Consider the following 144,179-nt stretch of genomic DNA (forward strand, 5'->3'; position numbering starts at 1 on the left):
CCATTCTTTTCTCTCAATTTCAACTCTTCTGTCTTCTCTATCACTTATTTTTTCTTCTATTTTTCTGAGTCTGCTGTTGTATGCCTCTAATGCATTTTTAAAAATCATTTTCCCCATTGAATATTTTTTTAAGATTTATTTTTATTTATTTCTCCCCACCCTCCTGTTGTTTATGCTCAATGTCTGCTCTCTGTGTTCGTTCATTGTGGTCATAGTCTTTTTTTTTTTTTTCAGAAGGCACCAGGAACTGAACCCAGGACCTCCCATGTGGGAGGGAGGAACCCAGTGGCTTGAGCCACCTCTGCTCCCACTTGTTGTGTCTCTCATTGTGTTTCCTCATTGTGTCTCTTCATTGCATCATCACATTGCATCGTCTTGCTGTATCAGCTTGCTGTGCCAGCCCATCTCATCAGCTTGCTGTCTTCCTCATCTTCTTTAGGAAGCACCAGGAACTGAACCCAGGACCTCCCATGCAGTAGGCAGGTGCCCAACTGCTTGAGCCACATCCACTTCCCTAATGTGGTTTTTTTTTTACACATTTTTTATTAAAGCTAATAGATCACACAGAACATTACTTTAAAAATCTAACAGGTTCCAATATAACCCACTCCCCACCCCTCACCTCCATCATTTTTGTAAATTGTATTTTTTTGAAGATATATACATCACCAAAAATGTTACATTAAAAAACATAAGAGGGAAGTGGACTTGGCCCAATGAATGGGGCATCCACCTACCACATGGGAGGCCCGTGGTTCAAACCCCAGGTCTCCTTGACCCATGTGGAGCTGGCCCATGTGCAGTGCTGATGCACGCAAGGAGTGCCATGCCATGCAGGGGTGTCCTCTGCATAGGGCAGCCCCACACATGGGGGGTGCGCCCCATAAGGAGAGCTACCCAGCACGAAAGAAGGTGCAGCCTGCCCAGGAGTGGTGCTGCACACATGGAGAGCTGACAAAACAATATGATGCAACGAAAAGAAACACAGATACCCGGTGCCACTGATAAGGATAGAAGCAGTCACAGAAGACCGTTCAGGCAGGTGGACACAGAGAGCAGACAACTAGGGGGGAGGGAAGGGGAGAGAAATAAATAAAAAATAAATCTTTATTAAAAAAACACATAAGAGGTTCCCATATACCCCACACTCCCACCCCACTCCTCCCACATCAACAACTTCCCTCATCATTGTGGCACACCCATCGCACTCAGCGAACACATTTTGGAGCACTGCTGCACCACATGGATCATTGTTCACACTCTCCCTCAGTACATTCATTGGGTTATGGCAGGATATATAAAGTCTAGTATCTGACCTTGCAATATCATTTAGGACAACTCCAAGTCCCAAAAATGCCCACATCTCTTCTTCCCTCTCCCTGCCCTCAGCAACTACCATGACCACTTTCTCAACATCAATGCTACAATTTCTTTTAGTACTAGTCACAGTAGTTTTATAGAATATCAGTAAGTCCTCTCTAATCCATATTTTATTCCTCCTTTCTGTGGACCCTGGGATGGTGATGTCCACTCCACCTCTAGATCAAGAGGGGGCTTAGATTCCACATGGATGATGGATGCAATTCCTCTGGTTGAAATTGTAGGCACTCTTAATTCCCTGGTGTGGTGGTTGACCATCTTCACCTCCCTGTTAGCTGACCCGGGTAAGTCCAATGAACCAGAGAGTAGGAGTTGCAACTCTGCTGAGGCTCAGGGACCAGCTGGAACATAGGCAGTCCAGAGATTCAAGTCCCCTGAGTATACATTATCCCTCATGCCAACCACAGGTTCAGTAAAAGTGACAGAGGAGGCATGTATAGGAAAGTCACATCTGAGTCCAGCTCCATCACACTCAGGAGCAGAAATTCCTAAGAAGGGCCCACTGACATGGCACAGAACTCCAAATCCATCTGCCATGACCATATATGCTGTGGGTCTCTGTAGCCTTCAGTAGAACCAGTACCTAGGGTTGTATCTACTTTGGCTGATTTTGGGGTCCTGCTGAGGCATGCATAAGTGCGACCCATCTGATGACCTCCTGACTCTTTTTGGAAGACTCTTAGCCCTATAAACTCATTTGTCTTTGCCATTTCCCCATTTTACTCAAGGTCAAAAAGCAGTTTTTAACACATCATCCTACATGTAGGCTGAGATATTCTGCTTGTCTGACCTTTTATTCAAGGTCTCTTTCTAGTTGCATCACCAGTTAGTGATGGGTAGCAATCCCTTGGCACCAGGGAGGCTCATTCCTGGGAGTCATGTCCCATGCTGGGGGAAAGGTAATGCATTTACATCCTGAGTTTGGCTTTGAGAGTGGCCACATTTCAGCAACATGGAGGCTCTCAGGAGGTAACTCTCAGGCACCCTGTGGCTCTAGGCCTAGTTGAAATTTCCAGCACACTGGCTCCTAAGCAGAGTCATCAGTATCAAGGGTCCATCATTGGACCATCCTTCTTCATTGGTCTTTGCCCTTGCACTTAGGGGATTGTTGCTACTCCATTGGGGAGTGAAACAGAGTTCTTTGGAGTGGGAACTCAGCACTCCCTCAGTTGTTGTGTGAAACTCTACCCATTATGTCAGTACCCAACAAACATCTGAACATATCTATATACCCTATATGCATGCCCCAGCAATGATCTTTTTACATGTTCATGTTGTATTTGCTGCAGCTGATGTACAGATTTTTAAACATAGCTATCAAACATGGTTCCATTTTGGTTTACATTATGGATTATATTTTAGACTGTACACATTTTAAATTTTTTAGTTTCCTTATGTTTTACATCATGGTTTACATTTTAGCTTATAGACTTTTATACTCTTTTGGTGTAAGTTAACATGACCTATATCCATCATTACATCATCGTGTGGAGCACTTCCACTGCCCGCAAGTTGCCCTGCTTCCATCTATTCAATACCTCTCTCCCTCTCCCCTCAGGGCCCTCGGTGACAATCAATTTTCAGTACTTGAGGTACCAGATTTACAGATACTTGCAACAATGCTGAGGGCTTGACATACTAGACAGCCCTAACCCATTGGAAGCCCCCAATTCTCTCGAGACACAATTCCCTCTGTTTGAGAACATTGGGGCTCCCCAGTATGTGGGTACACCTTCACACTCACTGTATAGGTCTCCACCCAATGATATAACACACTATGACAAAGTGAGCACTCACACACATACTAGATGCCTGCCCCTGTGCCAGATGCCCTCCCTTAAGCATCTTAAGCATGCAATCCTCTCTTATTATATTTTCTAAAGAGTTTTCTCAACATTAGAGTTTCAACCACATACCCGACAGCCTCCCATATTCAACTGTTCTCCCAAGCCCTCCCCCCAATTCCTTGGGACATATGACCCATCCTCCCAACCCTAGCCCCCCCTCAAGCCTGCAAAGCCCCAAAGGTATCCCTATACTATCTTATCCCTTCCCTGTACAAATATTTACCTCCAGCTTATCATAGACTTCACTCATGTAGGCATCAGCTCACAACCTCCCTCTCCCCCCGCCCCCCCCCACCCAAGTTCCTTTAAGCCTATCTTCCAGTCTCTAGCTCTCTGAGACAGCTTGGTTTGCTTATTTCATATCAGACAGATCATGTAGTATTTGTGCCTCAGTGCCTGGCTTGCTTCACTCAACATAAGGTCCTCAAGATTCATCCATGTTATCATATGTGTTTGTACTGTATTCCTTCTTATAGCTGAGTAGTATTCCATTGTACATATATACCACATTTTATTTATCCATTCATCTGCTGATGGGTATTTGGGTTGATTCCAACTTTTGGCAACAGTGAATAATGCTGCTATGAATATTGGTGTGCATATATTGGTTTGTGTCCTTATTTTTAGATCTCCTGGGAATATATCCTGTAGTGGAATTGCTGTGTCATATGCAAATCTATAGCTAACTTTTTGAGAAACCTCCAAACTGTCCTCCAGAATGGCTGGATCCTTCTGCATTCCCACCAGCAGTGGATGAGTGTTCCTATTCCTCCACATCCTCTCCATCACTTGTAGTTTTCTCTTTTTTTGATAGCTGCCAGTCTTATGGGAGTAAGATGGTATCTCATTGTAGTTTTGATTTGCATTTCCCTAATAGCTAGTGATTTTGAGCATTTTTTCATGTGCTTTTTAGCCATTTGTATTTCTCTTTTGGAGAAGTATCTGTTCAAATCTTTGGCCCATTTTTTAAGTGCGTTGTTTATCTTTTTATTTTGAGATATAGGAGTTCTTTATATACGCAAGATAAAAGTCTCCTATCAGATATATGGTTATCAAATATTTTCTCCCATTGGGTAGGCTCTCTTTTCACTTTCTTGACAAATTCCTTTGAGGTGCAAAAGGCTTTAATTTTGAGGAAGTCCCATTTATCTATTTGTTCTTTTGCTGCTTGTGCTTTGGGTGTGAGGTTCATGAAGCCATTTCCTATTACAAGGTCCCGTAGATGCTTCCCTACATTGTTTTCCAAGGTCTTGATGGTCTTGGCTCTTACATTTAGGTCTTTGATCCATCTTGAGTTGATTTTTGTATAAGGTGTGAATTGGTAATCCTCTTTCTTTCTTTTGCATATGGATATCCAGTTCTCTAGGCACCATTTGTTGAAGACGCCATTCTCTCCCAGTTGAGGGAGCTTGGTGGCCTTGTCGAATATCAGATGAGTGTATCTGTGAGGATCTATATCAGAACTCTCAATTTGGTTCCATTGGTCAGTGTGTCTATCCTTGTACCAATACCATGCTGTTTTCACTATTGTAGCTTTGTAGTATGTTTTGAAGTCAGGTAGTGTGATTCCTCCAATTTCATTTTTCTTTTTCAATATGTCTTTGGCTATTCAGGACCTCTTTCCTTTCCAAATAAATTTCATAGTTTTTCTAGTTCATTAATAAATGCTTTGTGGATTTTTACTGGGATTGTGTTGAATTTGTAGATCAGTTTTGGTTGGATAGACATCTTAATAATATTTAGTCTTCCTATCCATGAACAGGGAATATTCTTCCATTTATTTGGGTCTTTTTTTATTTCCTTGAACAGTGCTGTGTAGTTTTCTGTGTATAAGTCTTTCATATCTTTAGTTAAATTTATTCCTAGGTATTTGATTTTTTTAATTTACTATTGTAAATGGTATTTGTTTCTTGATTTCCTCCTCAGATTGCTCATCATCAGTGTACAGCAGTGCTACTGATTTTTGTGCATTGATCTTATAACCTGCAACTTTACTGAACTCATTTATAAGTTCTAGAAGCTTTGTTGTAGACTTCTCAGGGCTTTCTATGTACAGGAGCATGTCATCTGCAAATAGTGAAATTTTTACTTCTTCCTTTCTTATTTGGATCCTTTTTTTATCTGGTTCTGGCCTAATGCCCAAGCAAGCACCCTAACACAATATTAAATAGAAGGGGTGATAGTGGGCATCCTTGTCTTGTTCCTGATCTTAGAGGGAAAGATTTTAGAATTTTACCATTGTAAATGATGTTAGCTGTGAGTTTTTCATATATACCCTTGATCGTGTTTAGAAAGTTTCCTTTTATTCCTATCTTTTGCAGTGTTTTTATCAAGAAATGGTGTTGTACTTTGTCCAATGCTTTTTCTGCATCTATAGATAACATCATGTGATTTTTTCCTTCAATCTGTTTATGTGGTGTATTACATTAATTGATTGTCTTATATTGAACTATCTTTGCATACCAGGAATGAAACCCACTTGTTGTGGTGTGTAATTCATTTAATATGTTGTTGAATATGATTAGCAAGTATTTTGTTGAGGATTTTCACATTTAGGTTCATTAGAGAGATTTATCTGTAATTTTCCTTTCTTGAGATGTCTTTTTTTTTTTTTTTTTTTGGCTTTGGTATTAGGGTAATGTTGGCATCATAAAATGAGTTAGGCAATGTTCCTTCTATTTTGATTTTTTGGAAAACTTTAAGCAAGACTGGTGTTAGTTCTTTCCAGAATGTTTGGTAGAATTCACCTGTGAAACCATCTGGCCCAGGGCTCTTCTTAAATGGGAGGTTTTTAATGACTGATTCTATCTCTTTACTTGTGATTGGTTTGTTGAGATCGTCATTTTTTTTCTTTCATCAATGTAGGGTGCTTATGTGTTTCTAGGAATTTGTCCATTTCCTCTAAATTGACTTTCTTGTTGGAATATGGTTTTTCAAAGTATCCTCTTATAATAGTCTTTATTTCACTGGGGTCAGTGGTGCTATTCCCTTTCTCATTTCTTATTTTGTGTATTTGCATTTTCTTTATTTTTTTCTTTGTTAGTCTAGCTAAGGTTTGTCAATTTTGTTGACCTTCCCAAAGAACCAGCTCTTTGTTTTGTTTATTTTTTCAAGTGCTTTCTTATTTTCTATTTCACTTAGTTCTGCTCTGATCTTTGTTATTTCTTTCTTTTTTCTCTCTTAGGGATGAGTTGTTTTTTTTTTTTTTACTAATTCCTCCAATTGTGCAGTTAGTTCTTCAATTTTAGCTCTTTCTTCTTTTTTTGATGTATGAATTTCCCTCTCAATACAGCTTTTGCTGCATCCCATAAGATTTGATACGTTGTGTTACCATTTTCATTAGTTTCAAGGTAGTTATTAATTTCTGTTGAGATTTCTTCCTTGACCCACTGCTTTTCTAAGAGTGTGTTGTTTAACTTCCATATCTTGGTGCCAAATCTGGGTCCCTTGCAGATTTCCAGCTTCATTCCACTTTGGTCAGAGAAATTATTTTGTATGATTTCTATCTTTCTGAATTCATTGAGACTTTCTCTGTGGCCTAGCATGTGGTCTATCTTGGAGAATGATCCATGAGCATTTGAGAAAAATGTATAGACTGCAGTATTTGGGTGTAATGTTCTGTATATGTCTATTAGGTCCAGATCCACTATTATATTGTTCAAAGTATTTGTTTCCTTATTGATTCCCTTTCGAGATGTTCTGTCCAATCGTGATAGTGGGGTGTTAAAGTTCCCCACTATAATTGTAGTGGCACCTATTCCTTCCCTTAGTTTTTCCAGTGTTTGCCTCATGTATTTGGAGGCACCCTTGTTAGGGGCATAAATGTTTATGATTGTTCTTTCTTCTTGAAAGATTATCCCTTTCACTAATGTGTAGTGTCCATCTTTGTCTGTCACAATAGTTTTGCATTTAAAGTCTATTTTGTCCAATATTAATAGAGCTACTCCTGTCCTTTTTTGATTATTGTTTGCCTGTAAGATTGTTTTCCAGCCTTTCACTTTTAAACTCCTTGAATCCCTGGGTCTAAGATGTGTTTCTTGTAGACAGCATATAGATGGGTCATATTTCCTTATCCAGTCTTCCAGTCTGAGTCTCTTAACAGGTGAGTTTAATCCATTGACATTCAGTGTTATTACTTTGAAGGAATTACTTATATTAGCCATATTTTCTTTGGATTTGTGTCTGTCATAGGTTGTTTGATTTTTTTCCCCCTCTTTTTGTCATTTTAGCTGTTCTTGCATTCTCCTCCAACTCTCTCTCTCCTGTTTTTTTTTCTTTCCTCCTGCAGAACTCCCTTTAGTATTTCTTAAGGGCAGGTTTCTTGTTGGCATACTCTCTTAGCTTCTGTTTATCTGTGAATATTTAGAGCTCTCCATCACTTTTGAATGATAGTTTTGCTGGATAGAGTATTCTTGGTTGGAAATTCTTTTCTTTTAGTATCTTGACTACGTCATACTACTGCCTTCTTGCCCCCATGGTTTGAGATGAGAAATCAGCACTTAATCTTATGAAGCCTCCCTTGTATGTGATGGTTCTCTTTTCTCTTGCTGCTTTTAGTATTTTCTCTTTGTCTTGTGCATTGGATAACTTGATTAGTATATGTCTTGGGGTCGGCCTGTTGGGATTTATGCTGTTTGTGGTGCCTTGTGCTTCCTGGACATGTACATGCACCCCCCTGAATAAGTTCGGGAAGTTTTCAGCCATTATTTCCTCTTTCCCTTCTCTTCTCCCTCTGGGATGTGTATAATGCATATGTTTGTGTGTTTTGCATTGTCATTCAGGTCCCTAAGTTGCTGCTGGATTTTTTCTATCTTTGTATCAATCAATTCTACTATCTGTTCAATTTCAGATGTACTGTCTTCACATCACTAGTTTTTTCCTCTGCCTCTTCAAACCTGTTGTTATTTGCTGAGAGTGTATTTTTGATTTCTTGGATTGTGCTGTTGATTCCCATCATATCCATTATCTTTTTGTGTATGATTACAATTTCTTCTGTATGCTCTCCAAGTGTTTTTTTAATATCCTTAATCGCTTCCTTCACTTCATTAAATTGGTCCATGATATAAGTTTTGAGAGCTTTATTAGTTGTTCGATGTTCCACTCTTCATGGTTTTTAGTTTGTTCATTGGATTGGCCATGTTTTCCTGATTATTGGTATTGTTTGTAGTTTTTTGTTGCTATCTTGTCATCATTTTATCTTGTTGGGTTTATTCAGTTGATTAGCTTCTTCAGGGTTTAATTAGTTGTTTTTGTGCATGTGTTAAGTATTCTCTTTGTCATTTTGTTCTTCTTATTCTACTTCCCTGTTGTTGGCTAAGTTCCCTTGAAGGAAATTATTAGGGCCAGAGAAGGCAAAAGAAGTAAGAAAAGAAAAACACTATAGTAGTATTGATAGTGAATGCTAGTAGAAGAACCATGTGAGATCTAGGAGAATGGATATTGAACTCATGTAAGCTGTGTGGTTATAACAGTAACAATGTGGATCACCTATAATGAGACAGGAAACTGAATATGGGAGGAATATAGTGTGAATTAAAAGGCCAGTGTGGTCAGGAGAGAGGGAAAGAGAAAAGAAAGGACAATAATATAAAGAGGGAATAAAAGATAGAAAACAGAATGGAGGTATTAGAGATTAAAAGTCAGAAATATTGGGGGCTAAACAAAGAGAGGTGGAATGTAAGAGAAACAATAAATGATAGAGGATAGAAAGATGTAAAGGAAAGGGGATCGTGCTGGTAGCCACAATCAGTACACACAGGAAAGAGGAAATTGAGGATGAGGAAGCACAACAAATAAGAAATGCTGCCTGCAGCACCTAATATAAAAAAATAAAAAAGAAGAAAAAAAAGGGAAAAAGAAAGAAAAAAAAACAAGCAAGAAAAAGAGAAAGGAAAAAAAGGACCTTGGGGGGATAAAGAGGAAGGAAAAACAAGGAAAAAAAAAAGACCAGCCAAGGCCTCAAGCAATGAATCCTCTTTGCAGTTGAATAAACTGCTTAGGAGTCTGACCTTCCCCCTTTCTCCCTTCCTCCCTTCCCTTCTCCCAGGGCAGTAGGAAGGCTGTGTGAGGGCTCCCGCAGGAGATTCAAATGGGTCCCTGGTGAACCAACTCACCTTAGAAAATAATGCCTCTTAATTTCTCGAGAGAGCACCCACCCCTTGCCAGGAACCCTAAATATGCTATTGGAAGCCTGCAAAGCACGTCCTGCTGTCCCTCTCCCTTAGGTGTGCTACAAGGGGGCTGGTTAATTTTCTGACTCCACCTTCTCCCAGACCAAGTTTCCTATTCCAGGGCATTTAGGTAAATCGGGCTCTCTCAGCAGATTTGCCTATCCTTTATTCCTAGGCTCTCCCCAAGTCAGCTGGTATGCTTCTCCAAATTCAATAAAAGGGGGGGCCAGAGAATTGAACCTGCTCTCCTTGGACCCCTCTGCACCTCCGACTAAACCCTCCCACTCCCAGCGTTTGTCCGAGACGGGAGGGCTAGGGCAATGCTGGATTTCCGGGAGTGCTGGGCTCGGGAAGGAGAGACGGGGAGAATGTGGACTCGGGGTACGTAGGTCTGTGAAGTGTGAGTTGCAGGAGTTCAGGGAACACGGGCTTGGGGTTCACGCATTTGGGGAATATGAGGCTTGGGAACACTGCCGCACAACCAGCAGTTCTCAGGGAAAGCTGCAGCCCTTAGCCCTAAATGGAAGGGATTCACCTCCCCACGGCTTCTGAGTTCAGGTTAGAAACCTGCAGTTCTACCTTGAGCAAGCACTAATTTTGTTGCAGTCTCTCCAGATCGACGTCCAGACACCTCCTGCTTGGTAGGTTCCTGGAACAGCCCGCTCTGGCAGGATTCCGTCCCCACTCAGCCGGTCCTGGGGGCTGCTCACACCCGGGAGTGATTTCCCGGGAAGCTGCGACGTTGGCCTCTCCGTGGGCACGTCCCCTAATGTGTTTTTGATCTCACCTATCATGTCTTTCATTCCCATGGGTTCCGTTACTTTTCTATTCAGGTTTTCAGATTCTTCTTAGTGCTTGCTCAGTGCCATCTTTATGTCCTTTATCTCTTTCATCATATTGTCTTTCAACTCATTAATTTGATTTTGGAAATTTGTATGAATCTCACTGATTTGTTGTCTCAAATCCTGAGTCTCTTCTGAGGATATGTCATATTCCTTTGCTTGGGCCATTTCTTCCATTTCTTTTAGTATGGCTTTTTTATTTTTATTAATGTCTAGGCATCTGATTATGATGGTGAGTTTACTCTGATGCTCAATTTCTCTTTTGTAGGGATTTAGTAGCAGAGGCTGTGTTACTGGTGTTCTTTGATTCTTGGTTCTACCTGTTCTGGGTCTTTAGAATTATTCCTATGAGTTGTCAAATCTGGACCCTGGACCCAGTAATGAGTTGCAGACCCGCTTCCAAGGGCCTTGGAGAGTGAGGCTATAAGGGCTGGAAAAAGCCTCCTGTTTACTTTTGATTTCCTCACACGTCTTTCCTTGTTTGGCCAGCAGATGGCAATTTTGGCATTCCTCTCCATTCAAGGCCTGGTCTGACTGTTTGCTGCAACACAGACCCATCAATGTGATAGAGGATCCTGCCTGGAGAATAATGTTCTCATAATTCCACTTTCTCAGATGTTGTTCTCCAACGTCTGCTGGCAGTCCCTTCTCTTTTTCCCTGGGTGGGAAATAGTTGCACTCCCCTCTGCATCCTCAGCAACCTGTCATGATCAGGGTCAGCAGAGAGGAAGACTGAGACAGCCGGCTAGATCTCTAGTCCCTCGCTGGCTCCCAAAGTAAACAGTGGTGCAGCCCATCCAGCCTAAAGAGCTCCTGGGACACAGCAGATCAAATCCGTGTGCCAAACGCTGAGTCAGCCTTAGGCTGCTTCCCCCTCTCTCTCATGTCCTAGGGAGGTGGATCCTTGTGGACCTCTTTGTCTGTATCTGCCAGCCCCAAGATCTAAGAATTCTAAATTCTCTATAAGGTGGGGAGGGTGCCGGCAGCTGCATTTGTAGCTTTTAACTCAGTTTTGCCATCAAGATTCTTTTCCTTTGCCTGCCTCTCTTCTGGGTAGTGTCCAGCCTTCCCCTAGTGTCCTACACCCTAGAACATTTTTTCCAGTCCATTTCTGCCTGTCCTCTATTTTTTTGGTAGACAATAGAGTCCTGTGTCTGTCTAGTCCTCCATCTTCCGGAAGTCCCATTTCCCTGCTTTCTGTGTGTTTTTTCAAGTATATTACATCTCTTTGAGTTACAAACCCAACTTTACATTGTTATAATTAACTTACCATCTCCCATCATTTCCTCCACCCATTACAGTTTTCATCTTGCTCACCTCCTTTGTGCTGTAATTGGCAAATACATGCACGTAAATTTCATTTCTATATTTGATATATTCGCTGTGATGCAACAATCTGATAAATGATATGGACATCATTTTATACAATTGCTTTTTCACTCAATTAAGAGAAGAAAGAAGAATAATGTGCATTGATATTGTTTATTTATTTATTTATTTATTTCCACTCCCCCCCCCCCCCCATTGCTTTTTGGGCTCTCTGTGTTTTTCTGTGTCTGCTTGTCTTCTCTTTAGGCAGCACCAGGAACTGATCCTGGGACCTTTTGGAGTGGGAGAGAGGTGCTCAATCTCTTGTGCCCCCTCAGCTCCCTGGTCTGTTGCATCTCTTATTGTCAAATTCACTAATTATTCTTCTGCTAGTTCAAATTTACTGTTGAGTCACTCTAGTGAATTTTGTTATTGTATGTTTCAACTCCAGAAATCTCCATTTGGTTCATTTTCATAATTTCTATCTCTTTACTGATATTCTGATGTGACTTTGTTATCATGCCTTCTTCAATCATGGTTTCCTTTAGTTCTATGAACATGTATTAAATGTCTAGTTTATTTTTTTCTGATAAATTCAATATCTGATCTCTATCACAGACAGTTTTGGAGCCTGCTCTTCTCGCAATGGGTCAGACTGCAGTTTTCTCACATGCCTTGTAATAGTTAGAAACAGGACATGTTGGATAGTTTATTGCAGTAAGTCTCAGTACTGTCCCCCCACATAACCTGGCATGCATTGTTATTTGCTTGTTTGTTAGTGGCCGATCGGGCTATTTCAGTGGTCAACTCCAGCCCGCAGTGTCCAGCCTCAGAGTGTGCCATAACCACCCTGGGGTGACCCAGGTCCTGGAGGGCCGTTTCCCACACTCGCTTGCTGCACTGTTAAGCTCCACTAATTGTCAGCAGGATGCGCTACTCTTTTCACCCATGCCCTGGGGATTGCTCTACGTAGGCAAATCCTTTCAAGAGATAACTTGTATCTCCAGTCTCCTCCCAACGGTCTCACCGTCGTTCTTGAGAACAGCTTTGGGTTGTTCTTCACTCTCTATAACAAATGAAGTCAGTTCCCGTGAGAAAACTAGCAGCTGTTTCAGAGCTGAGCTCTAGAGTGGCTGACACACCGCTCTAGAAGTTTGGGACTTGGGAGTGAGGGGGTGGGAGGTAGAGGGTGGACAGCAGTCGAGGTCCCTCTCGTGCCACGTAACTCCCACTTCACTAACAGGGACAAGCCTGATCTGGACCGTGTTCTGAGGGTGCTGCATCCTGGAAAAAGCCTCTGCTTCCTCAGTGGGAGCTGGGAGAAGGGAGCCCACCTACCAGCCACACTCACCCAGGACTTAGTGACGGGTGGCTGGGAGCAGAAAGAGAAATACTGACATCCTGCTCCTCCCAGGAAGAGAACCCTCCACCTGGGCTTGGGGGGAGCAGCCCTGAGCTCTTGGCTTCGGCGGTCGTGGGGGGCAGTGTTTGAGGTGCAGGGAGCAGGGAGGGAAGGCGCAGTCTGGATTCAAACACCACAGCCTTTCTTACCAACATTTTTTCAATATTCTTGAATAGATACTTTCTCAAATGATCCTTCAGAGCATTCCCCAGAGCTTTAAACGTTTGTTTGTTTTTTTAAAAGATTAGTTTTCACGGTCTTCCTGGAGAAGTGGTCAGTGGAGAGCCTCACAGTGTCAGCATGGAAGTCCATCTTTTGAAGTTTTAATTTTTTCTCTATGTGTTTTATAATTGCAAAAAAAGAAAAAGAAAAAAGTTGGATTATGCGTCCTTAGAGATAGAATACACTACAGCTAGTAAAAACAATTCTGTAGCTCTGTTTGTGGGCATGGAAAGAAGTTAGTGATGAATTAAGGGGGACAGGATTGCTGAAGAATAAGAACGAGTGATCAGTTTCTTATCATCAAATCCTGTCTATCAGAGGATACATGAAAATATACATCCAAATAAAATTACGGAGCGATTCGTGAATTTGCATGTCTGCCTTGAGCAGGGACCATGCTAATCTTCCCTATTATCCTTCCAATTTTAGTATATGTGCCACCGAAACAAGCACTCCAAAGTTTTAATTTTAACTAATTTACAAATCCGTGTGTGGCTAGTGACTGCCACATTGGAAAGAGCATCCCCAGACTTGGTTTCTGCTTGTAGGGGGTCTCGTGGCCCAGCTCTGTAATTTACCATGATAGTTTTGAAAGGGGGAAAGGTTTGCTAGGCTACCTAAAAATAGACCAGATCAAAGGCTGGAAATGAAGCTGGCCCAAATATATCCAACTTCTGCCAGTTGTTGTCTGAACTCACCAGAGGAGAGGAACTTTTTTTGTTGTTCTTTTGTGTTGTTGTTTTTTTTAAACCAATGGACTTTATTTTTTGGAGCAGTTTTAGATCTATAGAAAAATTGTGCAGAAAGTAGTGTTCTCCTATATCTTACCTCCTTCCACATACACAGTATCCCTTATTATAAACATTTTGCAATAGTATGGTGTGTTTGTTACAATTAATGAAATAATATTGATGTATTATTATAAACTACGGTTAGTACTTTACATTAGGATTCACTCTGTGTTGTACATATTATGAAACTGCTTTTGAAATATGTTTAGTGTGGTAATACGCAAGATAAAATCTCCCATTTTAACCACTTTATAGTATACAATAAACGGCATTAATTACATGTAGGGCTACCGTGGTCATCATCCATTGCCAAAAAGCAGGAACTTGAATAAATATGTCTACCCACGTTGGGCTATTCACAATTGCCAAAAGGTGGGAGCAACCCAAGTGTCCAGCAAGAGATTAGTGAATAACCCAAATGAATAAACACACAAACGCACAATGAAATATTTCAGCTACAAAAAGAAAAAAAGTTCTGATATATATATACACAACATAGATGGAACTTGATGACATCTTGTTGAGTGAATTAAGCCAGACATCGTAAGACAAACACTGTATGATTTTGTTTAGGGCGGCAGGAGACAGAAGGAATGGGGAGTTAATATTCAATGAGTACAGAGTTTCTGTTTTGGCTGATGGAAAAGCTTTGGTAATGGGACTGCCAAGTCATATGGTAATTCTACACTTAAGTTTTTGAGGAACCATCAAGCTGATTTCTATTCTTGCCTATTTAACATTCCCACCAATAGTGTACGAGTGTTCCTATTTCTTCCCAACAATTTTTTCACCATTTATTTTCATTTTTTTACTTTTTAAAATAGCCATCCTAGTGAGTGTGAAGTGGCTATTACATTTCCTTGATGGTTACTGATGTGGAACATTTATTCATGTGTTGATTGGTTGTTTGTATATCTTTGGAGAAATGTGTATTTGAGTATTTTGCCCATTTTTTAGTTAGGTTTGTCTTTTTGTTATCGAGTTGTAGGTATTCTTATATATTCTGGATATAAATCCTTATCATATATGTGAGTTCCAAATATTTACTCCCATTTTGTAAGTTTTTTCACATGTTCATTTTTTGCATATGGATATCCAGTTTCTCCAGCACCATTTGTGGTAGAGATTATACTTTTCATTGAGCTGAATTGGCACCCCTGTCAAAAAATCAGACGAGGTCCTGGGTTCATTTCCTGGTGCCTCCTTAAAAAAGAAATCAATTGATGTAGCAGTTTGATATTATTGATGAATTCCAAAAAGAAATATTGGATTATGTTTGTAAACTGATCTTTTCCTCTGGGCATATTAGATTATATTGGATTCATAGGTTTACTTGATTAAGTAATTATGTAAACCTCTTATGTCAGTAGGACATTGAGTCCCTACCCCTTTGTGGGTGGGGACTCACAGATAAAAGGCATGGCAAAGGACAGAGTTAAGGGTTTTTGATGTTGGAGTTTGATGCTGAAGCCTTAAGCTGGAGCCCTGGGAAAGGAGGAACCCAGGAAGCCTGAACTCTCACAGACATGGGCAGCCATTTTGCTCCAACATGAGAAAATAGACTTTGCTGAGGGAAGTAACTTATGTTTTATGGTCTGGTATCTGTAAGCTCCTACCCCAAATAAATATCCTTTATAAAAACCAACCAATTTCTGGTATTTTGCATCAACACCCCTTTGGCTAATACAATTGGTCACAGATGTGTGGATTTATACCCACTCTCACTTCTATTCCATTGGTTAGTATGTCTGTCCTTGTGCCAGTATCACAATGTTGTGATTATTGTGGCTTTTGTAAGAAGGTTTATTTATTTTTAAGATTTATACATTTAGCTCTCCTCCTCCCCCCACCCTGGCTGTCTGCTTTCTGTGTCCACTCGCTGTGCATTCTTCTGCGTGTCTACTTGTCTTCTCTTTTGGCAGCACCAGGAATTGATCCCAGGACCTTCCAGAATGGGAAAGAGGTGCTCAATCTCTTGAGCCACCTCAGCTCCCTGTTCTGCGGGGTCTCTTGTTGTCTCTCCTCTGTCTCTTTTTGTTGCATCGTCTTGCTGCACTGTCTGTCTGTGCAGGCCAGCGCTCTACATGGGCCAGCTCTCCACTCGGCTCAGCTTGCCTTCACCAGGAGGCCCTGGGAATCAAGCCCTTGTTCTCCTGTGTGGTAGGTGGGAGCCCACTCACTTGACCCACATTCACTTCCCTGTAATAAGGTTTAAAATCAGGAAATGTGAGTCCTTCAACTTTTTTCTTTTTCAAGATGGTTTTGGCTATTGTGGCCCCTTGCCTTTCCATGTGAATTTAATGATTGGCATTTTTATTTCTGCAAAGAAGATTGAGATTTTTTAAAATTGAGATTGTGTTGAATTTGTAAATTGCTTTGGATAGTATTGGCATCTTAACTATTTTTAGTCTTACTATCCATTAACATGGGATGTCTTTACATATATTTACATTAAGCAATGTTTTGCAGATTTCTGTGTACAAGCCTTTTAAATCCTTGTTTAAATTTATTCAAAGATGTTTTGTTCTTTTAGATGCTATTCTAAGTGGAACTGATTTTTTATTGCCTTTTCAGATTCTTTTTGTTTTTTCAGGCCAAAATTGTGCAGAGTTTTTAATGTTTTACACAATTGCTACATTTAATCATACAAGAACAGAGATCACATTAATCAAGTATAAGAAAGCTAAAAATATTAGGAAAGCTGCTATAAAACGATAACACTATATACAAGGAAATTATTTAAACAGAGATTCTTAGTTTTTAAGCCAATTATTATGAGACTTAAGTATCTTTTTTGAGGAGTTCTATACTGATTATTTCTGTAATTTGTAAGTTATCCCAAATAGCAGTTTGACTTGTCCACAAAATCCACCTTTTATTTTATGTTTGACAGTTATTTTCAATTTAAGACTGCAAAGAATGGGAATCTGTCTTTAAAACCACTTATATTTTGGAACATTTCTTTTTTTTCATAACAACTTGAGAATGCAAAAGGTTGGCTAATATCTCTTTCCCCATGACTGATTGCCGTAGCCCACAGTAAGTTTCTGGTACCATGCTTATTTTAAGAGAATGTGTTCAGTTTCTCTTTGCCCCCATAAATCACATTCTAACTCTTCCCTGGTATTCAGCACTAGGGAAGATTAGTTTTACAGGTTACTTCTGTGAAATCTGTTTTATCAGCCTATAACATGGGCTTTATAAAGTGGTAAATACTAATTTTTAGATAGGAAAATTTGGCCAAAAGGAATAGCTCAATTCAGGCATATGTTTAATACAGTTGGCTTTCAAAACATAATAGGAAGTTACAAATTTTCATACTGCCTATACTGCCTCTGAAACATAATAGTGATGACAAAAAAGAGGTTTATAGGGTAGTTTGTTTCAAATGTCTAGTTTTCAGCAAAACAAATTTAATTTTGAGTTTTGTTTTACCTGCCAAAAATATTCAGTTTTCCAGGTTGGCAACGTTTATTGTGCAATGTAAATTCAGAAGGAATTTCAGAGTGTATTAAGATTCATGGCCATTTCCACTGCTCCTGAAGATTTTCATCGGCTCAGTTTCAGATTTCCTTTGCATGAAGATTCCAGGTCACAAAAAAACACCTGCCTAAAAACTTTTAGTTTGCTCATCCTGTTGGGTCTACTAGCTCCAAAGGGCTGAAGATACAGCAATATAAAGAAAGAATGAGTATGGAAATCCTTCTGCAGCTTATAATTCAGTGACTATCATTTATATCTTATACATGAGGAAGGTAGAAATTTGATTCTCACCATACTGTTTGTCATTTCTAATCTGCAAGGTAAAATTTGGGTTGAAAATTCAAAGTCCGAAGAAGCCTTCCCAACCAAACCCATTCCCTCCAAAGAGGGCAAGTCATAATCAGGTCTGATATCAAAGAAGAGTTTTGGGCCTGTTGAATTTAGAAGAAAGCGCTTTCACTTGCCCCCTTGAGCCATAACAGCATCTCTCTTTAGCAAACAGGGTACCAGTTGCTGCCATCACTTGGCATCCGTCCACCAGTAATAAGCAAAATAAGGTCAACAAATTCCAAGTCCTCCAAGTGTCAACAGCTTCCCTACTGCTGTGCCAGTGTGTCCCAGACAGAACGATCTACTCCAAAACATCCCAGGAAGAAAGAGTAAAGTGGTTATGAAGTAGCGTCCCGTATACCTAATACAGGTTTATTTTCTCGTAGGAGGATCCTAGGGCTGGCACACTCTATTCCTCCAGGGCCCGGCACTGGACTGAAGTGTGCTGCACATCACCATAGACCTGGCCACCAAAACTGAGACCACCGTCACCGAGATCCTGGGATGCAGTCGCATTTCCCACATGATCCACTGGGTCTTCACAATCTATAAATTCATCAGGCAAGTAAGCAAAGGATGAGAGGAGAGTGGAGGGTCGCCATATTCCCAGCTCAGCACTCTGGCCAAACCCTCCAGGTGGGCAGCGCCAGAGGGTGTGAGCTCGGGCTCGGCAGTAGCATTGTGCGAGTGGCTCCGAGAGACGCAATGCAGCAGAAGCAGATTCCCCAGCAGTAAGGCCGCCTGGCTGCACAGAAGTAAGTCACTCACCGGGCAGCCCCCCAGCACCATCTTCCCTGGCCCAGGGGCAGACACCTGGCCCTTCTTTTCAGATTCTTCATTGCTGGTGTATAGAAACACCATTGAATTTTGTATGTTGATCAAGTACCCCACCATATTGCTGTGTTTATTAGCTCTTGTCATTTTCTTGTAGGTCCTTCAGGGTTTTCTGTATATAGAATATTGTCGTCTGCAAATAGAGATAGTTTCACTTCTTCCTTTCTGATTTAGATGCCTTTTATTTCTTTTTCTTGCCTAATTTCTCTGACTAGAATTTCTAGCACAATGTTGAACAACAATGGTGACAGTGGGCAGCTTTGTCTGCTCCTGATCTTAGGGAGAAAGCTTTTAAGTCTTTCACCGTTGAATATGATATTACCTGTGGGTTTTTCACAAGCCTTTGTATTGTTAAGGATGCTTTCTTCTATTTCTAGTTTTCCTAGTGTTTTTATGAAGAAAGGTGCTGAATTTTGTCAAAGGACTTTTCTATATCAATTAACATGATCATGTGTGGGAGGAGGGGCACCCGGCTTGCCTCAGTGGCAAACAGTGCGGCAAGAGGTGACACCGCCTCTGCCCACTGGTCCTAGACAAGGTGACCGCGCCTGACTGGGCCTTTGCTGCTAACGGCTAGCGGGCACCGCCCTCCCCCTTCCTATCTCCCGCCTAGCCCAGCTCTCACTTCCCCTCCCCCCTCCCTTAAACCTAATCTCTTAGTACGCTGTTTGCCCAGCAACAGCTTACAACCACCTATCAGCTTAGTAACAGTGTCAGCCTATCAAGAGTTAGCACATACTCTACTGGCCAATCACTAGCCCAATGCCAGAACATTGCCTTATATGGAAACAGCATTTGCCCTAGCCAATCAGAATCCGCCACACCACTCCCCAATCCTATAAATCTGCATCCCCTTCCGCAATAGACCAGACTTGTGCCAGCCTGTCTCCGCGACTCCTTCCTGGGTCGTGCGCCCTCCACGCCTTCGGAGCCCCCGAGGGAAGCCTCAGCAGCCGTACGAGGCTTTCTTCCCCACGCCAGGGACCCCTCTCATCCCACAACGGGACCCCACTCGTCCCTTAACAGGGACCCCGCTTGTCCCGCAACAGGGACCCCGCTCGTCCCATAACAGGGACCCCGTTTCGTCCCTCAATCATGTGTTGTTTTCTCCAGTATATTACAAGAACTGATTTTCTTACGTTGAATTTTCCTTTTATGCCTGGGATTAAACCCTCTTTACCATGCTGGCCTATAATCTTTTTGATGTGCTCTTGGATTCAGTTTGCTAGCCTTTTGTTCATTTTGCCTCTATATTCTTAAGGGATATTGGTATGTAGTTTTCTTGTGCTATCTTTATCTGATTTTAATAATAGGGTGATTCTGGTCTTTGAGTTCAGAAGTGTTCCCACCCTCCCTTTTTTTGTAAGAGTTTGAGAAGGATTGATGTTAATTTTTCTTTGAGCATTTGATAAAATTCACCAGCGAAGCCTATGGTCCTGCGTTTTTGTTTATTTTGGAGGTTTTGATTACTGGTTCAAATTCTTATTAGTCTGGTGAGATCTTCTATTTATTCTTGACTCAGTTTAAGGCATTTGTATGTTTCCCGGAATTTGCCTGTTTCATCTAATTTTTTGGTGCACACTTTTTTCACGGTGTTCTTTTACAAACCTTTTTATTTCTGTGAAATCCACAGTAATGACCATTTTCCCTTTCTGATTATTTTAGTTGTGTGGCTTCTCTCTTGTTTTGGTTTGTCAACTTTACTGATCTTAAGGAAACAACTTTTGGATTTATTGGTTCTCTGTATTTCTATTTTCTAATTTATATATCTCTGTTCTAATCTTTATTTCCTTCCTTCTGCTCACTGAGTTTAGGTTTGCTGTTATTTTTCTAGGTTCTCTAGGTGTGGTTAGGTTATTAAGTTTTCTTGCTCTTTTTAAATACATGCCTTTAGAGCTATAAGTTTCCCCTCAGCACTTGCTTTCCTGTATCCCTTAAGATCTGGCATGTTATTTTGTACACACACACACATAAACTTTTAGGAGGCACTGGGGATTGAGCTCATAACCTCCGACATGTGAAGCAGGCAATCACTGAGCTATACGCACTTCCCGTGTTTTTGTTTTCATTCATCTCATTTCCCTTGTGATTTCTTGTGCCAGAATTTGTTCATCTATTCACCTACTGAAGGACACCTTGGTTGCTTCCAATTTTTGGAAATTATGAGTAAAGATGTATTCAGGTTTTTGAGTAGACAAATATTTTTAACTTAGTTCATCACCTAGCAATGTTATTACTGGACTGAATGGTAACACTCTTTAGCTTCATAAGAAACCACCAAACTCTTCCAAAGTGCCTGTACCATGATGCCTTTCCACTAGCAATGAATGAGAATTCCTATTTCTCTACATCCTTGCCAGCATTTAGTGCTGTTGGTCTTTTGAACTTTAGCCATTTTAGTTGGTGTGTTGTGGTAACTTATTGTTGTTTCTACTTGCAATTCCTTAAGGTCATATTATGTTGAGTATCTTTTCATATGTTCAATTGCCATCTGTATATTCTTTGGTGAGGTGTCAAAACATTTTGCACGTTTTTAAAATATTGGGTTTTAAATTTTCTTCTTGTGTTTTAAGGGTTCTTTGTATATTTTGAATACTGGTCCTTTATCAGATATGTCTTTCAAATATTTTCTCCCAATCTGGGGCTTTTCTTTTCATCCTCTTAACTCTGTCTTTTACAGAACAGAAGTTTTAAATTTTAATGAAGTCCAGCTTAGCAATTTTTTCTTTCATGGTTTGGGCTTTTGATCTGTCATCACCAAACGCAAGGTCACCTAGATTTTCTCCTATTTTATCTTCTAGAATTTGTATAGTTTTGCATTTTACATTCAGACCTATGATACATTTTGAGTCAATTTTTGTGAAAGGTGTAGTGTGTATATCCAGATTATTTTTTTTCCAGGTGTATGTCCAATTGTTCCAACACCATTTGTCGAAAGGACTATTCTTTCTTGACTGAATTTTTTTTGCTCCTTTGTCAAAGATCAGTTGACTGTATTTGTGTGGCTCTATTTCTGGGCTTTCTCTTCTGTTCGATTTATCTATTTGTTCACCAATGCCTTACTATCTTGATTACTATGGCTTTATAGTAAATCTTCAATTTACTTAGTGTCAGTACTCTAACTTTGTTGTTCTTCATTATTCTGTTGACTATTCTGGATCTTTTGCCTTTCTGTATAAACTTTGGCATCAACTTGTCAATTTCCACAAAATAACATGTTGGGATTTTGATTGGGACTGCATTAAATCTTTATATCAAAATGGGAAGAATTCTCAATAAAATTGTCTTCCTATTTGTGTACACACATTATCTCTTCATTTATTTAGACCTCAATTTATTAGAATTCTGTAGTTTTCTTTATACACCTAATGTACAGATTATTCCTAAATTTTTGTTTTTAGTACTAATATAAATGGTAATGTATTTAATTTCAAATTCCAATTGTTCATTGCTGATATGTAGGAAAGTAATTGACTTGTATGTTAACCATATATCCTGCAACTTTGCTATAATCACTTATTTGTTCCAGGTTTTTTGTTGTCAATTCTTTGCATTTTCTACGTAGGCAATCATTTCATCTGTTGTAAAGTTTTTTCTTTCCCAATATGTATGCCTTTTAATTCCCTTTCTTGTCTTATTGCATTATCTAGGATTTACAGTATAATGGGGAGAAGAGATAGCATGGTCTTGGTCTTTATCTCAGGGCCAAAGTGTCTGGTTTCTCACCATTAGCAATAGCTTCTGTAGTTACCAGTTTGAGGACGTTACCCTCTACTCCTAGTTTGATGAGTTTTAATCATGAATGGGTATGGGAGTTTGTCAAATGCTTTTTCTGCATTTGGTCACAGGCTTTTTAAAGCCTGTTGTGATGGATTTCATTAATATAGTCTCCAGTGTTGAATAGTCCCTCTCCCCCACCCCCATTTTGCAATTATCTAGGACTTTCAGGATAGTGGTGTCATGGTGTATAGTTCTTATACATTTAGATTTGTCAGTATTTTGTTGAGGATTTCTGCATCTACGGTCATGAGACACTGTTCTGTGGTTTTTCTTCCTTGTAGTCTTTACCTGGTTTTGGTATTAGGGTATTGGTGGCAACGTGATATAGAAAGTGTACCCTCTTGGTTCTCTTTCTTGGAAGGTATTTTGGAGTACTGGCATCATTTCTTCCTTAAATGTTTGGTAGAATTCACCAGTGAAAGCATTTGGTCCTGGTGGTGGTGTTTAAATTTTTTTTTTATGGTTACTAATGATTGATTCAGTTTCTTTAATAGATATAGGCCTGTTCAGATGATCTATTTCTTCTTGTGTTTGATAGATTGTCTTTCAAGGATTTGGTCAATTTCCTATTACCAAATATGTGGGCATAGTTGTTTACAATATTCCCTTATATATTTTATAAACATCAATTTTATTGATACATATTAACAAAGCATACAATTCCTCCAGAGTGTATAATCAGTATTAGATATTATGTCCATGGGAGCAGTAGCGATGGCCCTCTCTGAGTCACTTTTTAATATTACAGATGTCAGCAGCCTTCTGGGACTCCAAGAAGCTACACCCCTAACATAGGTTCCCAGATACCACTAAGATCTTTTATTGGTTAGATTCTACCCATCTCTCCATTCTATATTCCTGACTTCCCATTTTTCTGGCCCCCTGAATTACCCTCTGTCTGTAAGGCATGTTAATTTAAAAAAGAAAAAAAAAGGTCAGGGCCTGTTTCTGAAAAGATATGACACACTATATGCAAATCCTTTCCTAAATTCCCAAGAATCTCTCTTTAGATACATTAGAAAATCCATGATGAAAAGGGAAGTCTAGCTATTACCAGGTTTAGTATAAATTTTCACATTGCTTCAGGTACATGTTTAGAGTGAAGGGAATAATTTCAAGACTGTTCTGTACAATATGAAAGTTATCATTGCAGGAAAATTAGAACACTTTGCTAGACTTCAGAAGAGATCTGAGGTAATTTAGTATATATATTAAGATCAAAAAGAACTTTTTGATTTACAGATTTAGCATTTAGGTGTGTAAGAAAGCCAGATTTTGTGTGAAATTTTTTAACAACTAATAAAGAAGAAAAACTAGACTGAGGCCAATTCAACACTCATTTCATGTATAACCCCCCGTTTCAAAATGTGATCATTAAAACAGTTTTGTAATTATCCTTTTTAATACTTTAGATCTCTGGTACAGAAAATTGGATTAATCATAATTCTTGCTTCATATCTCAGCATTGGCTCACATATGATGTTTTTAGTTCCATCTAATATTTAAGCATCCCAAACCTTCTGTCCACTAAAGCCAAGGTCTTGACCATACAGTATCACTTTACTAGCCTATTTCTTGCCTCCTCTCATCCTATTATCTGAATCTTTTCATCACTACCCTTTCTTTTCACGTAGTTTTAATATGATCCACTTACCAAAAAATGTGTATTTTAACTTTTCATAGGGGAGCATGTTGTTTAAGTTTTTTTTCCTTAAATGAAGCTCATCTATTTTAAGTCACTATGGATCAGTTTTGATTGCTTGTATAATATTCTGTATAAAAACATTTTATTCATGGGATAAAGTTGTCAATGGGAACTTGCTTTTGTTAAAGTGCTGAGAATTTTTGTATGCCTCCTTTGTCTATGTGCTTTTTTTCTTGCCTATATACTTTGTGAAATTTCTGGATAAGATGTATAAAAGTTGAACTTTAAAGGTAACATCAGGAGAAGAAGATGTGGCTCAAACGACTGAGTTTCCGCCTACCACATGAGAGAGGTCCTAGGTTCAGTTACCCGTGCCTCCTTAATAAGATGAGCAAGACAGCAAGCTGACATGATGGGCTGGCAACAAGATGATACAAGAGACATGAAGAGGAAAACATGAGACACAACAAAGCAGGGAGCAGAGGTGGCTCAAGCGATTAGGTGCCTCCCTCCCATATGGGAGGTCCTGGGTTCAGTTCCCGAGCAGTTTTTCTAATCAAATCAGGGGAAAAACTATTAGATGCTAATTCAGTGACAGTTTTTTTTATTTTAAAGATTTATTTTATTTCTCTCCTCTCCCTGCCCTCCCCCACCCCAGTTGTCTGTTCTCTGTGTCCATTTGCTGCGTGTTCTTTTTTTTTTTTGGTCCACTTCTGTTGTTGTCAGCGGCACGGGAATCTGTGTTTCTTTTTGTTGCGTCATCTTGTGTCAGCTCTCCGTGTGTGCGGCGCCATTCTTGGGCAGGCTGCACTTTCGTGTTGGGTGGCTCTCCTTATGGGATGCACTCCTTGCGCGTGGGGCTCCCCTACATAGGGGACACCCCTGCATGGCAGGGCACACCTTGCGTGCATTAGCGCTGCATGTGGACCAGCTCCACACGGGTCAAAGAGGCCCGGGGTTTGAACAGCAGACCTTCCAATGTGGTAGACGGACACCCTATCCACTGGGCCAAGTCCGCTTCCCAGTGACAGAGTTTAGAATGGAATCAGAAAAGGGTAAGAAAATAAGACACGAAAGTGATGGCTGTTTTTGGCTTTGAAGGAATTCAGGTACCTTCAACTCACAGAAATATAAGATTATAATTTATAAGATTAGTCATAAATAGATGTTAGACAGATAGTAGTAATACTCTTATGAAAATGAGAGCAGAAAATACTGAAAGACCAATGATCAAAATGAACTACCAAAGAATAACTGAGAAAAAGTAATACAAATGAGGAGTGCTCTGGTTTTCCTTTTTATTTAATCAAAGACTGGTGGATAAACATAAATACAGCACAATTACTTCAGATCATTCTTCATATTGTATACACACAGACCAATGAACGTAAACTGAAAGAAACCTGCAATCAGCAATGAAATGCATACAGCTTTTCCTTCCCTCGCTCAAAAAAAAATTTAAACCACACAAACTTAGAATCTCATCAACACACACACTCCTGTGACAAATGATTCAGACATAAATAGTGGGTGCAAAGAAACTATATGCTAACATATGTATAACCTTTGTTAATGGGAAAACAAAAAAACAAAAAACAGAAGCAGCCATAATGATTAAGATACATTCAGTTACTGATATCTAGTTGTGCCTAAGGGGCATTATCAAAAGAGAAATCGTGCTGCAGAGAAAAGCTATATATACATACACAATGAGAAAATAAACAGCAAGATTAACGCATGCATGTTTAATACTGGAAAAATCACAGCCCTCCAAAATTTCTCCACCTCTGTTATAAAAAGCCCTCTGCACTCAACTAAAATTAAAATGATCTTAAAAGGATAATACTTGTAAAGTTTACTTAAGTCTTTTCAGCCACAGAAACTGCAATGGAAATAAATGTTCAGAGTCATTTTCAAAACAAAAACAAAAATCTATTCTTCTGATGACATGCATGATTAAAAGGTCTATGCAAGATACATTGCTCTACATTCCCAATGACTAGGAAAAAAAAGCTCAAGTCAATTTTTAGTTTGCAGATGGTCAAAGGATTTTGTATTCCAGCAGGAGTTCAAATCTTCTGGATTTTTTCGCCAACAACTACTGGGTTTTCTTTTCTGATTTTCTCAGCAGCATCGGCTTTGTAATTGTAAGAGCAATTGTGTACATCTGAGTAACGGTGCACACCACAGTAAACATTTCCACACCGGCATTCAAACCCTGGAAACAGATGAATACATATACATGAGTTGGATGGAAAGTCTAAGAATTATTTAGCATAATTAATGTTAAACAGCATCTTGTATTCAAAGGAGAAATCTAAACTAAAGAATGATTCCAAATAAGTTAAATAGCCTCTTGACATACTATTCTCAAAATTTACTAGCTGATAGCTTCATTTCTTACGCACACCTACAAATACAAGTTTATACTAAAGCAAGTCATAGCCACTTCTCTGAGCCGAAGTTTCTTCACCTGTGATTTACTTCCGGTCAAAACAGCGTTGCCAAATTAAAAATGTGAAAAAATTTTTGAATCCAAATACTCCAATGTGAAAAAAAAAATGTCAAAAGTAATCTCTAAGTTTAATTAAGAAAGACCAAACAAAATCTTAACTGTTAACAAAAAATACAGTATCCATATTAGCTTCTCTTTGCTAGCCTCTGATGGAGATTATCAATTGTACATTGGCTGAGTGATAGGATTTAGAGTTAGGCTGCTCGCATTCAAATTTGCTTACAAATGTAGGCAAATTACTCAGCCTCTCCGAGTCTCAGATTCTGCATCTGTAATTCTGGAATAATAAGTTACTGTAAGAATTAAATGTGGAATGTATTAAGTGCTTAAAATATAATAAATGCTCTTTATTTTAGGGAAATGTTCAAAGAGTCAAAGCAAAGGACAGACACAAAGGGTGTAGGTAGTTTTTATGGTCCTGCTCCTCTCCCAAACTAGCTTTTCATGGAATGATGGAAGTGTTGGGAAATGGCGCATAGAACCTATATTTTATTTTTCGGAACCTATATTTTGAAACATTGACATTATCATCCTTTACCACATTTTTTATTTATAGAATATATTCTGTAACTTCATAGCAATGAATAAAAACGGAAGCTAACAATATTACATCAGACTGAGAAGGTTAGACAAGATGAAAATGACTAAGTCTCAGCTTTCCAATTATGAAGTCTGAAAATATATGAGATTTAGAAAGACTGTATTTTATATTAAGAATATTTTTAAATGTCTTATCTGTTCATGTTTGCATTCCTTACACACACATTTGCCAAGGGTATAAACCATTCTTCAACATCTTTCAAACTAGACTCATCCTTTTTCCTCCTTATCTCCAACTATTCCAGAGCCAGAGTAATCTTCTAAAGCATAGCTCAAAATCTTATCTACTCTTCCTGCCCATAAATCAAATTTTTATGTAATGGTATTCAGTACAACACCTAGCACATAGTAAACACTAAATAAATGGTTATTTACAGGTGCAACTGCTTTTCACAATTAACCCCTGTACACCTTATTATTCTTGTCTTATTCCTGACTGCAGCAAAGAACATCCTTCTATACATATTCTGTGCTATAGCCAAATTTTCCACCACTGTTTCTGAACATGCTCTAGCCTGTTTTTTCCTTTCTCTGGGCTTTCATTCATACATACTATTCTTTCTCTTGAAATACCCCTATTTCCATGAATTTTAAGTCCTACTCATCATTCAAGACCCCAGATGATGTACATTCTTCCTTTGTCATACTTTACTCGATGGGCCTCCATTCCCCTTCCTTTAATAAATTTCATTTATTCCCTTTCCCCAAGTCCCAAAGCAATCTATTTGACTGCACTTAGGTACTTTTCTAAATACTTTCCAACACTTCCCCCCTTTTTCTTAATAATAATACTATCTGACAGATAATAGCTAACATGTATACTTACTATGTGACAACACTGGATTAGTCACCTTACACGTATAAGCTGAAGCCTCACAACAACCAAATGATCAGCCCAATTTTAACAGACAGTAAGTACTTTAGCACCTGCCAAGTACTTAAGTATCTCTTATATCCAATTTCTGGTCATATATTTGCACCCTCATAATACTTGGCACAGTGACCTTACTTATGTAACTAATATTCAAACTCAACTGAAATGGATTTTTAAAAGAAAAGCTATTCATTTCACTTGTAGGCATACAATTGAAGCTATTTTTATTTCTTTTAAGAAAATCTGGAAGCTGAAACATTCTCAATATTAATCTTCACGGGAACAGAACAATTTTAATTGTTAAGTCATAGTAAGGCATGGACTACTTTTAAAATATAATTGTAGGGAAACGGACTAGGCCCAGTGGTTAGGGCGTCCGTCTACCGCATGGGAGGTCCACGGTTCAAACCCCAGGCCTCCTTGACCCGTGTGGAGCTGGCCCATGCGCAGTGCTGATGCACGCAAGGAGTGCCGAGTCACGCAGGGGTGTCCCCCGCGTAGGGGAGCCCCACGCGCAAGGAGTGTGCCCCGTAAGGAGAGCCGCCCAGCGTGAAAGAAAGCGCAGCCTGCCCAGGAACGGCATCGCCCACACTTCCCGTGCCACTGACGACAACAGAAGCGGACAAAGAAACAAGATGCAGCAAATAGACACAGAGAACAGACAACGGGGGGAGGGGGGGAATTAAATAAATAAATAAATCTTTTTTTTTTAAAAAAAAATATATATATAATTGTAATTTTAAACCATGTGATTCGAGTCCTTACCAGTAAGTCCCACTTTCTTCCTGCACATGAAACAGCGATTCTTTTTTTGTTTTGGTTTTTCAAGAGACTTGCTTTGCTCTTCAGATAGCTGATGTGCCGTATCTGATACTGAAGCTGACAAAAATAGGAAGGCAGTAAAATTTAATTATTCAGTAAGATTTTCAAATCTGAGTGGCTGTTTTACCCCATCCTACCTAACCCCCACCAATCTGATACTCAGAGGATTACTGAGGAGTTCATTAACATGGAAAGATGTTTACAATAAATTCTGGTATGACCTACTTTTTGTTGTATGCATGTATATACACATGCAGAAAATAATCTGGAATATATACTGTTATGTTATGTTAACAATGCCTTAGAAAGTAGCTAATAGGTTAATATCTCCTTTCGGTTTAACTGTACTTTCTAATTTTTCTAATAATTTCTGGCCAAATTAAAAATACAGACATACATACATACACACACAACACTGCTTGGGTATTCTTAGGGAGTATGCAAGAAACTGGCCATATGCAAACTTCTAAATATTGTTCAGGTTCAGAACTATGTACATTTCTCAGAAAACAAGGAAAAAAAATGTTAAACCAAAATTTCACAGAATACTAAATATGTATAAAGTTCTCAGAATATTTCACATAAAAGCTTCAAAATATTAGGGATAAGTTGATGCATTTAAGTATTCAAAGGAAAGTCAGCTGTATCAAGATTAAAGTCAAATTATTGTCCCTAAACCCTAACTAGTGTTCCCCTCCCGTGATAAACCACCCTGGCCTTCTTGAATGCTGTCACCAGAATCACAGTCCACAGCAGGACCTTAGAGATCACATCATACTCTAGAAGTCCATGGTCTGCCAAGTGCATCGCCTCTGCAATGTTACCACCAATTAGTACTTCCTCAGGAATCTACTGCTGGACCATGTATATTGGGAATAGGCCAAGTACCTTTCCCAACCTGGTCAAAAGGATGTTCTTTCTTCGCTCATGCAGTCTAGGTCCTCCTCTTCTTAAGGTCCAGCTCAAATACCCGTCCTCCAGGAAGCCTTCCCTGTCTCAGTCCTCTGCAGATTTTCACTCTGATTATCTTTAATGGTCTCTACCACATACTAGAATTTCACATGTACCCCCCCCCTTTCAAGCCACTCTCCACACATTGAGTGAGTATCTAAAGATGTACCATCCATTCTTTTAATATTCTTGGATGACTCCCCACTACCTCCAGGATAAAGCCCAAGGGACAACCAAGGTTTTCCTCACGCTTGTCCCTCACCATTCTTCGACACTGCATGCTTCAGCCATACTGAAGTACTTCTAATTTCCCTGAACACACCAAACTCTCCCTCTCCTCTGGGCTTTCATAGAAGCTGTCCTTTCTATATGGAATACTCCTTCCGTACCCATCTCATCCTTCTCTTTACCTGGCTAGCTTCAATTTTTCTTATTTAAGCCTCTCACACTGACTTTCACTCCACTCCTCCCCACAGCTGGGACTGGGAAACTCTAACCATGAAACTCCAACGACACTCTTCACACTGTATTTGACTGTCTGTCTGTCTGACTGTGGGCTCTCTGAGGGCAGGAACCTATCCTCTGCACTTGGTACCACTGACTACACCTAGTGTCTGCTACCACACAGCAGAGGCACTCAATACATGTCTGCTGAATTACTGAATTACTGACCAATTTTATTTATGTGCCCCGTTTCCCCAACTACACTGAAAGCTCATTAAGGAGAGGGACGGTATCTTATTCCCTGTTTTAATCTCCAGTACCTAGGAGATGCTCAAATGTTTGCCGTAATGTTTCCTAACCTGTTTATGTTAATACATTCTCACATTAAAAAAAAAAAAATGCCAAAGGGCAAAACACCACAAACAAGTAGACATGCATTACTGAACAACTCTATAGCACGATTACTCCACCTAGACCTGTTCAAGTGAGAAGGAAGACAGTACTACTCCCAGGAACATTTGATTTTTTTGAAACAGAATATGGACACACAAAATTAATTTTCAATAAAATAAGTATCCCAAAATGTAAGCTCTGTGAGGGTAGGAGCAGAATGTCTTATTTATTACTGTTTTATCTCCAGCCTCTAGAATATCACATAAAATTCGGCTATGTGTAGACAGCTCAAAAGTAGTTTAACTTGCAATCAGAAAAGAACCGATTATACTTATTATCTTTGATATCTAACCAATTCTTCAAAGAAAGTGTGATATTCAAATAAACGAATAAGGTAATGCTTTAGTGGCAGAAAAAACACTACCATAAGATTACAGTTTTTAACAAAATTGGCTTAACTGAGATTCAAACTCTGAATGTATCTGGAAATGGAGAAAAGGAGAAATAAATTTATCTGCTATGCAAACAAATGTTACTGCATACTTCAACAAAGACACTTTATAATACTACCCCTAAAAATCTGGATAAAGCAAAATGGTTTCTTTTTAAAATGAGGCAAATGCACAACATTTAAAGTTAAGAGTCAGTAGGTCTTAAAAAGAACTTAAATAAATGGCAATTATATCCCCATGAGACTCAGGAAACCTCAGTTAACTAGTGGTTGATAACCTGAATTTAAGCATTTACCAAATGAATTCATGGGCTAGACGGCATAATACATTGTATAAATACATGTATGATTCCCCAAAATCAAGTTTCCTTAGTTTGTGAAATTTCAAAGCATGCCTCATCAAATTCTAAATATAGAAAAGGAAGTACTTCAGGCTTTAAAATGGGCCATACAGTGGACTAAAAGCCAAAGGACCATATCTTACTGTACCTAAATCCAAAATAAGAACAGTCTGCTCAGAACTAGGCACAAACAAGTAGACATGCCCTTCAGCATGTTTTTCATATTCTGCAATGAGAAGTGGAAATAGAGATCACCTGCTTGTTGATGACTTAAGAATAGGTGACTGCCTATGCTGTATCTACTGTCCTAAAGGTTTATTTGGGAGGCCTATGGGATGGCAAAAAAGACTGTGATATAAGCTGTACAGCGTTTGCTAACTTAATTTTTATTGGAATACAAACAAAGCCTACTAGCCACTAATGCTAAGACACTTCAAAAAGCACCAGGCAGGTAAAATTAACTACCCACATGGAGGATCACATTCAAGAGGAACAAGGCCCTCTGCTCTGGGTCCTGTATAAAAAAAGAAAAGAAAAGAAGAGAAAAAAGTGCACAAATAAAACAATAAGTACATAAAACCATTTAGTACTACCTCTGGAGACATATTCATACAGGAAAAATAAAACTGAACATAAGATGACATTAACAGGGAAAACCCAAACATTATGTTAATATGTATCTGTTTGGTTGTGGCAGTAGGCACAATATCCATGTAATGTAAAATATACCTCTTCCCTTTTAGAGTTATAACAAGCGAGGGACTATGCTCATTTCTGTACAGCCAGTGATGACACAGTGCAGGTGCTCAAAAGATACTTTCTGAATGAATTGTCTACATTTACAAGGACTCACTGGAATAAATTTAATTTCCCCTCTCTGTAGTTGTTTTTTTTTTAATTTTAAGGGAATATTGGGATTGAACCCCGGACCTCATACATGGAAAGCAAACACTGAGCTACACCTGCTTCCCCTCACTTTCTTATATGCAAGAGGAGTTGAACCAAATGATCTTTAAGTCCCCCCTAGCTCAAAAATTCTTTACAAAATGAGAAATATTTAAATATTCAAGAGAAAAAAACAGATGTCTATTATATATGTAATCTCTAGCAGCCACACTTAAAAATTAAACAGGTGAGACTTTAGTAGTATATTTTTAGTAATATATTTTTAACCCAATATATCAAAATATTACCATTTCAAAATGTAATCAATATAAAAATTATGAAATATTATACTTTTTGGAGGTACTTAGTTCAAAATCCCATGTGTATATTAACAGCAAGCAAATCTTGGACTTGCCGCATTTCAGGTACTCAAAAGTCACACGAGGCTAGGTGCACCTCACTGGACAGAGTACAAGGCAGATCTACAGAAGTGATCAGTTTCTATTAATAGCTATCTAGAGGGAAAAACCTGCTATACTGAAATTTTCCTAAAACACAAATCTGTTTCACCTTCAGAATGGCTCTCTTCCCTCCCCATTAATTAGATCCAAATACCTTAATGACTTTCCATTATATGGTTCCAAACAACCTTTCCAGCTTGATTCCTAGCCTGAAATTTCCCATCTTTCATGTTTCCCTACTGTTTTGCTTTCGCTCTCACATTTTTCCTGCAGTGAAAGCCTTCTTCACTGTCTATTTTTTGAACTATAATTCACGTACCATAAAATTCACGCTTCAAAGAGTACAATTTAGTGCTTTTTAGCGTATGCAACCATCACCACCTTCTAATTCCAGAACATTTTAGTCAGCCTAAAACAAAACCTTGATTGGTCTAGTCTGTACATTTCATATAAACCATCTTGTGGTCTTCTGTATCTGGCTTCTTTTAAATTAGCGTATTTTCAAGGTTCATCCATATTGAGGCATATATCAATCTTTCATATCTTTTTATGACAATAAAATTCCACTTATGAATATATCATATTTTGTTTATTCATTCAATTGATAGACATATGCGCTGATTCTATTTTTTTGATATTTATTATGAATAATGTTACTAGGAACATTAACGTACATTTTTATATGGACATATGTTTTCAATTCTTTTGGTACAGTTAGAAGTAGAATTGCTGGGTTATATGGTTAACTCCCTAAGTATAACTTTTTAAGGAACTACTAAACTATTTTCCAAAGCAGCTACGGTACCATTTTACATCAATATAATATAAACAACCCATCAGCAACAACATGAGGGTTCCAATTTCTCCTCATCCTTAGCAATATTTGTTATTGCTGATTATACCTCTGAATATATGAAGTCTATCTCCTGTTTTTAATTTGCATTTCCCTAATAACTAATGATGTCGACCGTCTATTCATGTGATCACTGGCCACTTGTATATATTTCTCTACTTCTTTGGAGAAACGCCCACACAAATCCTTTGCCTGTTTTTAAACTGGGTTGTCTTTTTATTGTCGAATTTTAAGAATACTTTATAATATATTCTGGATAAAAGTCTCTTATCAACTATATGATTTACAAATATTTTCTCCCATCTTGTGGGTTGTCTTTTTACTTTCTCTTGATAGTCTCCTTTGAAGCAAGATAAGATTTTTAAAATTTTGATGTAGTCCAATTTATCTATTTGTGCTTTAGGTATCATATCTAAAAAAATCAATGCATAATTCACAGTCATGAAGATTTACACTTGTTTTCTTTTAAGAGGTCTATAGTTTAAGCTTTTACTTAGTTCTCTGACCTATTTTGAGTTATTTTTCATATATAGTTACACAAAAATTATAAAGGTTGTATATATAGAGAGAGGTTAAGGCCCAACTTAATTCTTCCACACGTGGATTTGAGGCTGTCTTGACATCATTTATTGAAAAGATTATTTCCCCATTGAATCGTCTTGGCAGCCTTGTTAAAAATCAATTTCCCATAAATATAAGAGTGTATTCCAGATTTTCAATTCTATTTCATTAACCTAGATGCCTATCTTTATGTCAGTCCCACACAGTCTTGAGTACTGTATGTAGCCTGTACTGAATTCTGATATCAGGAAATGAGCTTTCCTATTTTGTTTTTTTTCAAGACTTTAGATTCTCACCCATTCTTCTGCATCAGAAGAAAGCTCAGATTTTTCATCTATACAGCTTCCCTAAAGTAGTCCAAAGGGATCACTCTCCTGATTGTTCTGAACTACCAATTTGACAATTCAACTTTCAGCAAAGTCCGGAAACCTCAGAGTTGGAAAAGGTCTGAGAATTCTGTTTACCCTGCCATTCAGTGCAAACCCTTCTACATTATCTCTGATAATCACTAAGCTTTTCTAGACTGTTTCTGTGAAAGAGAGTTAAATGCTTCAGTATACAGATTTCATTCTAATGTTGGAATGCATGAAAACTCTTATTCAAAGGCCTCCTAAGTATAAAAATATCCTATGCAATTTCCAAAGCTCATTTCACCTCCATTAGTGCAATGACTTTTAATACCCTGTAAGGTGAACAGTGTTATTAGTCTCCCTTAAAAGTAATGAAGATAAGTCTTTTAAGTTAAGTGGTGGTAGTAGGGTATCAAGACATGAAAGCTGAACTTCTGAATACAAATTCTATACTCTTTTTCACCATGACCCCAAATCAGAGAGACTGGGACTTAACCAAAGTTAAGCATATTGTTCTTAACTGTGATAGTTTAGCATACACCAAACACTTAAAAAGTATTTTTTAAGCTAGTTTTTATGAAATGGTAATTTGACTTTTATACTTCAGGGACAATGTGTAAGTACTACTATTTTTAAAATTAATTAAAAAGCATAATTAAATAAGAAACATGCTACAATCATTAATTTCTCAGTTAAAGATGAGAAAAAAATCCTTCAAAGGTATGAGGCCAAAATGAAACAATCCCACCCATCTGGAAGCACATCCTAATTATAATCAGAATACCTGCAGAGAGAAAATCAGGGACACTATCCTAAAAATGCCAATTTAAAAAAATGTTAGGAAATTCTGGCTTAGGCACATGCTGCTACTCATATAGCCTCCTCCATGTGGGATGGTCTTATCTTAATAAATCTCCTCTGAGGGATGCATTTGGGGTGATAAAAAAGAACAGATACCTGGCTAGCCTGCCAAACCAGGTGAACCTAGCCCAGGAACTGAAGAGGATGGGGTTGGATGAGGCAAAGGAACACACATATCCACCTCCCAATGCAGTAAGCACCGAAATTGTCTATAAGAAAGAATACTGGCATAGAATCTGCAGGTGACTAAATTTTAGTTCCATCTCAAATGACCATGACTTGAATTAAGGGACTATCCATCTATTAAACAGGTGAAAAAAAGAAATCCTAATTTGTTTATACACAACAGGGAAATCATAAGTACGTGTATTTGTATAAGTGTATATTTTTGTGAAGGTCCATATATGTGAAGGCATTCTTAATTCAACATTTAAAAAATTTAAAAATATTTTAAATATTTTTTAAAACCAAGTCTGTTAAGAGATCTGTAGGTTAAAATAATTCTCTCAAACTCAGATGAAATGGATACCTATTTTTTCAAAGATTCTGCTACACTGAAATTATGAATGCTAAGTTTTCTACAGTACTTAAAAGATAATACTAGTTTAATCTAAAAGTTGTTCAAATCATGCTTGGAAAAAGAGTTTACAACTTTAAAAAAACGTTCTACATTTTCTCCTAATATACACTGTAATGAACTTTAGCATTAATGTACTCAGGGCTAGATGGAGAGGACTCAATAGACCATAAGTGGTATTAAATTACTTTGTATTATGATAGTTTACCTTTCTTCATTGCCAACCATCTATTTTCATTCTTCCTAATTTATCCTTCAACACTAATAAGCAATCCCTTGCTTCTTGTAATTCTCTCTTTGCATCTGTGTCCTGAAAATAACTGGGATCTAGATGGCTTTTCCCTCTGTTCCTTTGCTGGCTCATTCTCTTGTTTACTCTTCTTGTTCTTTTTTTTTTTTTTTAAAGATTTATTTATTTTATTTAATCCCCCCCCCCGCCCCCCGGTTGTCTGTTCTCTGTGTCTTTTTGCTGCGTCTTGTTTCTTTGTCCGCTTCTGAAAAATATGGAATGCTTCACGAATTTGCGTGTCATCCTTGCGCAGGGGCCATGTTAATCTTCTCTGTATCGTTCCAATTTTAGTATATGTGCTGCCGAAGCGAGCACTCTTCTTGTTCTTAACCTCTCATTTTTTAACCTAGGTCAAGGGTATCTAAATCTCAGGCATAATCCTGATCATACATTTAAAATGTTTACTATCTATCTAGTAACTTGTAGTTATGCCCTTTCACTTTGAAGGGTGATCACTTCCAACTCACTGTACTTAAAATTTTGTCAAACCACGTATCACTTTCTTCAGCTTCCCTGTCTAATACAACCATACTACTGCCACTGTCATAATGATGAGACCTCTGGCCCCATTCATATCGCATTTCCCATGTCCAATGGATAACTTGGGAATTTTCTTCTATTCTTCTGTAAATATATCCCTCATCTCTGCTTTTCTTAACCTTTTCTACTTTAAAACTTTTTTAAAAATTCACTTATTTATAATTTTATAATAATATGCTAAGTGGAATAGAATATTTACTTTAGCCAGATAGTACATTCTCTTACAGTAGCAAATGCCACACAAATAGGCAAATCATGTCAAGCATTTGTTGGACACGAAATCAGAGCACGAGGAGTTAACTAACTTAATCTAAATTTACAATTACACAAACTAAGACTGTCAGATGTACCTGCTGCCACTATGTGAATACCATATACAATAGAAGGTTTCACTGGTCAGAGCATTTCTCTCTTTAAATCATGCCCTCATCAGAATGACAAACTGTTCATCCTTGGGCTCATCTTTCCAGAACCTCTCTCTTCTGTTTTAACACAATGTTTTCACACACTGGTAGAAGAGAACTGATTAATCATAGATTTAATGGCCACCTAAATGGCCTCCGCTCACTGTCTGCCCACTAAGAAAGCCTTCACCCAAGTTTTCAAGACTTCCTAGATCACAGTGGTCTGCACCACGGGGCCATAAAGAGGCTGCGCAGGAATGTGAGGAGCCATGCTGTAACTCTAAGTGGCTGGACGGGACTGGTGCCTGTAAGTCAGAGTCAAGGGCAGAGGGGTCCTGCCAGCGAAGTCACAGCCTTTCAGACCATGTGAGTTTAAAAAAAAAACAACAGGAAAAACGGATCCCCCTGGAACCAGCAGCACCAGTTTGCTTGGAGAAAGACTGTCTTTCAATTAAACAAGTCAAAATAATAAAAGAAAACAGTATAACAATACTACCTGTTCATTTAATTGTATTTCTCAAACGAAATAAACTTTGAATTTTCTGTGTTTGATGCTAATGATATAATTACATATGAGTAGGAAATGGCTCTCAACATTTTAGTCAAATACTTGAGGATATAAAATATTCGGTTCATAAAGAAAATAAATATAAAAATATGTATTTTAGGCAGACTTTTTTTTTATATGTGTGCCTAGTATATAGTGCCTGGCCTGTAATACTGAAATGTTGAATAAATGACAAAATACACGGTAGTTCATATACACACCTTGCAGATCTTCTGTTTCAGGTACTGCTTTGTCCACAGATGTACTGTCCACTTGGGAAGATGCTACAGATTCTGATAAAAGTGACTGATTTGATACAGGGCTAGACAAGCAAAAATACGTAGATTTTAAAAGATGATCTCCACATATGAATATTAAAGTGATAATGTATAATAAGAATTCAACATAAGTAATCATTAAGGTAAGAATTACATAGAGATACTTTTTTTTTATAACATAACTGAAGAGTTCTGAAACTCAAGACCAATTTGGGTTAGAAGCTTACTACTTCAGAAGCAAAGCAAGAGTGTGTATCTTTTGTGTACTTTAAGAACTTCACTGAATAAAAACTAGCATGATAAAGACATGATTAAGAAAACCCTAATACAAAAGTTGTAAATGATATACGGTAGAGCAGAACTGAGCATTTCCTATCATGAATTGGAAAAATGAAGCCTATAGTCGAAACTTAACATTTTGTTCCTCAGAGTAGAATAAAAATGAAACAAATAATAGTTCAGTATTTTCAGGCTTCTAAATAATTACTTCACAATTAAAAAGAAATAATACACAAACAAATATCGGTATGAAACTAAAGTATTAGTGAGAACCCATGACAAGACTGTATTTTTATTTTTAATTTCCCTCCCCGCCTTGCAACTTGCTTGTTTGTCTGCTTTCTGTGTCCATTCACTGTGCACTCTTCTGTGTTTTTTACTTGTCTCCCTTTTTGTTGCACCACCTTGCTGAGTCAGCGCTCCATGGCACTTGTGGGCTGGGTGGCTCTCCACAGGGTGAGGGTGAGCCTGCCTTCACAAGGAGTCCCTGGGACGTGAACTCAGGGCCTCCCATATGGTAGACGGGAGCCCAACTGATTGAGCCACAGCCTCTTCCCAAGACTGTAATTTTTAATACAAAGTACTAACATTTCCAGAATAAGACTAGAAGTTGGAGAACTAACTTAATTGCTTCAAAAGGTCTTTGGGGGTGGGGCATGATATACGATGCAGAATAAAGGAAAAAGAATATATGTTCTTCTGCTGGTTGAACTCTGGATCTCAGAGGAGTTGCTGCCAATACCTACTCTTTAGTTCCTCAAACACCCCGGACAACTAACAAATAGATGATGATGGGGGAAGTGAATGTGGCTCAAGCAGTTGGGCACCTGCCTAGCACACGGGAGATCCCAGGTTCGGTTCCCAGTGCCTCCTAAAGATGATGAGCAAGACAGCAAGCTGACGCAACAGGCTAGTGCAGTGAGCTGACGCAATAAGATAACACAACTAGAGACATAACAAGCAGGGAGCGGATGTGGCACAAGCAATTGGGCACCTCCCTCCCACATGGGAGGTCCTGGGTCTAGTTCCCAGTTCCTCCTAAAAAAGAAGACAAGCAGACACAGAGCTCACACAACAGACAGACACAGAGAGCAGACAGAGAGCGCAAACAATAATGGGGGACAGGGGGAGAAAGAAATCAAAATCTAAAAAAAAAAAAAAAAAAAAAGGGATGATGATGGATAATGGACACCTCCTACCCCACAAAAAACAAAAAGTATCTATCTACAACTGCAAGGAAAACAGTTCCTTCCATTTGCCCCATAAAATCTAAGCCCCTCTGAATCTGAAGCAGAGCAGGCACTATCATCCCCAAAAGCCTCAAAACTGAGGAATGAATATAAGGGGGAAAAGCAACCAAAGACCAAAGTAGACTTATTTGTTTTGTAGTAATGAAAGAACCTGCAACACTGACATAAAGACAGTGGTTACCAGAGGTTCTGAGGGGAGGCTGAGGGAAGAACAGGTAGAACACAGGGCATTTTTAGGGCACTGGAATTGTTCTACATGGTATTGCAACAGTTGATACAAGTCACACATTTTGTCAAAAATCTAGAGAACTGTACAGTGCAAAATATAAACCAAAATGTAAACTATAGACCTTGTCTAGTAGCAGTGCTTCAGTACAGGTTCAATTTTAACAACTGTATTATAGTAATGTGTTATTAATAGGGGAAAATGTCGAAGGGGAGGATCAGTTATATGGGAATACCTTATATTTCCGATGTAACATCTCTGACCTAAAACTTCTCTTAAAGTGTATTTTTAAAAAAATTTTAAAACCCTTAAAAATATGTATGTTGTTTATCATCACTTCATCACTTAAAAAAAAAAAGAATAAAGGAAAAGATGTGAGAAAAGGAAATCTGAGGCTTAAAAGACTATCTTGGGGGAAATGGATGTGGCTCAACCAATTGGGCTGCCATCTACCATATAGGAGGTCCAGGGTTCGATGCCGAAGGCCTCCTGGTGAGGGCAAGCTGGCCCACGTGGTGAGTTGGCCCACACGGGAATGCGGCCCCATGCAGAAGAGCCATCCTGTGTGGGAATGCCGCTCCGCGCAGGAGTGCCGGCCCACGCAGAGAGCTGGCACAGCAAGATGACACAACAAGAGAAACAGAGGAGAGAAAATAAGAAGACACAGCATAAGAGGGGAGCTGAGGTGGTGCAAGAGAGTAACTGCCTCTCTGCCACTCCCAAAGTTCCCAGAGCTGCCTAATGAGAATACAAGCAGACACAGATGAACACACAGCAGATGGACACAGGGAGCAGACAACGGGGGGAAAAATAAAAAATTAAATCTTAAAAAAAACTATCCAGGAAGTGGGTGTGGCTCAAGCAGTTGAGTGCCTGCCTCCCACATGGTAGGTCCCAGATTCGGTTCCCAGTGCCTCCTGAAAAAACCAAAACAAACAACAAGCAAAATAAATGGGGAAGGAGGAAAAAAAAAAAACCCAACTCAGGGGAGCTGATGTGGCTCAGTGGATGAGCACCAGCTTCCCACACATGAGAGATCCCAGGTTCGATCCCCAGTTTCCAGTACATACATATGTACATACATATACATGTACTATTAAAAATAAAAAAGTATCTGTTCCCCAATGGAAAAAAAATAAAAATGCATTTTCTAACTAGTAAATACTAATCAAGAGATAATTTTAGGCCAGTTAATCCTAAATTTTCGTTAAGAGAATAGACCAAATATGGAACATAATCTCTGTTTTTCAATAGCTTTCCAATTACAATTCAGAGACTACAGCTTACCTTGGCTGCATAGATGAAGATGTAGAGTCTAATGCTGACTGAACTTCTGGGACACTGCCATCTGTGCACTGAACTGGTAAAGACTCAGACAGACTACTGACAGAAGTTGCTGGAAGAGTATCACATTTCGTATTAATGATTCTCTACTGTGGAAGTCTAAGACCTTATCTAAAAAAAAATCAAGATCAATCCTCCACAAAATATAGTATACAGATTCTATTTTACTATATATGGTTGGTTCATTATTTTAAACTTTTTCCAATATGTTGCCAATGAAAAATAATAATTGTTTTAACCAAGAAGGAAACCACATACAAATTGTATAGTTTATAAACTAAACTCTACTTCTCTATAAGTATCACCTAAACCCAAATCCTTTAATTCACAAACACCTTCTGAATATGATTGCATAAGTGAGATACTGAAAATAATAAAAGAGAAGTTGAGTAAGGCAGACATAGATTCAAAATTTTAAATCTGTGCTCAGCATATAAGCTGTACTTTCCTGTACTGCAAAGGTAGAAATTCAGACAACGATTTACCTAAAAAACTATTTATATTCATTTGATCTTAGCTTTAAGAAAACTGGATAAGTTTCAATTAAATGGTTCTAGTTTTTTATTTGAACATGAATCAATTTTAAGAAATACCCCATACACATTTTTTAATGAACAGACTGCAGTTCCTTTAACCACAAAAATCTACACACTTATAGGTATTACCCTACAGGAGAACAATCCTTGATGAATACTTTTGACACTTTCCTTTTGCAAAGTTTTTACTCAGAATCTTCATAATCCTCCTTACACAAGTACTGAAACAAAAAGGACACCTCAATTCCAGAAGTATACCTTGGCTCAAAAAAACACATAAAGAACCATGTGATCTGAGGTTAAACATGCCTGACATATCAGTCAGTCCATCAGATATCTCCTTCCAAATGAAGTAAGGCTTTCTCTAAAGTCAGCTATGGCTACCTATAACCCACTCTATCCTTTTTCAACTACCCTGGTTGCTGAAGTCATCCCAAATAAAAGAATCAAGGTCCTCTTACAGCCCTAAATCCCTTACCTTTCTTACTTTTCAAGACAGCTGTATATACTCGAGATTTGCTTCTATTTTAATAAGGTGATAGAGTTCTGCAGCATATCAACTAAGAAAAGGCAATGGGAAGGATTTATAGCAATTCTTTTTAAATGAGTAAGAGTACTCTCTTATTCCTGTGTCCCTACCACTGATAATCATAATGTGTAATGAGATGATAAAAATGTTGTGTGGAAGTATAATGTGGGAGCAGAAAAAGGTATTCAGATGCAATGGGTTTTAAAAGAATAAAAATAAGTAACAAAACAAACACAAAAAAGAAGCAATGGGTCACCCAAGTGTATTTCAATTAATGAAAATCACTGTGTTTTAACAGAATTACTTACCAGGTGGGCTTATTCTACCATTACTACTATTCTGTCTTTGAAGATGTTCTTTATAGCATACTGAACACATGCCATTTGTACGAGGGTTTCCATAAAATCCGCAGCCAGTGGAACAAAGCATAGGCACTTGGCTGTGATTAGTTTCTTGAGCCATGTTCCTCTGTTACACACCTGAAATGTACAAAGAATTAGCAAAGAAACTGGACACAAAACTGTAATCGTGCATTATCCAAATCTGCTTTATATAGTAAAGGAAAAGTTCCACATAGACTCCTCCCCAAACCACTCAATATAGCTGTCCCAAGACCTCAGACTAAGGTTAAGAAAGAAAAAAAAATAAACATCAAATGGATACAAGATCAACTTTCACCTCCAACCCACTCTGCACTTTACTGGCTCAGAAAGTATAAAGCACTCCCAGAGAAAGCTATCTGTTTTGAAGACTCCTCATAACCACAATGTTTTGGAGAACTCTTAGAATCTAGGTCAGTTTGAACTCCCGTAGTATTGAGAAATATGCATAAGTTTTTCTATACATTATACTATTTAATTTCTAAACATGTAAACTTTTGCTCCAAGTTCAAATTTTAACTTACGTAACTTATTCTTTTTTAAAAAGCATTTAACAATTTCAGTATTATTAAATGGTGGAGATATGTGGAATTGGATACAATGCTGGTGAAATGAAAAATGGGTTCAACTTTTTTGGGAAGCAACTTAGCAATTCACCTCAAAAGCCTTCTGAAAGATTTTCCTCTAAAACAAGCATTCTCTTTTAAAGGAATAATCAGAAAAAGAACAAAGGAATAACATAAAAGGATGTGCTTCACAGCATATTTATAATATTGATAAGTTTAAAATAATCTGTATGTCCAACATTAGGAGAATGGATTTTTTAAAATGGATTGTAAATATTTACAAAAATTATGTAGTCATTAAAAATATTTTAGAATTTTTTTTTGATGGAGGAAATGCTAAGAAAAGGTTTACATTTTTATAGAAAATGTAAACACAAAATGCTATCATAATTAGACAACAATAAAAAAAGACAAGAACATAATCAATGTTGACAAAGCTAATGGTGATTTTTTTTCCCTAATTTTTACCTTTTCTGTACTTTTAATTAAATTCTCTAAAAAGATACTGCTTGCCTAGTATGATAACCTTTTTTCTGCTTATAGTTTATCCTTTTAAAATTTTTTTGGCAATATATAAATATATATATATATAATTCAAGATAAATGGGTATATTTAAAGATAAAACTTTAAGAGTCCAGAGGTGTCAAGTCAACCAGTCAAGTGATGCCGAGAATGAGGACCTGTCTGGGAACCACATGAAGGCACTCATCAATTACAGCAGATGGGAGAACCCTATGTGCCATTTCTCCCATAAAGCAAATGGTTCTTTGGCATGAACAACATGACAGAAGGTAATAAAAGGCTCTCTTTCCTATGAAAATAAAAACCTCCTCCTAAATGAAGGTTATTCCAAAATGGGTGTACATGACAAGATAATGAGAAGCTGCTTCTCTTTCCTATTAAAAAAAAACACCAAACTTCCTAAATAAAGTTATTCCAAAATGGGTGTCTTGTGTACTTACAGATGAATCTGTGCTCAAAGACCATAAAGAACAAGACTAACCAAAAGAGAAAAATGTTTTAATGGTTAGCCACTTAAATTTCATTGGCTTGATAAATACATTCACAGTATACCTTTACTGTTTATGGGGGTAGAAAGAAATTAAGCAAATTTCAGAAATAAGAGCAATAATGTACTTGACTAGATTATAAAACAAAGCAGCAGGCTTAGTATTTGCCTTTAAAAAGATATTTCCCAAAACTGTTGAGGATCTTTAGACAGTTAGCCTAGGAATACAATTTGGGATTTTACCATGATGGCAAGTTGTTTCAGAATCCAATCTTTGACGCCCTGCTTTATATCCTACTCCAGATGCCTCCCTTTCCTGCAGTCCTGTAAATATACATATCAAATAAAAAAATAACCATATGGGACAGAAGCTAATGTCAAATACGTTGTTGATTTGGTCATTTATATGTTTGTGAGTGATAAAGGTCTTTAGTTTTCTTTCTTTATATTGTCTTTGATTTTGGTATCAGTGTAACTGCCCAAGGTCACATAGCTAAGTAAGTGATGGAACTGGAATTCATCCAGGTAGTCTGGCTCCAAAATACACTCTAAATCAGCGGTTCTCAAAGTATAGTCCATGGATTCTCAGGCAGGTCTCCAATCAATTTTCATAATAATACAACTAATTATTTGCTTTTTCACCATGCTGTCATTTGTACTGGTGGTGCAAAAAGAAAGTGTGGGTTAAACTGCTTGAGCCTGATCAAGGAGCTAAATCAAGACAGCAGCACCAAATTGTGCTACCAGCGCTGTATTCTATAATCATCAGCTCCCATAGTAAAAGTTAATAATTTTATTACATCTGGATCTTGATACGCATTTTGTTACTATTTCTGTGTGTCAAACTGGGGAGCATGCATAAAGCACTCCTGCTGCATCCAGATGTATGACGAATGCCTGAAGAAAAAACACTTGTGCAACTGTTTGAGTTGAGATAAACTAGTTACTTTCTTTCATGGAACATCTTTTTTTACTTTAAAGATTAACTGACAAACTTTGGTTCTTCAGACGTGGGTATATAGCAGATATTTTCTCAAAAATGAACCAAGGGAGCCTGTTAAGGAAAACAGCTCATAGTATTCATTGCCAAGGATAAAAAATTCAAGCATTCAAGTGAAAAAAAGCTTGGCAAGCTTCTTCTCCACACAGAGTTTCTGATGAGATCAGGGGTAGTATCAATGAATGTGATTAAGTGAGAATATAGCAACATTTGGAAAATCTTCATAAGACACTGAACCAATAATTTCCCAAATATTATGGCAAAAAAGTACTCATAAGCAAAGATCCATTCAATGTGAAAGACAGACCTGTGGATTTTAAGGTAACAGAGGACAAAAGTTTTTTTATATTGTTTCAGATTCCAGCATGCAACTTAAATTACTAATTGTCAAGTTTTGGTGTAGTCTCAAAAAAGAACATCCTCTATTATCTGAAAAGGTATTAAAATAATCCTCCTCCTTTCCCCAAATACACATCTGTATGATGCTAGATTTTCTTTATAACCTTGTAACAGATTGACTGCAGATGGAGATATGGAATCTTGCTGTTTTCTACTAAGCCAGACCTTAAAGCAGGGATTCCTCTTAACAAGGGGTCTGTGAGCTTGAATTGAATTAAAAAAAAAAAAAAAAACATTATTCTTGAGGGGACATGTTGGTGTGGGTGTGATATATTCATTAAATAATAAACAGTACAGTGTGGACTTAGTAAGAGGTCCATGGTTTCACCTGACTGGCAAAGGGGTCTGGGGAACAAAAAAGGTGAAGAACCCATGCCTTAAAGAGATTTGCAAAAATGTGCAACACCACAACATTTCTCATTGAATTATTTTTGTTATTTATAGGTGAATGGCTATTTTTCATGAATTATTTTTAAATGAATTAATAAATATCCAATTTTCTCTCAGCTCTAAATCTAATATTGCTAGATATAACTCACACAAACAAAATCCTTTCAGGTACTTAATTTTTAAGAGCATAAAAGTCTTGAGTCCAAAAAGTTTGAAAATCCACTCCTTTGTAAGCCATGCATTCTTTTTTTTTTTTTAAGGAGGTACTGGGGGATTGAATCCAAGATCCTTGCCCATGGGAAGCAGGCACTCAACCACCGAGCTACAGCCACTCCCCTCCTTGAATTCTTAATGTAGGTGCTACCACCCTCAAGGGGGCAAACACTCATTCTTGGGGGGAGGGAGGGTACGGATGGAATGGGACATTTACTTCTTATACATAAAACACATACACACAAACAGTAAATAGATATATAGTCTATATCTTTAGAATTAAAATTTTATAGAGATGGGACTAATTAGGAAAAATGTCTGATGATGCTCCTTAAGGGGGCAATAATGAAAAAAAGACTGAAAAACACTGGTCTAAAACAGCAACACCAACTACACTATGCTGCCTATCAATGACATTAAAAAGATATGTAGTAAGAATTAAAGCAACAAACATCCAGAAAAGATAAATATCCTATTTCTGTAAACACTTAAGAAAATGTATGCAGGTATATCATAATAATACCTGCTTTACAGCAAGGTTAAAATTTAAAACCATGTAACACTAGCAATTTCCCAAAGCTAAACATTCATTTGCTAAGCAGTTGCAAATGGACAGTAAGTCATGTGTTTTCTTTTAAAAAAAAAAAAAAAAAATCTATCATCTCTGGTAGGCAGATAAAAAGCAGAGGATCACAGATTACTTAAAAAACAAAACAGGGAAACGGACTTTGGCCCAGTGGTTAGGGCGTCCGTCTACCATATGGGAGGTCCGTGGTTCAAACCCCGGCCTCCTTGACCCGTGTGGAGCTGGCCATGTGCAGTGCTGATGAGCGCAAGGAGTGCCGTGCCACGCAAGGGTGTCCCCCGCGTGGGGGAGCCCCACGCGCAAGGAGTGCGCCCGTGAGGAGAGCCGCCCAGCGAGAAAAGAAAGAGCAGCCTGCCCAGGAATGGCGCCGCCCCCGCGTGGGGGAGCCCCACGCGCAAGGAGTGCACCCGTGAGGAGAGCCGCCCAGCGCGAAAAGAAAGAGCAGCCTGCCCAGGAATGGCGCCGCCCACACTTCCCGTGCCGCTGACGACAACAGAAACGGACAAAGAAACAAGACGCAGCAAACAGACACCAAGAACAGACAAACGGGGGGGGGGGGGGGGGGATTAAATAAATAAATAAATCTTTAAAAAAACAAAAAAAAATAATACAACTAAAACTTTATTATTAATCTTTAAGGTTGCAAAACGTACCTTACATGAAGATTCAGAAAGACCAAAAAGCATAAAAGGATATATTAGTTTATTTGAACATGTCTTGGGCATGGATGGGGTAGCTATGTAGAAACAGGATTAAGGATACATCAGTCTGGCATTCAAAACTCAGGGAGGAAATGAGGTAAGGGAAGAGAATGAGAAGGCAGAACAACTCCTTAATTGCCGTACTGTGTGATTAAAAATTCAATATACAATCCAAAGAGTCAAAGAGTGAGGCTACTCAATTAGACATAGAACAATTGATTAGCTCCATACACTATCAAACATGAGTTCTGACTCTAAAAAACACAACCATTAAACCCCTTCTTAGCACCCCCAAAACACTCAAGTTACTGAGAGCTTACATGATACAGGAACTGTTTTTATTATGTTTTCACTGTTTTATTCAATTTCTCTCATTTAATCCTCTCAATAACCATTATGTTGGTGATATCCCTATTATTATAATAAGGAAACTGATGCTCAAAGAAACTTAATAACTTGCCCAAGGTCACATATCTAGTAAGTGGCAAAGTATCAGTACCTTTTTCTTCATCTAAAAAATGAAGAGAATGACTGTCAAAAGTCTACTCTATCCCTATAAACCTGCAATTTTTGGCCAGTCATTAATACTTATTCTTTTCTTTAAAAGATAACCTAAATTTCATTCAGCTTTAAGAAATTATGCAGCTTTAATTAGCTGTAACCAAGCTCTTAAGAAAATCTGTTTTTCTAAGTCTTTTTACTCAAGAAATGCTTGTAAGAATAAGAAAATATTCAAGATCAAATACTTTAAAACTGCAAAGAAAATTACCAATTATTTTTCATTTTGAAATGTCTCATGCTCTTTTCCATTCTAATTCAGGCTCTCATTATTTCACACCTGGGTTATTTTAACATAGTTTTTTTGTTGTTGTTGTTTTTACTGACCCTTCTCCCAATTTTTATTTAAATTCCCCTAGAACACCCAGTTCACCATATTACTTCTATTTTAGTTATTGTATAATAACTTCCCCAGAGAGGAATACCCAACCTAGCATTCATCTCTATATAATTTATCCCACAACCAACTGAATTTCCCTGGGGAATGCTGTGTGAAAAGAGAGTAGGCTTTGGATGAGACCGACATCAGTCTGAATTAGAGCCTTGCCATTTTATTACTTGTTACTAACCTTCTCTAAGCCTCTTCTCCCTAAGAGAGGTAATATCTTTCATCTAACCTGATTAAAAAAGATAACGCATATAGAAGCATTAGCCCCAGCTGTTTGAAACAAATCATACTAAGTCCTGGAAACAAGTTTCTTGCTCATATTGCGCCTTCTTTAGAGTACATAGCTGTCCACCTCTGTTCTCTGCCTATAACAATCACATCTATTTCAGGAATTAGTTTAAATTCTACTTTTTCGGAACGCCATTCTGCCTACTCTATATAAGAGCTCTGTACAAAGCTGGTTATATCACCTTTTGGGGGCACTTAATCTTATCATTACTTAAGTACTTCATGATACATAACATTTCCCCAGTTTCTTCTTCCAATAGCCAGTGTGGCTATATTTTATTGAAAAAGTTCTTTTCATTATTTTTAGAAGGATCCATGTCAGCTAAAAATGGCTGTTTACAGTTGAAAAGGGTTCAGGAAAACAGAATGATTAAAAGTGTTTCATACTACATTTGAGATCAGAAAAAAATACACACAACATGTTGAGTTAAATAAGAGTGCACACTAAACTTTGAATTAGTACTGCAGGCACAATGTGATAACACACGTCGTGATTTATTTTTTAATCACTGAAAATATAACCTTCCAGAATTGGCTAATTCCCTGACCTCTCTTTGAAACTGTACAAAATGGAGATAACCAGAAGTGAGCAAAGTAGAATTTCTAGTATATCCTACTACATATATATATATTTTTAAAATTACAATTATCAGAAGACTACTACCCAACCTGGCATAGGTGTTTGTGATTAGCATTTGCTCACAGTATACAGTAATTTCCCAGAGTTCTGAGCATCTGGATCTACCAAGATGTCATATGGACAATAAAAATACATCTGGGGGGGAGGGGAAGGGGGCAAGAACCTTAGCAAAGATAGCCAAAAATTCCAGTTAAGATTATAAAGCAGATCAGAAAACATGACTTGATATAGAACACTTGGGAGGATGTTACTCACTCTGATCAAATTATAGGGACTCTGGATTAGGGCTCCTATTGTACTAGGATGCTTTGTAGTTCTTTCTCTGTATACCAGTCCCCAGTTCCCTATGTCAGGCTGTCTTTCCTGCTGTTGCTTTGGCTGAAAGACAAAAAGGTGTGAATCTGGCTAACATGAAGATATCTTTGGGAACACCACATATTTTTTCCCAGCCAATAATTAAATCATCACTTCCAATACATTAAACTATATATAAAAAAATGAGATGCTGAAGTTAATTTTAGTAAATATAAACTTCACTTTCCCAAGTTACTGCTATAAAAGGAAAGTTTGCATTGACTGGTATGATAAATCTCACAAAAAGAAGCCACTGTGTTGTTTACAGCTGAAGAAGACAAGAAGAAAAACTCTGGCATTCCTATCTTAATCGCTCTTATTTACTGCATTCTGACCAGCAACATTTAAATCAGGGGCTGGCGAAATTTTTTGTAAATGGTCACACAGTAAATATTTCAGGCTTCACAGACCACATAGCCTCTGTTGCAACTATTCGACTTTGCAGTTGTGGTGCAAAAGCATCCATAAACAATATGTGTAAGAATGAGCATGGCTGTGTTCCAATAAAACTATTATTTATGGTCACTAAAATCTGAATTTCACGTTACAGAAAGTTATTCTTTTGATTTTTTCCCCCCAACCACTTAAAAATGTAGTGGGACTCAAGTATAGGTACTATTAACTCTGGGGTTCCCTAAAATCAAATGTAAAATTTTAAGTATTATTTCCTCATGCTAGGCCTTCTGTATCTTAGTTAAGTAATACTTATTAACCAATAAGGGGAAAGGTTTAGAAAAGGCAACATGTCATCCAAATCTACATTCCCCAGATGTGGTTTACACAGAGAGTTGGAGTGATGATGTAAGCCATGGCAGTAATGCTCTTGGTACAAGCCCACTCTACTTACCACACTGTTTCCTACTCACCAAGGCTAGATATATTTGTGCTGTCTTAATAATTATGAAATCATTCAATAATTGTACTGAAGGATACCTGTATTCCTGAAACCGGTGGTTTCTGTCTGCCTAGCATGTTTTCCTTCCTAGATCTTTCAGGCAACAGAATCTGTCTTTCATAAGCCAAAGCCATTTATTTCATTTGGTTTATGCAGGTCTGACCTCTGCTCCCCAGCACCAGTCCTTTCTGCCTCTGGGATGGACATATGATATAAGCCTGGCATGTGACTCAAGCTGAGTAGATCAGGCCCCAACCCTGAATTCCTATGGCTCTACTGGGACCACCAGTTGTAAAGACAATACAATGTAAGCATAGTGCTGCTGGTGGCCATCTCTGCCACAATGCAGAAAGAAAAGTCTGCCTGATAATTGAAACAAGGCAAGCAAAGCCAAAATGGGGAGGGATGAACACCTGCACCCACTTGGCTGACGTCAACTCCACCCCCTACATTTCACTTAAAGGAGACAAATTCTGTTTTTGCTTTAATTTGATTTCAGTTTCTGTTACTTGCAAGTCAAAATCCATGAGAATACGTGAATCAAGTACTAAATATTGCTCTTCTAAAATTCTCAAACCCAAGAGAATAATCAAGCATATAAAAATGGAATATACTTTTTTAGGTCAAGAGATATCCTGGAGAAACCAACTTTCACTCATTTTCTTTTTAATATGTAAAACGTATCTAAGTCTTAAGTGTAAAGTTTGATGAATTTTCACAAATTGAACACAACTGTGTAACTAAAACTCAGATCAAGAAACACCATCAGAATCCCAAAAGCCCCTCAAGCCCTTTTCCAGTTACTATCCCCTCTCCACAAGTATTATGGTGACTTCTCATACCCTAGATTAGTTTTGTCTTTCTTGAACTTTTATAAATGGAATTATACAGTGAGTACACATTTTGCACCTGCTTCCTCTCAACATGTGTGAGGTTCATCCATGCTGTTGTGTCTAACTGTATAGTTCATTCATCCACTCTGCTAAATATGTATTTTAACTGACACATATAAGTTTCTGGTGGGTATAGACCTAAGAGTGGAAATGCTGGGTCATAAGGTATGTGTATTTTCATCTTTAGTAAATAATGCCGAGCAATTCTCCAGCGTGATTAGACAAATTTACACACCCCAGCAATGAATGAGTGTTTTAGTTACTCCACATCTCACCAATACTTAGTATTCTCTATTGTAGTCCAAATCCTTGAAACCTGTAAATATTATCTTTTATGGCAAAGAGTGGATATTACCTTATAAGGCGAAAGAGGTGATTAAGTTAAGGATCTTAAGAGGGGCTTCTAGAACAGGCAGAAACAGCCTGGAAAAAAAAAAATCTCCTAGGTTTTAGGACACCGGGGGAAGGCTGGACACTGGCCAGAAGACAGAGGGACAAAGGAAAAGAATTGCAAGGACAAAACGAGTTAGAAGCAGCAGCTGCATCCTCCCCCAGTCGATAGACACTTATGAATTCTGGGACCTTGGCGGCTACAAAGGGGGCCTCAGGAAAGGGGAAAGAGAGGGATACAGCCTAAGGATGACTCAGCTTTTGAACCACAAATTTGGTCTGCTGAGTCTCACAAGCCCTTCCAGGCTGGGGTGAGGCTGCGTCATCGTTTGCCTTGGAAGCTTGCACAGGACTAAAGAGATCCAACCCTCTCAACTCCCTCTTTACTGACCAGGACTGGTTATTGAGGAGGCAGGGAGCAAGGGAAGGGGCTGTCAGCAAAGGTTAGAGAACTGCCTCTGAGAAAGTTTGAATTATGAGGTGCTTAACCTCCAGGCAGGATCCTCTATCGCACTGATCTGGACTGCTTGGTGTTGCAATGAACACACTCCATCCAGGCTTTGAACAAAGGAAGCTGCCAATGAGTGTCATCTGCTAGCAGACCATGGAAGTGCACGTGAGGAAAAAGTAAACAAGAGTCTTAGGCTTTTTTCAGCCTTTACAGCCTCCCACGCCATAGCCCTTGGAAGTGGGACTGTAACCCATTACTGGGTCCAGGGCCCAGATGTGAGAAACTAACAAGGATAATACTGAAGACCCAGAACAGGCTGGACCAAAAAACAAAAAAACCCAGCAATAACACAGCCTTCTGCCACTGAATTCCTATAAAAGAGAGAGAAATTGAGCATGTGAGTAAACTCGCCATCCTAACCAGACATCAGTAAAAAATCAGTAAAATTAGTAAAAAGTTAAAAGACATACTAAAAAAAAATGAAAGAAATGGCCCAAGAAAAGGAATATATGAAAGCCCCATAAGAGACATAGGATTTGAGATAATTAATTGAGGCACACACAAATTTCCAAAATCAAATTAATGAGGGGAAAGACAATATGGCTAAAGAGATAAAGGACATCATGCAGACAAGCAAGCACAAAGAAGAATTTGGTGAAAACCTGAACAGAAAAGTAACAGAGTTCATGAGAATGAAAGACATGACAGATGAGATCAAAAACATATTAGAGGCATACACCAGGAGATTCGAAATGATAGAAGAAAGAATAAGTGATACTGAAGACAGAACAGCTGAAAACTGAAGAAGAAAAAAAAAGAAAAAATTGAGCAGGTACTCAGGGAGTTGAATGATAAAATGAAATGCATAAAATACATGTCTTGGAAGTTCTAGATGGAGAAGAGAAGGGAAAAGGGACAGTAAGTGTACCTGACGAAATAATGACTGAAAATTTCCCAACTCTCATTAAAAAATGAACTAACAGGAATTGGTGTAGCCCAGTGGTTGAGTGCTGGCTTCCCATGTATGTGGTCCCGAGTTCAATCCCCAGCCCCAGTATCACCAAAAAAAATATTAAAAAAAAGAACTTACATGTCCAAAAAGCACGGCATACCCCAATCAGAATAAAGCCAAAGAGACCTACACTCCAAGACACATACTACTCAGAATGTCGAATGTCAAAGATAAAGAGAAAATTCTGAGAGCAGCAAGGGAGAAGCAAACCATCACATAAAAGGGACACCCAGTAAGACTTAACGTGGATTTCTCATCAGAAGCTATGGAGGCAAAAAGACAGTGGTATGACACAATTAGGATACTAAAGAGAAAAACTGCCAGCTGAAAATTCTTTATCCAGCAAAACTCTCCTTCAAATATGAAGGTGATTTAAAACATTCAATAACAGAGTTCATTAAAAAACAAAAACAAAAAAACCCCTACCATTGCAGTAAATATTAAAGGTTTACTTACAACCTCAAAGAAAAAGACAGGAGAAAGAGGCTTGGAGGAGAGTATAGAAGGCAAGAATAACATGAAGGAGAACCAAAAGAGTAAAAAGACAAATGAAAATATGACATATGAAAACCAAAAAATAAAATGGTGGAAGTAAATAATGCATTTACAGTAATAACATTAAACTCCCCAATGAAAATATACAGGCTGACAGAATGGATAAAAACAAAACAAAACATGAATTATCCATATGCTGCCTATAAGAAATTCACCTTAGACCCGGATAAAAACAGGCTAGCAGTTAAAGGTTGGAAAAAGATACTTCGCACAAACAGTAACCAAAAAGAGCAAGAGTAGCTATACTAATATTGACAAAACAGACTTTAAAAGCAAAAATGTTATAAGAGACACAGAAGGCCATTATATATTAATAAAAGAGACAATCGGAAGAAATAACAGTCATGAATATCTATGCATCTAATGAGGATGCCCCAAAACATGAGGCCAACTCTAGCAAAACTGAAGGGGAAAATAGACATCTCTATAATAACATTTGGGAGACTTCAACCCACCACTCACATCATTAGAGAGAACAACTAGACAAAAGAGCAACAAAGAAAGAGTGCTTGAACAATATGATAAAGGAGCTAGACCAAACAGACATATAGAGAACTTGCAGCCAACTCAGAGGGCTATACATTCTTCTCAAGTGCCCATGGATCTTTCTCCAGAATAGACAACATGTTAGGGAACAGTGCAGCTCTCAATAAATATAAAAAGACTGCAATTATACAAAGCAACTTCTCAAATCATAATGGAATGAAACTGGAAATCAATAATAGACAAGAAAGAGATGAATTCACATGTGTGAAGAATGAACAACACACTCCTAAATAATCTGTGGGCCAAAGAAGAAATTGTAAAAAAATGAGTAGGTATCTTGAGACAAAATAAAATAAGAGCACAACTTATCAAAACTTATGGGATACAATGAAGGTAGTTCTGAGAGGGAAATTTATAGCCCTGAATGCCTATATTATAAAAGACGACAAAACTAAAATCAAAATTCTAACCGAAGTGGCGAAACTAGGAAAACAAAAAACAAAAAAACAGCAAACCATTCCCAAAGCAAGCAGAAGGAAAGAAGTAATAGATTGGAGAAGAAATGAATGAAATTGAGGGGAAAAAAGAAAATCAATAAAACCAAAAGCTAGTTCTTTGAGAAGATCAATAAAATTGACAAACCCTTGGACTAACAAAGATAAAAAAGAGACAAGATGCAAATAAATAAAATCAGAAATGAAAGGGGCAAAGTACAACTGACCCCACAGAAATAAACAGGATGATAAGAGGATATTATGAGAAACTGTATGTCAACAAACTAGACAACCTAATGAAATAGACAAATTCCTAGAAATATACGAACCACCTACACTGATGCTACAAGAAATATAAGAACTTGAACCAATCACAATTGAAGAAGTTGAAGCAATCATCAAAAATCTCCCAACAAAAAAAAAAAATCCAGGGCCAGATGACTTCAAAGGTGAATTCTACCAAGCATTTTAAGAATTAGCACCAATCCTGTTTAAACTCTTCCAAAAAACTGAAGAGGAGGGAAAATTACCCAACACATTTACCAAAGCCAGATGAAGATACAAGAAAAGAAAATTACAGACCAATCTCTAATGAACACAGATGCAAAAAAAAACTTCTCAACAAAATACTTGCAAACAGAACTGAACAGTATAACAAAAGAATTATAGACCACAACCGAGTGGAATTTTTTCCTCGTATGCAAAGGTGGTTCAACATAAGGAAATCAAGTAACGTAATACACCACATTAACAAATTGAAGGAATAAAAACCCACATGATCACCTTGATCGATGCAGAAAAGGCATTAGACAAAATCCAGCAGCCTTTCTTGACAAAAACACTTTGACAGATAATAATAGAAGGAAAATTCCTCAATATGATAAATGGCATATATGGAAAACCCACAGCCAACATCAAAGATTTCCCTCTAAAAGCAGGAACAAGACAAGGATTCCCACTGTCACCACTGTTATTCAACATGGTGCTAGAAATTCTAGCCAAAGCAATCAGACAAGAAAAAAAAAAAGGAATCCAAACAGGAAAAGAGGAAATAGAACTCTATTTGTGGATGACATGATCCTATATTTAGAAAATTCTGAAATATCTATGACAAAAGCTACTTGACCTAATAAATGAGTTCAGCAAAGTGGCAGGATACATGAACAATTCACAAAAATCACTAATATCTCTATATACTAGTAATGAACAATCTGAGGAGTAAATTAGGAAAAAAAATACATTTACAATAGAAACAAAAAGACTCAAATACCTAGGAATCAATTTAACTGAATATATACAGGACCTATATTCAGAAAGCTACAAAATAATGCTAAAAGAAATTAAAGAAGACCAAAACAAATGGTAAGACATTCCATGTTCATGGATTGGAAGACCAAATATTGTGACGATGTCAATCCTACCCAAACTGATGTAGATGGAATGCAATCCCAATCAATTTTCCAACAGCCTACTTTACAAAAATAGAAAAGTCAATTACCAAATTCATTTGGAAGGGAAAGTGCATCTGAACAGCCAACTGCACTCTAAAAAAGAAGAGCAATATGGGAGGACTTTCACTGCCTGACCTTGAAACATGTTATAAAGCTACAGTGGTCAAAACAGCACAGTACTGGCATAAAGAAAGAAATATCAATCAGTGGAATAGAACTGAGAGTCCAAAAATAAAACCTTTATCTCGTGGACAACTGTTTTTTGACAATCCTACCAAGTCCATGTTAACAGGACAAAACAGTTTCTTCAACAAATGGTGCTGGGAGAACTGGATATCCAAACCCAAAAGAATTAAAGTGGACCCCCTGCCTTACTCCCTATATAAGAATCAACTCAAAATGGATCACGTATCTGTGATTTTCAAATATTTTTTCCCATTGAGTTGGCTGCCTTTTCATCTTTTTGACAAAGTTCTTTGAGGTGCAAAAAAAATTTTTTTTGAGGAGGACCCATATATCTGTTTTTCCTTTTTTCTTCTTTTTTAAGATTTATTTATTCCCCCCCACACCCACACCCATTTTTCCTTTTGTTGCTTGTGCTGCTTTGGCTGTAAGATCCAAGAAACCACCTACCACAAGATCTTTATAAGATATTTCCCTATATTTTATTTTAGTAGTTTCATGGTCCTGGCTTTTATATTTAGGTTTTTGATCCATTTTGAGTTGATTCTTATATAGGGAGTAAGGCTCACTGTGATTATACTAAAAAAGCCATTGATTATACACTTTGGGTAGAGTGTATGATGTGAATATAACTCAATGAAACTGGTTAAAAAATAAATGTGCAAGGATAGTTAGAAATGGCAGGTATGTATGGGATGGGAAGCTTAGAGAAGTTGAGAGGTGAAGAATTTTGTTTTTTTAAAATTATTGGAATGAAAATGCCATAATAATGATTCAAGTGATGCATGCACAGCCATGTGATTATACCAAATACCACTGATTGTACCCTTTGGATGAATTTTATACATATCAATAAATTTGATTTATTTTTAAAAAAAGAGAGGAAAAGGGAATTTGAAACAGACACACAGAGAAGATGATGTGACAAAGACAAAACTCTGAGCAAGGTGATCCCAAGCCAAGGAATGCCTGCAGCCACCAGAGGCTGGAAGAGGCAAGGACAGGTTCACCCCATGGGCTCTGTACCCCTGCCAACACCTCCATATCGGACTTCTGGCCTCCAGAACTGTATCTTGGATTGTTTGTCTTATACTTATTACGTATTCCACTCTGTGGCTTATCTTTTTCATTTAGTGGTGTTTTGAGACCAAAATTGATCTTAATCTAAATTTTGTTCAATTTATAAATTTTCCTTTATAGTTAGTGCTTTTTTATGCTATTTAATATTTGCCTACTCCAAGGTCATGAAAATATTCTATATTTTTCTTCTCTATTTTATTATTTTATCTTTCATATTTAGACCTGTAATACATCTGGTGGTGATGTTTCTGTATGGAATGAAGGAAAGGTTATGGTTCATATTTTTTCTCCATATATTTAATTAACCTAAACCCATTTAATGAAAAAAACAAAACAAAACGCATCCTTTTCTCACCACACTGCAGTCTCACCTTAGTTCATAAATCAAGTGACTATCTATCTATCTACCTATCTATGGTGCTTTTTTCTTTTTTTACTAGACTCTCAATTATGTTCTAGTGGGTCATTTGTCTATACTGTTTTAAATTATCATAGTTTACTAACAGGTTTGGATATCTGGTATCAGTATTCTTTCAAGAATGCCTTGGGTATTTGGTATTCTCAGCTCTCTGCATTTCCATACAAATTTTAGATTCGGTTGGTCAGTTTCTATTTTAAAAACCTTATAGGAGGGAGTGGATGTTATCTCAAGTGGTTGAGCACATAGCTTCCCATGTATGCAGTCCTGAGTTCAATCCCCAGTACACCCTAAAAACAAACACACAAACAAAAAAAAACACTCGCTGGGGAGCAGATGTAGCTGAGTGGTTGAGCACCTGCTTCCCATGTATGAGGTTTTGGGTTCAATCTCCAGACTTCCTAAAAAACAAACAAACAAATTTAGAGGATTTTGATTTGAACTGTGATGAATCTATGGATGTACAAACACAATCTATCCCTCAATGTATTTAAAGTTTTTTAAAAGTCCCTAAAATGTTTTGTAGGATTCAGAGGAGAGGACTTGCAAATTTTTTTTAGATCTATTCCTGGTAATTTGAGTTGTTTAAAATCTACTGTAAATGTTATCTCTTTTGTTGCTGAATCACAGCCAACCTCCAACGTGACCCTAGAGTTTCCCACTTCCTGGTGCCCTAGTGTAATCCTCTCCCATATTGTATCCATGTTGATTTAAGTGATCAACAGAACACCCCAGAAGAGATGGTACTTCCAAGTCCAGGTCATGAAAGACATTGTGGCTTCTGCCGTGCTCTCTATTGGATTACTCTCTCTGGGGAAAGCTGGCTACCATGTCATAAGGAGAGTCCATGTGGTGAGGAACTGAGGCCTCTGGCCAACAGCTATATAAATGAACCTGGAAGCAGATCTTCCAGCCCTGGTCAAGGCTTTGCATGACTGCAGCCTTAGTTGAACATATGGACTACAACAACCTCATGAAAGACTGTGAGCCAAAATCACCCAGGCCCAGCTAAGCCTCTTCTATGTTCCTGACCCACAGAAATTGAGTGACTAATAAATGTTTTAAGCCACCAAGTTTTGGGGTAATATGTTAGGCATCAATTGATAATACTGTTGCTGTTATTAAGAAAAATAATTTTAAAAATAATTTTATCTAGGAGACCTGATAAATTCACCTATTGGTTAAAATAGTTTGTCTGCATACTTGGACTGCATACTTGTCTGTAAATAATTATACTTAGTTCTTCTTTTCTAATACTCATGTCTTTTTTCTCTTTTACTTGCCTTACTGTACTGGCAGGGACCTCCAGAAAAGTGATGACAGAAGTGATGATAGTGGGCTTCCTTTTCTCATTCCTGATCTCAGAGGGAGTGTTCCACATTTCACCATGTAGTTTTCTATCAGAGATATTTCTTATCAGATTAAAGAAATTCCTTTCTACTCCTAGTTTACTAAGTTTTCATCATAAAGGGATGTTAAATTTTCTCCTTTTTTCTCTTCATGTGGTGCGTTACAATGACTTTTTTTTTTTTTTCACACTGATTTAATTTTGAATGTTAAATTATCCTTCTATTTCTGCAACAAACCCAATCTGGTCATGCTATATTATATTTTTCATGTATCAAGGGGTTATCATGAGGTTTCACTGTCTTTTTGTCCTGAACCCACTCCACCAAGCTTTTACTCTCACTGTTCCACTGAAACTGGCCTCCTGAAGTTCACCAATGACCTCCAGATTATTAAATACAAGGTCATTTCTCAGTCATTTAACTTGACTTCGTATTAGCATTCGCTGAAGCTCTTTATGCTCTCCTTTAAAATGCTTTAATCACTTGTTTCCATAAACTACTTTCTCCTGGTCTTATTCCCACCTTTCTGAATGCTGTTTTTTCTTCTGGTTCTTTCCCATATTCAGAACTTCATTGGAATGCCACTGGTCTCAGTCCAAGAATCTCTTCTCCCTTCTATCCATACTCACTCCTAGATGATCACATCCAGTCTTACGACTTGCAGTACGATCTCTGTCAATGACTATGAGATTCATCTCCAGTCTGGACTTTTCCCCTTAATTCCAGATTAATATATCCAATCATTGACTCAAAATGTTCCAGTTAAATGTCTATCAAACATCTCAAATTCCTGACAAAACCTTCTCCACCAGCAGTCTTTCCCAGTTAATGATAACGCCATCCTCTCTGCTGTGCAGGCCAACATAATGGAGTTGTTCATAGCTCCTCTCAAAACTATCAGCAATTTCTATCAGTTCTACATTCAAAACATTAAGAATCTGACTAGTTCTCACCACCCTACTGCTACATCTTGGTCCAAGAACATCATTTCTCTCTGATAAACTGCTTTCTAACTTGTCTCCTTGCTTCTCTTCTTTCCCTCCTACAGTCTATTCTCAATATAGCAGTCAGTGGTCCTGTTAAAATCTAAGCCAATTACAGTGCTCACTTTCTCAAAATCCTCGAATGGCTTCCCAATTCACAAAGAATTAAAAGTCAAACTTCTTATCATGACCTTCCTAAAGATTCATCATAATCTTTCCTTCCATCCCTTCACCTGTTACTTGACACTCTCTCCTACTTCTCTCCACATCACACCCACTAAACTCCCTCACCTTTTTCAGGTCTTTGCTGAAATGTTTTCTTACTACCCTATTTAAAAATGCTCCCATCATCCTTTATTACCCTTTCCAATTTCTTCCAATGTTTTTATACCAATCTTAATTTACTATTTAATTGTTCTTATTTTGTCTCCTTGCTTCTAAAATGTTACTTCCACAAAGGCAGCGAGTTTGCCTAGTCTGTTCACTAATGCTTAAAATAATGCTTGGCAAATGACAGGCATTCAATATTTGTTGAACAAACAAAATGAAAGAAATTGCCCTGCTACCTTGCCAGCATGCCACCATGAGAAGCAAAGCACTTACCCCAGAGCAAGAAACTGAACAGGTACTTTTTAAAAAAACTGAATTTACTGTTTGAGGAGAGATCTAGGTCTATCAGCAGGGTCCACTATATACAGTTTAGTGCACTAAACAAAGATTCCCCTGACCTCATGTTCCAAACTTTTGGGCCTCTTTTCCCAATTTAGTCCACTCAGAGAGAGGTTCATTTAGCAATTCATCTCAGTTAGCCTACCAAACAAGGCAAATTTATGAGTAAATTAAGATGTAGGTAATTTTATGTTCTTAAACTGACATACCTCCTGATCATATACCTTAAAAGAATTAAACATAGTTTCCCTCTGCACAAAATCATCCAATATTCTCTTTTGAAAAGGAGGAAAAATACTCAAATTTTTCCATTGGTTTCCACATTATTGGCATTTGCTAACTTTTCTTCTCAATTTAAACTAAGATAGATATATGTAAGATCCATATACATATGCCTTCTTTGTATTCCCTCCTCTTTGACCTTAAAAAGCTTATATTTCAACCATGTAGACTTTATGGTTCACCTATCGACCCACCATCCCCAAAGGAATCTCTTTCCCCACTTAGGATAAATCTCCAATTTTAGTTTTCAGTATTTGTAAATGAATGAGTCTTCCTATTTTTTTCAGTTTAATATTGTCATTCTCTAAATTTAACTCTTCTGTTTCCTTGTAACTTTGTACAACACTTTCCATACAAGTAACTGGCTTTAATATTTAACTTTACTTAATATTTATGTAGTGCTTTATGTCAAAGCACTGTTCTAAGCACTTTATAAATATCAACTCCTTTGAGTCTCATAATAAACCTATGAAGTAGGTACTATATCACCATCCTCATTTCACGTATGAGGAAACTGAAGTATGGAGAGGATAAATAAATCAGCTAGTAAGAGATGGAGCTGGGATTCAACCAGGACAGTCTGGCTCCAGAATCCATACTCTAAATCAGAGATTCCCAAACCATGATCTGTGGATCCCAGCAGCTCCTGAGATTCCCTTCAGGAGGTCATAACTATTTTCATAATAAGAACTTATTTACCTTTATCAATGTGCTGACATTTGCACTAACAAAGTAAAAGCAATGAGGGTATAACAGCTGAAGCCTTAGCACGAATCAAGACAGTGGCACCAAAGTGTATTAGTAGTCATTATATTCGTCCTTGCCAAGTTCTCAACACAGTAAAACAAACAAGCAAACTCCGCGCCCCCCACCCCCCAAAAAATCAAGCCAGCTGTTTCAATTTAGGAAATTCTTGAAAATCATTAATTTTACTAAATACTGACCCTGAATACACTTCACTGTATTATTACTCTTTGTCCTACTGTATGATACTGGCACTCCAGAGTAAAGCCCTCCTCATTCTAGTTTCCCATCCCTGTACCCCAAATTGTAGTCTACCTTGGACAAAATCTGGCCACACAGCTCCTAATCAGCTCCCCATTTCAAGGGAAAGGCCTACTGAGAAAACAGATACCTACACAAACTCAGAGGAAAACAACTGCCAGCTACTTATAATAAATATCATCCTTCAAGCTGAAATATAAACAATGAACAAACAATTAGGACAGAAACCTGTAACATAAAAGAGAAAGACCAAATTAAACACTGAAACATTTATTTAGTTTTTTCAGGGCTATATTTCCAGGACTCTAGATTAAGAGTTGCCAAAGGTTTTCTTTAAAGGACCAGGTAGTAAATATTTTAGGCCTTGTGGGTCGTAAGATTTCTGTAGCAACTACTCAACTCTGTCTTGGTAGGGCAAAAGCAGCCATAAACAACATGTAAATGAAGGAGCTTCAACCACATTCCAAAAAAACATCTTTTGTTTCTAAAAAGAAGCAGCCAAGAATAATTGGCCAATGAGCCACAGTTTGCTAGGCATATAGAAGGACTCAAATATAAGATAGATGAATAAATTATTTAAAAACTTTTAGTTAGATATTATCAAAACTCCATAAATCAGTTGTTAACTTGTCATAGCTTTCGTTCAAAGATGCCTTGATACACTTACTGTGGTGCCTATCACTCTGCTAGGTACTGTAAGAAAAAGAAGTTTATGATGCACAATTATGCTCTTAAGGACTGATGCAGGCACAAGGACAGGAATATTAATAACTGATTTTCATGTATCTGCACAGACAGTACATTTAACTCCATAATTACAATAATCTTTGTCACACACACCCCAAAAAAGCCAAGAAGCACCAAAAACACAAAGTTATGGAATGTCTATTCTACTGCCACAGACATAGGAAAAAATATGATGCTCAAGATGTTCCAGAAATTGATTTCTCTCTTATTTAAAATGTAATACCTTGGGGAGAGGCTTGGCGAATGCATCATAAAAAGAGGCACTATATATAAATGACTGTAAAACAACCATTACAAACACAGGCCGACTTGACCTGTAGGATGGCATAGTGAAAAGAACAATGGACTGGCTTAGTCTTTAAACTGATTCTGCTTCTGCCACTTCCAACTGAGGAATGGTCAGCCTCAGGTTCTTATATGAAAAGGCAGGAATGAGACCACCTGTCCTATTTAATTTACATGATTTGGGGGAGGATCAAATGGGACAGTGATTATGAAATCCCTTTGCAACCCATAAACAGCAATATAAAAGTTCAGTTCAGAATTAGGTAGCTTATTTAAGTAAAGCATCTGTGACTAATCATGGAATGGAGAGTTACAAAATGTCAAGTATTTAATAGGAGTTACAGTCATAGGTTTTGTATCTATGCTAAGGAGTCTGAATTTAATCCTGTAGGCAGTGGGAATCCCATCACCCTAGAATGGGAAGAAGCTTTAAGAAATGCTCTTCACTGAACACTTCACTGCTATACATACACACACATACACACACACACACACACAAACCCTCCTGTTTCATTTTGAAAAGGATTAAGCAACTTTAGAAATACATGCATGACAACATTAAAAGTAAGCAACAGGATGAATCCAAGGGACAATGGTAGAAAAAGTAAGGAACATTGTCAACAAACAAAACACATACCTATAAGGGTTGACATATTTGCTATATAGAAGCCATCCATTTGACTCTACTCTTCCTAGTATCTATTGCAAAGAAGGAAATATGACTAGTTAAGAGGCACAATATTCAGGAAAAAAAAACAACCAATAGCTCAGGATAAGTACAGTTCATCTCAACCCTGATAAGAGTAATTCACCTATAGTTCATAAGTAGAATACAATGTGATGGGGTCAACAATAAACCTACAGTAAAATACAAATATCTAGGGCTTTTTTTGGGTACCAACTATCGAAATAAACCAATAGTATCATGGTATACTTAATTAACAACCAGTCTACAAGAAGCCAAAAAATAAAAACTAAAATCTTAAACCATGTGAATGGACTTATTCAGACCAACCCTTCATAAAGTTTATTTCTCATAGCTTTTGTTCTATCAAAATGGCTGTATCAGAGGGAAGGAGTGGAAAGAAGACTGCAAAGGCAGTCTGGGCCACAAATCTCTGCTTCAAGCAGAAGTTCCTTTTTAGTATTTTTACCTATCAGATTTCTGCAAAAGATTTCATTGAACAAAAGGATTCAAATGGCTAAACAAATCTGGGAAGCCCATTATAAGTTCCTGCTTAAGAGCATACTTACAATGCTAACAGTAAGTCCATTTAGGGTAGGAAAGATTTACTATAATAAATACTTTAGAGTGTAACTAGTCCACCAGCCCAGGTAGTCATCCCAGAAGTGAATTGAGAGGCTCTGAGCAGGTACCCACAGGTCACCAATTCATCCTAAGTTCTCCAACTTTTTGCTAATTTAAAGTATCAGACCATAAAACTACACATCTAGATATTATCAATAAGCACTCAATGAAGTGTCAGTTCTTGTTATTATTACCACTATTATATATTATAAAGTCCTTTCTACTACTTGATATGGAATATCTCATTTAGTCCTTGCCGCATCCCTATGAAGGAGGAGACATTATCTCTGTGCCCATCCCCCTTTTTAATCAGTTAAAAAATGAGTTAGACATGCCAGCCAGTCATTGCCTCCCTGCTTACATTCCTTTCTAACACAATCTGTACTACCTAAAGTTCTTAGCTTCTGCTAACATAACCCCTCCAGACAAGCTAATTAGACCTGGGTGAATACCTGATGAAATAAATCAATCTACAGTCAGGGAGGGAAGAGAAGGGGGAATACCAGACACATAAGCAGATACCAAGTCCATAAACTTCTTGTGATTCAACTCCGTAAGATTTTCCCCAAATCCTTTTAATAATCTCCCTCTTTTCTTTTTTCAGTTAGAATTGATTTAGTAGGATCATTCCAAACACACTCTCTTAACTTTTTTTGTGGGTTTTTTTTTTTTCCCTTTCAGGAGATACCTGGGATTGAACCTGGGGCCTCGCACATGGGAAGCAAGCACTCAACTACTGAGCTATTCCGGCTCCCAGAGATACTCTTACTTTTAAAATAAAACCACTCGACCATGCTTAGTCTTCCTGAAAGACTAAATTAATAAACCAGCTAGAACACTGCCAGTCTTAAAAGTGCTTCTAAATTAGAATGCATTCTACCAGCACTCAAATGTAAAAGTTAGTCTTTGTTTCCATAAAGCACACTTAATCCAGGAAGCAATTACTATTGACAGAACATACTTAGAAAATGCCTTTATTTAAAACTACACTGGGAGCGAATGTAGCTCAGGGTTGTTGAGCTTCATATGAGGTTCCCAGTTCAACCCCGGTGCCTCCTTAAAAAACAAAACAAAAAAAAACTACATTGAAATACATTTTGTAAGTTGCCTAAAAATCTTTTTACCTAAAACACAGAGAAAACTCACCGAGAGTCTTGAAGAAATGTTTTTTCTTCCCTTTCCCTTCCTTTGTGGAGTTAAATCTGATACTAGAGCCAATCTTTCATGGTACAGATAAAACAGAAGTATGTGATCAATAAATGTCAAGTTTAATATAGATTCAAATTCAACTATCTAGACCAGCACTGTCCAATGAAAGAGCCACTAGTCACGTGTGGCTACTGAGTATGTGAAATGGGGCTAATGTAGGTGACAGATGAGAACAGAGGGGCAGGGGTTGGAGAATAAAGATTTCTGTTCTGCACTGGAGATGTCTCATGTTATGTAACTGAAAACACCTTGAGATCTCCAAATTCTTAATCCCAAAAAGTCTTAAAATCTTTTAATTACTTTGAAGATTTATAATATGCTCCACCCACTTAAATGCAGGTTTAATAATAATGATGGTAGTTTGCAGGTAACGATGATTCAATTCCTCACAAGAAACCCTATACAGTAGTAAATTATCACCGTATCTATTTTACATATTAGAAAACTGAGGCACGGAATGGTTTAAGTAATATCACATAGCTATTAAGAGAGGTAGCTAGTATCTGAACACAGACAGCTTGACTCTAGAGTCTGTGTACTTAACCACCATGTTACATGACCTTACAATAGCCCAAGAATTCTATCTTAATTCAATTACATAACACAGCAGTAAAAGAAATTAAAATACATTTCTAAATCAATGTAAAACCTAAAAATGAGTGCAGTATCAATGTGAAGCCTTTACTATAGTGGTGAGGTAAATAGGATGACAGGACAAAAGGAACAGAAGTTAAGAGTTTATGTTTGGTGCTCACATACTCCTAACACATACTTTCTATCCCAGTAAAGTTAACTAGCTTCTTGATAGAAATATAAAACACAGAGAATCATCTCACAGAGATAAAAGGAGAAAAGCAAACTGGGGATGAATTTATTACCATACAACTCCCTCTCCCCACCACCTCCCAGCTAAATCTTCTACAGTTATAAAGGCTTTTCCCTTTTCCATTGTGTGTCCTTTCTGCCTAGTCTCATATTTTGAATGTTTGATTAATATGTTCCAAAGGCTTTCAGCACCTTGAATTTCCTTTATTTTTGACACAAATAAAAAAAGAAAAAAGAGGAGAGGACAGTGTTGGAGTACTGTAACCAATATAGCACCAAATTAAATCTGGTTTTATGAGTAAAATGACGAACTGGAGATTAAGTCTCAGATTACAGACCTTAAAACTTCGCTACGGTAAAGTTTATTGTCAATAAACAAGAAGATTACAAAATTTCTTCACTAGAGCTATTCCATTAGGAACTATTAGATAACCCCTCAAGACTCACACAATGCTGTTTATCTACTGACCAATACAGTAAAGAACTGGGCAAACCGAAACCAATCTTTTCCATTGAGTTTGTCACTACTTTCAAATACAGCTACATATAGCTCCTTCACTTCTGCCACATACCCTTCAAATACTTTCATAAAAATATCCATGTATTTGTAATGTGAAGGAGAAAGTAAATTCATCTTAGTACAAAAACACCATGCAAACAACATTCTCTCTACTCCATGCTTCAAACAGTTAACAAGCCTTTATACATCTTTACAAGCTCCTCATTTTGCTCAATGCCATGTTTTATATTTTAACCACCTACACAAACCATGTGTTCCTCTAAGGGGGGGGAATACAATTCAATTAAGAGCAAAAAAAAGAAGGGGGGAGGAATTAAAGAATTCCCAAAAATGATTCTTAAGGTAATAACTTTTCTATGAAAAAGAGGAAAGAAAAACTTTTTCTTCAGTACAGATTTATATCACCAAAGCACTTAAAAAAAAAAAAGTCATCAAGTTAAGATTTCCAACTGTATTTAGGGACCAAGAATTTGCTCTGTTTTCAAATATATGCTGTCTTTAGTTAAGGAAACAGTGCTGATTCTAAAATATTAACTTTTAAAATTACTAATCACTTAAATTATTAAGTTATTTCCAGGAGCAAGTTCCTATATTTATATCAAACACCGTATTCTTGAAATACATTCTTATGGGTCTTTGGCAAAAACATCAATTTTAAAAAGGCTGAAAACAGCTACAAAATAAACAGCAATCTATAAAAAAGTATATACTTGCTTCATAAATACTAAGATTAGTAATGCAGATACCAATGGCTAGCATAATTTCTCAAAAAAGGATACATGGTCACTAATGATAGTTATGAGTGTTTACTGCTAAAAAATATTTTATAAAAAAAATTCTACCACCCATTCCACCCTCAGTAACCTACCCCCCCATCCAGACCCCTGGGGGGAAAAAAATAGAACCTAAAAATGTCTCATCACTGACTTAAGTGTGTCTTCAAGCACTTTAGATTTTTTAAAATTAAGTTACTATGCCCAATTACAAAAATACAGGCTTAAGTCTCTACTCACACAGTTGAGGTTGATGAGCAAACAGCTGTCCTGTATCTTGAGACAGACATTAGCTTCCTGCCTTCCCTATCCTCATTAAGCAGCTACTTAAAGTTTGAGCTTTATGCAAGAAAACATTTTAAAGCCTTCAGTGTTTTACTGCAGCAGACTTCAGATTCATTCCTGTAACACATTTAACACGAAACAGAGTTGAGACAGTTAAAATTTATTACACACATTTTAATCATCTAAAATTTTAAGTAGTGCTTTCACTATTACAGATATTTTTTAAAGGGTGTTGAAATAAAATTAATAAAAATATCCCACTTGGAATGATACCAATGTATAATGTAACAACTGTTACTTTAACATACAGATCTTTCTTCATCTGGCCACAGGAGAGGTAAGCAAGGATTTAGAATAATTTGTATCCAAGTAAACAAAACTAAATATTTTCTTAAAGTTTAATTGTTTAGGGAAAAAACCCATCAACTAAAGAATAATCCCTACAAATAGACAGCAGAGCAACTTCAGTGCCCAAGAATATCCCTGTCACAGCTCCTAACTGGGGAGAATGCAATTCTTGGGCCTGTAATGACAAGAGGAGAAGCATGTTTCTGAAATTCTCTATGAAGGTTTATAACACATTTCCCAATAGATTCAAATGTCTATAGTACCATTATTTCTATAGTAACCTATAGTACAGGTTAATCAAGTGTTAGAAGGCCTGCCTGGAAAATAAAACTCCCTTCCCATAGGAATGCATAAGTTTGCATTACAGAAATAAATAGTAAACAAAAGATTTTAATTGACTCTAGTACCCAGAAATGTAATACTTGAAAAAAAAAATCCTAGATAAAAGTGCCATTTAAAAAAATCAAGACACATATTACTCCTAATCTTGGCTGTACTGCCCACAACCTTATCAAATCTAGATCTAAAATAATCTAACACTACTATTAAGTACAAAATTTAATGCACACTGGCATCAGAAAGCCACATATGGGGGTAGAATTTGGGCTGAAATATTTCAATGGATTTCCTTCTCACCTGTGTTTTCCTTACGTTTTAAGTAAACTTCAGTCAAAATATGCACAAATCCATCAAAATATTCCAGAACACCAGGATAACTATTTTTTCCAATATTGGCCTCAATTTTTAAAGTAAATTTTAGGATAAGCTTTAGGATTTCACTAACATAGTAAGTCAGTACATGTAATAGTATCACATGGTTTTAAAAACATCAGGAAAAACAGTATCCAATCACTCCAATTTCACTGCCTAATTTTAAAAGCATTATTTAATGCTGAAATAATGCATAAAATATGCTATGACAGATAACTAAATGTTCTAGGGTTCATTCAAAATAACCCAAAGGTTTTTTCAAAATCAACTTACACTGTACATACATAAATAATTTAAGAAATAGCTCAAAAAACCATAAAAATTATAATCTGATAGGACTATCTTTCACACAAATTAAAATATTTGTCCAAAAGCCTAACTGTGCTTCAGAAGAACTTATTAAAACTTTATGACTTTCACACAGGTTTAAATAAGCCTGTAGTATAACACTACGGCTAAAAAATAAATTGTACCAATCTTGGGCTATAAAACAGAAGCTCTCTGGATAATAAATAGCATTTAATAAATGATTGCAATGTAAGACACCATGCTGAAAGTTTTACACTTAATCCTCTTTTCATCCTAAAGGGTATGTTCAATATGGAACTAAGAAGTCTGGAGATGTTAGAAACTTACCCAAGATCACACAGCCAGTAAGTGGCAGAGCTAGGACTTGAATCCAGATCTATTTAACTCCAGAGCCCTGTGCTCTTCAAAAACAAGCTACATCATGGATCTAGAATATTGATCCACTGTACTGAGCAAACTATATCTAGAAGAGTATCTGGTTTTGGGTACCATATGGTAAGTCTGATATTAACAAGTGGGTATTATGGGGAAAACAGGATGGTTACAAATTCAGTAAAGAGATCTTACAAGAAATGACAGAAATGGAAGTAACCTAGAGAAAAGACAAAAAGGAACACATATGAAGGGCTGTTAAAGAGAAAGAGAGAACAGACATCTCATAAGCATAAGAGTAGAGAACTTGAAACAATCTGTGGAAGTCACAGGAAACAAATTCCAGTTCAACACAAAACACTTTCAAATGCTAAGGAATCCAATTCTAACAGGCTGCCTCATATATTAAACTTGGACAACTAACTATCTGAACCTCAACTATCATAGTAATAACTGATTCAGGCAAGGATTACTCAAGAATGTTAAAACAAATGGATGAAAATTTGATGAGGAACAGTATATACTTCCTGTATATATCCTGTATACTGTACAGGATACAGTATCCTGTACAAAGGATACTTTGTACAGTCTCAAAGTATCCTTACACATATTATTTATTATAAAGATAAAGAGTAACTTTTAAGTGGAGGAATCTGGCAGATATCACATTAACCAAAAGATTAAAATTCCTATCACTGATAATGGACATGTGCCTCCTAACATGATGCATTGAGTAGCACGCATCACATATGTAGCATTTCTGCCCAAACTACATTTCCTAAATTTCATCAGGAAACATCAAACTCAAATTGAAGAAAGTTCTAAAAATAAATGGCCTGTTATTCTTCAAAAATGTCAGTGTCATAAAAGACAAAAGAAAGGCTGATAAACTGTTCTGGTTAAAAAAGAATATAGAGACGTGACAATTAAATGCAATGAATGAACCTGGGCTGGAATTCTGGACTAGGAAAAAAGTGATTAAAAGAGCATTTTTGGAACTACAGAAATATGAACATGGGCTGTATATTAATCATATTATTTCAGTTTAAAATTTCCTTAATTTATATCTATAATGTAGTTATACAAGAGAATGTTCTTGTTCTTAGAAAATACACTCTGAAGTATTATGTGGAAAAGCGACACAAAGCATGCAACTTATACACAAGTGGGTCAGAAAAAAATAATAGAAAAGATAACACTTCACTCGGCAAAATGTTAACAATGGATGAATGTGGCTTAAGAGTCATATAGGAATTATTTGAACAATATTTCTATGGCAACTCTTCTGTAAATCTGAAATTATTTCAAAATAAAACCTGATAGGGAAAAATATTTGAACCTGATGTTCTAAGGATTCATAATACCTAATAACAACAAATGAATCAGATTTCCTATTTTCTCTCCACACTCTAATCCAATCCAACAGCAATCCAAAAATAACTTTGTGATTATCTATTCAATGAGTTATAAAAAATAGTTCTCTGGTTTAAAACATCAAATATGAGTGCCATATGTTGTGCGTCATTCCACTGATGATAAAGTGACTCAGCGGATCTCAGTCAGGTGAATGTTTACCTCCTCCCTCCCTTGTTATTATTCCATTGGTAACTTCCCAAAACTACATTCCAGTTACAACAAAAAGACAAATTTCTCCAAAAGAACGCTGCTATTCTTCAATTAAGAATGCAGTAGCAGGTATCTGCTTGCTAAAAACTCCATAAATTAGGTTAATTTCTGGTTATGCCAGGTAGCAAAGCAAAACCAAAGCAAGAATAACAAGTTATCAATAACATAGAGAAAAATGTTAAAACAAGCCTCCCACTCCAAACAAAATTCTGTAATGCCAATAAAAAGCTGATGCTCACTGATTACAAAGCACCTGGAAAAGACAAGGAAATAGAAGTTAACCACTGAGAAGCTAATAGACAAATCAACAATACACAAGCATTTCAGTGGTATAAAACCATAAAATGAACTAAAGGGAGAAAGAAAGCGAGGGAGAGAAGGAGAAGGAAAAAAAGAAAAAAAAAGAATATAAATGAATGTGAAAGAAAACATGCAAGAAAGGAGAAAATCCTGATGGCCAAATATCACTATGAATTCCCCTTCCTTGTCACTGTCCCCCAACCCATCTAACTTCTATTCATCTTCCATTGTCTTCTACCTTACCTATTGTAAAAGGAAAACACAGCTTTGACTACAGCATACCTGTTGGCATCCGATGCCAATACTCTGTATTTCTTTCCTTGCCAAGAGGCCCAGAACAGTAGTCTCTCTACCAGGAAAATCTTCACATTGGAAAGGAATGAGGGGAGAGAAAATATCACCGAGCTCACTAAGAGAAAAGGAGGCAAGAACTGAGGGGTAGATACCCAGAACTGACGAGTCACGGCTAGGCAAATTTGACCTAGGGAGAACATGATGAATTTTAAGCTCTTACACTAATCTGTATACAGCCTATATCAAGTATCAAGCAATCTATGGCATAGTACTTACTAGTCTCTTAGCTAAATTCCAGTCATGAGCTCTGTTACTTAGTTGTGGCATTCTTTTAGGCAGGCTCTCCATCAGTTTAATCTTTGTAAGCACACAACGCTGAACACCAATTTGTATAAAAAGAAGGCATTTTGATAGGTATTTGTAAAATGCCCAACTATAACATGGACAAAATTATTTTTGGTTGCTTTTCCTGTTTTTGCAGGTAGTATGTTGTCAAATCCTCTACCCCACCAGCTCTACCTACTAGCTCTCAATTTTTTTTCCCCTCCAATCTCAATGCAAACTCCAGTTCCTTGAGTGCTGCAGCTAGATGATGATGTAATAAAAGAATCAGAATAACTCACAAAGAATGAAATCTGATCAATTCAAACCTAAAATATAAACCAATTTTAAATCTAAAATCTCTAACTTAGAAAATTTGGAGAGTGTATATGTAAACATATGTATATATACATATATACCTGGGGAAGGCAGGGAGCATGTCTTCAGGTATTCCTTGTCTTCTAAAGTAATTTTTTTTTTTGAGGTACCAGGGCCAGGGATTGAACCCAGGACCTCATATATGAGAAATCAGCACTCAACCAGTGAGCCACCTCGGCTCCCCTGGGTTGGTTTATCTGTTTGCTTGTTTTTTTGTTTTTATAGGAGGTATCAGGACTCGATCCCGGGACTCCCGTGTGGGAAGTAGGAGCTCAACCACTTGAGCCACATCCAGCCCCTAAATTAACTCTAAACACCACCAAGGAGATTATATATATGAGTCAGCAAATATAAGTCACTTCACAGGCTTCATTAAGAGAGATCAGGGAGCAGAAGTAGCTCAAGTGGTTTGTGCCTGCTTCTCATATACAAGGTCCCAGGTTTGATTCCTGGTACCTCCTAAAAAAACCAACCCTCATTGGGGAGCAGATGTAGCTCAGTGGGTGACTGCCTGTTTCCCATGTATGAGGTCCTGGGTTCAATCCCCAGTACCTCCTGAAAAAAAAAAAAAAGGGTTACTGTGGCCTGCAATCAAATTTCTCAGCAAACACCTAATATATGACATTACAAATCATAAACGATGATCTGTACTTTCTTCTATATTGCCCTCACCTGAAATGAGGGCACTGTATAGGTCCCAATTCTGAAAAGAAAGGAGGTGGTATAGAAAGAAATGAAAAAGGACTCCAAAACAATGAAACTGATTATAAGGTAGAATAATAGGGAGTGGGAGAGCGGGAAGAGTTGCAACTTAATCAAAGTTCAACCATCCCATTTAAAATCTAGCATATTCTTGTAAATGAATTTTAAGGAAGAGGTATCATTTTAAGATAGGTTTAGTCCAGAAGGTAGTAGCTTTTTTTTTTTTTTAAGAAAAAGAATAAAACAGAAATAAAAAGGAGAATAATAGCTGGTAACTCAGGAACTTTTTCCCTGAGATAAAATTTTAACCTTTTGGCTTAATATAGACTTTTCTATCTTCTCTACCAAACCTAGGAAATGAAGCCTTCCATAAATATAGCAAGGGTTCCACTCCTAGGTATGTACAAATACATCCATACAAAAACTTGTATTAAATGTTCATTTAATATTCATCAGCCAAAAGGGGTGTTGATGCAAAGTACTAGAAATCTATTGGTTTTTATAGAGGGTATTTATTTGGGGTAAAAGCTTACAGTTACAAGGCCCTGAAAAGTATCATTCAAGGTTGATTTCCTCACCCAAATTCAGCTGCCACATGCTGAAGCAAGATAGCTGCTATCTGCAAGGGTTCAGCCTTCCTCTTTCCTCTTAAGGCTCTGTGGGCCCAGCTTCTTCTGATCTCAGCGTAGGCTGGGAAGGGGCTCATCTCTCTCCAGGGCCTGAGCATCAAGTTCACTTTTCTTCTGTGTCTATGCAGCCCTCTCTCTTTTCTTGCATATCTGCTTCTGTATGTCTCCTTGATTGTGTGTCTGTTTATATAGCCCACAAAGGGGATGGGGACTCAAACTAAGTCACCCTAAAGATGTGGTCAAATCAAAGCCCTAATCTTAACATAATTTAATCAAAGGCATCTCAGCTGAATCTAATACAGTCAAAGGGTATCACAACTCAGAGGAACAGACCAGTTTATAAATATAATCTATATTTTTTTGGAACTCATAAATAATACCAAAATGCCACAAAGCATTACTCATGATAACTAAATATTGGAAACAACCCAAATACCCATCAACTGGTGAGTGGATAAACAAATTGTGATACATCCCCACAATGGACTACCACTCAGAATAAAAGACATGAACTACTGATGAACACAACATAGGTAAATCTCTAAGTTATTATGCTCAAGGTTGAGGGCATGCCTGCATTACATGTCCAAGATCACAGGACTCCTAAAAAAGTCCTTCTGCAAAGTTTGTAACTTGTGTTTAAATATAAACCTAGAGATTACCTTACAGAGTAAACTGGGTATCTGAGGTTAAGATACTTCTTCAGAGAACAGAAAAGAATTAAAAAGTATTTTTAAGAAAAATTATAATACATTTTATGTATTTTTTAATCTATAGTTTAATAAAGTTAAAAGTGCTCAAAATAATAATTATTTTAAAGGTCTGGCTTTTTAATTTAAAATTTTATCCTCAATTCTATTAGCATTATGGTCTTACCAATGTTGCCAAGATAAACTACTCCAGATAAACATTTTCAATGAATCCTTTCATTCACCACTAAGTGCAAAGCTGTGACAGTTACAAGGATGTAGGATACAGTCTGAAAGAGTGCATTGGTGGGGCCCTCCTTTCTCCTAACTCTTACCATTTTGAAGTTGAAGTAAATTAATATTACTACCTCTATTAAAAAATGGTTAATATTTAATATTTGATACACTTCAAATACCGTTTACCGGTTATTATATTCTTTTCTTCAAGAATACAGTTGCTTTAAAAAAAAGAAAAAGATAAAAGTTTTCAATCACCATCAGGCTAATTTTTTTCTTTAAATCCTCTTTACACAGTCACTTTCTGGCCAAAGCAAAGCCGTGTAATATAGGTGACAGGTGATTACATTTTGATACTACTAAATTTTAGGAGCCATCTGTCTTGCTCACCCTAGGCCTGGTAACTTTTAGTATCTGGGACACCTGCATAGGCCAGGTGTTCTAGGTACTTAAATGTTTATATAATGGATTAACACCCGACTTGCATTTATCTACACTACAAAAACAGAAACAAACCCTGAATCCTCAAATTTCAACTATAAGAAATCCACTCATCCATGTAAAATACAAATTACCAAAGTCTTTTCCATCTTTAAATTTTACTGGGTCAATCAGGGAATGCTTTATCAGTGTAGAATGTACTTATCCAGTCTAAATTAGCTCAGTTCTAAACCACTGAGTAGTCAACAGCACATTAATATGCTATTCCAAAAATAAAACTATCTTCTCTTCAAGAATTTAATGGCATCTATAGATCATTTAAGAAGACCGTATCAACAAAAACTATACAACAGAAATAGTTGCATTTTCACACCATTACATCATCTCATATGTGTATTTTTACAACTGCTAACGCAAAAAAGCAGCAGCAATTTGAAGAATTTTCAGGTCCCCCTTAATTAGGAAGAAAAGTAGAAGCATATTAGCTCTAAAATGACTTAAAAGTTAATCATATCTGAACCTGCATTCCCCTGGTTTCTACACTGCATAGAGATTACCTTGATAACTTTAAGTTCCTATGTTAGTGATACCTGATGTATAAATTGTTTGACAGGCCTAAATCAGAATTTAGTCATTTCAAGATCAGATTTTTCTCTTCTATGTGTAGTTATAAAAGCCACAAAACAAACTGCTAGTACCACACTCTTTGAACCCATTTAGCATCGAGCTGAAAATTGTTTCCACTTCATCAATAATATGCTCTATAATAGGTCCCTATTTCATGGTCCTCTATCTGCTGGATGAAGTCCAGCTGGCTCCAACTCAACCAAAAAAGTATCAACATAGTGCTTAGGAAGTTAAAGTCCCAAAAACCTGGCTTTAAGTCAGCCAAAACCAATAACCAAGGAGAGTGTGATTCAAAATTTCAAAAGTTGAGCAAGTTTTAAAAGCTGGAATTTTCCTGAGTTGATCACTAGATATAGATTTCTCTATACAGCCTTTAGATCAGTGTTTCTCAAATGCCAAGGATTAAAGGCATCAGAAAATTACAATTCCCGGGCTCCACCCCCATACCAAATTGAATCAATCTCTGGAGGCTGGGTCCAAGGATTAGCACTCTGGAACAAGCTCCCAAGGGATTCCTAAGTATGCTACATTCAAGTTTGAGAACTAAATTTAACCAATCTATTAAAGTAGGTAATGGGAAATATTTATTTTAGCACAAAACACACTAAACACATATTTATTGCTGAAAAGAAAATAGTTAAAAATCACTGTAAAAATGATGTGCTTTAGAATAATTCAGGTCAACTTAAGTTATTAGGCCAAAGGATGCACCCACCACCAAACAACTGTTAAAAAAATTATTTCCTACCTTCAAGAACTAGTATTAGAAATTTTAGTAAATGCTTTTTGTAGCTAGATATAAGAAAACATGGCCAATACAAACTATAGCAGCTGGAAGAGTCCATGTAGATTTACATTCTCACCATTTATTAATAGAAAGCACTATACTTAACAGGTATTAATACAGAGATTTTCTACGCAGATTTTGGGGTACAAAATTTACGGGTAAAATTTTGGGGAGATGGAGGTTAAGGTACTTAGAGAAAACTTATCAAGATGGTATGTCTTGTACTAATACATACCCTACTTTTGGGGTGATAGTCCATTTTATAAGCTCATTTTCAATTGCTGGAGATTGTGATGTCACAGACAGCACACACATCTTCCAATTTCAAGAATGTAGAGTAAAAATGTTTCTCTCACCTCTCAAAACTCATGGAGGAACAAGGAAAACAAGAAATAGCAACACAAACTATACCTTCAATGAAAACACGGAACAACTGCAACTCTGAACCACAACATATTGATGATAATGGCCAGTGAAGGAAAGGATGGTAAATGACTTAGTAAAGAAAAGAAAAGCCAAATCTAAGTATCTAGATGTTGGGAAAGGTACCAATATAATATGAGTCATCTGTCCTATGTTAGATAGAACCTGGGAAAGTGTCAGGAAAACAGAGTCTGGATAAAGAAAATTTAGACTTCTGCTCTACTCACTAATCCCCTCCTACATGAAAGAGCTCAAAGAGCAAAGTTTCTCAGAGAAAAACTTTCTAATGCATAGAAATAAAACTTCTAAGAAATTATAAATACCTAATCAGAGGTTATATCCTGGAAAGAATAAGATCAAGACAACAACCACTTGGTAGAAACCAAGTGGGTATTAATTCCCCTTTACAGATGGGAGAAACATATAGGAAGTTCAGAACCACTATTTTTGAAAACCTCCTTTGTGACAGGCACTACCAGATATTTTACTTATCTTCTTAAAGTTATCATAAGTTTAAGGAGTTACAATTTACAGCATATCACATTTAAAGCATGCATGCAAAAGACTTTCTCAAAATTGTGGAGCTACACATTGAGCTCATTCAATTTATGGAAAATGTCTGTTGTATAATCTAAATGGCAAAGTCACTCTTCCCTGGTCTCACTCCAGCCTATGTATCACAGCTGTAGATGAAGTAGTTACACAGGGACAAATGTAGTTGTACAACCTTTAAGGGTCTTTCAGATCTATGAGGTAAAGTAGAAAAGCCAAAAAGATTTTAAAAATAAAAAAAATAAGCAACTACTATTCTGGAGACAGAGAAAGAAAATGTCTGCCTCAATTTCCATAGGATGAGGAAATAATCCACATTGAGAACACTCTCAACGCTACCCTCACATACCAACAGAAGAGACGAAACATACTTTTCCCTCACCAAGAGAAGTGTTTTATAAGCTTTTCACTTGTTCCTTCCTTGTTCATAAAATAGGTAACACACGCAATTTGTAAACAAAATGTTTGACTTCATAAAATAAAAGTTACAGGACATCTATGCCAATATGAATTCAAGATGTTCATTCTGCAGAAAATGGAACTTCTATAGTTAAATATGGATTGCCTTTCCTGCCTTTACTGTTCCCAAACATCTGAAATCAACACACTACAATAAATGTCTCAATCGAAAAAGAAAAAAATGGAATGTCCATTCAGGATACATATTCTGATGAGGCAAATGTAAATTATAAAATAATTAGACATCTGGGGAATATGATTTTTAAAACGTTCAGCTGTAGCTAACACCCTCTAGAACCTCTGGGGTATAATTACCATGCTACCCTACATTCTATGTACTTTGAACATTACTTAATACCTCTTCATCTCTTTTATTCTGGCTATTTAAGGAGCTAAGTCTAACAAATGATAAGCAATACACAAAATATTTTACCTGCAGTAAAAAAAATAGTTCTACCTCTTCCTATTAACATTGTTTCCTTTCTCTCTATATATAATGTACTGTTAAAAAACTGAGTCATTTAGATTCATTTAACATGCAAGAATTTGTTTTTAAAAGTTTTCCTAAAGTTGTTTACATATATGTAGTTTGTTTCAAGATGAATCATAAACTTACGTACTTTTGAAGCAGTCTCAGTATAAGAGTGAAGATAATGAAAATATAAAATGGCTGCTAGTCCAATCTGCCAACTGAATAATCAGTGCAAATGATTTGTTCTTAATTTGAAAAATAAGCTTTCTGATTACCAGAGAACAAAAGTTTAAGATCAAGAATGTTACTGTTAACGTAAATTAAATACATGTATTGAAAATTGAGATATTTCTTACAGACACAATGACATAGAAACCAAGGATATTGATGACAGATCAGTAATTTTCATTGTTATTTTTCTCAAAAATATTTCACTCCTGATTTTTTTAAAAGAAATAAGTAGAGTAACAGTTTCATCTGAATGGATTTCCATCTCTGAAGAAGTTCTGGTAACTCATTTCTTTCAATGGGACATTTGATTATTCTGAGAAAATGATCCAAATTATCAGAAAAGTAAACTATGGCACAGAGTTTAATAATATACAAACAGCCAATAAGTATCTAAATTCATCAGACATTCTTGTAAGTGCCACTTTCCATTCTTTCTCACACTTTAGTCATATATACCCCTGTGGCAATTTAAGCTTATTTTTATGAATCCTCCCAAAAACTACTCCTCTAGGTGTGATACCCTTTGAATGCATTAGATCAGGGGTTCCTAACAAGCGGCCCGTGAGCTTGAACTGCAATTCAAAGAAGCATTACTCTTGTGAGGATGTGTTGGTGCGGGTGTGATATATTTATTAAATAATACACAGTACAGTGTGGACTTAGTAAGGGGTCCGGGGAACAAAAAAGGTTAAGAACCCCTGCATTAGATTCAGTTGACATATCTTGATTAAATTACCTGTTAAGATTAGGGTTTCAATTCAAGCAAGTCAGTAGGGCACGACTCAGAGTTGAATCCCTGCCTCCTTGGTGGGCTGATATAAACAGACACTCACTCAAGAAGACACAGGGGAAGAGAGATTAGCCATTTGTCTGATAGTTTACAGCTGAAGAGAACAGAGCAGCTGAGAAGCCCTGAGAGACTAGCCTTATGCCAGCCTATAGCTGAGATCGGAAGAAGGTGGGCCAACGGAGCCTTAAGAGGAAGAAAGAAGGACCAACTCTCACAGACATCACCCGCCGTCTTGTTTCAACACATGGCAAATGACTTTGGGTGAGAAAGTACCTCTTACGGTACCCTTGAGTTGGGCTCTTTAGGGCCTTGTGACTAAGTTTCTACCCCAAATAAATACCCTTTTTATAAAAGCCAACATATTTCTGGTACTTTGCATCAGCATCCCTTTTGGCTGACTAATACAAATAGTAAAAAATTAGTCCCAAAATAACAAGAGGTTACTCAAACTATGGTTACTTCACACAACAGAATGCTATGCAGCAATCAACAATGATGTTGTCACTTACTAAATTCATGTGAGCATCTTTAGTGCAGGGACTGTTTCCTTTACTCATATCTTTAGCAACTGATATGTACCTGACAGAAAGCAGCATTCAAATGTTTTAAGTGGATAAAGAATATTTCATAAGAGATTTCACAATATACCCCAATATACACCCCCCCCCCAGGTTTTTAATACAGTATGTATCGTGATCCTCCATTTAAAAACTAAAAATATATGTTCATGTGCATAGGAAAAAGGCTAGAAAGATATATAAGCAAAATAGTCATTTTTAGCTCTAGATGACTAGACTGATTTTTTTTTGCCTAGCCATTTTCTACATTTTTAATAATTAACATTCATTATAAATCTATTATCAAAAAAGGATTAGCGTTTCTGAGGAGAAACTGTTCAAGTAATGATAAGGTCATTGAAGCTGAAAAAATACTTTACTCTGAAGCTTGAATGTATTCATTTAGCAATTATTAATTAAGCACTTCCTATGTGCCTGCCATTGTTTTAGGCTCTGACGATACAGCAGTAGACAGAACAGACCAAATTCCCTCCATTCACAGAAGTGGAAAAAATCATCTGGATGACCAAAGGAAGTGGAGAAGAACTTTAAGCCAGGAGCCAAAATCTTCAAAGTGGGACAATGGTTTACAGTAGATAATGTAATAATGGACAGAAGTATCCTTGATAGTAGGATCACTGGCTTTTGGCCTTAAAAGTAATGATCTGCAAATAACAAAGGGAGCTAGAAAACACAGACCTCACTCCCCGTTCGCCCCATGGCGTTGAGTGTGGAAAAATCAGTAAAAGCCACTTGTGCAGATAACAGGGAAAGTGGTGTCCTTGGGGAAGCACAAAGTTCTAGGTAGTAGAGGAGACAAAGGAATATTCTGTGAAGAAAAGTTAAATATCTTCTCCACAACAGAAAGGAGCTACAGAACAAAAGGGGGAGGAGGAGTAAGCTGCATTTGGTATGGAAACCTAGGGGCATGGCAGGCCTTAGGGACCTTCAAAGTTCTTAACCAGATTCAGAATGCAGCTCTAGGAGGTATTTTGACATCTGATGATGCAGAAGATGAGAGTGATCTGGTCCTCGGGTGCTCAGACAGCATGACTTATTTATATCTGCATCCTTACAGTCTAATAGAGAATCAGATCTGCAGGCTAATACAAGCAAAAACCCTCAATGATTTGAAGGAAAAAATCTTAAACCTCAAAATTCAACATGGCTAACTTGTTCCAAAAACAGCTCTGCCTGACAATTTTTTCCAAGGGTACTATCATTCTCTTTGTCAACTTGGCTTAACACCTTAGTCATTTCTAACTTCTTTAATAAGTTAGTAATCAGGTCTTTCCTTAATGTTTGTCATCTGACCCTTCTATGCCACTATACTGGGTTTAGGCCCTCATCCTTCCCACTGCTTGGCTAATTGTGACTGTTACTAGGTATATCTCATAAGCGTTCCTGTTAATCTCTTGACTCCCTGAATTTATTTCTGTAACTGTGTGTGTACTGAACTCACTTCCCCTGCCTATGTTCCTGACCAATGACCCTGAACACTTTTGGTATCTTAAAATGGTCTAGACTTAGGCTTAAAGAGAAGAATGCTGTAATATAGTCAAAGTCTGGACTCAAATTCCAGCTTTGTTTTGTAATAAGTATGCAATCTTGAACTCCTAACCCAACCACACAACTGCCAAAGTGATCCCCAGAGCAAATACAGTTAATCCTCATTATTCGTGGATTCTGTACCTGTGAATCTGCTTACGCACTAAAATTGGCTTGTAACCCCAAAATCAATACTCTCAGCGCTTTTGCAGTCATTACCAGACATGCAAGAGCAACGAAAAATTTGAGTCACCCAGCACACAAATTCCCAATTGAACAAGGCAATATTCTGCCGTTTCAGTTTTCATGTTGTAAATAAGTGTCCTTTCACAGTATATTTAGAGCCATAGGCACACTTATGTACTTTTTGTTGGGAGATTTTGCTGTTTAAAATGGCCCCCAAGTGTAGTGCTGAAGTACTGTCTAGTGTTCCTAAGTACAAGAATGTGATGTGCCTTATAGGGAGTGTGTTAGATAAGTTTTGTTCAGGCATGAGTTATAGTGCTGTCAGCCATGAGATCAAATGTTAACGAATCAACAATGTATATTAAATAAGGTGTCGTTAAAAGAGAAACACATAAAACAAGGTTATATATTGACCAGGTGGCAAAAATGTTGTGACCAGAGTCTTGTGGAATCTAAATCTGTACTTCCTCTATGAGCAATGGTTCAGTATTCAATATTCCAGTATTTACAACATTATAGAACATTAACTACCACAAATACTAGACTTCACTGTACACAATCAGGCCACTCCCCAGATCAACAATCCAATGGTTCTCTATCATGGAGAGAATATGGTCTGCTCTGCCTGCCTACTTAACCTTATTCTTCTGCCATTCTTCTTTATGGGCCCTGAAGATCTAAGCATACATCTTCATCTTCATGCACATACTTTTCTCTCAAGCTGTAGGCCATTTAAACACCCCTTTACTCTTTTATTCATTTTCTAATTCTTAGTACAACCACTTTTTCCTCTATAATATCTTCTCTGGTCTCTCTCTGTTATCAAAACCTGGTCTCTTTCTTCCCTTTATCACTTAGCATTTTAATTCTCTCTTGTATTATCTCCCCAGAGACAAAAGCTCCTGGCCTAGGCAAAGAACATTATAGTTGCCTAAGAAATTTGTGGAAATATTTGTTATTTGTGGAATGTTTACTTTTGTGGATACCACCACCAAAAGCTCAAAGGGCTGATGGGAGGTTTAAATAATATATGTAAAGGAGAAAGCACGATACACACTAGGTAAAGAGAATGGAAACAAAACATTTGAAATGAAAATCATTCCAAAGCAATTATTCCTCAGATTACCTCAATTTTCTTTTTATATACTGTTGGCAGTATATTTAACTTTTTGATTCATAACATTTGATGCAAAAAAACATACGTAGTCTATCTACCCTACCTGTAAGTTACTCAGTATGTTATTTAAATTGGGCTCACAGGTAGGTGTTTTATACACCTGGAAGTAAAAATGAACACAAGGACCAGGCTGCAAGCTATTTATGGAGGTCATTAGCATGTCAAATAGCTCTGATAAAGTGCTTTCACACTTTGCACCTAATCTTTGTCTTACTTAGCTTAGTCCCCAAGCTTTTATTCAATGTGAGAAATTCAACAGCTCTGAAACTAAAAACTAACCAACTAAAATGGGAAAATAACTTCATTTTTCCTATTCCTTATTCTTGTATCTTATATCCTCAGGATGCCAAAGTGCCTTATATCTTTGGCAGAATGTTCCAAAAAACTGTCAGTAATGCTTTTTGAAAATTTTTGTTTTCCTAAAAGCAATTTTGTCCATTAGATTTAAGAAGCAAGTTTTGAATATGACTTACAAGGAGGAACTGGAAATATTTGGTTAAGTGTAAAGTGGAGTGGTGTGGGGAAAAACAAAAGGATTGAGAAGCACGCAGGGGGCAGCTTAGGAAGGCACACAGATCAGAGAAAGGGGCTTTGGACTGGCAAACCTCAGTTCAACATGTGCCAGCCACTTACCAGTTAAGGCAACCTGGACAAATTAGTTAGCCTTTCTAAATTGTCTCACTTGTTAAACGAAGGCAACAATACTTACCTTTCACACGGTTGTTTGGGGACTATCTGAGAGAAAGTTTAGCACAAAATTAGGTGATATTATTCACTTCAGGTGATTAAGTTAAAGTTCAATGGGCAGTAAGAAACACTAAAAGAATTTTTTAAAATAAATTATTTATTTATTTATTTCTCCCCCTTCTTCCCCCTCCTTGGCCCAGTGGATAGGGCGTCCGCCTACCACATGGGAGGTCCGCGGTTCAAACCCCGGGCCTCCTTGACCCATGTGGAGCTGGCCCATGCGCAGTGCTGATGCGCACAAGGAGTGCCCAGCCAAGTGGGGGTGTCCCTGCGTAGGGGAGCCCCACACGCAAGAAACACTAAAGAATTTTATGCAGAGACAGACATGACTGTATAGAATAAATTAGAGGCAAAACTAAAGGTGAAGATCAATTAAGAGGTAGTTAGTAATCCAAGTGAGAAACTGTAGTGGCCTGTACTAAAGCAGTGAAGCACAACGAAAACAAAAACAGATGGACTCCAGATATACTATGCATTTAAAATTGATAGGCTTTTGTGATTCTTAATCAGGGGCGAACAAGAAGAAAAATCAGAATGACACCCAACTGGCTTGGACGGTGGTACCACCTATTTACTGGTGCAGGAGGGTAAAAAAAGGGGGGAGGAGGGTTGCTGAGAGATGCTTCTGAGAGACCAACTTATCAGTTAAGTTTTAGCCTTGTTGAGTTTAATATAGGTATGACATGAACATTTAGTGAGCTGGATGAATATGGATTTGGAGTGCAAGAAAAATATCTGGGAACCATTAACATAAACAGAATGTTAACTGAAGATAAGACAATTACCTAAGGAGAAGTACAGAGTGATAAGAGAGTTATGGTCAGGGTCTCTGAAATTTCTTAATGGTTGAAAGGAGAAAAAAAGTGCAAAAGACAGATCACAAACAGGAGGAAGCCCAGGCTCAAGAGAAGAGTTGCAAGGAGGAAAGTAGTAAAGAGCACCAACTGCAGCAGAGGGATCAAATACTCATAAACACTCCAGGAAGAGGGAGACGGGATAAGTAACCAGAGGGCTTATACTGGAGAGGAAAAACGGTATAAAGAGGGATGGATGTATCTGCTCTCTTCTACCAAAAACTGCTAGCCACAAAACTATTTCGAGTTTATTTTTTTAATGAAATCCAAAATAGAAAACCAAATCTAATCAAACAGGTTGGTAGACACATCAGTCAATCAATGAATAAGCCTTTCTAAATTACCAAAACATTTACCTACTCCTAAAATATTTACCTACTTATATTGTATAAAGAAGCTGTACAGGAAAAGCATCACAAAACTGTTAAATTCCCCTAGTATACTTAACAAAGAGACCTTGTAATATTAAGCCACTGATTCTATGTTAATGTTTTTATCAACTTATGGTCCGCTGAAATTTTTCTTTATGTTATTGGGCATAAGAAAATGAAAACCACCGACTTCCCCTTCAAAAGCAACGAACAATAGGGACGTTAAATACATTTAATAGCCCCTCTGGATTATTTTTTCCCTGTATTCTAAAAGAACGAAAAACTGCTATCACTTTTTTATTCATATCCTGCCCCAATATCTTGATATTAAGGCCAATTTAAGAGTTTTCTTCTCCCTACATAAAACAATTAAACCTTTACTAAAAAGATACTTCCTAGTTCTGTCAACCGGAAACCAATATTGTAGAGATACAGTAGAGAAACAACTTAGAGATAATCATTTCTCAAAGTTTTAGTACTCTCCAGTGTATAAGAGTAGGTAAACCTTTATCTTCGGTACCCAGAACAATTTAATCTACAGTCAGACTTGAAATGATTTTCACTAAAATGATTATTAACAATTATCTTTATCTCTACCTGGTAGAAATGAAATGAAATTTTGCTAAGAAGAAAATCAAATGCAGTTTCTCAAATGCAGAACAAGGGAAATATTCATGATGTAAATATTTAAGCACCAACAAAATTTTTAAATAGTCAAATGAAATTCAAACAATTATTCTATTTGTGAATAAAGAAGTTACCTGTATAAATTCTGACAATTCAAATAGCAAACTTAAATACACAGAAGATGTATTTCCTAAGAATTATTTCACTAATTAAAAGTCATCAAACAGCGGTATATCAGTAATGGAACATTTTAAGTTTTTCTCTTCTACTCCAAATGTTAAGAAAACCAAAATGTCTGAAAAAAATCAAACTATTCAGTAGTGACAAAATAGACATTTAAAAATAAAAACTTTCCCTGAAACAAACAAAATGACCAACACATTAACATCGGCTCTGAAAGTTAAAGATACTAAGTTATCAGTAACTGAAATGAAATTTTACAAAAAAAAAATTTGAATTGCAAAATGAGCTAGGATATTTAATTCAAGATTATATATGCTCTACTACTAGTTGCATTAATGCTTAGCCCAAGCTTATTAGTATCCCCTGTTTATACATTAAATTAGTATTTTTAATTAACTTGAATTTTGCTTTAAAAAAAATTTAGTTTACTCTGGAACACTAGACAGTAAACTGTTTTGCCATATTCCATCTAACAGATTAGCTGGTAAGGGTGTGTTTGTTTAAAATCAGCTCTTATAAACAAAGAGAAACCTAGTTCTACTATGCATATGTACATGTCATCTTACCTTTAATTGAAAACATACAAAAAATACTAAAAAGGTGCTGACATAATTTTTTTTTGAGGTATCAGGGTCTGGGATTGAACCCCAGACCCCTAATGTGGGAAGGCGGTGCTCAACCACTGAGCTACACAGGCTCCCCACGAGTTTTTTTTTTTTTGATAGGTTTTTGTTTTTAGGTGATACTAGGGGTCAAACTTGGGACCTTGTATGTGGGAAGCAGGCACTCAACCACGAGCTACACCCACTCCTCCTGACATAACATTTTAAAACCCAGAACTATATAGTGCTAATTCTCCATTTTTATACGGTATTAAAAAAACAAAACAAAAAAACCAGAAATGCACAAATAACTATAAAGGTAATTCAAACCTGTTCGGAGACAGGTAAAGTTAAATGGCACTGCCGTAAACCCTTCTTTTAGGATGTTTCCAACCTTAACATCTTTTTTTAGAATAAAATATTTCTTGTATGGGCTTACCAAGAAGCACATACTAAGGGAAGTTGGCCTGAACAACAAAGTTAAATAAAAGATGAAGCCCCCTATAAACTGATAACAAGCATATAACAAATACAATATTCATCAAAGATATAATTGCTCGCATAAGTGGGTAAAATTTTCCAGTTTCCTTCAGCTGATTTTAATGTCCAGAAAATTCATCTACATCTTGGAAAACGGAGTTTAAAATAGGCTATTAGGGGGAAGTGGACTTGGCCCAGTGGTTAGGGCGTCCGCCTACCACATGGGAGGTCCACGGTTCAAACCCCAGGCCTCCTTGACCCGTGTGGAGCTGGCCCATGTGCAGTACTGATGCGCAGTGCAAGGAGTGCCCTGCCAAGCGGGGGTGTCCCCGCATAGGGGAACCCCGCGCACAAGGAGTGCACCCCGTAAGGAGAGCTGCCCAGTGGGAAAGAAAAGTGCAGCCTGCCTAAGAATGACGCCGCCCACACAGAGAGCTGACACAACAAAAAGAAACACAGATTCCCGTGCCGCTGACAAAGAAGCGGACAAAGAAGAACATGCAGCAGATAGACACAGAGAACAGACAACTGGGGGGGGAGGGGGAGATATAATATAAATAAATAAAAAATAAAATTAAAAAAAAGACAAAAAAAATAGACTATTACATTAGGCAAAAACCAACCAACAAGTCAGAGTTTCAGAGACACACTTTTAACAGAAAACTCAAGGGGTTACCCATTAGAGAAACTGTGAAACACATCCTAATGGCACAATAAATTGTTACAAACATTTTAAAAAGCAACTTGGCCATAGAAGTGTTCATACTCTTTGATCTAGTAGGCCCATGGGATTTTTCAAAAAGAAATAAATCTGTAAAAGAAAAAAAAAATTTTTTTTTAAAGTTACATACAGAAGCGGATGAGGCTCAAGCAGTTGAGTGCCCACCTCCCACATGGAGGTCCCAGGTTCAGATCCTGATGCCTCCTGAAAAAACCAAGAACAACCAACATGCTGAACAAACAAGAAAACCAACTCAGGGAAGACAATGTGGCTCAGTCGTTGAGTGCTGGCTTCCCACATACAAGGTATGAGGTCCTGGTTTCAATCCCCAGCCCTTTGATACCTCAAAAAAAAAAGCTACAAACAGAAGTCAATTCAAAACAATACCATTTAAAATGGTGGCAAATGAAAAGCAACCTAAATGCTAAATGTAGAACAGACAAAAAGATCAGATAAACTAAGATCCATCAATTTAAGAGAATTATATAGCTACTAAAGTACCAACTTTGTAGCAACAAATCACACAGTTAAATGAAGGAAAAAAACCTGATTCACAATTACAGAAAAAATGCAATATGATAGAAAAGGTGGGAAGAGGGGGAAAATGACACTATCATGCAATGATCTTGAGGAACTCCCGGTGATATTTCTTGGTTTTATTATATCGTTTAAATAATACATATGGCAGGAAAGCACTAAGTTTAAAACTTCTGTATGCTCTGGAACAAGTAGCAACAAAACAAATATAAAAACACTAGCTAAAATGCTTAGCTGGCAGCGGGCCAATTATTCAAATGAACAACTTTATACCTTAATTTCTATCAGAACAAAAGGGCAACAATATAAAGAAAAGTCTCTAAAGAAAAATTCTAGTACTGAAACACACTATAATTATGAATAAGAAATGTCAACAGATTCACAGATACTTAGTTTTTAAAGTTTTGGTAGCCTACCACCTACAGCTTTTAAAACTTATAAATCCATTCATTTCCTGTTTCAAAAGTGTGTTAGTTACTTATATCCACCTTTGAAAGAAATCAATAGTTTGAATGAAAGAAAAAAAAAGCAGTTTTACTTTGTTCTACACAAAAGAATCAATGACCTTTAAAAAAACACAGCTGAAATTATAAGCATATTAAAAATGTCAACAAGTACTAAATTTAAAATATATTAAATTGAAATTAAAGCGGGGGCAGGGGCAAAAAAAAAATTAAATAGCTGGTATTTCAAATCTTTAAAAAGAACAAATTTAAACCTACTGCACTTATCTCTCATTTCGCTACTTAAAAGCATAAGTTTAAGAAAAATGACATACCAAATAGACCTCCTCAAAATGTCATTTATAAAAACTGACAAATGACTGTTCAAACATTCAATCCAAGAGAAAAACCTGTTATTGGAGATTATTTTGATCCAAAAATTTTTAATGTCACTCAAATTCTGAACTAAAAATGATGATAAAAGAAAGTCAAGTTTGATTTTCTTAACACCTATTTCCTGTCCAAACAGCCCTTTTGTTCTGCTTCCCTGCTTAATTTTAATGTTCAGTTTGCATCAGAAAATAGAAACAATGACAAAACGTGGCATACACAGAAGCATAAAGGAGCAAAAGTGTAAAATAAAGGATCATTAAAAGATTAGAACAAAAATCCTACCAACAAAACCTCCACAATTTTCTGCTTGCTTCACCTCAGATTAACTTCACTTGAAGCTGTACTCCGAAGCAACCAAACCTGAGTAACAAGCTCCACCTTCTCCAATTCTAGTGGCTGAAGAGTGAAATCTCCTCCCTTTTGGTGAAACCAATAATTGTGATTGGACACAGCTAATATCCATTATTTTAAAGAACTTTTCCTTGCTAGCAGGTTAGGTTAAACATACTAAAACCTCCTGGATAAGCTGGTTTCTTAAAGAAACAGTAGGTAAGGTTTCAGTTTTCCCATCATATACTATTTGCTTATTCTTTTGTCTAGGTGAAAATTAAAAAAAAAACTAAGTAACATCAATGAAAATTTAGAAAAGCAGCTCACTAACGATTTAAAATATAATGCCTTAAGTATGAATCCTTTGATATTTTTTCACAAAGCCATGAAGACAGTTATGCTTTAAAGACTCCTTTTTCAATAGAGTTCACATTTTGCCTGAAAACTTATAAATGACAACATAAAACCCACTGCAAATCCTGCTGAGTAAACAACTTTTTTTTCTAAGATTAAAGAGAATAAGACCATAACTTAAGTGAAAATATAGAGCACTAAAATACTGAAAGCAAACGATTCATTTCCAAGCTATCATTAAAATTCACTAACACTTAGGTTTTCAATATCATTAGAATGGAGTAAAATTTTCAGACACCAAAGATTAAAATCTCTAGTTAAAACTGAAGAAAAAAAACAAGGCAGAAGTATTTATTACCACATTTTAACAGGTGTGACCTGGGAATGTTTTGCCAAGGCTAATGCTTACATTGCCAACTAAGATTTAGAAAGAAAAGCCAACTTGTTCTAATGACATGTTCAGGTACACAGTTTAGGAAGAATGGAGAATTTTTTTTTTTTGTAGTTTTTAAAAAGAAGGGTAGAAACTATTTTGCACCTACTTAGGCAAATACCTCAAGGTAGAACGGGCACTGTAAGGTGCAAATGAAGGGTACAGTTCCTTTTAAAGAATTCACTGAGACACTTAAATGACATTTTACCACTGATATCCTCAAGAATTAGAGGCGCTCTCATTTTTCAAAATTAAAATTCTTACTTTCACTTTATACATTACTCTTTGTTATTGTATTTACTCTCTATGTTCATATGTTTTATAGAACAGCACAGGCTTCAGGAGCTTGGCCCATCCACTATTACTCTAACATTAATCATTAACTAATTGATTCGACAGCATTTAAATTGTTTTAAGTATTATTTACACCTCACCAAAAATAATGTCTGTGATTCATTAAAAAATAAAATAAAAAGCAAATTAGAATGGGTTCTTTTAAAAATATCCTTTCAATAGACATATAGAAAATAAATTTTAATTTAAATTTAGTTTTCAAAGCTCTAATTCTTGCATTTTTCCTCAAAGAAAATTTATATTAGACCACAAAGGCAACAAACTTTTTTTAAAATACAAAGAGAAGTCTTTGTAACAAACTGAAAATTCACATAATTGCAACTAGACATGAATATGGAGCAATACCCTTTAGAAGCCCAAACAGCTGCATAATCTATTATGCCCTTTAAGTGGACAAATTGAAAGAGCCAATTCACAGAGGTCTAGTCCCAAGATCCTTTGCAAGGATTCACTGCTTTGAATGCCCAGCACTTCACAAGTCAGGTTCAGGTTTTCTTCCCAGTGCGTGGGCACTCTTGCAAAAGAACACTGGAAGCAGAAGAGGTACAGCAAAAATAATTAAGTGAATTACAGCCTAAGACTTGAGGGAAACAAGTTGTGGATGGTCAAAAATTTTACAGGGTTACAGAAAAATAGATAGCAAATATTTTAACCTTAAAATTTGGCAAGCATGAAACTGCTAGTTATGGGAACCAAATAAACCTTTGCTCTGTCATCAGTCTTTCACTTCAAAGTTTGTTTGAAACAGACACATATTACATCCATTAATATAACACCAAGACCATTCTCAATATATAACTAAGAGAATACAGGAAAGGACCGTGGACTATTCTAGTTTGTTCAAAAATCTTCAGGACCTACTTGAAAGCACATCAGGGTGATAAAATAATTTTTAGGTGGCACACAGGTTCAAATTAAGAATATTTTATTCCATTTCTAAATGAGAAGGAAAGCAGTATCACAACAATAAAACTTACAACCAAGATTATATGAAAACAATATTGCTTCATGGGAACAAGGAGCTCACAAAAGCTCAAAAGCTCCCTGATTGCATGGGACACTTTCTAAATACCAAGTATTCAAAAGATGTACCGTATTTTATTTGTGGGAGCCTTGAGATTTTCTCAAAACTATCAGCGTTAAATTTAGAAGAGAATAAACCACTGAACAACTTGGTCCCACTTCACTTTTGATTAAAAACACCCTACATAAAGAATCAATATCTAGAGCAGGGGTTCTTAACCAGGAGTCTGTGAGCTTGAATGAAATTATTAAAAAAAAAATTATTCTTGTGGAGATGTGTTGGTGACATATTAAATAGCACATAGCATAGTGTGGACTTAGTAAGGGGTCTGTGGTTTTCACCTGACTGGTAAAGCGGTCCCTGGAACAAAAAACCATTACCAACCCCTGATCTAGAGTTTTAGGAACTACTTTTGAAAATGTACAGAGCAGAGTAAAAAAGAAAATTGGTTAGAATTTTGACTCAGACTAAACTCAAACTGTTTTTTATACAACAGAAGTTAATCCTGATATTCTCTCCATGGGCACCACTGGTTTTTGCAGTAGCAGATGAAAGGACACCCTGACATAAGCAAAACATGACTGGGGTCACTAAGGATATAAGAATAAAGTTTGAAAATCACTGTCCAATGAAAAAAAAAAAAGATTCAAAAAATTATTTCCCTGACAAGTACCCACTGCCTACAGTAGTGAGGTATGTACTCTATTTTAAAGTATGCAACAACCCCTGACAAATATCTTATAACTTATTAGGGAAAAAAACTATGAGGGGGGTGTGGTGCTAATGTTCTATTCAGCAAAACACTGGACATAAAACTTACAGATAAGAAAGCCTAAACCAAGTTAACAGAAAAGATAACTTTCTATAAGAGACTATAATAAATCTCTTTGTTTTAGGTCTAAAGTGATAAGCAAAGTTACCAGTACATGCAAATTTTTTTGTTTTAAATTATCTTTTTTTATTTTCAAAGAAGCTTTATATTACATAAATGTTACATAAAAAAAATATAAGGGATTCCCATATGCTCACTCCTTCCCCCTCCCACACACCAGTACATGCAAATTCAAAAGAAAAAGAAACAGGGATCACAATCTCTAGACCAAAGTGCAAGTAAGGGAAAATGCATTCAGTCTTCAACTATTAAGATTTAATAATCATAAATTCTCAAGTGCTAATAGCATACTATGCTCATCTAAATAAACTTCTAAACAGAGACATGGACAGAAAACAGAATTGGCAGGCCTTAAATGCCCTCTCTCTCCTTAGCAAAAAATAAATAAAAGGCAAATCAATTGTTTAATAAAGTTAATTTTTTATATAGCTACCAAAAGAAAAGAAAATCTTATTTTCCCAACAGTCATGGAAGATTTAAAACAAAATCATTATAGGTCACACACAGACACAAAATCCAACAATTCTGAAAAGCAAAGGTTGAATAGGTAACATTCTCTGATAATTATACAACATTCAAAGTTATTCAGTTTATTCATTCAACAAACCTTTGAAAACCGACTATGTGCCAGGTTCTACACGTTGCCATGGATGGATGCAGTGGTAAAAAAAAATGGACACAGTTCCCATCACCGTAGAAATCTTAAAATCTGGAGCCAGACCATCACTGTCCAATAGGAATATGATGGGAGCCACACATAATTTAAAAAGATTTTCTAGTAGCCACATTAAAACAAAGTACACTATTAAAATTAATTTCACTTGCTTAACACACACATCCAAACTATCATCACTTCAATATGTAATCAATATTTTTTAAATTGAGATTTAAAAAATCTTTCTGGTACTACAAATCCAGCTTATATTTTAAGCTTATAGCAGATCTCAATTCAGACTTGCTGCATTCCAATAGCCAGATGTGGCTAGGTAAATTTAAATTTTAAAAAAATGGTAGCTGGGGAATGGATGTAGCACAAGTGGTTGAGCATCTGCTTCCCATGTAGGAGGTCCTGGGTTTGATCCCTGGTACCTCCTTAAACAAAAAGTAGTCAGCCATATTGCTATTTAAATTAAATAAATTTCTATCATTGCAGAAGACTCTCTATCTCTGCTATCCAACACAACAGCCACTAGCCACATGTGCTATCATATTATAAAGCATAATTTTATGGGAAGAAATAGACACTAAAACACACCATACACAGTTAATAAATTGTACTTGTCAGAAGTGTCACAAAGAAATGCCCGATATGAAATGAGCACATATAGCCAACAGGAGAAACTAACCTATTTTGACAACATAAGACAGGATTTCCCTAAAGAAACCACAATGAAGCAAAAGAACAGTATATGAAAACGTCGTGAGCAGGGAAAAATAAACATAGAGTAGAAATAATGAAGGAAATCACAAAAGAAGTAAAGTAATCTAAGTTATATGTAGGAGACTTACTTGGATCACAAAATCTAAACTGGATTGGAGGCAGGAGAAGTAGCCCAACCACTTGGAAATTAAGTCTCCCAAATAGAAGTCTGGTATTGAAACTAATTTGTGCCACTATCCTCACTTAGTGAATTCCAGTCATTCTGACCTGTTCGATTCAAACTCCAACCAAGCACTTTATGTCCCCTTTATGCTAGCACTTTCCTTCATGTGAGAAACTTTTCCCGGAGCATCTTGATTTTTAGTGCTCAGAATCAAAAATTTATATACAGGATAGCTTTGGGGCAGTAACCTGATTGGAAAATGGGAGAAGGGTTTAATACTGTTTGCAAGGCACTTTTTACAGAACTTAAAAAAAAAAAACTCTGGTCAATTAAAAAAAAAAAGAAAATATTCTGACAGATTGGGAAGTCAACCTCACCTTGGCACCACAACTAAGTTTAAATGTTACATGCTGAGAGAGATTCTCAGAACACCCAATTAGCACCCTCTAATCTCTATCAGCACACCGTGTATCTCCCCTTCTGAGCACTTGTCATACTGAAAATTCTTTATCTGTTTGTTAACTGCTGGTCTTTACCAATAGACTATCAACTCCATGAAGGCAAAGACCTTGACTTGTTCCTAATTGTATCCTCAGCACTGGGCACAAAACCAACATGGAACAAAGGTGCTTAAAATACTTGAAAGAATGAAAATTGCCAGGGTTTTAAATATATATGTAAAGAAAATAATACACATTAAAATTTAAGGCATACAGTTAAAACTATTCTAAGAAAGCTTAATGGCATTATTTTTTTCATTACATAATATAAAACAAGAAATTAGAGAACACAAATCAGTTTAAATATTCAAATAAAAAATGACCTGAAACCCCCAAAAAACAACTAAAAAACATGAGGACTAACAAAGCAATAACCAATAATTTTGGGGGATGGAGGGAGAAAGGCTGAAGACTTATAGTAACAAATAATAAAATCTATTATTTTAATATATAAAATACCCAGTTGCTAAACCATGTATGGGGTGGCCAATGCCTGGGATTGAATGAAAAGCTAAAACAAATGAAGTATATATATATTCAGTATTATAAAGGTAGCTTTATTTTAAAGCATCAAGAAAAAAATGAGCAATTTTTATTTTACTTTAATAGGACTGAAAAACTGGTTAACTAGGAAAAATAAGCAAAGTTATTTACTTGACTCCTATGTCAAAATAAATTCCAGATGAACAGAAGATGTGAAAAATAAAACTATGAAAGAACTAGAAGAAAAGAGTTATCTCTGTATGAGAATTCTTTAAAAATAGAACTGAAGGAAGTGGATGTGACCTAAGCGACTGAGTTTCTGCCTACTACATGGGAGGTCCCAGGTTTGGTTCCCAGTGCCTCCGAAAGAAGATGAGCTAGACAGTAAGCTGCCACAATGGGCAGGCGTAGCAAGCTGATGCAACAAGATGATGCAACAAGAGACACAAGGAAAACATAATGAGACACACAACAAAGCAGGGAGAGGAGGTAGCTTAAGCAATTAGGCACCTCCCTCCCACATAAGAGGTCCTAGGTTCAGTTCCCAGTGCCTCCTAAAAAGACGAGCACACAACAAACACAGCAATTCAAACAACGGAGGGGTGGAGAGAAACAAATAAAATAAATCTTTAATTAAAAAAAAAAGTGAAGGAGAAACCATAAGAGGAAATTATTTAACCTAGTTTTCTTAAGGTAAACTCATGCATGTTTTAAAAAAACACTACTAGTAGTGCAACACTGTGAATGTAATTAAGACCCACTGAATTATATGTGTGAATGTAGTTAAAAGGGAGAAATTTTAGGTTATATATATTAGAAGAATAAAAATTTAAAAACCTATGACTGTACAACACAGTGAAGCCTAGTGTAAACTATGGACTACAGTTAATAGTATAATCATATTGTTTCATCAACTGTAACAAAGGTACCACCCACACTAATGCAGGCTGTTTATAATAGGGACAACTGTGTGTGAGGTCTGGGGTTTACAGGAACTGTATTTTCTGCATGATTTTTCTATGGAACTGCAACATCTCTAATATAAACAAATGAAAAAATAAATGCAGAATAAAAACTTTTCAGACAAAAGAAAGCTGAAAGAACACACCACTAATAAACTTACACTATAAATAAGGCTGAAGGAAAGCAATACCAAATGGAAACTCAAATCTATAGTACTAAATGAAGAGCACCAGAAATGGTAAACACATGAGTAAGCATAATATAGCACATTTTAATTTACTCAGAAAATAACTGACCATTTAAAACAAAAGTAGTAATATTGTACCATAGGGTTTATAAAATATATAGAATTAAAATATAAGATAGCAATAACAAATGAGGGATAAATGAAATGATACCATTGTAAGGTTCTTATACCCAAATTGGTATGATAACAATTCCAAGTAGATTGAGATAAATTAAAAACTAAAGATGCATATTATAATCCCTAGAGTTAACAGTGGAAAACATAATATAATTGCAATGATGGATACTAGCCATTACCCATTCTGTCAAAACCTATAAAATTGTATGATGTAAAATGTAAACCATAATGTAAACTATAGATCATGGTTAGCAGCAATGCTTCAATATTTGTTCATTAATTGTACCAAATGTACCACACTACTGTAAGATGTTATTAATGGGGGAAAAAGTGAGAGGGGGAGGGGTGGGATATATGGGAATCCTCTTCATTTTTTATGTAACTTTTCTGTAATCTAAAACTTCTTCATAAAGTTAAAAAGACACACACACAAAAAAAACATAACACAGAACTGTACAACACAAAGAGTGAACTCTATTGTGAACTATGGACTATAGTTAATAGTGTAATTATATCGTTTTATCCATTATAACAAAGGTTCCACACTAATGAAAGATGTTAATAAAAAGGAAAACAGGTGGTGGTGGGTGGTATGCGGGGACTCTGATCCTTTTGCATGATTTTACTGTAAACCTTTAGCTTCTAGTTTTTTTTTTTTCAATTAAAACTACAACACGGTAAGCAAATAAAGGGCAAATGAAGAGCCCAGAAAAATATTTGAGGTAAATGACAAAGGGTTGCCGTACGAAATCTACAAAACACAAAAAAGGGTATTGTAAATATAAAACACCCACCTCCAAAATGGGCAAAAAAACCCAATGTCCAATATCCCTAACTATTTATCATCTTAACTAATCAAAGAAATGCATAATAAATCCTATGAAATGGGAAGGAAGGGAGGGAGGGACAGAGATAGGTAAATTAATCCAGTTTTGGTAAAGAAAATGGAGGAAATGTAAATTTTCTCATATTTTTTATCAAACTTTATAGTGGCTTGTCAAACTTTATACTGTAATGTTTGCCAAGCTTTTAAGAAAGACCATTTGGTAATACTTTTAATTAAAAGACTTAAAAGATGTTTGTTAAGTCTTGACTCAGGAATTCTATGACTGAGAGTAAACCCTAAAGAAATAACGAGAAATACATACAACAGTTTAGTTCTTAAGATGATCTTCACCACACCATTTATAACAGGAAAAAAAGATAAATACAGGTTATACATAAAAGGTGACTAATTATGTATTTCTTTTATATGACAAATACTATGTTATCTTTAAAGATCACTTTAAAAATATGTATTTTTATTACAGAAGTTGTGAACTTACAATCATACACATGTGCAGAATTTCAATACAGCACGCTTTCACCAACATATTACACCACTGTGGAACATTTATTACAGATATGAAATAATATCAGACCACTAACTATGGTCCACAGCGAACATTTGGCATATTTTTTCCATACCACCTATTAACACTGTACGTTTCTGGCACTGATGCAAGAATATTACAGTATTGCTGTTAACTATAATTCAGAGGTTGCATTCATTGTATTTTTCCCATGCTACTCATACTCCCACTAACCTGCAATAGTGACGCTTATGGTTCTAGTTCAAAGGACATTCTTGCATTTATACCAAGATCACTTTTTAATACATGGGGATGTAGTGATAAACATGAGGAAATACTTGTCTTCATGGAGTTTACATTCAAGAGGGGAGACAGACAAAAGCGACATGAAATAATTTCGCTTTTATTATATTTATATAATATATATTATATAATTTCGGTAGATGATAGGTTCTAAGACCATACAAAGCGGGATAATATGGTGGTTAGTGACGGTGGTCAATGAGGGCATTTAGGAGGGGGTAACATCTGAAGAGAAATCTTATTTGCTGATCTAAGCAGAGGGAATAGCATCTTTAAGTAAATACGCTTGGCATGCTGAAAAATCCTCAAAAAGCCTGAGTTGCTGGAGGTGCTTGAGTAAGGGGAGAAGGGCAGGAGATAAGTCTATGAGGTAGGCAGGGCCAGATCGTCTAGGATAAGCCCTTGCAATAAGGTGGTTGCTACACGTGGCTACCGAGTACCTGAAACCAACAAAATGAGATGTACCTAATTGGAAAAGATACACTGAATTGTAAAGACAGTCATAAAAAAGGAAATTAAAATATCCTAATAATAATTTCTTAAACTGATCACATGCTGAAATGATAATATTTTGGGCTAAATAGAATAAATTTCACCTGTTTCTCTTATTTTTTGTAATGTGGCTGTCAGAAAATATAAAATTATTTATGTGGCTCCCATTTGTAACTTGCCTCATATTTCTACTGGACATTGCTGGTATCATAAACCATAAAAAAGTCTTAATTTTATCTTGTATACTGTAAGCCGCTGGAGGTTTTGAGCCTGGGAACAGAGTAATCTAATTTGCACCTATAAATAGTTATTAGCCACAGGAGCAGCTAGAGCAGACCATAAGGGAGCAAAGGTTGAAGCACAGATACAAGTTAAATGACTACTATCCCACTTTATGTAAAATGTGGTCACATTGGGAATAAATCTTGAAGAGAGAGCCAGTGTTAACAGCGTGCAGAATTCAACATTAAATGTTTAGAATATGATGAATACATACATAAATACCATAGGTCCATCTGCGAAAAGGTCAACAAGGATTATTTCTGGTGTGTAATGAGTGGCTTTTTAAAATAATGTTCTATTATTCCTTTGGAAGTTTGAAAAATAAAATAATTATTCTTAAAATCTAAACAGAAAATTGCATTTTTAAAAAACAGGATTACATAGCCCTAACAAAACATCTTCTTTGTAATTAAACTATCTCTACTACATGCCTTCAAATAAAAACAGGTTATCCAAAGCCAAACATATCTCATATACATGTATTATATGCACATCTTCTAATCTTCACATCTTCAGGAAATTAAATACTTGTACCTAATTTGTCACTGCATTGCTGTTAACAAGACAAAATAGATCTCTCTGGAAGCACACCTTGGGCTATTCCTAACTAAAGCAAAAAATACTTAAATGTGTGGGTAACACATCCTGGAAGCCCACCACGTCTTTCTCTGAAAACGTTCCAAAGGACACACGCAACGTTATTCCACAGAGTAACATCTTGGTCCAAATCCTTTCTCTTAAAGGTGCCACCATATGATAGGTGCTCCCCTAACTAAAGCCTGGGCAAACTGATAGGATAATGGCCAGGTTTCTAACACCTGAGCATGCTAAGGCACAAGAGAAATTTTAAGTCATTCACCTGAGATTACACAATAGATTGGGGAGAGGAGCAGAAGGTGATTTATTTTGTATCTGATCAAGTATTTTCTCTACTATATTTACTAAAAAGGAAATAGTAAATAGTGCCAGTCTTTTTATAATGTGATTTTAAAGGAAGAAATTAATTATATACTAATTAACAGTAATCTGTTTCTCAGGCAAATGTTCAGCAACTATGGACCACTCACCCATGCTACATCCATGAATCTCTTTTAAATGTAACACAGAATTCTGTATTTTTTAAATTCATTTTATTTCTAGTATTTCAAGCCACTTTACTGGTGGCCACCTAAAACAATCTAATGCAATCTACTTTAAGTATTTATCCCAGAAAAATTCTTGCCAAACAAGACATGAATATTTTTAAAAGCAAAATAAAAACAAAACAAAAACAATAAATAACCCACAAGCAACCTAAATGCCCTTGAGCTTTCACAGATTAACTATTATTCGGCTATGAAAAGGAATGAACTACAGCTACGTATTGTTTCTGTAAAGCTCAAAAGAAAAACTAAACTATATGCCCATTGCTTGGGCATATAAATATAGTGATAAAATTATTTTTTAAAAAGGCAAGGGAATGATAAAATACAAAACCACTAGACGAAAATGATTACCTTAGTAGGACAGGTAAGAAAACCATTAAGTAGATCAAATTTTTGTTCACATTCTAGTTCTTGGTTTTGGTGGAGGGATCATGAATTTTTACTATGTTTTATCACTCTGTGCTGTATTTTTTGCAGGTATTAAATATACTTTTGGGTACTTGTTTTTTACACTTCACTGAAGTAAAACTGACATACAAAAAACTGCACAGACTTAAGGTATATACATTTGTTAAGTTTTGACATACGTATGCAATCCGGAAGTTATCCCTGCAATCCAGAAGTTATCCCTGCAATCCAGATAATAAACAAATCCATCGCCCACTAAATTTTCTTCCCGTATCTTTGTAATCCTTGCCTCCCTCAAATATATCCTGACTGTGAAAGCAAAATATTTTAAAAACATGTGTTGGAAATTTAAACGTCCCCATTTTCAGGAAAAAGAACATTTTCTCCTGAAATCCTGGAGACTTTAAGTAATTTGGCAAGTGCTCTAAAATTGGCGATACAATTACTACATAACTAACCGTAAAAGTTGAAGGCATTTTACATTTTTTAAAAATCCAGTTTCCAATTTAATACTTTTCCTCAGATCCTCAACACCATGAACACCGCCCAGTTTGGGTGGTGGTGCTTTTTTAACCACCAAACAACTTATCCTAGTCCGCACGTAACGCTAAGACCCTAACTTCCTCACACTGCTAACAACTTTTTAGTTGTGAAGATAAAATCGCAGTGTTTTAACCGTGTGGCGAGCAGAGTATTTCGGCATAAAGTTAAATCATCTCAAAGAAGGTATTGTTACGGACTTCCCCTAGTGAACGCGGCTGGGCTCAAACTTGGAAACAGTATTTTCAAAGGAGCCGAAGGAGAGAAAATTCAGAACCCGCGAGGAAGCCCAACGCGGAGCGAGGTCGAGCCCGCTCGCGTCCCCCGCAGGCGGAAGGCCACCTGGCGCGCCCGCCCCGTCGCCCCGCGGGCTTCCGACACCCCGGCAGGTGGAAAAACATTCCAGAGAGGGGCTCGGGGCGGGCGGGTGGGGACGCCGCCGACGCCCGCGACAGGGACGCGCCGGCGGGCGCCCCCGGCCCAGCGCTGGAAACGGGGTCGGGGCGGCGGGCGTCGAAGGGTCGCGGAGGCTGAGGGGGCCCGGCGCGTTTCTGAGGGAGCCTGAGGGGTGCGGAGGACGCCCGAGCCCGCCCGCCGCGCCCCGATCCCGCGGAGCCGGTCGCCGCCCGCCAACGCCCCGGCCGGCCGCGCGCGAGCGCCGGGCCCGCCACCTGCTGCGCCGCCGCCGCCGCTTCCGGCTCGCCCGCGCGGGAGGGGCCGGGGGCGGGCCCGGCCTCGGCGCGGCCGGGTGGGGGCAGGGCGCGGAGGGGGAGGGGCGGCGCCGAGCCGCGGGGGCCCGCGAGCCGCGCTCCTCACCTGGCGGCGGCTCTCTCCGCCTGCCGCGCTGCCCGCCGCCGCCGGTCGCCGCCGGTGAAAGGGACAGGTGAGGCCGCCGAACCTCCGCTCGCTCCGGCCCCGCCGCCGCCGGCCCCTCCGTCCGCTGTTTATTAAACTTTTCTGTTTGGTTGTTCGGCCTGTGACGCGACCGCGGAGGAGAGCGTCGGGATTGGCCGGCGCCCGCCGCTGACGCCGGAGCCCCGCCCTCAGCCTAATTATTACCGGCCCGGGCGGAGCCGCGGGGCGGAGGAGGCGGGGAGGGGCGGGGCCAGGGCTCGGAGCGCGCGGCCATTGGCCGGGGCCGGAGAGAAGAGGCGGGGCGAGGCAGGACGTCCCCGGCGTCGCCTGTGCCTCCGCGGTCGCCGCCTTCGCCGGGTCCCGGCCGCCGCGCCCGCTGCGCGTTCCTACTCGCGTCCGGGCCGGCAGCGCGTGGGAGTCCCGCGGAGATTTAAAGGGTCTGGTGGCGTGGGCTCAAGTCCCAGCGACCTCGCTGGAGTGGCGCGTGCCTGCCCTGGCGGGAAGACGCCGGAAGAGTTGGCGCTTCTGCCGGTTGTGGAGAAGGAATGTCGAGCCTCACTCCGCGCCGGCACCCCCGCACCGCGTCTTTTCAAGGGCGAAGTCCGAGCTCTTGCCGCACGCTCTGAGCCAATGCTTGGGAAGAGAAACCAGACTGGAAGCACGAAGCACGCGTGCACACGGGCGCAGAGGCCCCCGACAAGCAAGCACGTCTTGTCCAAAAGCGCGGATTCCAGGTCCCAGCCGCGTGGTGCAGGCCGTGGCGGGAGCGGATGGTGCTCCCCGCAAGGTTCTTAGCCTTGGGGCTTCCGTGCAGCACCAGCAAGAAGTGCGTGGCATGTCATTTGCGTTCATGCAGTCCCCAGGGAGATGGGGTCCCCGGGGAGAAGGGGACGCAGTCCTGAGGAGCCTGTGTTTGCTTTCAAATCTGCTATTTTGTTAACATGGGTTTTTTACATTGTTTTTGACTTTGAAGATATTATTGAATACTGTTTTTTTTTTTTTTGGTTTTTGTGCCGCTTTAAATTTTGAGCCTGAGGCGAGTGCCTCCCTCGCTCACCCCAACCTAGGCCTGATGATTCGTAGCTCACTTGGAGGGGACTTTGAGATGGAAGCAGTTAAATATGGAAGGGACGATGGAGGCCAGAGAAGTCTTCAGGGAAGGGTGGCATTGGTTTCTGCACCGAAGAGTGTGTAGGGTTCAACCACACTGGAAACCGAAGGAAGTGTTTTCCTGCTCTCCTCAAGAGGCAAGAAAATGCAATGCAGGTTTAAAGTACAGAGTGTAAGGCCTTGAGAGCTGCGTGGCTGTGGAGTTCAAGGGCCATGGTAAGGAATGTATTGTGTGAAGGTGAGCTTTAAGTAATTAGAGCCAGACTGACAAAGTGCTGGGTGCTTGCCCTGGGCCTACAAATACTAACGACTGCTACTAGTACTGCTACCACTACTACAACTACTAATTCTTCTTTTTCTTTCAGGCATTCACACTGAATTTTAAAAGCAAACTGAGGAACAATGGGCTAACCTAACAAAAGGGGATTTTGTCCTAGGGCATTGTCTCTGGTACTGGAGACCTGGTTAATGACCTAGTTTCAGGGTCAAATATTGCCAGTCTTGACTTCCCCTGGTGGGAAGTGGGACACCACCAGAGACCTGAGATGGGATAGAAGTAGAGGACTGTAATAACTTGGTGGATCCTGCTACTACCAGGAATAATTTTGAGACCCTTTCAACTGTTCACTACTCTTTGGTCATTGGGGAGTAGAACTATATGGAAAGAACTTAGGGTTTCAAATCACTGCTCCAACACTTTTTTGGCTCAGGGGCATTGGCCAACACATATAACTTCCCTGGGTCTCAAATTTTTATGCGTTTGGGAAACATCAGTGACTAGAACAAATAACACTACCTTTACAGATATTAAATCTACGGTGGGGGCAACAAATAGTCAACATAGTAAATAAAATGTTTATATGTGAGAAGATGATGGTAAATGGTAGAGAGAAGAAAAAGGGGGGGGGAAAAGGGAAAGCAACCGGCTGTGTTTAAACGGAGTCAGGATAAGCCTCACTGAGGAAGAGGACTGAACAGACTTGGAGGAAGTGAGGGAGTTAATCTTGTGAATATCTGGGAAAAGAACATTCCAGAAAGAGAAGAGAACACAGGCCCCTTGGCAGGAACAGCAAGGAAGCCAGTGTGACTGGAGCCTTAGTGAGCTGGGAGAGAAGAGAAGAGGTTAAAGGGCTGAAGACATGGGGGAGGGAGAACCGCTCAGGTAGGGCCTTGTGGGGCAACTTGGAAAGAGCGTCGTCAAAATATTACTACTAACTGTAGCCCATATCTTACATTTGGTGTATTTTTCCCCCATCCCGCCCTGGGAAATTACTAACACCCTGCATTAGCTTTATATATTGTTGTAGTTCCTGAGAGAAGCTTCCCGTATTTGTCCTGTGAACCACAGTCCATCTTCCACCCCTGGATTGCCAGTGTTATTTATATCTTCCCGTGCTTGGTACACGCCATTCAAATGGTGCCCTCAGCGGCCCTCATTTTCATCACAGAGTGGTGCTGTCATCGCCTCAGTCAGTTTTACAACATTTCATCACTCCAAAAGAATGACTCCCACACCTCTTCATACACTCCTTAATGCTGTCCCTCAGAATTGATAACATTTCTTCTTTGCCAGTGCTGCAAAAAATTACATTACTGTTAATTATCCTTTAGTAGTAATTTTCCCATATATCACTGAATTCTTAACACTTTGTAAAGCAAGAGCATTCTTATACTGTTAACCACAATCTTCACCTACCCCAGAAATCACAATAGCATACATTCACCCCCAGGTGATTCTTATTTTCGTAAAGATTTGGCCTGGGGTGATGATTCAAACCCCCCAGTGATTTTGTCTCCCAGTGGCTATTTGACAATCTGGAGACACTTTTGGTGGTCACAATTTGGGGACCTGGGGGGACGGGGTGGGGGATGGGAGGGACAGTTGGTGACACTGACATCTAGTGCCTAACATTTAGCTCCGAAGCATCCTGCAGTGCACAGGCCAGCTCCCCACAAGAACTGTCCAGTCCCAAGAGTCAATAGTGCTGACACTGAGGAACCCTGGCCTGGGAGAGAACACACATTTCTGCATTTGAGACTAGCCAGCTGGTCCCTAACGCTGTCGGTTATCTATCGCTCCATAAGAAACACCCCAAATGTAGAGCCTTGAAACAACTATGTACTAATTCCCACAGTTCCGTGGGCGGCCTCGGCAGCTTTCTACTGCCCCGCTGCAGACGCTGTCTGTTGAGTTGCCTGGCTATTGCCCTGGGCCTTTCTCCAGGGTGACTTTCACAGCACAGAGGTGTCTGGGCTATAAGGGGAGAGAGTAGAAGCTAAAGTCCTCGTTAGGCCTTGTCCGGCAGTCACACAGCGTCACTTCTGCCATGTCCTAGTGATCAAAACAGAGCACAAGTCCCACCCAGATTTAAGTAGAGGGAAGTATCCTCCACCTTTTGAAGTGAGGAGGTGGCAAAGAATGTGAGGCTATTTTAATGCACTTCACCTACCTACCTTTTCATTGCTATCTCAAGGGCCCACGCACCAACATAGAGGGGACCTGCCCCGGAAGGGCCAGAGCAGAATCTGGTAGCCCAGGAGGAAGTACCCTTAGAAAATGTCTTGCAGACTTGTGTTAAAAAGTACTTCCTCTAAGGACTCCATCAGAGTGTGTACCAGAGGTTCTCAAATGTTTTGGTCTCCGGACCCCCTTACACTCTTAAAAATTACTGAGGAGTTGCTTTTGTTTATATGGGCTATATCTGTCCATATTTACTATATTAGATAGTAAAACAGAAAATTTTAATATATTCACTTAACAATGACAAACTCACGACCTCTTAGCATAGAGGACATTTTAAAAATGAAACTTAATTACATTTTCCACAAGAGCCATTAGAAGAGTAGCATTGCCTTACATTTTCTGCAAATCTATTTAATGTTTGCCTTCACAAGAAGAGAGCTGGATTTAAAACTATTTGCTTTTTCCTCCAATCCGTAGCAGCCTCTGGAAAACTTCACCAGGGACGCATGGGAAAATAACAGTGAATGAGGAGAATAGTGCCTCGTGAGAATAGTGTTGACCTTGCAGGTGTCCTGAATGTGACTCTGGGACTGCCAAGGGTGCCAGCCTCTCTGTGAGCTCATCCCTAGGCGTGCACCCTGTGTCTCCTTACCAAACACCTAGTTCTCCCCTCAAAACCCAGGATAAGCACTCGCTCCTTGGTGAAGGCTGTCTTGACTCCTAGAGGCAGAAATAGGGCTTTTCTTCTGCTTTCATATGTTTTATTCCTCCTTGCACAATAGCATTTGCCCTGTTAAATTGAAAAGTATCAGTCCGTATGTTTGCTCCTTAATTGGGCCGGAAGCTAGCTTTTCTGGTGTGTGTGTTTTTTCCCCACATTGGTATGAGATGAGGATGTAAATTGGTTCATTTCCAAATCTCCAACCAATTATTCTAACAAAATGTATCAGTCCTCTTTCCTTGTGGTCTTGTGTGAGGCCTCCTTTATCATATATTAACTTTTTATGCGTAGTGGATTCTAGATTCAGGCTTTTCTACGAGTCTTGTTATTCTGCTTCATCAGTGTGTTTGTTTTTGTTTAAGAGCCATGGTATTTTAATCACCTTGATTTAGCATATGTTTTAGTATCTACTGAAGCTTGTCTTTGACCATCCCTTGTTCTTCATCTGAAGATTATAAAGCTATTTTAATTCTGTATATCTATTTTATACCAACCATTTAACTAATATTTTAAAAATATTTTAAATAGTTTTCCAGTTGACTAGTTTTCTCAAGGATGTAATAGTAATTGCACTTTCTCTTTTCCAATTTTTATATTTTTTAATTATGTTTAATGTCTTATTTCTGTAGCCTGAATTTTCAAAGCAAAATGAAATAATATTGCCAATATATGGTGCCTAGTCTAGTTTCTGACAAGTATTGATTTATTTGAAATAAATGCCTTTGAGGAAAAAATTATGTTAAAGTAGTACCTTCTATTCTTATATTTATTATTTATTAGAAATGAGTATTAAATCATATTGGCTGACTTTTCCCATCTATGAAGATGATCAATTATATTTGATCTATAGTGGTAAAGTAGCATATTGATAGATTTACCTATATTGAATTTTTCTTGCATTAATAATACACTTAACACAGTAATGGGGTAGTTTTTCTTTCAGTCTGCTCTTCAATTACATCTGCTAATATTTTATCTTAGATCTTTTTCATCTCTCTCTAACTGATATAACCTAGTTCAGCAGTAGTGTCAAATGAGCTCCCATTAAATGATTTGAAGCTCCATCCCACCTATAGCAACGTTTTTTCTTCCTTACTTTCCTTTCCATGGTAATTCCAAGGGACTTACCCGACCAAAAAATACTCACTTCAGAGAGAAAACCAGCATGTTGACCAAATCAATTGTAATTTGAGCACACTATCCAAAAGGTAGATTCATTAACTAATTAATGCTGTACAGATTGATTACTCTATGTCAAGCCCTGTGCTAACCATTTTAATTGTATTATCTGCAACATCTCAGTACCCATACAAATACAGTGTACTGATTTTTGATAAAAGCACAAAGGTAATTTCAGTGGAGAAAGGATAGTTTTTCACAAATGGTGCTGGAGCAATTGAACAGTCATATGGATGGCAAACAGGTAGAAAAAAATGAACCAAAACAGAACTTATGCTTTTCACAAAAGTCAACTCAAAATGGATCATAGACATAAAAGTAAAATTCAAAACTATAAAACTTCTGGAATCCTTAGGAGAAAATCTATGCAACTTTCAATTTGGTGATGAGTTTTTAGATACAACAACAAAAGCATGATCAAGAAGATTAATAGAAATGTTATACTTTATTATAATTAAAAGCTTTTGCTTTGCAAAGGCTCTGTTAAGAGAATGAGAAGAAGAACCACAGACTGGGAAAAAACATTTTTAAAACACTTATCTAATCAAGGATTTATGTATACAAAATATACAAAATCTAACCCAACAATAAGAAAACCAAATTTAAAAATTGGCAGAAGATCTGAGCTGACACCCCATCAAAGAAGATATACTGATGGCAAATAGGCAGAAGAAAAGACGTTCAGCATCATTTGGCATTAGGGAAGTTCAGATTAAAACAACAATGAGATATCACTACACACCTATAAGTAGGGTAAAATCCAAAAATTTGACTGTATTTTAAATTGCTAGAGAGGATGTGGAGAAACGAGTTCTCATTCATTGCTGGTAGGAATGCAAATGGTACAGGTACCATGAAAGAGAATTCAGGGGTTTCTTGAGCAGTGTAGCTCAAGTGGCTGAGCTCTTGCTTCCCATGTACCAGGTCTTGGGTTCAATGCCCAGTACCTCCTAAAAAACAAATAAATGAGAAAATCAACTCTCCTTGTGGAGAGGATCTAGCTCAGTGGTTGAGCACCTGCTTCCCATGTATAAGGTTCTGAGTTTGATTCCCAGTACTAACTTTAAAAAAAGAAGGAAAAAAAAAAACTTGGCATAACCCTATCATACAACTCAGCAATCACAGCCCTAGATATTTATTTAGTCCAATTTATTTGAAAATGTATATCCATACAAGAACATGCATGTAAATGTTTATGGCAGCTTTATTAATAATAGCCCAAATTTGGAAGCATCTAAGATAGCTTTCATTTGGTGAATGGATAAACAAAGTGTAGTACATCTGTATAATGGAATACTATTCAGCAATAAAAAATAGAATGAGATTTCAAGCTATGTAAATGCATGCAGGAAATTTAAATGCATATTACTAACTGAAGGAAGCCAGTCTGAAAGGGACATTCCATTTAAATGACATTCTTGAAGAAGTAAAACTACAGTCAACAAACAGATCAGTGGCTGCCAGGGGTTCAGGATGGAAGGAAAGGTTGAATGGGTGAAGCACAGGGGATTTTTTTTAGGGTGGTGAAACTATTCTGTAGGATACTGTAATGTTGAATACACGGCAGTATGCCTTTGTCAAAACCAATAGAACTTTACAGCACAAAAAGTGAAACTTGATTTATGCAAATCAAAAAAATCGTTTAGGGTGATTGAGAAGACTCTTTCAAACCGCATCCTATAGGCATCTTCTTTTGGCTTCTTCTGATGTAAAAGGTACTGCTAATCCACCACCTCTTGGATCTTTCCCTGGCACCTGTCTTCCCTCAAGCAGAACACGGTCTCTTTCTCTGCTTCTACACCCATGTGACACTCTAACCTTGAGGAGGCTGGCCGGGAGGCTCCTCTTTCTCTGGCACCCAATTCTGCCAGCCCCTACGTTGTAAAGAAGGCTCCCTCCAGCGTGAGGCTGGTGGGGTGCGCGCCCTGCAGACCCATCTCTCTTCGCTGATGTCGGGTGGGGGCTGACTCAAATGATGTCACATCAGAACCCTATTTCTCCACTCCAACTTTACTGGTAATAAGGTAGATTCTGTGTTAGAATATCAAGCAAAAAATCATTTAGAAGGTTGGAGGATCCTAGACTGTGATAAAATTCTCTAACTACATTACAAATGTAGGAAATAACCACACGGAAGGGGGTGGGGAAAAGTGCTGGCTGAGGAACGTTGAAAATGGGTGGAGTCTGTTAGATCAAAGGCAGAGGGAACCTTTAAGCCCTGTAGTCCAGTTCATGAAGTTGTTGTTCAGAGTGCTGCAGGTTAACAATTCTGAAACCATATACATTTATACTGGAATTGAACAGTTAAGTAAGAGAATGGTAGGCCCTGGGAGCCAGGTTTTTCTCTTTCTCACTGCTGGAATTAGAGAAGCAAGGAGAGAAGGCTAGAATGATACCTGTGGTTTAGAGTTAGAGACATCATTATGAACATGTGTTCAGCTTACTATGCAGACACAGGTGAATATACGTGTGTGTATTAGTGTATACACATATATTTCCTTACTCTGCCAGCTCAGAGGGCCTAGAAGCAATGACAACCCAGGAGCAACAAGCACATCCAGCTCCCAGATGTTGGTTTCTAATAGCATTTCCCAATAAAAGGAGCCAGGACTCCTCCTTGTAAGACTGGAGCAGAAAATATACAAGATGAGTCTGGAGTATGAGCCAGAAGTAAGGAAGTGCTCAAAAGACCCACAAAGTTGGGGGTATGTCAAAGGAACTTAGGAGCCCATTGAAAGAACTCCCAATGGTCAAAGCTGGAACAATGTGAACTGGATTGTAACTCAAAGTGTAAAGTAAATTTCAATGATTCCATACTCACATAAATGAATAATCGAATAACTAGACTGAGGAGAATAGACAAATCTCCCATGCAGAAAAATTCCGAATAGTGTATGTAGATGCTCTGCATTCAAGGAGATGAAACACAACTCCCCATTCCTAAGTGTGGACTGTGCATAATGGCTTCCTTGAAGAGTATGGGAAGTGGGGGAAAGAGTAACTTTTTACTGGAGAAACCCAACAAACACTACCTCAGCCAGGTGATCAAGGTTAACGTCAATAGTGATAAGTCATGTTGATAGCATGTGATATGACATGATGAAAATGACACCATGCCTCTGTGGTCTTCCTTCCCAATACCCACAATCCCAGTCTAATCTTGAGAAGAAACATCAGAAAAATATCAACTAAGAAAAATTCTAAAAAATACCTGACCAGTACTTCTCAAAACTGTCAAGGTCATCACAAACAAGGAAAGTTTGACAAACTGTGACAGCCAAGCTCTAAGGAGGCATGTAGAGTAAATGTATTGTGGTATCTTGGATGGGATCCTGCAACAGATAAAAAGGACATCAAGCAAAAACTAAGGAAATCTGACTAAGGTATGGACCTCAGTTAACATATTGATATTGGTTCATTGACTATGACAAATGCCACATAAGATTTAATAATAGGGAAAACTGGGCTATGTATTATCTTCGCAATTTTTCTGTAAATCTAAAACTATCCTAAAATAAAACTTTAAAATTAGTTAATTAAAATTTTTTTATAAGCAAACACTCCCCCCTCTCTCCTCCCCCTTCCCCCTCCCCCAGTAACCACTAATCTGCTTTCCATCTCTGCAAACTTGCTATTTGTAGTCATTTCTTCAAAGTGACAGCATACAATTTTCGTCCTTATATATCTTGCTTTTTTCACTGAACCTAAGGCTTTCAAGATTCTTCCATGTTTGCAGGATGTCTGATGACTTCATTTTTTTCTGGTGGCTGAATAATATTCCACCGTGTGTATGTACCACATATGGTTTGTCTTTTCATTCGTTGATGGACATTTGGGTTATTTTTAGGTTTTGACTATTGTGGATAATGCTGCTACAAATACTGCTATACAAGGATCTGTTGGTGACCCTGTTTTCATGCTCTTTGAGTATATACCTACAAATGGGATTGCAGAGTCAAAAGGTAATTTCATATTAACCTTCTTGAGGAACCACCATCTTGTTTTCCTTAGTGGCTGCACCATTTTACATACCCCTAACAATGCACTAGAGTTCCAATTTCTCTGCATCCTCTCCAACATTTATTTTCCATTTTAAAAGAATAGCCATCCTTGTGGGTATGAAGTAATAAATTATGGTTTTAATTTGCATTTCCCTACTGGCTAATCATGTTGAGCATCTTTTCATGTGCTATTGGTTATTTGTATATCGTATTTTGAGGAAAAAAGTCTAACCAAGTACATTGCCAATTTTTAAAAGTTGTTAGTCTTTTTGTGTTGATTCTAGGAGTTCTTAATGTATTATAGATACTAAATTATCTGCTTTATGGTTAGAAACTATTTTACTCCATCTGTAGGTTGTATTTTCACCTTCTTCATAATTTTCTTTGATGCACAAAAGTTTTTAATTTTGATTAGATCAAAGTTATATATTGTTTCTTTTGTTGCATGCACTTTTGACATCACATCTAATAATCCGTTGCTGGATCCCGGGTCATAAAGATTTACCCTATGGTATCTTCCAAGAGTTTTATAGTTTTAGATCTTATATTTAGATTCTTGATCAATTTTGAGTAGATTTTTGTATATGATATGAGGTAGGGGTCTAACTTCATTCTTCTGCATGTGGATACCAGTTTTCCCAGCATTATTTTTTGAAGAGACTGTTCTTTCTCCACTGCACATACTTAGCACCCTTGTCAAAAATCATTTGGCTATAGATGTGGGGATTTATTTCTTGACTTTCAATTCTGGTCCACTGATCTATTTGTGTGCTTTCATGCCAGTACCATACTGTTTTGATTACTGTTGCTTTGTAATGCAATTTGAAATTGGGAAGTGTGATTCTTCTGATATTATTATTTTTCAACATTGTTTTGGCTATTTGGGGCCCCTTGTAATTCCATATACATTGTCCATTTCTGCAGAAAAGACTGCTGGAATTTTTAAAACTTTTTATTTTGAAATAATTTCAAACCGATAAGAGAGTTGCAAAAATAATAGAAATCCCTCATCCTCTAGATTCCCAGTTCTACCAATTTTAAAGTTTGCTACCTTCACTGTATTTCTCTCTCTCTCTTTCTCCCCCCACCCCCACACACATCTATCATCTACTTTATGAACATTTGAGAGCAGGTTACATGTACCATATTCCTGGAACAGATAATACTTCCATGTACATTTCCTGTGAACAAGAATATTCACATATGTAGTCACCTTAACTGCAGGTATCAAGTTCAAGAAACTTGCTATAAAGCTTACGTTCTATATTCCATATTTCTCTTTGTCCCAATAATGTCCTTTTCTCCTTCATTCTTTGGTCCCATCCAGGATCATGTATTGCATTTAATTATCATTATCTCTTTAGTTTCTTTTTCTGTTTTAGTTGCAGAAACATATATACACGATGAATCTTTCATACTAATCCCCCTCAAGCATACGATTCAGTGGGATTAATCACATTCACAATGCTGCCGTACCCTCACTATCATCTATTACTATACATTCCCTTCACCCCAAACAGAAACCCTACACTCATTTCACATTACCTCCCCAATGCCTCTGCTCCCCATCACTGCTGGCCTGTACTTTACTTTCTGTTTCTATGAGTTTACATGTTCTTTGATATTTTTTTCCTGTGGTTACGATGGGACTTAAATGTAACATTCTAAACCTTTAACAAACTCATTTACCTTAATGCCAGCTTCACCTCAAGAGCACACATAAACTATGTTCCCATTCCCCATCCCCCACTTTTACGTAGTTCTTGTCACATATGACATTTTTATACATTATGAGTCCAAAACTACTGATTTATCATTACATTTTATGCATTTGCCTTTTAGATCCTGTAGAAAGTAAAAGTGGAGCTACAAATGAAAAACATAATAGTACTAATATTTATACTTATCCATATCATTATCTTTACCAGAGATATTTATTTCTTCATGTGACTTCAGTCAATTTTCTAATGTTCTTCCTTTCAACCTGCAGAACTCTCTTTAGCATCTTTTGTAGGTCTGGACTAGTGGTGACAAACTCCTTAAGCTTTTGTTTATCTGAAATGTATTAATCCCTCTCCCATTTTTGAAAAACAGTTTTTGCCAGATGTAGAATTCTCACTTGGCATTTTTTTTGCTTTCAGCATTTTAAATATGTCTCCTAATTGCCTTCTTGCTTCCTTGGTTTCTGATGAGAAATTAGCACTTAATCTTAGTGAGGCTCCCTTATAAGCGACATGTTATTTCTCTCTTGCCATTTTCAGAATTCTCTCTTTATATTTGGCATTTGACAGTTTAGTTATAACATGGTGTGGTGTGGGTCTATTTTGGTTTATCCTGTTTGGAGTCTGTTGAGCATCTTGGATGTGTATATTCATTGCTTTGTTGTCAAATTTGGAAAGTTTCCAGCCATGATCTCCTTGAATATTCTCTTTGCTCCTTTCTTGCTTCTCCTCAGGGACTTCCACGATGTGTATGCTGGTGTGTTTGACAGTGCCCCATGGGTTGCTAAGGCTTTGTTCCCTTTTCTTCATTCTTTCCTCTTCCTTGTCCTCAGACTGGATGATTTTAATTGTCTTAACTTCAAGTTCATTGATTCTTTCTTCTACCATCTCCAATCTGCTATTAAATCCATCTAGAGAACTTTAATTTCTATCACTATGATCTTCAGCCCTGTTTGGTTCCTTTTCATACTTTCCATTTCCTTATTGATATTCTCTTGTCTTCATCTATCATTTGTGCATAAGAGTTACCCTGTTCTCTCCAGAACTGGGACCAGAGGTCCATATTGGCCATGCAGACCAGCTCTGTGCTGAGCCTATGAAGGGGAGGGAAGAGGGGCCAGCCAGAGTGCCATGAGAGCTACTGCTTTTAAGTAGTCTTTTCCTTGATTTGGTACTCACCCTGTAACTACAATCCTTCAACTATTTTCTGGAGCTTTTAGAAAGATGTTTCTGCAAGTTCTTGATGGTTGTTCAAAGCTTCTTTTGGGGGAAAGAGTCCTGAAATGTCTCATTCTGCCATCTTGATCAGGATGAGTCAGACTACTGGAATTTTAATAGAGATTGATTGAATTTATATGTTGCTTTGCAAATTAGTGACATATTAACAATGTTAATTCTTCCAATCCATGAATATGGGATATCTTGTCATTTATTTAGATGTTTTTTAATTTCTTTCAGCAATGCTTTTTAGTTTTCATTATATAAGTCTTTTGTATTCTCAGATACATTCATTCCTAGATTGAATTGTTTTCTTAATTTCCTTTTTGTATTGTTCATTGCTAGTTATGGGAACACAATTTTTTGTGTGTGTGTTGATCTTGTACCAAATTACTTTGCTGAATTCATTTATTGGCTTTAATAGTTTTCTTGTGGATTCCTTTAGGTTTTCTAAATATATGACCATGTCATCTGCAAATAGAAATAATTGTATTTCCTCCTTTCCAATGTGGATCTCTTTTATTTCTTTTTCTTGCCTATGGCTCTGGCAAGAACTTCTAATATAGTATTGAATAGCAGTAGTGAAAGCAGGCATCCTTGTCTCCTTCCTGATCTTAGGGGGAGAGTTTTAAGTCTTTAACCTTTTGCTATGATGTTAGCTGTGGGTTTTTCAAAAATTATCTTTATCATGTAGGCAAAGTTACCTTCTATTCCTACTTTTCTGAGTGTGCGTGTATGTGTTTTATCAGGAAAGAGTACTGGATTTTGTTGAATGCCTTTTCTGATCTATTGAGATAATCTTGTGTCTTTTTTTCCCTTCATTCTATATATGTAGTGTATTACATTGATTTTCATATGTTGAAACACCCTTGTTTGGCAGAATTCATCAGTGAAGTTATAAAGCCATCTGGGCCTGAAGTTTTCTTTGGTAGAAGATTTTTTATTATTGATTCAATCTCTGTTTTTGTTATAGGTTTTCTATTTCTTCTTGAGTTCGTTTGGATAATTGATGTATTTCCAATTATTTTCCCATTTCTTCTAGATTTTCTCACTTGTTGGTGTACAATTGTTCATAATATTTTAGTATACTCCTGATTTCTGTAAGGTTAGTAGTGATAACACCATTTTCCTTTCTGATTTTGGTCATTTGCAGCCTTTTTTTTTTCCAGGCTAGCTAAACTTTTGTCAATTTTGTTGATATTTTCAAGGACCAATTTTTTGTTTTGTTTATTCTCTCAATTGTTTTTCTATTCTCTATTTCATTTTTCTCCACTCTAATCTTAATTATTTCCTTTCTTCTGTTAACTTGCTCTTGCTTTTCTAGTCCCTCAAGATATAAAGTTAGGTTATTAATTTGAGACATTTCTTCTTTTTTAATATAGCTGTAAATTCCCACTGAGCATTTCCCTAACACTCTATCCCATATGTTTTGGTATGTTGTGTCTTTGTTTTAATTTGTCTCTATGTATTTTCTAATTCCCCTTGTAATTTCTTCTTTACCTCATTGGTTTTTCAATAGCATGCTATTTAATTTCCATGTATTTGTAAATTTTCCTGTTTTCCTTTTGTTACTGATTTCTAGCTTCATTGCACTGTAGTCCAAGAGGTTACTTTTTATGATTTCAATATTTTAAAATTTATTTAGATTTCTTTTGGGCCCCAACATATGGTCTATCTAGAGCATGATCTCTGTGCACCCTAAAAGAATGTGCATTCTGCCATTGTTGGGTGAATATAGATGTTGGTTAGATCACGTGGTTTATAGTGTTGTTCAGGTCTTCTATTTCCCTAGTGATCCTCTGATTAGATGTTCTATTCAGTGTTGAAAAATAACATTTCTATTAAAAAACAAGAAACAATTCTCAGTGGCCCCATAGGCAGTCCTCAGAACAAGAAATTTGTTTTCTCTCCAGTGAACTCACATGTATAAGTGAGCAGCCTTGGCTGAGCCTTTGGCCAATAGACCTCACTACTGGTCACCTCCAAGTTGTATCTGGTTCAGTGAGCAAGATGGCCCAGCCATTGCTTGGAACTCAACACTTATTTTCTGTTTGTCCCTCTGGATCCACTTTTCATTTTTTTCTCCCCAGCTTCATGCCCTGAGAGGCTGACCCCCATGGACAGCCTCAGCGAGTGCCCCTGCCCTTTAACTAACAGTTCTGTTTCACCTAGGGGAAACACTGGCAGGAGATGGGAGGGAGGGAGAAATGTCAGCTAAGGGTATTTATTCTTGGTTCTTGACTTGTGGGCTCACAGCAGGTTGATTATGTCCATTCAGCTACTCTTTCCAGGTTCCATTAACAGCGCTACCCCTTCATCGCTTATCAGTCCAAACCATAGCCTTCCCCTTAGCATTGTGTCTAGAGCTTTCAGGTAGCACCTAGCAACCTCACCAGTGCTGTGGGTACCAGGCAGGTGGGTGCTTGTCCCGTTGTGAGCACTCAATATATGTTTGTTAAATGAATGAACCAGTCAATGAGCCAGGAAGTGCTAAAGCTACATGAGACCCTTGTCACATACAACTGAGTGGTTAGAGCACCGGGCAGTCAGTACTGGGGTCAAATCCTGGCTCCTTCACTTACCAGGTGAGTGATCTGGGGCAAATTGTTTGAGTTCTCCAAGCCTCAATTACTTATCTTTCAATAATATCTTCTTCAGTAGGTTGATTAAATGCAAAATAATTTATGCAAAGTGCTTAGCACAGAATCTGGCACAAATGTTAAGGCTCAGTAAACAGTAGTTATAAGTATTATCTAATTAATTATCTAATCCAGTCATGGCTAAAATTAGATCGTCTTTTGCAATGGATGAATGAGTAAGGACACAGACAACTGGCAAGCAGACAAAAGTAAGTGGTGAGCAAAGTTGCACACATGCTCAACCTAGCCAGTAAATAAAGAAATGCAGAGCAAAATAACAGAGATACCATGTCTTGCCCCCCAAGTTAGAAAACTGTTTGAATACTACTTAAAGAAGGATACAATGAAACAGGGACTCTCATTCAGTTTTGGGCTCAAAATACCAGAACACAGTAATTTTCAAAATTTAAAATGCATCTACCTCTGACCCAGAAATTGTGCTCTAAAGAGTCTAGACCACAGAAATACAAAGCGTATATAAAAATGTTTCTGCCACAGTTGTTGGTAATAGCAATAAACAATAAAAACAAGCAAGCAAATAACAGAACCAGGAATAACCTATATATCCTTCAGTAGGGGAATGTGCACTTGAATTAGGAGGCGGCCACCCTCTGGGTCGCTGTGTAGCTGGTAATCACAGTCAGGCCCGCCTTCGGGGCTGGTGCCTGCAGAAGGGAGCCTCAGCCAAGGGGACGTGGGTCACATCTAAGGCAGCACCTGTGCCACGACCATGCACAACCCCAGGAGAGTGTGCACGCACCCACACTCACTCGCACACAGTGTGTGTGCGCTGAGAGCTTTCCCACATCTGGGCGGGGAAGTCTCTTCCTCTCCACCTGCTGCCCCAATCCCTACCCCCTGCCCAGCTCTGCCCTGGAGAAGGATTCGTCCTCTGGGGATAGGGTGCCTTGTCTGGAGGCACCCTGGCATCCAGGTGCTCAGGGGACAAAGGAGAATGTGGGTGCTGTGGGTGCACGGCCAGACTGCTGCCCGCCACGGCTCTGGGAAGCACCCCCTGGCAGAGCTGACCAGGTGGCAATGACACGGTCACTTCGGAAATATTTTATTTGGGAAGGAGTGCATTTTTCTAAATCTGGAAAAGGCAGTGACTGGGCTAGGGATGGCTGTCTAGATTTCTATGCGGATAAAAACAGCAGGTCACAGAATTGTGATTCCAAATAAGTATGTGCACAGAAAGGAGGCTGTATTTAGTGGACACAGAAATATGGGTGGGAAAGAGGGGAAGGCAGACGGTGAGGTTTTGCTATTTTTTCCTTCTTTATAGTTTGAATTTTTTTACAGTGTGCTTATATCCATATACTGCTTGAATACTTTTGAAAAAGAGTTAAAATCAGGAATCAAAACAACAGAGAAATGCCAAAGCGAGACTTACTAACTACAGCCATTCATTAGAATATTTGAGTTTACAGAGTCTGTAAGCTGCCTTTGAAAGTCACATGAATAAAGCAGGAGAGAAAGTTCTATGGGTAGAAAAAACATGACTATATAAAATAGCAAATGAAAGGGCAAATCACTGAACAGTACTGTTTTGAATACATCTGTGTTAAAAGTGCAGACACATGAATATGTATAAATAAAATAAATGCTCAGAAAGCTAAATGCCAAATTGAAAACAGTAGTTATCTCTGAGTTGGTGGTTGGGTGGTGAGGGGAAATTTATTTCTAAAGTCTTTGAATTTTTATAAGGAATATATATTAATTTTATAATAAAATCTAAATAATGTATAAAAAGATGTGTAAATCATTTTTTATGTATGTATATAAACATCCTAAAAAAACTGAGGGAGGTATTATATATCAAAAATGTTAATCACAGTTTTCTTTGAAAAATGATAATGGGTTTATGGATTTTTTTTTTTAATTAAAAAAATTTTTTTCTCCTTCCTTTCCTGACTCTTTCCTTCCCCCCATTGTCTGCTCTCTGTGTCCATTCTCTCTGTGTTCTTCTGTGTCTGCTTGCATTCTTGTTAGTGGCACCAGGAATCTGTGTCTCTTTTTGTTGCATCATCTTCGTCTTGCTGCATCAGTTCTCCGTGTGTGTGGTGCCATTCCTGGGCAGGCTGCACTTTCATCGCGCGGGGCAGCTGTCCTTGCAGGGCACACTCCTCGCACGTGGAACTCCCCTATGCAGGATCACCCGAGTGGCACGGCACTCCTTGCACACATCAGCACTGGGCGTGGGCCAGCTCACCACATGGGTCAGGAGGCCCTGGGTTTGAACCTTGGACCTCCCATGTGGTAGGTAACTCTAGCAGTTGAGCAAAATACACTTTCCTATGGGTGGCTATTATTAGCAGCTTTATATTTCTCTATATTTTTCATATTTGCAACAATGACCCTGTATTTTAAAATCTGAAAAGACATTTTGAAAAAAATCAAAAAGTAAAAACAAAAACCTAATAAAATTGTGTAATATAATTACCCGTGGGTGAAAATAAGCCAAAAATAAAAAAAGGTACATAGGGAAAAATCTGGGGAAAGGTAGAATTAGTAGAAATTTGGATGATATTTCTTCCTCCTCTTAAAAAATTTTTTTATTTTCCAATTTATTCCCCTCCCCACCCCCATTGTCTGCTCCTTGTGTCCATTCGCTGTGTGTTCTTCTGTGTCCACCTCGTACGGGCCCAAGCCAACAAATCTTCAGTTCTGGTGAAGGGGGGCTCCCCTGTGGTGGTGCTAGGGCAGGATTGGTGAGCTTTTTCTGTAAAAGCCCACGTAGACAATATTTTTGACTTCGTAGGTCGGATGGCGTCTGTCGTTGACAGAACACTGCCATCGTTGGCCCAGAGGCAGCCACGGGCAAGGCCTAGAGGCATTTGCACCTTTGGTGCTGTTGGCTTTCTGGACTGGAGAAGTTCTTGGGGGGCGTCCCATGCACTGCAGTAGCTAGCAGCACCTCCCAGCTGTGACAACCCAACATGTTCTCAGACACTGCCACATGGTCCTTGGGGGGCAGAATCACCCCTGGTTTGGAATCGTTGATGTAAACAGGTAGGTGTGTCTGTGTCCAATGAAACTAGTTTTAGAAAACAGGTGGTGGGTTGGATTTGGCCCGCGGATCACACCCCTCCTGGGCCCTGGGGACCCCCAATGCCAGCGCTGCCCTGTAGCTTTGTGGAAGGGAACACATGGTTGGGGAGTGATGAGGGGCCTCGTAAGGGACCCAGAATGTCAAGCTCGAGTCCCCTCCCAAATTCTTTCCCCTTGGGTTCAGCCAAGCCTGGGCAAGGATCCTTCCATATCTCAGGTGGAGGCGCTTGAGTGGAGGATGATGCGCTGGCCTTGACAGTGCGCTCGCTAAACGAGGGGAGGCCTGGAGGAAGCATCACTGCCCTCCCAGGTGGGGCTACAGCGTTTCAGAAGGAAGGGCTCTTAGAAGCCGGGCTCTCTGGAGCTCCCCTGGCACATTTCTCTTTTACGCCTCACCCTTTCCACAGCTGTCAGCCAGTCAAGGAGCTGTATTTTTGAACCTTCAACCGTTTCCATTTGGCAGCCAAAACACGAGAGTCCATTTTGTCTGGAAAGCGGTTGTGCTTCACGCTGGCCCGTCTGTCCTCCTTGCCATGACATGTAGACGACAAGGGAGAAGGGAGCAGAGGAAGTGTCCCGCTGGACTCCCGAGGAAGGAGGGAGTCCTGCAGAGGCTGCCGCTGGTGGAGGGGGTGGGGTGGGGTGGTGGCGGGGGGCTTAGCAGTGGCTGGTAGGTGTCCTCCGTGCCGGGGACATTTCGTTCCCCCACAGCTCCAGCAGACGGGAGCGCCGTGGTAATTTACGTGTCAACAGGAGACAGTTTCCCCAGTCACGGTGCAAAGGGAGGGGCCGCTCCACCCCACCTCCAGCTGCATTTGCAGGAATGACAGCGTAAAAGCCACCCGGAGGGAAGCGAGTGTCCCAGGAGCCCGGGCAGGGCACCGCACGAGGGCCTCAAGGCCAGGCGCAAGCCACGCTGCCCGGTGGTGCCGGCCACCTGCCCGCGCTGGGATCGGCGGTGCGTTAGGGCGTCGGTCCTCAGAATCTAGTGCGGGTCCCACTCACCAGGAGAGCTGACACAGAACACGGAGGCCCAGGCTTGTTGAAGCAGAAGAGACCCCGGGCCTTTGTGTTTTCACCAAGTTCTCCACTTTCACCAAATTCTGATTCCCAGCAGAGTCCAAGGACTCCCGGGTGAAAGCCTTGCCACCCATCAGCGTCACCTGAGAGCGCCTGAGAAAGGCAGCGCCTCTGCGCCACCAGGCCTGTGGCATCAGAACGGGCATTTCAGCAGGCCCCCCGGGGACCTGTGTGTGCCTTACTCTTGGAGGCGCCCTGGGTCTTGCAGTGAGGTCGCCCCAGAGCAAGGCTCCGGGCCCGCGGCAGAGACCGGAGATGAACGGGGTGGGCACCAGGGCTGGGACCACGGGGTAGCTGGTGAGGCAGGTGGACCCCCTGGCAGGGGGAAGGCGGGGTCTCCTAAGGAAGTGGGTTCTGGGCTGGGGCCGCCAGGACACCCGGAGGAGCAGCAGCGGTCCCACCCCTGCCCGAGCCGGGTCTCCACGGTCCCGGGCACTCGTCCCCTTGGTGGGCTCCCCCCAGCTCTGCCCTCCGCTCCAGACCTGCAACGTGCCGGATCCTGGCCCTTCCAGCTTCGTCCTCCCCACCAGACCCCGCTCAGCCTCCGGACCTGAGGATGAAACCTGGCTCTCCAATTGGCACACCCTGAACTCCATCTCGCACACGCCAGGAGGTGCTGCGGGCACCTCCTGCTTCCGGGGGCCACCCCAGCACTGGCTTCTGGGGTGAGCAAGCAGCGCATCGGAAGCGCGCCGAGGTGGTCCCGGTAAACAGTCTCCTGCACCCTCCCACCTCCAGGAACGGCCGGGTGCCCGAGGCCTGCAGGCTGGAGCCCTGCTGCCTCTCAACGCCCCCTGCCCTGCCCCAGGGCCCCCCATAGCCCGCCTGAGTCGTCCTTCCCGAACGAAATCGGCTCCTCTTCCTGGTTTGAGTGCACCTGCGCTCGGGCCCCTGACTGACCCAATGGGGAGAGGTCACTCCTTTCAGGGGCGAGTTCCCTCCACCCCACAGGGGCTCCAACAGATAAACTCCAGCGTGCAGGAGTCCTGCCCTGGGCGGAGATGCGGGACAGGGAGCTCATTTCCTCACAAGGGTAAATTCGTGGAGAGCACCTTCCAGCAGTGGGTGCCGCCCAGCCGGTCAGGAGACAGCAAAAGGGATATTTAGGCCGAGCCCGGAGGCCCGTTCATCCGCAGGGCGCAGAAAACGGCTCCTGTCCTTGCCCAGGTGGGAGCTGGGCCACCCACACAGGTCCTCCCAGCCCGGAGGCTGCGATTCTACAAATAGCCCCACGCCTCACGGGTCCCCAGGGCCTCCGCTGCGAGCGGGCGGCAAATGTGTTGATGAGGAGCGAGAGGGAGGAGGGGTGCCCCATCTTCACCTCGTCAGCTGGCTGCCTCCAGCTGACCCGGAGAGAGCAGGAGGCAGGACCGCCCGGTGCTGCGGTTCAGGGAAGATTTCCCAGGGGGCAGGGGCGGAGGGCAGAAGGGGCAGTGAGCTGTCATCGAGGCGGCTGCCAGACAGGCTGTGGGCAGCCGGGGCGCTGGCACCTGCCCAGGAGGGCCCAGCACTGGGCCCGGGGAGTCCAGCAGGAACAAGGCAAGGGCCCTTTGGGGTTCGAGGGGCAGGGCGCTGCCGAGCCTGGCCAAGGGGCCTGGGCAGCCCTAAAGAGGCCCCACAGACGGGAGAATGAGAGGGAGCCATGAGGGGGCTTGTGGCTTGGGTCCCTAAGGGATTTCTCTTAGTCCCACCGAATGGGGTGGGGACGACCCTTCCTCGTCCTTCCTTGTTTTGCCCCTGCCCCGCGGGGCCCTGCACTAGGTGCCGAGGACATGGCAAGGACCAGGATGGCCACCCTCGCGGAGCCCACCGCTGCCCTGCCCGCCTCCGTCAGGCCTGACTGGGCATCAGGGGGTGTCCAGGGGCAGTTGGGGTCTGGGTCTTGGGCGCTGGGCCTGGCAGGGCCCACGTGCTGGGAGAGGCAGGTGCTGTTAAGGTCCCGCCGAGCAGCAGGGCATGCCTCTCCCTCTGTCATTTCTGATCCAAACCGGTTGCCCTGGAGCATGGCAGGGGGGCAGGTGCAGGGCAAGGCACAGGCTGACAGGGGGGCCACCTGCCCGGTTACCCAGGCCGGAGGAGCCTCCAGGCCCAGGGGACTTGGGGCTAGAACGAGGCGGGCCTGGGAAAGCTGAACAGGCACGGGGGCCCCGCGGAGCTCTGCTGCTCCTTGGGCAGCCGAGCGGGAGGAGAGGCCGCGGCTAAGACCAGCCTTCACGGACACACGGCCCCGAAGCCAGGTCGGGAGGCCGGGCGGGCCGGCTTGTTTCCACCTGCTGCGGAGGATGGCCTGGGTGCTGGGGAAACTATCAGGCCGCGGCATCCCCAACCCCAATACCTCCACTTCTGGTTCATTAGTCACTTTCACGCGGGAGGAAATGGATTCAGGAAAAACATTTGAGATCAGACAATACATTGTTTTGGTTTGGGTGTTTGCTTTCCAGTGTCTTCTTGTGCTGTGCTCTCTTATCCCCCTGGCCTGGGAATGTTTGCTTTCCGACTGTCTCACCCGCCAGGTTCTCCCCCAGAATCTTAAGCTTAGTGACTTAGTGTCTAGCACACAGAGGCCCTCAGTAAATGTTTAATGAGTAAATGCTGTTGCAGAAACTGGGCGCCAAAAGGGCTGCGTGAAGCAGTGAACAATGGTAATTTTGAAAGGTGGGAAGTCAGATGGGAGCATCAGAACAGGCCCCCAGGAGGGCTGGTTTCAAGCAGCCAGCAGGAGGCATGCAGCCAACAATCTCGATTTTCCACAGGGCCTCGCGTGGCCAGATTTCCTGGCAGAGGAGGTTTGTTTAGGGGCCTCCCCTCCAGCTGGTCTGACTGCTGGGCCCCTGCTCGCGTTCCTGCTGGCAGTTCATTCCTCAAACACGCCTTGGCTTGCTCCCACTAAGGGTCAGGCACTAGGTTAAAAGAAAAGGGCTCTGCCCTCAGGGGTCCATGTGTCCCAGGGGAATGCACACACACACACACACACACACACACACACACACACACACACACACACGGCCCTAATGCAGTGGAGTCTGGAAGTGTCAGGTGCAGGCGTTTCCTTTTGGAGGTGGGAGCCAGACTCTCTGGCAGCCAGTGGATGCCACCCCCTGGTGACATGGGCCTGCCCTGCCACCCCTCCCTGTGCCTCCTGCACCTGCGCCTTCCTCCCCTCTGCCGGCTCTGGGTGTGTCCCCAGACAAGCCCCTCAAATGCACGCAGCCGGCGTGGCGCTCAGCCGCCTCTGCCCTGGCTGACGCCGGCAGGTGAATCATGCTTCCCTCCCTCCCAGCTCCACCCTGTCCTGCCTGGCTGGCTTTGATGTTTGCTGCTTGCCACTTAGACCTACCAACTCATTACATAGTCACATGCAAGTCTTCCTCTGTGCGGACACTGGGCTGGGTGCTGGGCCTGGGCTGGTAAACAGCCTATGCCCCGTGAAGCTCAGGGTGGGGGAGGAGCAAGGCAACAGTGGTCAGTTACACACAGTGTGGCAGATGCAATGCTGTGGTGGCCCGAGGGTGGCAGAGGGACTGCGGGGGAGCGAACCTGGAGCTGGGGGACAAGCCAGGCGACTGCCACTCCGTTTCTCAGTTGTAGGTTGCACAGCTGCATCTCTTTGTCCATCTGTCTCTCCATCGCCCATCCCTTCACTCATCCATTCGCTCACTGACTCATTCTAGCATTCTGCTAGATCCCAGAAGACAAAGATAAAAAAGGTGTATTCTCCTGCCACATTGGTCTTTTGCCTCCCCAAATGTGTCCTGCTCCTGCCTGCCTCAAAGCCGTCACACTCGCTCTTCTCTCCGCTCAGGAGGTCTTAGGCCAGTCCCCTTTGCCAAGTTACCTCCTCCAGACTTCAGAGCGCAGCCCAGAGGGCCCCTCGTCAGGGAAAATGTCCCTGCCCCAGGCAGGGCCCCATTAGGATGCTCTCAGAACCCCCTGTGGTTTGCCTTCCCAGCACCTGGAATTCCATGTTTCTTAGTGAGGCTATTTCTAGTAGTGTCAGCCTTCCCAGGAATCTCTGGCAGGGCCTGCTCTTTAAGTACTCGCCCTACATGGCACATGCTAATGCGCTTAGTAAGTATGAATGGAATGGGGGGAAGGATGGACTGGAGCTGAGGGAGGCCAGAGGCAGGGGCCAGTCAGGAGCCTGAGCCACCAGTCACAGCAGGAAAGGTGACACAGGGGAGCAGGCAGGGCAGCAGGGGCGGGCAAGCTGAGGGCCAGACTGACCTGAGAGGATCTGCAAGCCTGGGTCTCTGGTCCAGTGTCAGGGCTGAGGCAGGGGGTGGGATGCGAGATGACAGCGAAATTTCTGATCAGAGGAGTGGGGAGATGGGCACGTTTGGAGGTGTGGGATAAAGAGTATGAGCTCATTTTACAGCTGCTGGGTTTGAGATATCTGTGGGGGACACTGAAGGGGACATTTGAAATTAGTTTTTGCTACGATGATGGGATAATACTAGCTGCTGTAACAAATAAACCCCACAATTTCAATGGCTTAACACAATAGAAGTTTATTTTTTTCTTGTCCACGTGACCCCGCAAGGAAGGTGTTCCCGCTCAGCATGGTGATGTGGTGACACGGTGGTTTAGGGACCCAGGCTCCTGGCATCTCGTGATTCTTGTGACTCTTGTCTTCTAGAAGAAAGACCAGAGGATGCCCACCTGCTTCTCAGCACCTTAGCCCTAAAATACCACCTAGGATCTCAGCTTTTCTCTTCACTCAATGAGGCAGGGCCTACCTCACCCAACACGAGCTGAAAAGGCCAGACTCTTGCTTTCCAAAGGCATGTGTGTGACCTAGAGGCTGTGTTCAGACACTTCCCCACACTTTGAATCGGAAACTACGGATTCAAAGATGCAGGGGCCGCAGTGGCAGTGATTCCAGCTGCAGCACGTGGTGTTCAGTGCCGGCGGCCTCAGCGGCCCACGATGCTACGCCCATGTCCATCCAGTTCTGTGACACAATCGTTGACACCGTTCCTTGCTGAGCTGCCTGGTTTTATGGCCCTTTCAGAGATTCTGTGAATGACTTAATCTCTTCTTAATATTTGTTTTTCTGCTTAGATTAGCCAGACTTTTCCTGTTGTTTGTAAATAAAAGCTTGGGTTCATACAGGCCAAATAGAAATGTGCAGGTAACAGTTGGTTTCGCAGGTCCGGAGCTTAGGAAACCCCTGCCGGGGATTTTTGTGGAGGCGTGCTGAAGCCATGGGAGTGGGTAAAATTGCTCTGGGAATTTGTGTCATGGCTCTGGAAGAGGGCCTTGCCCAGGGACTTGAGAAACAAGCGTCGAAGAGCAGGAGTCACAACCGGCAGTGAAGGATGCTGTCAGTCTGAGAAACAGAGGAACAGATCCAGTAGGATATGTGTGTGTACGCAAATATATGTGTGTACACACACACACACACACACATATAGAGAGAGAAAGAAAATGAGAAAGAGAGATTTATTGCAAGGAATTGGCTTCCGCAAGTCCGAAATTGATAGGGCAGGCTGGCAGCCTAGAGACTCTTGGGCAGGAGCTGACACTGCAGTCCACAGATGCAATTTCTTCTTTCCTGGTGAAATTCTCAGTTTTGCTCATAAGGCCTTTCAACAGATAGAAGGAGGCCCACCCAGATTATCAAGGATTATCTCCTTTACTTAAAATCAACTGATTGTAGATGGATATTAATCCCATCTACCAAATATCTTCACAGCAACACAGAGATTAGTATTTGACTGAATAACTAGATACTCGAGCCTAGCCAAATCGACATGGAACTAACCATCCCAGAGCGTAATGCTTAGCTCTCCTCTTGGCCCACCAAGGCTAATAGCTTGGAGTTTGCTATTTGCGAACTCAACTCTTGGCCAATAAATCGACTGTTCCTTCAAGCCAATTTCTCTTTCAGCCAGTTTTCTGCTTCTACTTTAACGACAGAGCTTTTTCTTCCTGAGACTGCCCCAGATGACTTCTGCCATTGTGATGATAATTACCACCTGCTCTCATGAGGGTGGAAATGGCAAATGTCTGAAGCTCCGACACCCTCTTTACTGGTCCACTCCTAACAAACTTGGTTAACCATAGCAGGTATTTCCACTCAATAATAGCACCTTTTCCCAACAAGCCCAGATCAGCTCCAGAATTCTCAACACAACCCTCTTGGCAGCCCTAAAAACTCCGCTGAGGTTGGCTTATGAGATGTAGCCTATTTGCTAATTCAGTTTCACAGTTGACACAGTATTTTCATACCCATTATCTCATTTGCTTTCCTCAGCAGCCTGGCAAGGTAGTTGGTAGCTGGCCTGTTTTACAGATGGGAGTATTAAAATCTCGAGAAGTTAAATGACTTGCCCAACTGTACAGATAAATCAAAAGAGGATTTGAACTTAGGGCTCCTGGTCATCGATCCTCAGCCTTTATGTATAAAAACAAAGTAATTCTCATCTGGACATCTTCCAGGGTATAAGTATCCTTTTTTTTGGCTTAGAAATCTTTTATCTTTAGGACATTACACTTTTTTAGAACAAGTATGATTTACAGGAATTAAACAAGGCAATTTTTTACCAAATATAAAAATTTAGCAATGTTTCAATGCAAAAACCATTTCTGGTTACAAAAAAATAATCAGAAATCTTAGTGTATGTAATGTGCTTTTATAAATGTCCCAAAAAGTCTTACGCTAGTAATATTTTATGTAGAAAAAAACACTAATTTTTAAAATCATTTCTGTGGTTTATATAAATTAACTGGTCTCTCTTATAGGAAACTTACTGGATTTTTTTCACTTGTACATGAAGTACTGTAAAATAAGGCAAGAGCTAATCACCTTTTTTTTAAAGATTTATTTATTTATTTGTTCCTTCCCCTCTCCCCCACCCCGGTTGTCTGTGTCTATTTGCTGTGTGTTCTTCTTTGTCCGCTTCTGTTGTTGTCAGTGGCACAGGAATCTGTATTTCTTTTTGTTGTGTGATCTTATTGTGTCAGTTCTCTGTGTGTGCGGCACCATTCCTCGGCAGGCTGCACTTTCTTTCGCACTGGGTGGCTCTCCTTACGGGGTGCACTCCTTACACGTGGGGCTCCCCTACGCAGGGACACCCCTGCGTGGCACAGCACTCCTTGCGCGCATCAGCACTGCGCATGGGCCAGCTCCACATGGGTCAAGGAGGCCCAGGGTTTGAACCGCGGACCTCCCATGTGGTAGATAGACGTCCTAACCACTGCGCCAAGTCCGGCCAAGCTAATCGTCTTTTAATAAAAATACTCTGTATGCAGCAAATAAATATTAAAGATATTATTTAGTGGTTAACAATTATCTGCGTCACAATATAAAACAAAATACATTGCCTGTATTGTTTTTCAGATTGCAGCTGCCTGCTGGCATTCCAAATAAGGATTTCCCAGGAACAAAAGCTGTTGTGAAATTCACTGAGTGATTAGTTTAGGTCAATCAGGTTTTTTTTTTGCTTTTTTATCTTCTCCACCCCACCACCCCCACACCCTGCATTAGCACCGTATCATTTAAAAAATCAAGTACCTGGCATTTATGCTTCAGACCAAGACATTGTTTGAGTCATTTCAAATGATCTACAGCTATAAGGGTCTTCTAATGCACTTCAAGGGGTGGAGAAAGTCAAGGCCAGCAGTCAAGCCTCCTGAACTGACCAGACAGACAATAATATTTCTTTTAGCCAGGAAATGTTATCATTTTTCCAGATAAAGCAGCCTCCCAGTCTTTGGTTGGAGTTTGGGCAAATGTTTGGTTCCAAGTCCAAAGAAGCCATGGGTGCATGCCAGGGGGGTGGCATGGAGCACAGTAAGCCCTAAGGTCCAGGAAGGGGGGAAAGTCGGAACACGGGGAGCGAGCCAGAGCCATGGGGATTTAGCGACAGGCTTTTGCTCAATAAGTCCTAGTTTCTTTAAGTAAACTCGCTTTGGTCCTTGTAGGTCATGCACCAGCTCCAGGGAAATGTACCAAACCATGCGTGGTGGACACCATGGCTGAGGATCCTCACACCCATTCTAATCAAGAGGCAAAAAAGAAAAACGGCATTGTCCAGGCTCTCTTACAGCCAGAGTCCAAGATGTGAATTGCTTTCTACCAGCCAGATGTGCTCGACCATGGCAAGTTATGTAGAGAGAGAGATCGTCAGGGATTGTGGTGAAGTCTCTGGGGTTCTAGGACTGGGGGCTGCTGGTGGCTTCTTGGTTCAGGCAGTGGCTTCCTGGAGGGACCTGGGGCGGCAGCTTCCTGCTTCTGAAGCTTCTTGATTACATGGAGGTGGAAAGTCCCTTGGCTGACCTCTTCTGTGTTGTGGCTTTGGGAGCCCCTCCTGGAGAGTCACACCAGTGTCTGCTTTGGTGCCTCCAACGAGTCTGTGATCTGTCTCTCGCCCTTAATATACACCTTTCCTTTTAGACGAGCCGGGGTGGATTCTGCCACCAGCACCCCACGCCTGGGAGCATTTACCCGCCTGTTCTCCGGGGGAGCGCCCGGGCCTTCTCAGCGTGAGGCGGGCGTGCTGCTGCCACAGGACCAGGCCGCGGCCACTGCTCGAGTTCTAGCTGAGGGGGCGTGCTCTCTAAAATAGAAGGCCCTGGCGGGGTAGACAAGCCTCGTTCCCTAACGTCCCTGGTGGACGGGAAATGAGAAGTCCCAAGTGTCCGTTCTGCTCCTGCAAAGAAAGGAGAGACCTGCACCCCGAGACCCTCTTTCAAATACCCCGGGAGGGGGGGGGCACTTTTCCTGCGGCTATAGTGTCCTGCGTGCGTATGTGTCGGTGTGTGTACATGTGCCAATGACTGACAGACCTGTCCTCTGGGGAATTCACGCAAAGAGCTGGGCCTTGGCCCTTTATCCACTCGCCCTCCCATTAGGTGATTAGAAGAACATCATTTAGGCCTCTTACGTACCAGACACCATTCCACGCCTCGAGAATCCAGTGATGAGCCAATCAGGTATGCTGCTACCTTTATGAAGTATGATTAGGGAAATAGGCATGAAACAAATAATCACACAAACAAATGCATTATTAAAAAATATCAAATTATGTGAAGAAAAATCACAGGGTACCATGTGAGCATAAGAGTGCAGGATATGACTTTTATTTTTATTTTATTCTTTTAAAGATTTATTTATTTTTACTTATTTGCCCCTCCCCTTCTCCCTGTTGTCTGCTCTCTGTGTCCATTCACTGTGTGTTCTGTGTCTGCTTGTATTCTCATTAGGCGGCTCCAGGAACCAATTCTGGAACCTTCTGGAGTGGGAGAGAGGCAATTACTCTCTTGTGCCACCTCAGCTCCCCTGTTCTGGTACGTCTTCTTATTTTCTCTCCTCTTTGTCTCTTGTTGCATCATCTTGCTGCGCCAGCTCTCTGTGTCAGCGGGCACTCCTGCGCAGAGTGGCTTTCCCGTGCTGGGCTGCTTTCCCATGCAGGGGGGCACTCCTGTGTGGGGTGGCATTCCCGCAGGGGCCGGCACTTGACGTCAGCCAGCTTGCCATGTGGTCCAGCTTGCCCTCACCAGGAGACCCTGGGCATTGAACCCTGGACCTCCTGTATGGTAGACGGGAGCCCAATTGGTTGAGCCACATCCGCTTCCCAGGATGTGACTTTCAAACTGAAACCTGATGGGCGAGCCAGGTGAAAAGTAGGGGAGAGGAACATTTAAGAAGAGAATAGCACGTGCCAGGTCCCTGGAGCAAGAAAGAGGGTGTGTTAGGAGAGAGGTGGGAGAGTTGAGGGGGCTAGCCTCCCGAGTGAGAAAGACGGTTCCAGAGAGGCTGGCTGAACCAGATCATGAAATACTTTTAAGGGCCTCTTAAAGTTATTGAAGATCCTTTGGATTTTGGAAGGTTTTAAACAACAAGCTATAGAATCTAACTTACTCCTTAGAAAGTCCACTTGGCTGCTGTGGATGGGTTACGGACAGGACAAAAAGGGAGCAGGAAAGGCAGCAGGCAGACGAGTGCCCAGGGGTGATGCCGTGGTCGAGGATGGTGGCAGGAGGGATCCAGGAAAGGGGGTGGACTTGAAACTTGGCTGGGGTTAGAACTGGCAGGGCTTGGCAATGGCCAGAGTGGGGGCTGACGGGGAGGAATTGCTGAGGCTGGCTGCCCCGCTTCTGCCTTGGGGTCGCCCCAGCCGGGCTGCAGAACTGCCGCGAGCTTGGCCTGCGCAGCCGCTGGCCCAGGCCCCGGGCAGCAGGGAGCACTGCTGCGTAGCCAGGGACACGGGCCTGCAGGAGCCCGAGCCCAGCTCTTCCCGGGGGCCTGAGGCATGCCTCTGTGGGCAGGCCGCCCTCCCTGCCCCTGCCCCTGCCCCTAGAGGACCCCGTGCACCCTGAGAGCCTTTCTGCTGCCCCTGACCCCAGCGGAACTGAAGGCTCCCGAGGGCAGAAGCAGCTGCAGGCGCACAGGTTAGGGCGGTTCAATCCCTGCTCTTCTCCTCCCTCCTTTCTTTGATGGTCCTTGGGAGGAGGCATTTGGTCCGTTTTGGGGGGGGGGGGCGTAGAGCAACTTTTCCAGGACCGAATAAGACCTCTCCCGTTGGGGGAGTAGAGGTCAGGTCACTGTGTTTTTAAACAAGTGACAAAATCTTCCCCCAAATCTTCCCCCGGCCACCCCAGCACAGACAACTAGTTTTCCTGTTGCCGAAGAAATAGACCGACTTGCTTTCTTAATCAGTTTTATTGAGATAAAATTTACACAGTAAAATGTAACCATTTTAAGTGTACAAGTTGATGGTTTTGCTTTTTTTTTTTTTCAGTTCAATGAGTTTTGACAAGTATAAATAGCCATCGAACCTCCAGCCTGATCAAGATATAGAATATTTCCATCACCTCAGAAAGTTCCCTTGTGCACCTCCAAAGGCCATTCCTGTCCCTCCAGCTGCAGGCAACCCCTGATTTGCTTTCTCTGCCATTACAAGATTAGTTTGCCTGTTCAAGTGTTTCACGTGACTAGAATCATACAGTACGGGCTTTTTTGTGACTGGCTCCTTTTGCTCAGCCGGGTGTTTTAAAAATTTACCCACATTGTTGCATGCATTGGCAGTCCATTCTTGCTTATTGGATTAGTATGCCATTGTATGCATATGCTATGTTGTTTCTCTGTCCCTGTGTTGATGGTCATTTGAGTTGTTTCCAGTTTTTGGTAATTATGAAGACAGCTACTGTAAACATTTGAGTACACTTCTTTGTGTGGACCTATTTTTGTTTTATTATATTTTTAAATTTTTATATATTTTTTATTATCTGTCTTTTTTTTAAAGATATCTAGATCACACAAAATGTTACATTAAAAAATATAAGAGGTTCCCATATACCCCACTCCCCATACCCTCCACTCGTCCCCCATCAACAACTTCTTTCATTAGTGTGGTGCATTCATTGCATTTGATGAGTACATTTTGGAGCACTGCTGCACAGCATGGATTTACAGTTATTGGTGTAGTTTACACTCTCCCCCAGTCCGTTCAGTGGGTTATGGCAGGATATATGATGTCCTGCATCTGTACCTGCAATATCATTCAGGACAACTCCAAGTCCCGAAAATGCCCCAATTTCACACCTCTTTCTCCCTCTCCCTGCCTTCAGCAACTCCCGTGGCCACTTTCTCCCCATCAATGATACAATTTCTTCCATTGCTAGAGTCACAATAATTCTATAGTAGAATACCAGTATGCGGGGGACACCCCTGCGTGGCAGGGCACTCTTTGCGCGCATCAGCACTGCGCGTGGGCCAGCTCTACATGGATCAAGGAGGCCCAGGGTTTGAACCGTGGACCTCCCATGTGGTAGGCAGATGCCCTACCCATTGGGCCAAGTTCGCTTCCCTGTGTGAACCTATTTTTATTTCTCATAGGTAAAATACCTAGCAGTGGAATTGCAAGTTTGTATGGTAAGTATATGTTTAAATTTGTAAGGAACTGCTCAATTCTTTCCAAAGGTGATTGTACCATTTTACACGCCCACCAGCAATGTATGAGAGTTTCAACCAGTTTTCTCCCTCACCGCACTTGGTATTGTCAGTCTTCTTTAATTTCAGCCATTCTAGAGTGTGTGTAACAGCATCTCAACGTGGTTTTAGTTTGCATTTCCATGTCAAGTGTTTATGTACTTATTTATTTTTAAAGATTTATTTTATTTATTTCTCTCCCCTTTCCCCTGTTGTTTACTCTCTGTGTCCATTCACTGTGTGTTCTTCTGTGTCGACTTATATTATCAGGCGGCACTGGGAAACTGTGTCTCTTTTTGTTGCATCATCTTGCTGCATCAGCTCTCTGTGTGTGCAGCGCCACTCCTGGTGGGCTGTGCTTTTTCCACGCAGGGCAGCTTTCCTTACAGGGCACACTCCTTGCACATGGGGCTCCCCTACGCGGGGCCGCCCCTGCATGGCACTCCTTGCATGCAGCAGCACTGCGCATGGGCCAGCTCATCACACGGGTCAGGAGGCCCTGGGTATTGAACCCTGGACCTCCATATGCCAGGCAGATGCTCTACCAGTTGAGCCATGATCGCTTCCTTGTTCATGTACTTATTAGCCACTTACTGTGAAATGTCTATTCAAATCTTGGCCCATTTTAAAATATGGGGTTATCTTCTTGCTACTGAATTGTAAAAATACTTTATATATTCCGGATACAAGACTTTTGTCAGATAAATGTATTATAATTTTTTTTTCTCACTATCGGTGGCTTGCCTTTCCATTTTTTAACAGTATCCTTTGAAGAGCAGGAGATTATAATTTTGATGAAGTCCAATGTATCAACTTTTTCCTTTTATGGTTTGTGGTATGTGCTGTTTTTTGTTTGTTTTTGTTTTTGTATAGTGATCAGGCTCTTCCTGATACAAATGCTATGGTTGTTGTAAGATAAAATGAGAAAATAGAACTTTGAACTAAGGGATAAAGATACATGGGTAGGAAATTGGAGGAGCCTGGGAGGAAGGAAAAATTAGGAAGAAGGCTCCAAATGCCAGGACCCTGAATTAGGAAAGTGGAAAGAATAAAAATAGTAGCTAATAATTAATGACAGCTTGCTATGTTCCAGAGCTTTCTGATTTTCACTCATGCAATTGATATACAATCCTGTCGAATAGGTACTATTATTCTTATTTTACAAATAGGGAAACTGAGTCACAAGGAAATAAGAAACTTGCCCAAGGTCATATAGCTGATAAGTGGTAGAGGCAGGATTTGAATCCACCCAGTATGGTTCCTGGCCCTTAACCGCTATGCCTCGCACTGCCTGGTACCAGCGGAGCTGCTGTCTGGTGAGTATCAGGCAAGTTGGAGTGTTCAAGAACCATGACTCACTGATGTCCTCACTGGAGGACCACCCAAGCTTCTGTACCAATGAGCTGTCCAATCTTCATATAAGGGGAACTAATCCGGACTTCTAGACCCTCCAGATTCAAAGCAACATTTTGTGGCACCGCAAAATACAGATTTCATGAAAAAGAAAAGAAGAGAAAACAGGCTGGGGAGACGGGAGGTCTCTGACCATGCTTCTTGACCTGCTCCCAGGAATCTTCTCATGGACTTTCAACCCCAACCTCTCACGTTCTGAAGTGTTTCCACCCCTGTGTGGGACCAGCCTCCCTCAGTCATGGACACCGCTCTGTGTTTGCTCCTCAGGCTCCTGGCGCCTCCATCAGCCTTTCCTACTGTTTTGGTCTACTGGCCCACATTTGCTCTCCACCTCTGAGGAACCTCTTCCAGACACCCCACTACTGACACCCCTGGGCTGAGGGCAGGGAAGAGCAAGAGCATGTGGGGCAGGTTCTGTGCTTCCATTTCTGTGGCTTGCTGGCCACTCTTCACAAAGATAAGAAAAACTTACCCACAGCAAACATATTTAAAGAGATCATTTGCAAAGAGAATTTCTTTTCCCATTTTCTTTTTTTTTAAGCCACAAAGAAAGCCTGCAAAGTTTGAAATCATTTTCCTTCAGAGAGTCAGGTTAGTATCCGGCTTCTTCTTCAGAACAGAAAGAATATCCATATCCAAGCATTTGCAGATAAATACTTGACAACAGCAGATGAAAGGCTAAAGAACAGGAACTAGAAATTATTGTGTATAATTAAAAGACTGCTCTCTCCAAAGATCTGAGGTTTGAAAAACCATCTTTAAGAGGTCCATAGTCAAATAGATAATTGGGTGTAATGTAGCCTGAAAGGCTCAAAATGAGATGAGCTGTCGGAAATATTAATGAATTCAAGGGTTTGGTGAAGTTTGAGGCCAACATGGACTTTTAATTGAACTCATCTTCAGGGAGGTTTAAGTGAGACATTAAGCCTCAATGACTCATGTGTTTCACATGGATTTATCCTTAATAGAAGACTTCTAGCTCTCAGTGTGGAAATTGTTTTATTTACTAGATTCCAATTATATTCTTTTCATTACATGGTAATTATACATGACTCAATTTCATTTTGGAGCACTTACACCTCATTCGCCTACATGTCACGGAAAACATATTAGTGCATTAATTGGGAAGCGCTAGCTTTTGAACTATAGTTAGAATCGCCTCAGTTTTTCTGAGACATGATCGAGTATGGGGTAATTAACTCCAACAAGATGGAGCGGATGGTAAGGGTCAAGAACCTGCACCTAGCTGTGTCCATTGGGCACATGGCTGTGGGAACCAGGGAGGACACTGCCAAGCAGTGAAGAGAGCTCCAGGTTGGTTAGTCAGGGCTCTCTAGGGAAACAGAAGCAACAAGATATATATAGCCAAGATTATGAGCTTTTTAAATAGGCATTGGGGATGGGCAAGTTGCGAGCCGGGATCGCTGACGAAGGTTTTCAGTGATTTCCCTAGGAGAAGCTGGCTGAAGTAGAGGTGGAAATTCTCCCTTCTGGCTGCTGAAATCCTCATTTCTCCGTTTAAGGCCTTCAATTTAAAAGGAGATTGGCAAAATCTCCTTCTAAAGAGATTGGACATAATAGCTCTCATTGCTGAAAGCAATCTCTTCCATTGAATGTGGATGTCATCAGCCCTAGATGCAACCAACTGGCTGATGATTAAAGTCCAAGAAACGTCCTCATGGTAACCATCAGGCCAGTGCTTGCTTGACAAAAACAACTGGGCACCACAACCCAGCCCAGCTGACACACGAACCTAATCATCACACAGGTGACTGGTTGGCATCTGGGGATGGTGATACAGCATGGGTGTGGCAGGGGAGGGGGTGCATATCTCTCTCCACGTAATTGCATGCCTAACTCCCATTATTTCAACTTAATTTACTGTCATATCAATATCCTGATTTTCCAGAGGACAGAAAGAATTGTATTTTATTGGAAAAATACAACTGGACATAAAACATGATAGAGTATGATATCAGTTCTGCAGCTTGTGAAACAAATTAGGATTCTATTGTTCTGCTATGGTGTAAACATCTCATTTGTTCTTTTCTTCAACCAGGATAAGGACTAAAGACGAAGACAAACACTGGGTGTGGTCTTTTGCCCAGGAAAGCCTGCAAGAAATGGATGAGGAGAGCACAGGAGAGGGAAGGTCGGTGCTGGCACTATCTGGAGACCAAGGAAGGCTCTAGAAGGGCTAGGACAAGGCGGTCTGTCAGTATAGGGACCTGGACACGGAGATTCAGAGCGTATGACACAGAGTCTCTGGAGTATGGGATCAATGGCCAGACTGCCTTGCAGCTGAGGTCCCTCAACGTCCCCTTGGCCCCTGAAGTCTCCCCACCCTGTCTCCCGGGTCCTTGAGCTGGGGCAAGGAGGAGCCTGCAGATGAGGGTCAAGAGCCACAGCCATCGGGAGAGGAGGGTGGCAGGAAGCCGGAAGCTGCAGCTGCTGACGGGCCTGAGCTCCAACCAAGCGCTCCTCCGGCTCGTGTGAAGGATGCCCCTGTGTGCTTAGTGCTTCTGCTCACTGAAGAGGGTGAGGGGAAGGTTGCCAAGCCATTCGGCCATCCCAAGACTCCGAGGGGAGGAGCTGAGATGAAGGGTGTGGGGCGGGAGGCAGGCTGGAGGAGACCGCCCGGGTGGGCACAGGCCCTGCGCGCGAAGGCCCAGCGCCTCTGCTGCTCCTCTCGCACCGTAATCCACGGAACGGTCCGGCCTCTCTGTGTTTAGTAGCAGCCGGGACCCACCCGCCCTGCGAGAGCACCTCATCCAGCTCATTACTGTAATGGCCGAATCCTCCGGCCTGGGCCCGGCCTCAGGGGTAGGCGAAGGCGGGAGCCAGTGGTCAGGGCGCTTCAGGAGGCCTCTCTGAGCTGCTGGAGGGGATGGCAAGGAAGCCCAAGGCCAGGTGGGGGCTCTTCTCCCAGAGGCGCCTCAGCGGGCCAGGGAAGGGCGCCCACAGCCCGGAGAGGCCCGCGGTGGAGGCCCGTGCACGCCTGTCGTTCAGCTCTGCCTCTGGGTAAAGCCCCTCGTCCTGGCGCTAGCTGTTTTGTTTTGTTTTTTTTAAAGATTTATCTTTTGTTTTATTTCTCTCCCCTTCCCTGCCACCCCCCCCCCCAGTTGTCTGCTCTCTGTGTCCATTCGCTGCGTGTTCTTCTGTGTCCGCTTGCATTCTTGGTGGCGCTGGGAATCTGTGTCCTTTTTTGTTTTGTCTTCTTGCTGCGTCAGCTCTCCGTGAGTGCGGCGCCATTCCTGGGCGGGCTGCGCTTTCTTTCCTGCTGGGCGGCTCTCCTTACGGGGTGCACTCCTTGCGCGTGGGGCTCCCCTACGCGGGGACACCCCTGCGTGGCAGGGCACTCCCTGCGCGCATCAGCACTGCGCATGGGCCAGCTCCACACGGGTCAGGAGGCCCTGGGTTTGAACTGTGGACCTCCCATGTGGAAGGCGGACGCCCTAACCACTGGGCCAAGTCCGCTTACATTAGTTTTTGAAAAAGGACTAAATAGTACAGGAAAAACAATCCAAGGAGATAGCCCCCTCCGCTAGGCGGCCTTTGCTCCAGCAGAAGCGGCTGGCCGGGACGGACACCCTGCCCTCTTGGCTGGGCACGGGTATGTGGGGCACGACTCGCGGCCCCAGGCGAGGGCCTGTTCTCACTGCTCAGTGGCCTGGCGCAGGGCGTGCCCCTGGCTTCGGCCCCCACTGCTCTCGTCGTGGTTGGGAGACCAACAGACCAGCGTGCTCGCCTCCGCCCGCCCCCAGCGCTGAGAGCCCCGTGCCTCTTGGAGCTGTCACTGCCCTAAAGTCCCCGCTTCCCTTCTCGACCTGGTGGACTCCTGCATGTTAGCCCCCCACCCCCAGTAATTTTAAGCCTCTTTTTAAAAATATTGGTATGTAACATTCCTTCAGAAGAGGGTATAAAATAAACTCACAGCTTCATGAATTATTATAAAGCTAATGTGTACGTGCCCAACACTCAGACCAAGAAATCACACTTCCACCTGCTCCCCACCCCCTACCCCCCAAGGGCCTTTTCTAATTACAATTCTTTCCCTACATCATTCTGACTTTTATAGAAACCACTTCCTGCTTTTTTTTCCCCCACTCCCCCCAGGAATGCTCCTAAAGTCTACAGTTTTTGCCTTTTTTTTTACAGTATATACATGGACTCATACAATACGCACTCTTGCAACTAACTCCTTCTGCTCTACTTTACACTTCTGAGGTTTACCTAGGGTGTTTATGTAGCTGTAATCAGTTCACTCACAGTGTTGTAAAGGTTTCCGTACATGCACCACACATTTATCCGTTTTTCCCCTGACGGACGTGTGGATTATTTCTCACTCTTGGTGATTATGAGTAATGCTATTATGAGCAATCTCTTGCACGTCACCTGCTCTATGAGGGAATGCACTTCTGCTGGGTACAAACCTGTGAGTAGAGTTTCTGGATCCTAGGGCATGCACGCTGCCAACTTTAATAACCACAAACCAGGGATCATACTGATTTACAATCTCAGCAATGACAAAGTTGCTGCTGCTCTATATCCTTAACGACACTTGATATTGTCAGTCTTTTTAATTTTAGCCATTCTGGTGTGAAGTCGGCTAGTAAGATAGAGAATCAATAGATGGATCTGGAACCTGGCAAGAAGTCCCTGTGGACATCAGCAACCCCAAGAGGGCTCTTGGAAGACCCCCACCCGCTCAAGATTCTGCTATCCAGAACAAGATTTCCTCTGGAATCTAGGAGAAGCCCCAGATATTCCTCAAGGTCTTTATCATTGGACCCTCCCAGGGGATTGATGGGTGGGGTGATCATTCAAAACAGCAAACAGCTGGGACTCCTCCCCTGTCATTAGGAAAGGGGTGGGATAATAAACAGTTCAAAAAGGAGGCGCAAGGCCTAAATTTGCACTCTCACCTTTGGACCCCTGTTCCTGCCCTCTGCGCCCTGCTCCTGCTGTTTTTTCCCTCGCCATGGTCGCCACGCGAGTAAAACCTGGGCATTTATAATCTATAATGAGGAAGTGCAGTCTGTGAACCAGCCCGCTCTATCACTTTTCAGCCCCTTCCTCTCTGCCTGGGACCCCTGCTCTGTTATTTTCTCCCATTTCTCTTCCCTCCCTGAATAAATTACTGGGCTCACTCACCAACATACTCTTGAAATTTATTTCTGCTGCATAGCCAAGAACCTAGACAGAATCCGGTAACAGGTGGGCATAAGAGGTGTGTCACTGTGGTTTTAGTGAGCGTTTATCCCATGGCTAGTGAGGCTGAACACTTTTTCATATATTTATTGACCGTTTAGCATCCTCTATTGTAAAGTGCTTATTTAAGTCTTCTGTTCATTTTTCTACTGTGTGTTCTGTCCTTTTGTTGCCTTTTTCTATATATATTTATACATATACCTATATAATCAGTTCTTTATATAATGTGGATGTGATGCTTTTTGTTTTATGTCTTGCATATATATGTATTAAGAGAGGCTTGCCACTCTCTTAATGCCGCCCTTTAATACAGAGAAGTTGTTAACTGTATTGTGGCCAAATGTATCAGTCTTTTCCTTATGGTTAGTGCTTTTGTGTCCTATTTAAGAAATCTTTGCCTGACCCTAAGGTCAGGGATATTCCTTTATACCCAGGGTTCTTAACCTTTTTTGTTCCACAGGCTCTTTGCCAGTCAGGTGGAAACCATGGACCCCTTACTAAGTCCATACGATGCTGTGTATTATTTAATTAATATATCACACCCGCACCAATATGTCCCCCCAAGAATAATGTTTTTTGAATTTCAATTCAAGCTCAAGGATCCCTGGTTAAGAACCCCTACTTTGTATCATCTGGTAGAAGTTTTTAAAAAATGCTCTTTAATTGAGCTATACTACACACAAGGTACATAAAGGGCATGACTTTCAAGTATACAGCCCAAGGAATTTTCACATATGTATATATATGATTGCAACCACCATCCAGATCGATAGATATTTACAGCAAATTAGAAGGTTTCCCAGTGCCCTTTCCAGTTAATTACAACCCCCTTCCTAAGACAGCCCCTGTACTAACTTGTATTCGTTTATCTTTTCTTCTGTTGCTGGACATTTGGGTGTTTCAATTTGGGGCCGTTATGAACATTCATACATATGTCTTTTGATACCACAGATTTCTCATGTATATACCTAGGGATTGAGGAGTCATGGTGTTCATGTATGGATAGATATCACCAAAACTTTTCCAAAATGATTGCACTAATTTACACTCCCAAAAGCAATGTAAGAGAGTTCCAGTTGCTCCACATCCTAGCCAACACTTGGTATTGTCAGCCTTCAAAATTTTAGCCATTCTCCTGGGTGTATAGTGGTTTCACACTGTGGCTGAATTCACAGTTCCCTAACACAGCCTTCTCAAATGTAGAGACTTTTTTTTTTTTAATTATTTTATTTTATTTTATTTACTTTGTAATAATATTACATAAAAAATATATATATATGAGGTCCCATTGAACCCTACCTCCCCCACCCCACCTCTCCCCCCCCTCAGCAACACTCCCTCCCATCATCATGACACAGCCATTGCATTTGGCAAGTATATCTTTGGGCACCCCCGCACCCCATGGTCAACGGCTCACACCATGGCCCACACTCTCCCCCATTCCATCCAGTGGGCCCTGTGAGGATTTACAATGTCCGGTGATTGCCCCTGAAGCACCATCCAGGGCAGCTCCATGTCCCAAGGACGCCTCCACATCTCATCTCTTCCTGCCTTTCCCCATACCCATCAGCCATCATGTCCACTTTTCTCAATCCAATGCCACCTTTTCTATGTGGACATTGGATTGGTTGTGTCCATTGCACCTCTATGTCAAGAGGAGGCTCAGATTCCACCTGGATGCTGGATGCAATCCTCCCACTTTCAGTTGTAATCACTCTAGGCTCCATGGTGTGATGGTTGTCCTTCTTCAACTGCATCTTAGCTGAGTGTGGTGAGCCCAATAAGTCAGATTGTAGGTGCTGGAGTCTGTTGAGGCTCAGGACCTGGTTATCAAATGTAGAGGCTTTAATGAAGGGATGCTTATAGAGAATTAGCCAGGATTAAGGAAACAAGTAAGGGATGATGAAGTAGCTAGAGACGAGCAACAGCAGGAAGCTGTTACCACCTGCAGGGCTGAAGGGAACCCCATGAGAACTGGGACTGTGGAGAGAGGGCCGCCTTTGGGAATGGTTGTCCTGGAAGATGGAAGCTACAACTGGAAAGGCAGATCTGAAGCATAGAAGCAATACCCCAGCCTACGTCTCCTGCCCTCTCATCTCTACTGGTTGAACCCACCTGGAAGCCACCAGAGTGAGCGTCTGGGGTCCAGAGCAGAGCTGAGAAAGGCAGAGGGTGGAGCTGGGGGTTGTGCCCAATGCAGAATAGCCAGCACAGGCCTCTGGTAGAGCGTTGAGTAGATGTGGTGATGGCAGGCACTGCCTCCTTCGAAGGGAAAGCTTTCAATATTTCATCAAGTATACAGTAGGTTTTTTTGTAGATACCCTTTAAGAAGTTAAAGAAGTTCTCTTATTAGTTTAAGTTTTCATCCAGAATGGAAATTGTATTTTATCAGACATTTTTCTGTACTTACTGACATGCTTCTATCATTTCTTTTTATCATGTTAAAACAGAAAATTATACGGAATAATTTTTAAATATTTTTCAAAAACCGCTGAATTCCTGAAGTAAACCCAAATTCATCATGGCATGTGTACATCAAAATTACCCAGCTTCTCAGCTGTCCCTTCAAGAATCGGTAAATGTACCTCTGGCAGAAATAGCTCCAGATGCGGGGCTCACCTCACCTCTCCGGTGTTTTTGCCCCTGGGCCCACCAAGCAGGTGTCTTGTGGTCTAGACAGGGCAGCTGGTCTAAACTGCCTCGCCCGCCATCACTGGAAGAGGAGATCTGTCTCCTCTATGTTCTTCAAAGTCTAGCTCTGATGTCACCTCCTCTGAAATCCTTCCCTTCCTAATATCTGTATAGTTATCCCTTCCTTACCTGTCTCCCTTGCCAATTCAAACCCCTTGAGGGGAGGGCCATGTCATGGTTATTTCTGTCATTATATAGTATGTGCTCAGTGAATGTCTGGGGGACTGAATGAATAAAACTTTCAAGAGAAATATGAAGTAACGGAACTGGAGAAGCCTGTGGGTCAGTACATCCTGCAGGGGGCTTTCTTTTTCTTTTCTTTTTTTGTGCAACAGAATGCTTTTTTTTTCTTCTTCAAGTGAAATATTATGCAGAACCCATTGTATAAGACGTAAAAGTGGAGTTGCTCTGACAGAGGTGGGGTGTTGGGGGAATACAGAATCCCATTCCTGTAACCCTCACCTATCTCCCGTGGGCGTCCCGAGGCACCTCTGAGGACTCTGAGTGCCCTGGTGCAAATCCGTTGAGGTGTCCCTTTGCTGGGCACGTAGGAGTTTTCAGACCCGAGGGATCGTGGAGACGGAGGTGGGAATGGAACTCAGCCAGGATAATCCTTCCAGTTCTGACTCACTTGCAGGCATTCATGTTTAGGAAGGCACACATGAAACTGAGGATCTCAAAACTGGTTTCCAACGCTCTGTGCCTGGGTGCTTTGGAGAGTCTCCAGGCACCGTGGGAAGACACGTTCCACATTTGCCTCTCTCTTTGTCCCCCCTTCTTGGTCTCGTGCAGGAGGAGCTGCACTTCTAGAAGCGCAGAGACAACATCAAGGTTTCCCTATGCTCCTTCCTGGTCCTGCTGCCTCTTCTCCCCGGTGATTTCAACCTCTTCCAAGACTTCAGAACTTCGATGTGTTAAAGACTCCCAGACCCCAGACCCCAATTTCCAGCTGAGATCTCTCTCCTATGCACCATATCCCCTGGACTGCCTCTCTTGAAAGTTCTGTAAGGACCTGAAACTCAATGTGTCCGCCCCCCCACCCCACCCCCCCAAAAAAAAAGAAAAAGAAAAAGAAACTCAACATGTCCTAAGCTGATCTCATCTTCTCTCTGCCTCAAACTTGCCCTTCTTCGTTTCTTACCCAGGGAGTGCGAGCCTCCCTCTTTACTTCCCCTCCCCTCGCTCCCATGCCCTTTGTCACTGAGAGGTTCGTTCCGCCTCCTTAATGCCCCTCAGAGCCATCTCTTCCTCCCATCCTCATGATCTCTAGCTTGATTTGGGTGCTAAGCATGTCTCCACTCCTTACAAAAGCATTACAACGTTGTGAAAACATCCTAACCAGACTTTGTCATTTCTGGTCCTCTCCCATCCAGACTGTCTTCTGTTTCTGGAATATTCTTTCTAAAATGCAGTGATGACTGCGAAGCGCCCCTGCTTTAAGCCCATACCCTCGGGATAAAGTCGCCTCTCCCTCTCCTGGCCTAGAGACCCTCTGTGACCAGTTCCTGCCCCCTCTCGCCTTTGCTCCCCTGACTGTGTTGTTTTATTTTTGTAATTGTTGTTCTCTGGCTCTTGCCTGGACTCTGGTAATACTGGAACACAGGCAGTTCTCCCAGCTTCTGTTCTTTTTCCACCGCGTGCCTCCTCTGCCTCAAGCGTGGGTCCCGACCCCCGGCTCCCGGCACAGTCCTACACATACTGGAGCTTGGGCGCCTTTGTGATTTCGTCTCGGAGGCACTCCCGCTCACCCCGTGTTCCGCTTCAGCAGAGCGCGTCGCTCACGTCG

The 144,179-nt window shown here is 39.8% G+C and overlaps 1 protein-coding gene, 2 non-coding genes and 1 pseudogene across 9 annotated transcripts; all 4 read right to left on the reverse strand.

The window, feature by feature from the left end:
- Nucleotides 1-13,516: 13,516 nt before the first annotated feature.
- LOC111761184 (U6 spliceosomal RNA) lies at nucleotides 13,517-13,624 on the reverse strand. Its single transcript, XR_002794618.1, has one exon. It is a non-coding gene; the product is annotated as a U6 spliceosomal RNA (small nuclear RNA).
- A 4,312-nt stretch (nucleotides 13,625-17,936) lies between these two features.
- LOC101434328 (TM2 domain-containing protein 2 pseudogene) lies at nucleotides 17,937-18,564 on the reverse strand (annotated as a pseudogene).
- A 6,751-nt stretch (nucleotides 18,565-25,315) lies between these two features.
- On the reverse strand, nucleotides 25,316-102,064 carry ZFAND6 (zinc finger AN1-type containing 6). Of its 7 annotated transcripts, XM_058294763.2 has the most exons (8): nucleotides 101,921-102,053; nucleotides 68,173-68,334; nucleotides 49,570-49,692; nucleotides 42,504-42,674; nucleotides 41,074-41,182; nucleotides 37,975-38,075; nucleotides 28,789-28,902; nucleotides 25,316-26,252 (listed from the first exon to the last, which is right to left on the reverse strand). In XM_058294763.2, the coding sequence occupies exons 4-8, from the start codon at nucleotides 42,655-42,657 to the stop codon at nucleotides 26,104-26,106; spliced, it is 627 nt and encodes a 208-aa protein (XP_058150746.1). In that variant the 5' UTR covers nucleotides 42,658-42,674; nucleotides 49,570-49,692; nucleotides 68,173-68,334; nucleotides 101,921-102,053; the 3' UTR covers nucleotides 25,316-26,103. The 7 variants fall into 7 exon arrangements, with proteins under 7 accessions (XP_058150746.1, XP_058150745.1, XP_004480728.1 ...); XM_058294762.2 differs by lacking the exon at nucleotides 49,570-49,692 and having other exon boundaries at nucleotides 101,921-102,052; XM_004480671.4 differs by lacking the exons at nucleotides 49,570-49,692; nucleotides 101,921-102,053 and adding an exon at nucleotides 89,624-89,676.
- LOC111761182 (U6 spliceosomal RNA) lies at nucleotides 36,471-36,577 on the reverse strand. Its single transcript, XR_002794616.1, has one exon. It is a non-coding gene; the product is annotated as a U6 spliceosomal RNA (small nuclear RNA).
- Nucleotides 102,065-144,179: the final 42,115 nt, after the last annotated feature.

The sequence above is a fragment of the Dasypus novemcinctus genome, chromosome 3, assembly GCF_030445035.2.
Source record: "Dasypus novemcinctus isolate mDasNov1 chromosome 3, mDasNov1.1.hap2, whole genome shotgun sequence".
Taxonomy (NCBI): Eukaryota; Metazoa; Chordata; class Mammalia; order Cingulata; family Dasypodidae; genus Dasypus; species Dasypus novemcinctus.

Bases quoted from the DNA above. Each gene is read 5' to 3' on its own strand.
- ZFAND6 (XM_058294761.2), bottom strand. From the start codon at position 42,657: ATGGCTCAAGAAACTAATCACAGCCAAGTGCCTATGCTTTGTTCCACT. The intron at 41,183-42,503 runs GTAAGTAATTCT...ATACTCTTCCAG, and splicing joins TGGTAGAATAAGCCCACCTG to CAACTTCTGTCAGTAGTCTG. The intron at 38,076-41,073 runs GTAAGCTGTAGT...TTGCTTGTCTAG, and splicing joins TCTTCATCTATGCAGCCAAG to CCCTGTATCAAATCAGTCAC.